The sequence below is a fragment of the Pezoporus occidentalis genome, unplaced genomic scaffold (assembly GCF_034315485.1).
Source record: "Pezoporus occidentalis ecotype Australia unplaced genomic scaffold, CSIRO_AGI_Poc_V1 ctg168, whole genome shotgun sequence".
Lineage (NCBI taxonomy): Eukaryota > Metazoa > Chordata > Aves > Psittaciformes > Psittacidae > Pezoporus > Pezoporus occidentalis.
Window position 1 is genome coordinate 1,919 of NW_026913510.1, and position 140,787 is coordinate 142,705.

Consider the following 140,787-nt stretch of genomic DNA (forward strand, 5'->3'; position numbering starts at 1 on the left):
AAGGATGGGTCAGAGACCTTCCCTTATTTGGAGTATTTCTGTGGTTTAATTTGTAAAAGGTGTGATATTGCGAGGTCTTGAATGATGGGAAATTAATTGGAGTTCTGTGGTCAGATGCCCTTGTTCCACCTCATCTCTGTCATAATAAACTTCCTCTGAGGTTTCTGGTTTCCTCTTTCTGTTTAAGTACACAGATCCCGTGCGGCAGAAAACAGCACAGGCTTCATTCTGTGCAGGCTCTGGGGCAGCATGCTGGAGCCTGGTGACTGGGAGAGGTTTAGCTGGGACTGAATGAATGCAGAGGGTGGTGTGTCCTGTGTCTGGGTACTAGAAGATGCTCAGAGGGCTGGAGCCAGGCTGGGACAGCTGGGCTGGTTCAGCCTGGAGAAGACCTCTTAAGGGGAGACCTCAGAGCAGCTCCAGTGCCTAAAGGGGCTGCAGGAAACCTGGAGAGCGGCTTTGGACAAGGGCCTCCAGGGACAGGCCAAGGGGAATGGCTTTAACCTGCCAGAGGGGAGACTGAGATGAGCTCTTAGGCAGAAGCTCTTCCCTGTGAGGGTGCTGAGGCGCTGGCACAGGGTGCCCAGAGAAGCTGTGGCTGCCCCATCCCTGGCAGTGTTCAAGGCCAGGTTGGACACAGGGGCTTGGAGCAAGCTTCTCTAGTGGAAGGGGTCCCTGCCCGTGGCAGGGGTTGGAACTGGGTGAGCTTTAGGGTCCCTTCCAACACAAACCAGTCTGGGATTCTGTAATTTGAAATTACATGTGAAGTATAAGCAACAGCCTCAAATGCTCGGTTCACTGGGGCTCTGAATATTAGCCAGATTGAAGGTATGATGTGCACTGCAAAGTGATTCTTGTGGTGATATAATAGTGTATAATGAATGTAAAATAATAAGCAGCTAAGGAATTAGGTGAAACAAACAGCACATAGAACTGCTGGAAGAGGAGGAGAAAATGGCAACTGCTGCCCTGCAGTGCCCTTGCTACAGGGATCTGTCTGCGTGATGCTTTATCAAAATGGTTTTCTCTGTCTTCTGCAGGACAGCAAAGGGTTATTTCTGCCTTTCACAGGGCATAGCAACAAAGCATGTGCCATCTATTTCTTCCAAATCCATTGTAATTTAATATTGCAAATATATAACAGGGGTCTAAAACCTGACAAAGTCCTGGAAATGATTCAAACTACCTGTAAGTTTCCAAATTACAGTGATACAGGAAATACAAGCAATATTATTATGATGGCCAAAAGAGAAAATGCTTCTTTAAAAAAAAGAAGGATTTTTGAGGAATCAATGATATTTTTAGTGTAGTGTATTTGGATGTGATGGAAAGAAATCAGACTTGAGCTTGGGTTCATAAAACATTGATACCTAAGACTTTTGGTTGGTGTTTCCTGGCCAGCTGCAGGAGCCTCTGCTTGCTGCAGCATCTTGAGGGAAAGAGTTGTTGGGGTTTAGGTTTAGTTCTCACTCCCATCGCTACATGTACACTAGTGTGAGAGTCCAACATTGTAGGCAGAGCTCCTGGGTTTTGCTTCCTCTCAACTTGATGAACAGTAAATGGGGATTTGGCTGATCATAGAACATCCCTTCTTGGGATGGACCACAAAGATCACCTGGTCCATAGAGCATCTGCACTAAAACCAATAATCCCACCAAAAAAACCCTCCTGGTATACAAAGGATAAATGCTGAGGTACCAGCAGCATATTTTCCCCTCTTCTCCCTTAGCTACCTAAGCACAGCCTGTTCCCAATGCAGGAACAGATGTGTTTGCTGAAGGTGGGAGAACTGACTGGGTAGGGTGTTATCTGCCATCACCGGGGTAAGAAGGGGCTTTAGCCAACATGCAAATGGAAGAACTGCCCCAGGAACCAAGGTTATGGTTGTGGCAGCCTCCAGGATCGCCTAGAAGGCAAGTCCAGCCCGAGCACAGGTGTGAGAGTGAGTCGCCTTAAACCCCCTCTTGCTGTGGGATAACCTCTGGAGAGCCTGCTGAAGGGCTTGGGAGCAACAGTTTGTTTCCAGATGAGCATCAGGCAAAATAACTTAAACCCAAAGTGCTGGAAGGGACTGAAAATTCAGTCTGATGAATAGAAAAGAATGGGTTTTGTCCCTTCTCATTTCATTGGGTTGAGCTGTACACACAATGCTGAAGTGTTTTGCTCATCCTGTGTGTCATGGTGTGGAGCTATTGAGAGGCAGGAGCATGGCCAGCGGTCTATTACAAGATGATTTCCAAGGCTTTTAGTCGTGAAGTTCCCCTTGGAAGGACAAGTGAAGCCTCAGTGTGTGCTGCTGGGGCAATCAAGTCTAATAATCAAAACCACTACAGAATATATGCATGATTTTGCTGCCTATCCATTGTAACCCAGAAAATCAGCCCTGGAAGCCAGAGAGGGCTCGGGAAGGTCTCAGGGGGAAGAGGAGCACGTTTCCTGTTGCTGTACCCGTGCTCCTGTTACTCATTAAACATGTGTTGGCTGCCTTTCTGGAAAAACTTAAGAATTCAGTGTTCCTGCCTTTCCTCTCTGTGCTGTTGGGCAGGGATGGGACCTAAAGCACAAGATTTGTCCTTGTTACTTATTGCCATGTGCCAAAGGAAGTAGAGAAACTTCCTTTGGGGGCTTATGTTGTAGTGAAGCATCTCCCAGTTTTCCTTCTATTTAAAGGAAAATTCCCTGCTTGGCCAAAATACTTTATCTGTGGGAAAAGTTCTTTTTGTGCCTTTAGAGTGGTTTTCCATGAGTCCTGATTTCTGTCTTAGCAATTCTTGTGTGGGGAAAATAACACCTGACAGGGGATGGTGTTTCTCCTTCCGTAGGCTATAGTAGCTTAACCAGTCTTTCTGGTACATCGGAGTATTCAGATGTAAAGGAGATAGATAAAAATCTTGGGTAATGTGGGTTCTGTTGAGTAGAATACAACAAAATATAACTCTTCATATAGCAATTTATGTTCTACTCTGATGTCTCTATGGAAAGCTGTGATTAGTTCTTGTAAAGGGGAGGTGTCTGTATGGAAGCTCAAGATCTGCTCGTATGTCTTCAGAAATAAAAGCAGTTGGAAGTATTAAATAGAGGTTTTAATAGTTTAAAGTATTTAAACAGCTGCTGTTGTCATCTGCTCTGCTCACAGCTGAGGGCTTGGGGTTGTCTTGAGATTGACAAAGAGAATCTGAATTAACCCAGTTGTACTGGGTAGCGAATGTAAACGGGCAAAGTCAGGGCAGAAATAAGCTGGGGCAGGGTTTGGTTTTCCTCCTTGTTTTTCAGAATGCCTCATTACCACTTAAAAAGCTCTTAAGCTACAAGCTCCCTGTGAAACCATTGGAGACCTCATAGCATTAGAGACCTCATAGCAGCCTTCCAGTATCTGAAGGGGGCCTATAGGGATGCTGGGGAGGGACTCTTCATTGGGGACTGTAGTGACAGGACAAGGGGTAACAGGTTAAAACTTAAACAGGGGAAGTTTAGATTGGATATAAGGAAGAAATTCTTTACTGTAAGGGTGGTGAGGCACTGGAATGGGTTGCCCAGGGAGGTTGTGAATGCTGCATCCCTGGTGGTGTTCAAGGCCAGGCTGGACAGAGCCTTGGGTGAGATGGTTTAGTGTGAGGTGTCCCTGCCCATGGCAGGGGGTTGGAACTGGATGATCTTAAGATCCTTCCCAGCCCAAACCAGTCTGTGACTCTATGAAAAAGCTCTCTGCTTTGTTTAGGGAAAACAAGAGTCCAACATCACTGCTCTGATTTTAACTGCTGCTTTATTTTGGAGAGTGTGTGAGGTGTGGCCGTGGAGCAGACTGGTGGGATACTGCTGTTGAGTCTAAATGTGCTCACTGCTTAACTCTTGTCTCCTCTACCCCTTGCAGAATAGCCGGTGCCGGAGGGCATCACTCCGTCCATTACAGCTGTACCGTGGATATGCCACCTCCTCAGGAGAGTCTGGGTACGTAGGGGGATTTGGAGGGTGGAATGTGAAGGTCAAGAGGTGATTCTGCCTCTCTACCCTTCTCTGGCAAGACCCCACCTGGATTATTGCATCCAGCTCTGGAGTCCGCAGGGAAGACATGGATCTGATGGGAGAGTATCCAGAGGAGTGTCTCCCCTATGGAGGCAGGCTGAGAGAGCTGGAGTTATTCAGCTGGGAGAAGAGAGGGCTTCAGGGAGACCTTATTGTGGCATTTTAGTTCTTAAAAGGGACTCATAAGAAATATGGGGACAGACTTTTTACGGGGGCCTACTGTGATAGGATGAGGAGTGATGGTTTTAAACTAAAGAGGGAAGACGCAGGCTGGATGACAGTGGTAAAACACTGGCACAGGTTGCCTAGAGAAGAGGTGGATGCACCATCCCTGGTGACATTCAAGGCCAGGCTGGATGTGGTTCTGAGCAACCTGATCTAGTTGAAGATGTCCCTGCTCATTGCAGGGGAGGTTGGACTGGATGAGCTTTGAAGGTCTCTTCCAGCCCAAAGAATTCTGTGAGTCCATAAATTGGTTCTTCTGTTGCGTTGTCCAAGAGGGAATCTGCTCCTTAGTTTCACATGGGAGCAAATTGGTAGCAGTGGGACTTGTTGAGTAACTTCCATTCTCATAGTTTTGTGTCTTCCTTGTTTGATTCAGTCAAATGTAAATGAAGCTCATCGAGATGATCAGTAGTTACAAGGAAGGTTGTGAGTTGCCATCCTGCCTTTGGGTTTGTCATGACTGAGCATGGATTTGCTGGTGCTGAAAGTGGCTTAAAGTGGGTGCTGGGTTTATTGGCAAGAACAGAGTGGTTGTCCTCAGCCAGAAGCTGAAGTCTCACAAACTGATTGATGTTTGTCATATAATACACTTTACATCACTCTCACTAATACAGCTGATAACTTTGACTCTTCTTTCCCCCTCAGTGTTTCTGTAGGTAAAATCATTGGTGCTGGTATCCTGTTTGTGGGTGGAGGGGTGGGGGGGACCGTCCTGTACGCCAGCTATGATTCCCAGTTCCGGGAGAGCGTCGAGAAGGCCATTCCCTACTCGGATAAACTCTTTGAGATGGCACTTGGTCCTGCACCTTACAGCACACCGCTGCCAAAGAAACCAGTAAGTGTTTCCCATTCCTAACTGAATAGCTGCTCTGCTTAGACATAAAGTGGGCAGAGAGAGGGGTAGGTGATGTGCTAGAATTTAACTGTTTTCCTAGAGGCTCAGTGTAGATGTAGCAGGATTAGAAAACTCTTATTCTGAGCTGAACTTAACTTTAAAGAGGACTGAAAACATGCTGGAATGAGTAAAGATTTGCGTGGTACAGAGCCATGAGTAAGCATCACCCTTTGAAATCTTAGTGGCATGAACATGGGGAAGGGGAAACCTGACGCTGCCTTCTGGAAATTGAATCTGGAAGTTTCTCTGTTCCTACATCTGAAAGCAAACGCTTCTCAGTTATCCAAGAATGCTGAAGAGCTGCTCTGCTGTGGTTGTCCTGAGCTTCCAGAAGCCACTTGACCCGCAAGAAACCCAGAAGTTATTAAATTGGCATTTAAGAAAGCTGTTTTTAATGAAGAGGAGATCAGTTCACCAAAACTGCCTCTTTTCTGGCTTTAGACACCCTAGTGCTCACCCAAGCTCTTCATGCCTCCCAGGCACTAGCAGATTTTGCTGGCTGACAAAGTCATCACCTGCGCAGTCATGGCTCTAACTCAGATGCTTTTCTTAATTCCTTGTGGCTTTGAGTAATGGATATTAAAGGATTAATATCATAAAACCTTGCAATACTCTTTTCTTGAGTGTTTGTCTGCCCTGAACATGAGCGTCTGAATCCTTTCAAAGCGCAGTCAGTGAAATCATGCAAATCTGATTCCTTTCACACCTGTCAATCCCACACCGTGCCTGTGGCATCATTCAGTGATACCCAGACCAAATCACTGTGTTTGTTCTTTAATTCAAACATATCTTGAGCTATGCAATAGCCTGAGCAATAACAATTCCTATCTTTTCCACTGAGCTTCAGAAGGAGTTGCCTAGAAACTGGTCAGGATGGGAGGGGTGACTGCCAGAAGTGTGTGGGGCAAAGCTTGACAGTTGAGGGGCAGGCTGTTGGAGCACTCATCTAAAGAGCTGAAGCTGGGCAGGGGAGACTGATGGCTTCACTTGTTGTGACAATAAATGCTGCAGAGGTTTGAAATAGAGAAGTGTCAACTGAACTAGTTTAAGATATCTTATAGAGACTAAATCATTTAAATCTGCTTTCTGGAGTGGTTTCAGACCTTCATGTGAGTGATTTTTATAGTTTCTGTGTTATTTGTAGTGCTCAACAGACTCAGAAGTGTTTGGAACACTTGAGGCAGGAAATTACCTGCTTTTTATTCATACCTTAATAAACATTTATAAAGAAACCTGTGGCACTGCTGTCCCTTCAGTTTTCCAGAGGTGGAAGTTGTAAAGATTCCTTCTACAATAAAAATCAAGGCAAGAAATGGCATGGCCTTGCTATTGTTTTCATCTGTACCTTGAAGCTTAGATTTATGCTACAGCCATCTAGATGTGGAAATGTGCTTTCCCATTCTGATGGAAGCAGTGCCACACAAGCTGATTGGAAAACTGATGGGGTCTCTTGGTTTTGATTTTTCAAGCTACAGCAAGGCCCACTGAAGATCTCATCTGTAGCAGAAGTAATGAAAGAGTCCAAACAGCCCGCTAAATCCCACATCAGCAAAACAGAGGTTGCTGCTCCTGCAGAGGAAAAAGAAGGTAAAGTTATACAGTATCGTGTGGAGAGAAGCAAAAGATCCTAATGGTCTATGTCATACGTGCTAGGGGAGATTTAAGATAGTCCTTTGGAATGGTTGATGATAAGTATGCTCTCATTTCTGAGAATTAATGTTATTTTCAGTCATAGGAAAATTTGCCTAAAATGGCTTTAGATTTCTTTTTTCCTACTATTTTGTTTCTTAATTTACTTTATAGACTATTTGGAATGTGAGATAAACTTTAGATATGGGACTCAGCAGGATGATCACTTTGGTGCTGAGGCTATTCACCTCTGCTTGCAAGCACAAGAAGCTTTCATTTGGATAATGATTGAGCTACTGCAAAGCCAGATCAAACAGGATTGGTTTAGAGAGGAGCAGTTTTGACATCATTGTACATTTCATGGCTGCATGTGTGTGTGTATGTGTAATACTTGGTTGCTGTGTCTCCAGGAAGCTCTCTGGCAATACTAATATCAGTGTCCAAAAGAATGTTTTTAGAGGCAAAAAAATAATGAAGTCTTATATCCCTGTTCTTAACATTCTAACACACATTTACTGGGTGGTTTTGTTCTGTAACTGTGTTTAACAGCGGGCAAGGCTGCAGCACAGATCATCTCTGCAACAGGGGTAGCCGTGTCGGTGCCAGCTCCTGGGATACAGACTGAAGAAGGTGAAAAAGATCATGTGAATGTGATGGATAAACCCCAAATCCTGTAGCTTCAAGTGCATAAACTCTTACTCCTGTCTTGGTATTTGTTAGTTTTTAAAGGCTTTTTAAAAGGATTCTTTGTTTTTAAAGGATTCTTTGTGCCTCTCACAGAAGGACACTCCCATCATCTGTTAATAGAGTTTTAGCATACTAAGAAGTTGAGAGTGATACCTGGGACAGGTATAGGTGTGAACACAAGAGGGAAGCCTTTATGCTGAACTGGAACTTGCATAGTCCAGTTTGCCTGTGCTCTTTGTGGCTTTCTGATTGCTGTTCAGAAAAGCATGTCTGCCCAGGGCCAAGTGGAGCAACTGAAGAACATTGCTTAACTCAACAAGAAGCACCAGCTTCTCTATCATGGTCTCTTTGAGATGGGATTATATTAATTTCTTTATGTATGAACACATCTCGTAACAAGCGTAGCAGCAATAAGCAAATACATTCTTCAGAGTTAGCATCAGCATTATTAGAAGGTAACCTGAGTCTGAGAGGTCTGGGCTGTCTCCTCAGTACAGATACAGACTTGCTGTTGGTCTTGAATTACTTAAGTGAATGCTCACTCTTAAATAGCCTTAGGCTAAGGAATAGAATAGAATTGTGAGTCACCATAACCTGCTCACTAATCTCTTGTTATTTTAACTGGACACTAAGCATGCCATAGGGGAGCTAAAAACTCCCAAGATACTATCTTAAAAATTAAACTTGGCTCCATAGATGTTTCTCACTTCTTGCTTTGCCTTTTGCCTTTGAATCTTGTGTATTTTTGTATCTGGTCAACATCAAACCTACACATGCAGGTGAGGTGTCCATGCTACCATCTTTAATTTTAAGAAGATGTGAACCTGGCCTTTACTTACAGATATAAAAGTGCCTGAGGTAGTTTCAGCATGGCTTTGTGCAGAAGTCAGATTTGTAATGTGATCCTGATGATAAAAATCAGTGCAGGAAAGAAAGTGACTTCCCTGCAAGTAATCCAGGTACTAACTTGGGCTCTCCACTGAAACAAGCTCTTTTACTTCCGAGTAGGTAAAGTACATGAAGGTTTCCATGCTGTAAAAGAACGGTCACCAGAAGAAGTTGCAGCCCGGCTTGCCCAGCAAGACAAAGAGGAGCAAGAGAAGATATCATGTGAGTGTGCTGTTGGTTTTCCTCTCTGTGTTGTACATGACAGAAGAATTGTTGGACTCTCTTGGCTTTGGAGTTCTAAGCTGCTTATACAGCTTTTTGTTGTCTCTGTGTTGGGTTGGCAGAGTGAGTGGTGTTGAAGCTTCTTCCACTCACTATGAAGTAACTGATAGTCAAAGAATGATGGAAAACTTTGGGTTGGAATGGATCTCCAAGGTCCATCTCCCTGCATGGGGAATTGGGACAGGTTAGAATAGATTAGACTCGGTTGGTTGGAAGGGACTTAAAACAATCATCAAGTCCAGCTCCCTGACCACTTCAGGGCTTGACCAAGTTCAAGCATGTTCTTAAGGGCATTGTCCAGAGGCCTCTTAAACACTGACAGGCTTGGGGCATCATCCACCTCTCTAGGAGCACCCTTTGAAAGTATAAATAATGATCCTTCCACAGGAAGGTTGCTCAAGGCCTCCCTGGAGGTTTGGAGCTCTGCCAGGATAGAGGTTGTTCCACCTCCCTGAGCAGTTTTGTCAGCACTTCCTGAGATGGAGAACTTGGTGCATCCAGTTAATTTCTCTTGCTGCCACATGGATCTGTTGCCTCTCTCCATTTCTCTGGCCACCTCTGAGAAGCCTGGTTCAGGTTTTTCTGTAACAGCCCTTTAGATGTGGAAGGCATCACTTAAGATGCCCCTTCAGCTTCTCTTCTTTTGGCTCAGCCTCCCTCTATGTGATGGGATACACCTCTTGGATTAAATGCGTTCCTGTGCAAAAGCATGGTGAAGGTTTTCCACGGAGGAATTTTATTGCTGTAAGTGCAGACTTGCACCTTAGAACTCCCTTTCTAAATAGGAAGTGCGTTTGGTGACTCTTCATCTGGAGGCTATATTGCAGTTCCTGAACTGAACTGTTTTGGGTCATAGAAAATAGCATAAGGAGGCACAGAGGATATGAGGTGTCGTTTCACTGATTCTAAAACTCTTTTCTCTATAGTTTAATTGACTTAATTCATGTTTTTCCAGCCCTTGCAGCAACTCTTGAAGGAGCTCTAAGCACAACAGCTCGTGTAACCCTTCAGGCCATTACTGCCCAGGAGTCTGCTGTGCAAGCAGTCAATGCCCATTCACAGATACTGAAGGAGGCCATGGACAATTCTGAGGTGAACTGGGACAATATTGTTCTTTTTCTGCACACACTGAAAGAACCACCCCACACCAAACAACCTTTGATCTCACAACTAAAACTGAAGTTGGAAGCTTTTCTTGCAATGTATTCACTGTTATCAGTCATGTTTCACTTGTGAATGAGGTGGCTTTGCTTTTGAATGATCTATTTTTCCCCAACTCCTTTATTTCCCTTTATTAATGTATTATTAACTTGCACTTTTCTGCTTGCAAGTATTCACGTTGTATTTTAATTCCCAAGCTCCTTTTTTACCCAGGTACAGTGCGGGTATCATGCTGCCCACCCTGCTAATTCTGTCAAGCTCTTCTCCTTACCAAATCTTGCTGGGTTCTTTGTTTCTTGCCTGGAAATGAGCAGGTGGTGTATGAGCGATGGCATTTGTGGTTCTGGTGCGCCAGTGCTGGAATAAACCTAATACTTGTGGGGAACTGCTGCTGCCTATTGAGTTCTGGATCAGAGGATATCATTTAGTTGTTAATCAATGAGCATATGGGCAACTAAACACACACAAGATTTAATCTAGTGGTTAGTAAAACAAATGCCTTAAGAGTTTGCTTTTAAGCTTAAGTGTTAAGCTTACTTTAACATTAAGCAACTTAAAAGTATTATGATGCTTTAAGTGTTAAGCTTAAAAGCAGTGTTTAGGTATTAGAGTACATTAATACATGCAGGTATTCGCCGTGAACCGCTGTGGCACCATAGTGATCCACACAGCCTTTTCTGCATGTACAAATGGCTGTTGATCAGGTGAGGAACCCAACAAACCCAAACTAAAACATTGGAAGAGGAGAATAATTCCTGCTGTTGGTAAAACACAAGGATATTGCTCAGGTTGAGTGAAATCTGTAGCAAGAAGTGGAATTTGTAGCAATGTGTGAATCAAGGCCAGGTTGGTCAGAGCCTTGGGCAACATAGTCAAGTGTGAGGCATCCCTGCCCATGGCAGGGGGTTGAACTGGATGATCTGAAGGTCTTTTCCAGCCCAAACCATTCTGTGGGTCTATAAATCTCTACAGACTTTGTTTTGACAACTCTCTCACTGAGTGATTGCAGTGACCCTGATTAGGAATCTGCTTCTTAGGATGCTGGGGAGAAAAAGTCCTCTCAGTGGCGCACACTGGAGGAAGCACTGAAGGATCGGAGGAGAGCTGTGGACGAAGCTGCTGATGCCCTTCTAAAAGCCAAGTGAGCTGCTGGGTTTTAAGGCTCATTGAATGGTGAGATAGTATTGTCCATGCGAGGGCTGGGAGACACCCAATGAGTTTCTAGAAAGGATGCAGTCACTGCTGCAGGCACACTGATGTGTTAGTGCCAAATCAAAACCAGGTTCCATACAGTAATGAACATTTCAGTTTGCAGTGTGTACACCTGATTGTTTTCCTTTGTCACCCCTCCTTTCTCTGATTGATGGCTGTACCATTATCTTGGGTGCCTGTGCACACAGTCCTCACTGTACCCAGGAGTCTGAAACAGTCCTATTCCGTTTTAAGAACTTGTTTATTCCCTTAGTGCTTGTATCTAGTGGTGGTAAATTCAAATAAGATTAAAATAATCCACAATCCTTTTAGTGTTATTCTTGGATAATTTTATCAATATTAAACTTATTGTAAGGGCATGTAGTGGTAAGACAAGGGGGAATGGCTTTAACCTGAATAGATTTAGGTTAGATATAAGGAAGAAGCTCTTCCCTGTGAGGGTGCTGAGGCGCTGGCACAGGGTGCCCAGAGAAGCTGTGGCTGCCCCATCCCTGACAATGTTCAAGGCAAGCCTGGGTGGGACTTGGAGCAACCTGCTCTAATGGAAGGTGTCCCTGCCCGTGGCAGGGGGTTGGAACTGGAGGAGCTTTAAGCTCCCTTCCAAACCAAACCAGTCTATGGTAAATGCAGACAGCATGAAGTAAACCTTTCTCTGGGGTTATGCTGTAAGACCTGTACATGTTATTTATCATTAGCAGCTGCTTCTCTTTTCAGAGAGGAGTTAGAGAAGATGAAAGGTGTAATCGAGGATGCCAAGAAGTCTCAGATTGCAGGAGCCAAATCTCACATTACCTCTGCAGAAGAAAACCTTCGTCATATGATAGTTGACTTGGACAATGTGGTGAAAAAGGTAATGCTTCCACAGACTGTAAGTGCCTGGCAACTTGTGCAGGTCTCCCATCCCCACATCCTCTGTGGTAGGTTAGTAAGTTCCATCCTGTTCCAGCTATACTCTGTCTCAGAGCTGATTGTACTCCCAGTAATCAGCCATGACAAGATCTTTGTGAGAGCTTGAACTCTCTCCTGAAAGTCTCCAGGCAGCTTGACTGGAGTCAGTCCTTTCTGTGGGCAACTTGTTCTTCCTCTTTGATTCCAAGAGGAATTTAGTGTGAGGTTAAGGAGGAACAGGAGCAATGTGTGCTGATGACTTGGTGTGTAAATGGTGTTACCCACTAACTCAGAGCCTGGCTGTAAATTCTCTATGCTTCCCTTTTCAATACTAAACCCCTCTCATTTGGGTTTGTTACAGGTTCAGGCAGCACAATCTGAGGCCAAGATTGTAGCTCAATATCATGAGCTTGTGACTACGGCTAGAGAAGAGTTTCAGCGAGAGCTTGACAGCATCACCCCCGATGTCAAGCCTGGCTGGAAGGGGCTAAGTAAGTCTCTGATGGCACCATGACTGTGTGCATGTTTCATTTGGTTAAACATCAGTCTTCAGGTTTCTAAAGGGGATTTCGGTGATTGGGATGTTTTGGGCTGTATCTTGTAATAGAGAGACTTCTATATTCTTCCTGAATTCCTCAAGACTTGAACTCTTGTTTAAGTCACTGTAGATGATAAGCTCTTAGTTTCCTCTTTTACTTCTGCATGACTGACTTGTTGTAGTGAATGTGTGTTAACTTTTCCAACCTCTCCTCTTTCTGTTGCAGAGATAACTGACTTAGGTGAGTTAACTTGTTCTGTCTTGTGCATGTCATCTCTTCTCTTTGTCCCTTTTCATATCTGTGTGGCGCATGACTTTACATTTAAGCCAGTCTTTGTGCTGCTGAGATTCCAGTGAGAAGCAGACCCTTTGAAGACCAATCCTAGTTGATATTGTGGTGGTGCTTGTCCTGAAGGAGGCCCACCTCAGCAGTCCTGGTGGCAGAGATACTGGATACTGCAGCTCTTGCCAGCCCTGCCACAACACTTCAGTACTAGGGCTGCTCTGAGCTGGGCCACCAAACCCAGATCAGTTTCATTTGAAGCTGATTTGATTGCCCAGATTTCATCTTCAAGCTGGTTTCAGTTCTGATTAACCCCTTGATTCTGAGCTTGATTATTATTTATATTCTTTCAATCAAATAAATGTAATTTAAATCTGGAGTGCAGTAAACCCTCATTATAACAGTGTAAGTTCAGCACTGAGCTTAGTGCTGCTGCTCAGCTTCCCTGCTGAGCACCACTGTACTGAACCCTCCTGTGCCAGTCCTCTCCCCAGCACTCAGCAGCAGGGTGGCTGAAGCACTGTGGAATTTCATGTGCTTCAGACCCTGCAGGCAGGCATTCCTGAGTAGTCCTGTATGGAAAACGGGGCTGGCAGCCAGTCCAAAGTGAGCTGCAGCATTTTACAGAGCCTGGGCAGCTCTCAGGTCCCCATATGTAAGGTCATGAGATGCTGCAGGTGTAGCCTGTGTCCTCCTCCTTTCCAGGCAGCAAAATAGCAAACTTGTTAGCAAATCCAAAGTGGTTGTGACCCCCACAGCTCTTTGAGAGGCCAAACATGGAAAGTACAGATTGGGGTAAGAAATGTGACTGGGAACTGCTGGTCTGGAGGACTGGTGAAGGAAGATAAGTTGTGGCTGCCTCTCACAATGAATTCAGTGTTTTCAGGATCTAATTTCTATAAGATTGGACCAACCTGGAGGTATCAGTGTTCAGTGTCCTATGGAGATGGGGGCTGAGAGCTGGGATGGTTCAGCCTGTAGAAGAGAAGGCTCCTTACAGGGAGGCCTGAAAGCAGCTCCAGTGCCTGAAGGGGATATGAGAAAGCTGGAGAGGAGCTTAGGACAAGAGCCTGCAGGGACAGGCCAAGGGGAATGGCTTTAACCTGCCAGAGGGGAGACTGAGATGAGCTCTTAGGCAGAAGCTCTTCCCTGTGAGGGTGCTGAGGTGCTGGCACAGGGTGCCCAGAGAAGCTGTGGCTGCCCCATCCCTGGCAGTGTTCAAGGCCAGATTGGACACAGGGGCTTGGAGCAAGCTGCTCTAGTGGAAGGTGTCCCTGCCCGTGGCAGGGGGTTGGAACTGGGTGAGCTTTAAGACACAAACCAGTCTGGAATTTCTCTCCTAGATTGGAAGTCCTTGCCCGTAGGTGGGTTCAGAGCAGTTCTGGGTGGGCATTAGCACAGGTCAAAGGCTTGAAGTGCTCAGGGATCCCCATAAAACATGCTCACTGGCCAACCACACAGAGCCTCAGAGTGCTTGAGGGGGAGGTGGACAATGCAGTAGAGCAGCCACTTCCCTGCAGACCTTCCCTAACACCCTGTGTGTTCTTCAGCTGACCAGTTATCAACAGACGACTTGAACTCTCTCATTGCACATGCCCATCGCCGCATCGACCAGTTGAACAAGCAGCTGGCAGAGCAGCGGGTGCGGGAGCAGCAGCACATTGAGCTGGCCCTGGAGAAGCAGAAACTTGAAGATAAAAAAGCATTTGAGGCAGCTGTGGCCAAAGCGCTGGAGCATCACAAGAGTGAGATTGAACTGGAACAGGAGAAGAAGGTAAAGCAGCCTCCTAAAGTGCCTAAAGGGGCCTAGAAGAAACCTGGAGAGGGGCTTTGGACAAGGGCCTGGAAAGATAGGACAAGGGGAATGGCTTTAACCTGCCAGAAGGGAGATTGAGATGAGCTCTTAGGCAGAAGCTCTTCCCTGTGAGGGTGCTGAGGCGCTGGCACAGGGTGCCCAGAGAAGCTGTGGCTGCCCCATCCCTGGCAGTATTCAAGGCCAGGTTGGATACAGGGACTTGGAGCAAGCTGCTCTAGTGGAAGGTGTCCCTGCCCGTGGCAGGGGTTGGAACTGGATGAGCTTTAATTTCCCTTCCAACACAAACCAGTCTGGGGTAGATACAGACACCATAAATTAAACCTTTCTGTGGCTAAACCGCAGTAAGTACCTGGTGAGTAATCAGCAGTTGTTGGCATTAGTGGATTGTGAAGCTGCTTTTGAACAGGAAAAGGCTCAGCTATGGAACTGGACCTCAGCAGCTTTTTAAGATGAAACATGGGCCCTATCAATGCCACTTGTATAAAATACCCTCTGGGTAATCAGTGATGTTGTATAAATCACCACCTGCGACAAGCAGTTGGAAACTAGCACTGTTGTAACAACCCCTTGTGTGTGCAGATCGAAGAAGTGCGGGAGGTGATGGAGGGTGAAATGCGGACGCAGCTCCGGCGGCAGGCGGCTGCCCACACAGACCACATCAGGGACGTTCTGAGGGTCCAGGAGCAGGACCTGAAGGTGGAATTTGAGCAGGTAAAGGAGAAGAGTCCCTAAGGGAATTAGGGGGATATCTCTCATATACCTAAAGGGGGCCCATGAGAATACTGGAGAGGGACTTTTGACAAGGTCTCTAAAGATTTTACCATAAATGATAAACTTTGGATAGTTCCAAGTGCAATAACTGTTAAATTCACCCTAGTAAGGCTTTTCACTGGTCTGTTGTATTTACTATATGCATTGACCCTAGCAGGGACAAGAGCTTTATAGAAACACCCCTTAAAAATCAGGTGCCTGTAATGAAGTGGCTGTTTCTGGTCTGATTGATGTGTCTTGTTCTGTTTCAGAACTTAGCAGAGAAACTCAGTGAACAAGAAATACAGTTCAGACGCCTTAATCAGGAGCAGCTCGACAACTTCACCATGGACATCAACACTGCCTTCGCCAGGCTGAAGGGAATTGAGCAAGCAGTCGAGAGTGAGCACTGAAATCACCTTTCTCTAAGGACTAAAGTTGTGTTACCCAACCTGGGTGCCTAAACCCATGTTTGGGCACGTAACTTGTGGTCTTGGGTTTGCCACATTAGTGAGTGAGTCCAAACTGCTGTTGTCTTGTTCTGATCCTGAATTATGGATCAGATTTAGGATCAAGTGCTGTGGGAGTGAGTGCTTGTCAAAGCAGAGTGTTTAGAGGTGGCTTTTGCTGCTCATGTTCACAACTTCCCATGTGTGCACCCAAATGAGCATCTCATTCTTGGCTTAACCTTGCAGGTCACGCAGTGGCAGAGGAGGAGGCCAGGAAGGCCCATCAGCTGTGGCTCTCTGTGGAAGCACTCAAATACTGCATGAAAACAGCCTCTGGGGACAGTCCCACAGAACCCCTGGAGAGTGCAGTGAAGGCCATCAAAGCCAGTTGTGCTGACAACGCGTTCACCGAAGCCTTAACAGCGGCTCTCCCGCAGGAGTCCCTGACACGGGGAGTCTACAGCGAGGAGGCCCTCAGAGCGCGCTTCTACACGGTCCAAAAACTGGCCAAACGGGTGGCTATGATCGATGAGACCAGAAACAGCTTGTACCAGTACTTCCTGTCCTACCTGCAGTCCCTGCTTGTCTTTCACCCTCAGCAGCTGAAGCCGCCTGCAGAGCTCAGCCCTGACGACCTCGACACCTTCAAGTTACTGTCTTACGCTTCCTACTGCATCGAACACGGAGACCTGGAGCTGGCGGCCAAGTTTGTCAACCAGTTGAGAGGGGAGTCCAGGAGGGTGGCCCACGACTGGCTCACCGAGGCTCGCATGACCCTGGAAACAAAACAGATCGTGGAGATCTTGACGGCGTACGCCAGTGCCGTGGGGCTGGGAACAACTCAAGTGCAGTGAGGCAGGATTGTGGCGTTGGAGGTGGTTCAGTGATGGAATGTGCTGGGAAGAAGTGGCATCGTCTCCTGAGGGTTGCAAAGCAAGCCACTGGCAGGGGCTGGAGGTGTGAAAGCAAAGCACGGGTGCAGGCTTTGTTTCCTTGCACTGTATTTAACTTCACAACCTGTTGTATTTTTGTCAGTTTGGAGTTATCCTGACACCCAGCTTCAGGAAGCTTCTCTACAATTGGTGTAAGAGTTTTGTTTCTTCCCCATCTTACCAAGCAGGCTTGTGGTCAACCAAAATCATGTTTGTAACCTGCCATTAACAATTTGCCACTTTGTCAGCTCAATAAAACCAGACTTCAACGACTTTCTCCTGCTGTTCAGTCTCATGTCAATGTCAAATATAGCCTTCCAGTGCCTACAGGGGCCTAGAAGAAACCTGGAGAGGGGCTTTGGACAAGGGCCTGCAGGGACAGGCCAAGGGGAATGGCTTTAACCTGCCAGAAGGGAGACTGAGATGAGCTCTTAGGCAAAAGCTCTTCCCTGTGAGGGTGCTGAGGCGCTGGCACAGGGTGCCCAGAGAAGCTGTGGCTGCCCTATCCCTGGCAGTGTTCAAGGCCAGGTTGGACACAGGGGCTTGGAGCAAGCTGCTCTAGTGGAAGGGGTCCCTGCCCATGGCAGGGGGCTGGAACTGGATGAGCTTTAAGGTCCCTTCCAACCACAACCAGTCTGGGATTCTATGAAGAGCAGCCTTCCTCCATGACCTGGAATCTTTAAAGGAACAAGATTATAGATATGATCCATCTGCCCATTTATACAGCTGCAAAAAAAATCCATGGATGAATATAGGTTTAGGTGTGTAACTTAACCTGGTTGCCCTGGTGGACTTCTGACCCTTGTCAGACCTGGTCTTCTGTAGTTGCAGACAAGTAGGTATTTCTCTCTAGAAGCCAGACTTTGATTCAACAGTGAGAGCTCACATAAAGACCAAGCTCTTTCCATCCCTTTTCTCCTTTGTCCCTCTTTCTTCCCCCTTTTTCCCTTCTTATCATCAGTGAAGGAAGATTGAAATCAGTAACCGTGGCTTTATCCACTTGTTAATCCAGTTTTAAACTGGTGGCACATCACCCCAAAATCCCTTTTTCTTTGCTACACCCAGCACTTGCTACACAGTGCACAGGCATGTCTGCCTTCTGGAGCAAGTCTTGCCTTCAAGCAGCAGTGAAGTCCCTCTGTTCTTGTACCATGGGGAACTTCCACCCTTTCAGCTATGGCTTGTTCTACCTCTAGCAGCTGTTGTTTCCTCAACTCATTCCTGACTTACACTGATGCAGCACCATGCTGTGAGCAGCAGTTACCTCCAAGGCAGAGAACCAAACCCCACTCCTCTGTCTGCCCAGCCACCTCAGTAGCTTTACTACTGTGTTCTGCATGAACTTCACTCACCCTCTCACAGAGCAGCAACACTTTGTAGTCAATCAACAGTGTTTGCTCAGGGATTACCAGGATGCAGCCAGCTTTCTGTCAGCCATTTATTACATGCAGTCTCCAGCTGTACAAATTGTAGTTTTATCATCTTCCAACAGTCCAAAGCCTGTCCCAGAACACCCAGAAAGATGGGGAACAACACACAGGTGATGAGTATTGCATCTGCAGTGTTTACATACAGAGTAAACCTCGTATTTAAGTAGTTCAGTGAAGGTGGCTGGAAAGGAATTAAATCTGGCACAGATTTAAGTCACAGGAGGCCCAAGAGAAGTGGCTCCAGCTGGCAATGTCTTGTATGTGCTGAGTAGTCCCAGGAAGCGCACTCCTTGCTGCAGCCCTCCCCTGCTTCACAGCAGGTCATGACTGCTGGGAGCCAGCTCATGCAGGTAGGGGTGTGGAAGAAACTGTGCTGGTGTAGGGCACACTGTGTTTGAAGTCACCAAACAGGACACACTCCAGCTTGATCCAACGAGGACAGCGTCCTCTTGCAAAGCAGGTTCTGTATGGGAGAGCTCTAAAGTGCTCAGCAGTGCTGCAGCACCTCCCAAACACTTCCCCTCAGTCATTTCAGTTCTCACAGAAGACTCCTGGCATCCAGGCAGCAGCTGCTCCCAGTTTTCCAGTGAGGAAGGCAAGGACAGCTACTCACGGTCACTGTCACTATCGCTGTCGCTGTCACTGTCGCTGTCTGGCTGGATGCTCTCCAATGTCTTCCTGCATGTGTAAAACAGTTCAGTGATCAGTGACATCTTGTGACTTCTGCTTGAAAGGACAGATGTAAAACACAGGGTAAACCCCCTCCAAAAAGAACGTTATGGGCTGACACCTATTGTCCTTAAAGGACAGGTCTACCCAACATTTGGTGGAAGCACACTTTGGAAAACCCACTTCAGTTACCCAGAAGTGATGGGCCAGCTTCTCAAGGATGCTGAACTTCCGTTTATTCATTCCCTTGGACCAGACCACTGGCTCCATACTGTGGTCCCTCAAGGCTAAACCCAGCAACTGAGCTTGGCTGCAGTAGTTTGCTGCAGTGATGAACAGTGATGCCTGGTGAGATGGACTGAAGATTAACTATGGCCCTCAGAACCTGTGAGCCATGTGCAGGCCCATCCTGTGCCCATTCCCTGCTTTTACGAGCCTGCAATCAGTATCTTTTAGGTGGCCAGGCCCAGCTAGGAGAAGATTCTAGGAAAGAAAGGTGGAAGCAGATGTGGATAACACTAACCATTCCTTCTAGGAGGGATGGACAGCGTGGAATCAAAAGCAGCGACCATTTTGGGAGTGTGAATCAACCAGAGTCCACGCACAAGCCAATTCTGTGCCACCTTTCCACAGGAATTACCCCTCCAACACCCTGCTATATCCCTTCAGCAGTAACATGAAGTACTTAAACTTACTTCTGCTTTTCAGAGAGCTCAAACTCCTTCTCCGTTTTGCTTTTAAGCCTTTGAGATGCAGGATGGCCAAGGGATGCTGCCAGCTTTACCAGCTTAATCGCCTCATCTGGGTTATTGGTTTGTTTAGCACAGTTCCAGAACCCATCCAACACCTGATTACTGCAAAAGAAATGCAAAGAGTGTTCACAGGGTCCCAGGTGAGGTGGCCATTAACTTACAGCACCTCCTTTAGAGGGAAAGGAGGTGACAGATCCTCACATCACTCAACCAGCCCAATTCTGCTCCTGCAGGAATTTCACCTCAGTCTTCACCCTGTACCAACGTGGTGCACTTGGGAACAACCATCCCAGCATAAAGCTTTTAACCCCAACTATGATATTCTATAATAGAAATGCAAGATCTCAGCCTCTACCTGAAGTCAGAACCTAAAAGTACTTACGTGGGAATCCTATTGATCTGCTGGAAACGCTCCATCGTGTTCCTGTTCAAAAGAAACCAAAACAGTCACTAAAAAACCCTCACACACCACAAACCACAGGAAGAGACAGATACTGGATCTCCTGGGTAAGACAAGCCCCTGCTGAGACACAGGCAAGCTCAATGTCATGAAACAACCTTCCCCACAGATCTGAAACACACCCCATGCTGTGTTTTCACAGATGCAGTGTGTGCCAGCTACCAGCATTGATGGCTTTAACACAAAATATCTTAACTCTTAACATTAGTGTCAGAGAAAACAGCAAGTGTAGCTGATGGGAAGCTTAAAGTATGATGTATTTTTAGAAGGGTACTTGCCAAACCTTTGTTTCAAATGAATCAGTGCAAAGAGAACATCTGTGTTTAACAGAAAACAGCTCAGAACCTTCAACTGGAAGCTAGTTATTTCAACCAGCATTTCAAGTTGAGAGCAGGCAGGACAGCAAATTCTAGTTCTAAACGTATTCTCTTTATAGGTCTAATTAGGGTTCATTAAAGGTTTAATTAAACTCTAATTAATCTCTTGAGCAGTTTGAATTTCAAAGGGCTCTGGAAGTTATCAAATGGGAAGCTGCAGGCAGTCAGCAGTGCTTAGTGAAGTGATAAACCCCACCTTGCCATAAGCAGCTGTGAGATGCTCTAAGCCAGCTGCTGCATTAACTTCTAACCCATTTCCAAGACAGACAACTGTAACCTGGTGCCAAGAATGAACAGTAAAGTTAAGGAACCCTCCTCACATTCCCAGCAGGATTTATCCCCTCCTTTTGCCTGCATCAGCATTCCAAGGCAATGGATTTTTGGGATTAAGCCTTGAGTTACAGGGTCAGCAACCAAATGCTCACAGCAGCCTCACACGTACCAAGCATCTTGGGTCCTGCCAGCCCTGGCAAACAGGAGAGCAATGCAGCCCAGCATGCTGCCTGTCCACTGTAACTGGACCTGCTCCCTCCCGCTCTGCTCGTGCACAGCTTTGATGTCTTCAGCACACTTGGCAAACGCCTGCTGGATCTGTGGAGAGATTGTGCATTTAATCCCAAACCCTCTAGAATTAACATCCCCCCTTCACTGCAATTCCTCCTACAGGTTTGTGGTTTAAATGTGTCCATTAACAAAGGTTATTCCTCACAAAAAGATGCTCACTTCTGCCAGCTCCAAGACAGCTTTGCAGGTACTTGAGAGCTCTGCAGTACATAGAAGCTTTTAACTCTCCTTAGGTTGAGGAGCCAGTTACTACAACATCTCTGGCAAAAATCCCTGAATTTCACAAGGATGTGGCTGTCTGGGCTGGACTGTTCTTCCAAACCCAGGTAAGGATGTCATCCTCTTCTGTGTTAATCCGAGGTTTTTCTGGAGGTTGAAGACAATTCAAAGGGCTTAGGCCTGGATGAGCTCACATAGATCTGGAAATTTGGAACAGCATATGCACTGGAACTAAGACTGACAAGGAGGATAAATCAGCACTTAAATACAGTCTATATGCTGCACAAAGAAATGGGGAGAGCTCCACTCTTTTCGCAGAGTCTCTTTATTGGTTTTGGCTGGAATAGTGTTAATTTTCTTCACAGCAGTTAGTAGGGGGCTGTTTTGGACATGTGCTGAAAACAGTGTTGATACACAGGGATGTTTTAGTTACTGCTGAACAGTGCTTCCACAAAGTATAGGCTGGGGGTGCACAAGGAACAGGGAGGGGACACAGCCAGGACAGCTGACCCCAACTGACCCAAGGGATATTCCACACCATATGGCATCACACTCAGCATATAGAGCTGGAGGAGGAAGAAGGAAGGGAGGGACGTTCACATCCATCTTCTTGAGTAACCGTTACATATGGAGCCCTGCTGTCCTGGGGATGGCTGAACTGCCTCCCTGCCCATGGGGAGTGGTGAATGAATCCCTTGTTCTGCTTTGCTTGCTCAGACAGTTTTCCTTTCCTCATCAAACTGTCTTTATCTCAACCCAGGAGTTTTTGCACTTGACCCTTCTGATTCTCCCCACCATCCCAATGGGGAGGAGGGAACAAGTGGCTGTGTGGTGCTTTGCTGTATATGGGGTTAAACCATGACAGCTTCCTTACCTCATCAGGGTGCTGCTCCCTGCTCATCAAAGACAGGAGCTCTTCCAACAGTTCTGGTCTCCTATTAAACCCCATCTGTTTTACATCTGTTAGAGAAAGGCAATAGTTGGTATGCCTGGCTGGTACCTCTGCTCCCAACTCCAGGTATTAAGGTCAGTGTAATGAATGCCATTTTATAAAGCATTTTCTGTGACTGAGCAGGCCCTGTATTAGTTCCCTTTCCCCTCATTATCATGCCCTGAAGGTCATGTGCACCCAGTACATGAACTAAAAGGATTTCTTCTGCCAGCCTGCAGATTCCTGGGTGCCAGGCTGACTGTTCCCCTTGCTAACAGCCTTCAAGGTGCCCAGCACCCAGCCAGCCCAATGCTGGTGATGACCACGGCACAGAACAGGGAAGGTAACAGCACACAGAGCACTGTCAATAACATCAAGCAGTTACAGGTCCTAAGTGGGACATGGACCTGAACTGCTGCTGGATAGTGAGACCCATGACTCTCAGTGGTCAGAGACATCTCCACCATTGTCTGCTTCCTCTGAAGACCAAGTGGTGACTTGTATTCTTTTATAGAGCAAACCAAATACTGAGACTTGACCCCATCTGCAGAGGGTCCAGATGATTAGAAACCTTAAGCTAAGCAGTGCTATAAAATTCTGCTACTTATATAAAATTGTATTACACTAATTCTGCCTATAGAAATCCTGTGCTATTCTGCTTATCAATTCTACGCTAATCATAAAATCCTGTTAAGAAAATAAAGCTTTAATTCTAACTACAAATCGGTGCTGTCATCATTCTGCCCAGGATCCCTAAAGGAACCCGTCTGTCCCCTCTGGGTGACAATAAGGTACCTTCTGGGTGCTAAAGCCTGTATCTGCATTCTTGTCTCCTCTTAAGGGGTAAAGAACAGATAAGTAGTTTAAATGAGTTAACCATGGGCTGCTGGTTAAGGTGCTGCTCTCTGGTAAGCACTGTTTTCCAAGACGTTGACATTTAACTATGACACAGCCACACTGGTAGTCTATGCAGGCCCAAACATGGGTTCTGCCTTTCTCTACCACAATAGCCCCATCACTGCACTAAGAAATAACATCCCTCATGCCAAAGCACCCAACTGTGGCTATTCTGAGCAGTAGGAAGTCCTCCAGCTACCTCCTACTTGGGGATAAAAGCTCCTGACTTCTAGCAGGCAAGCAGCCTCCATAGCCATGTGGTTATCACTAACCTTCCCAGACTGAAGGGATCCTTTCCAAGTAGCTGGCTGCATCCAGTGCTTGAAGGAGTTCCAATATGTTTTTAGGACTTGGATAGAAGAGCTGGTGAAGCAAGCGAGTTGTTTCAGTAAGCTGTAACTGTTCCACCTCTCCACACCAAAGCTCTGAAACTTACCCTAGCACACACTTACTGAACAGGACGTTTCTTTGTACCATTTCAACACGACATCAATTTGTTCCATCATGCACAACAAGGAGAAGAATTTTGACCTAGAGGAGGGGAGACACATTCTAATTCATTTAGGATTAGCTCAACCAAACCATACAGAAACACCAGCAAATGACGGTGTTCTGCTCAGATTTGTATGTGGATCAGGGAGACCTCACTGTATCACTGCAATGCTCCATACAGTTAAATAAGCATAGCATTTTTATGAGAGAACACTGACACTAGGCAGCTGGCAGAATCAACCAGAACTTAGAGCACTGCATTTAAAAATCTCAAAAGAATGCAATCTCCCTGCCTGATGCCAGGTTTGAAGTACCTGAATCTATGTCAAATACAGCCTCTAGTTAAGAGCCACTTGAAGAAGTGAACTAAATTAACCTTGTTACTTGTACAGGTTCACAATGCACACCTGGGACCCTGACCCAACGCACCGGCTAGGAAAAATGTCCCTACACCAAGAAGTTAAATTTCCCTTGGTTTATTTGAAGGCTAAATAAGGTGCAATTGTCTGAATCATCCACCTCTGAAACTGCATCTTGCTTTGATGATAATTTTCACCAATTTCAAGGCCAGGTTGGACACAGGGGCTTGGAGCAAGCTGCTCTAGTGGAAGATGTCCCTGCCCATGGCAGGGGTTTGGAACTGGATGAGCTTTAAGGTCCCTTCCAACACAAACCATTCTGTGATTCTTATGATGATTCTATCAATTTACAGGAGCATCTCTGGCTCCAATGCCTTAACAGGCTTCTCTTCAAATCAGTATGCTCCACTTACTTACTTATGTTCAGTGACTGCAGCACTTAATGACGTTGGTGGAGATACTTTAGATGCCATGATTTCAGCATCAAATTGTGGAACTACATGGGAATTTCATGCCTAAATACACCTGCTGTGCTGCAACTTCTCTCAACACCACCATGCAGAGAGCTAGGTCTGACCCGCACACTGTTTTGGTGTTACCTCCTAAGCTGCCATCTTAAGTGGACAACAGGACTGAAGAAAACACAACTGGTTGGTATACTTGTTGGGTATTAAGCTAAACTGACACTTCAAGACAATTCAGTTTGGGCAAGGCCACAAACTGAAGATAAACCCTAAGCTATCACTGTTCTTAGAGGGACCTAATTCCCAAACTGTGCATACAATAACCAGTGTTCACCAAAGCACCCTCTGCAATGTTTAAATCCTGGTTTGTATTCAAACTGACACCACTACACGAGACTCTCAATATCAGCTGCACTTCACTCACCAGTAGGTATTTAAGTGATGCATACTCAAGAATTTCCAGTTGTCTCCCTTCTCCAGGGCCTTATTTAACCGGTAGGCAAGCTTGATGTCCTTAAGATCACAGCACTGTAATGAGATGAGTTTGATTTTGGTTCCAAATCCAATACCCAATACATCCCTCTGAGACTCACAGAGTATGAAGAGTAATGAGCTGATGGCAAACATTTCTAACAGGATGAATTCAATGACTGCGCAGGAATTCCGTTTAAATGAGACAAATGTGTGGCTCTCCCAGTGGGTGAGAGCTTTCTGACCTAAACTGACACCTTTGGGTGCTGAGACTGTCCAACTGCTGCAGTGTCACTAGAAACAGGAGGTAGGGCACAGTGGACAGAGACTTATGTAGCCACTGCCAGCAACAGACGCCTCTCACAGGCATGCAGGTTACCAGCGCAGCAGGTATCAAGCAAACAACTGCAGAATCATAGAGGTTAAGTTACAGGAGGTGATGAGCACAGGTGAAAAAGGGAGATACTGAGAGCTAAATCTTGTATGACAGACTGGAAAACTCCCAGGCAAGTCTTAGCTGGAGGGCTCAAAGGAATTCTGACTGCAGGGACAAGGCACTTACCGCTTGCATTGCAGTGATAAAAAAGTTGGCTGAAAGGAAGAAAATGGAATGTGTGAGCTTCAAACTTTGAATGACACAAACAGCAGCGCATTAACCCAGCCTCCCACAGGACAGGCAAAACATGTTCACTTAGAGAGCTGAATTTGTAGCTCTGCTTGGTGAAGACTTTATCTGTAGAGACTCTGGTGTGGCCTGAGTTTTGCTAGCCAGTGTTGTGAGGCAGCTGTACTGCCATGCCTTTGGAGACGGATTTAAGCAGATGGTCTGCTTGACTTTCGGTTTACAAAAGCTACAGCCTCTTGTTTGCTGCAAGACAGCATTATATGCCTAATATACAGACTACAAAAAAGGCAGCCACATCACTGACCTCCATTTCCTCCAGCGGAAGAGAGCATGTGCTGCTCATGGCAGGTTACCCACGTCTCTAGAACATCCCAGAGCTGCCCCAGAATGTACAACTGCCCCCTGAAAATGTCTCTTTCCCATTTCATGACACTTTGGTTTCTGTCAGTGACATTTTAAAGCAGCACAGAGACTGATGCTGCTTGAGGGAGGCAAAGAAAGCTACAGTGGGAGGAAGAACAGAAACTATCCTGCTCAGTATCTCATTCCTTTCGTGTGGTGAGTCTTGGATAGGAAACAAGAACACTGGATGTTATCAGTGACTGAAGCAATGGCTGGCTGTGGGTATCAAAATGGGGGCAATTTACTTAAAGCCATTAGGTACAATACACCTCCCTTTCCCTTGCAAGATGTAATAATTAACTTAATCCAAGCTTAATCAATGCAGACAGCGAGATATATTGAAGTCCCTACCATCATCAGGGTCCTCGGCAGTGAAGCTCCTGTTTTCAACATCATCTAGCACCTCAGAGATGATACCTGATGGATGAAGTTCAACTGTGGGACAAAAGAGACAAGCAACATCACATCTCAGTTGTGCCAGACACTTCATTAATGAAGAGCATCAGCCTGCAAATGCAATATGGAAATAGAAACAAGCACCATCACTTCAAACAAGTGTCATGATTCTCATGGTGCTCCACATTAGCTGCAATTTTATTTGCTCCAAAATTTGCTCTACTATTGCTGGATTTCCACAGCATAATAGGGCATCAAAGCGTATGTGTTGTAGTCAGATCCAGCCTCCTCAGAGACAAAATAGCATCTGTAGCTTCAGCAATTTGTGGCCACAAAAGGAAACAGGCTCTTTCCAGCGCTGTCTAAGGCTAAACAGAAGGACTCTTCCCTCCCTGTAAGGTTATAAAATCATCAAATCATAGAATAGTTTAGGTTGGAAGGGACCTTCAAAGTTCATCAAGTTCAAACCCCCTCCAATGAGCAGCATTACGACCCTCTATAGGTTCTTCTTCACCCAAGTAGAATCAGACTGCATGTGTAACACTGGGATTGCACAGACTGGAAGCTGTCTTTTCACCTATGAATCAAGTGCCTTCACCCATCACATTTGGAAAGCATTTAAAGCGGATGTGTAACAGGACATGTTCATGAACTAGTTGAAAACGCACGTACCGCCTCTATAAAACATGAAGAGAAGATGCTCATAGGTCGCAAGGCTAGGCTCTGGAAAGCAAAAACACTGAAGTTACTTCAACATTCTTGGCTAAGCTTTATGCCTAAGCAGCATGCATAAATTTACTGTAATTTCTACAGTACTACAATAAGGACCCAGTTGATGAAGAGCCTATGGGCCAGAACACACCTTAAGTAGCTAGAAGTAAAAATGTCATGATAAACATGCTCCTAACCACAGCACCAAAATGCTTCATTATTTGACCTAAGGGGCTAAGTGCACCCACTGTATTGAAATTACTAATTGACAAGGACTGAAGATGATGGTTCAGTTTGAAATCCACAGGCACTGGCTTGCTGAGTGGCCACAGCTTAGTACTTATCTTTATTTCTCAGTTCTCTTGCACAAGGAAACAAACAGTGAAGTTGAGGACACAGGGAGAAATGCTTTTTCCACACTTCCTCCCTCCAACTAGGAATCACTGTAACTCTTAAATCAACTATTCTGGAGGTGGCATTGGAATGTAATAACCACCCTCATTTTCTTACCTATATCAAGTGCTTCCATTTCCTTTATTACCAATAACGACATACTTCTGCCTACACCACCACATCTTCTCAGGGTCTTCAGTACAGCATTAAAAGTTAGCAGATTTGGTTGCACTTCCTGTTGAGCCATGTGATTCAGGAAGTCCTTAAAGAAGAATCCCCAAATCCTTAGTGTCTTGCATGCTACAGATCACATTCAGGTGTCATGTAGTATACACGCATTTCCTCAAGCTAGTGCTTCTCACTCCCCTCAAGTGAATGACTCCACTTGATCATTTATTAAGGAAATACCATCTAATTTTTAATTAATTTAACCAAAAATCAAGACTACAAAATTACATCAGATCAGACCTTGGAGATTTGTGTCTCATCAAGGAAATTCTTAAACTTACAATTTTTCCTTACTGATGTTATGTCATTAAAACTGGAGCCTCTCATGTTACCCCTCAAAATTCCATTTCCATCCCAAGCAGCACGAATTACAATTCCAAGAGGTTTTATCTAAAATGGTTTGTTTGGTTTTATTTCCCAGCATGATTTCCCCATTGCTTTCTGTCCAGGCAGTTCTTGAATCAGGTTATGTTCTCACAAGGCAAACCATTCTGCAAGGGCAAGGTTGGACTTTGTACATTTTCCACTCCTCAATAGCTACCTCCTATGTTTAAACCAGTGGACTTCATTCACAGCAGATTATCAGTATCTTTGTACAAAGCTCTTGTTTTTAGTATTCTAACAACTGCAAAATTCTACTGATACAGCAGACCCAGTCCCTACACTCTTACCCCTTTCCCCTCTCTTTTGCTCTACTGCCTTACCTTGGCTAACTCCCATCTTTCCAAGAACCTGTCCTTCAGATGTGGGACTGCTGAAATCAGTGCGTTGAAGGTGTGCACATCAGCTGGAAAGTGTAAGATGATTCATTTTAACTGACAATTATATTCTACAGGGAACAGTTGGTGCTGACATGGCTCAGTTTTTGGCGAAGTCTCATGCAAACCTGGTTCCAGAGAGCCAGCCACATGCCAGCTGCACTGGAACAAACAGCTTGCATTCAGCTCCCATGATCCAGCTGAGGTCCGTACCCCTGCGCCAATCATCACTGCCATGAAGCAAACACTCATGTACCCACCAATGGGTTCCTGTTACTTAGAAGACTACAAAGTAAAACCAAGAGACACTTACCCTTGTGTCTTTCATTCAGCAAGTCTATGTACATGTCATAAGCTTTAACAAAGGCCCCATGCTGCAAAAAAAACAACAACAAAAATAAGAGTCTCTGTGACTGTGTGAGATTGCACAAGCTGAAAAAAGCCCTCCCACCACTGAAGGATAACTTTACCTTCACCATCCCACGGATCATTGCGCAATAGGAGTGTGCATTCCTCTCTGGCATTATCTTGAATATCCTTTCAGCATTGTTGTTCTCCCTAGAATCAATGAACAAGCTGAAGAAGATACCTTTAAGAAAAAGATTCAGCATGCAGAATACAAAGGAATGGGCTGTACACCCAAGGGCTCACATTCAAATATATTACTTGTGATACTTTGAGCTATTCTACAATCACTTATTCAATCTCCATCAATACTTTAAAAGGTTAGAGATGTATATAGTAACTAATATCTACCAGTATGGGCTGCCAAAATGTCTTGGAAGTCTGTTTTATAACAACACATGTGCACAAATCACTGAATATGGGAATACTGGCATTATTTTCTATACCTCCATCTAGGGCCAGATGACTGCAAACCTCTTTGGAATTGTCTCTTTGGAGCCTTCTGTTCTGAAGCATTCACCTGGAGAGATTTTGGCAGAAATAAGTTTCTCAGAGGTCAAAGTTACGATTCAACATCAAATGCCATTATTTGGGACCAACACAGATGTTAAGCCGCAATTTCTATGCTGCTAAAGCTTGGTTTTACTGGGTTATATTGAAATAATTTCTATTATAATTCTCAGGAAGCAATAACTAGATTAATATTTATGTTATTAAACATAATAAAAGGTAAATTATAAGTGTTTGTGGAGTTGGTAGGAATCACTAGACTACAGCAAATACTCTGCAACACTCTTTCTTCCGCAACAGTCTTCCCAGGGACATAGTGTGCAATACATCTACTATGGTACCCTGTGACCTGATGCTTTTAAGACTACACCAGGAGCCCTAAACTTCACTGAAACCTAGTTAATATGGTTCAGACTGGAAGAAAATTAACTTGTGATCTGCACTAGAGATCTTCTTTGCAGGCAACTATAAAAACAAGTTCAGCAGGACTAAGCCAAGACAGGGTTCCAGTTACTAAGTTCAGCTTTATTTGCTACTACGTCAAACACTGGATTTTTATAATTGCTCTATCTCTTGAGAATGTTGACTGCATCTGACCCACCCCATCTCCCATGCAGGTAATCACAGGACAAAAATCCTGACATCACCTTGATACACTCCCATTATGTATGAAAGAAATAAAGAACTAGAGATCAACAGGTTTTTTATACCGCTGGTTCTTCCAAATCCTCTTTTACTTCTTCCTTTTTTGTTTCTTCCTCTTTTTCCTGTGTAGATTCCCCATCTCCATAGAAGCATAACAAATCTAAAAGGCTGTTTGTGGTCTCCAGAGATACAGAAGTACCTGTAGAAAACGAGGAGCAAACAGTCACAGAGAAAGTTAAGAACAAACCATTCTACAGCTGTACCAGAAAACTTCTGAACACCCAGTTACACCACTTTGCTCTCTTTCAACACAAAGGCACTGCCTAGCAAGTGTAACACCAGTTCTTCTGCAAACTCATTCACAGCAGAGGATAACACTGAACTACAGTTATCTGAAGAGTAGTTTTCCTGACCAAGTAGAAGAGGGAAGTGGCAGCTGAAATTGTGAAGCAGCATATATCCAACAGAGCATCTGAAATTTCCAGTGCTTTTCAGAACTACTCCTAGGATACACCCTGCTGTGAAAACCACTTTGTGTGTTTCACTATCCTATGAAACAGATTTAAAACCAACCAAAACAAAGACCTATTTGATTGAATCGTCTCCTTTCCACCTTTTAGTGGATATGAGGTCTCCTTCCCAGTAAGCCTTCCTCCTTCAGAGGCTTGTGGCAGTTACAGTTTTCTATTGCCTTCTCCTCATTCACCATAACAGGAATAGGGTCTAAATTAAGTAAGAACTAAGACTCATTTACTGAAGGCAGGTCCACAAAAGGAACACTCAGCTGATATGCTGCACCAGTCCAGCACAGCAGCAAAGTGCTCAGCACAGATGCAGCTTACACCAACCAACAGGCTACTGCAAAAGGGCACTTGAAGGCTGAATGATACCACTCAATCACAGAACATCTGCCCGTAACAGGCCCTGCTCTGCTACATCACAGTTCTTTTACTTTGGAAGAGAAGGATGAACACCACACCATATCATCTGTTTCTTGATCAGAGATCAATTGCTCTCCTTATCATCAAAATGACATGTCAGACATGCAGTAGATAAGGAGGGCCCAGTGATTCTGGAGAACCACTTCACCAGATGAGTTGGTTGTGAGGGGCAGCAATGTAGTCATGGGACTGTCTCCATAGCCTGCGCCAGCTACTAAGGTATTTTGGGTACAGTTGAAGTAGAACTCCACCACAGAATCTGGCAGTTGAACACATACCTGCTTGTACAAGTTGATCAAACAGGTCCACAGATTCCTTCACCCTTCTGAGGTGGATACGCTCTTTTAGAGCTTCCTCACTCACTCCTTCAATCTGAGGTGTCAGAATCTCAGGCATAAAGCACTGAAAGCAAACAGTGCAAGTCAGACAAGAGCTCAAACCTTCTCTAAATCACTGCTAAAATAACTAATCAAATACAGAACCACAGAGTGGTTTAGGATGGAAAGACATTAGAGATCATCTAGTTCCAACCCCCTGCCATGGACAGGGACACATTCCACTTCCCTGGTTGCTCAAAGGTCTTACTCCTGTTCAATACCCTTCTCTTCACCCAAGACTGCTTTGATAGTCTCTCAACCCTCTTTAGCCCAACAACAGCAGCCCTTTTGGTGATGAAAGAGCACACACACCCTGATCTCTCACCTTCATGCTAATAAGTCAACATAAAAATCACAGAATGGTTTGGGCTGGAAAGGTCCTTAAGATCATCCAGTTCCAACTCCCTGCCATGGGCAGGGACACCTCACATTAGACCATGTTGCCCAAGGCTCTGTACAACCTGGCCTTGAACACTGCCAGGGATGGAGCATTCACAACTTTCCTGGGGAACCCATTCCAGTGTCTCATCACCCTCACAGTGAAGAACTTCTTCCTTATACCTAACCTGGACTTCCCCTGTTTAAACTTGAACCCATCACCCCTTGTCCTACTGCTACATTCCCTGATGAAGAGTCCCTCTCGGGCAGCCTCAAACGCCCTCTTCAGATTCTGGAAGGCTGCGCTGAGGTCTCCACACAGCTTCTCTTCTCTAAAGATCTAAACATTTCTTTTCTTACTTTTATCTAAAGAACCTGATATGAGATTGAATTCCTAAGGAAAAACGTTCATTTCAGAAACGTAATGGAAATACAGTAATGCCTTCACAGCTGTCTGCAAAACAGCTGACAAAATAATCCTTTTAATGTTAGTTCTGGACCAGACAGTTGATTTCACTACCTGACAAAGCACAGACACAATGAAAATTAAAATCCAAATGCTTACTGTTACGGCGGGATGTACAGTAATCTTGTCAAAATACTGAGGAAACTGCTTCATAATGAATTTTGCAGCATTTTTCCCAGACTCCTTCGACAATGCAAACAGCCGCTGCACAGGAATGAGAGAGAACAAGAGAAGAAATAAGTCATTAAAACACCTTCCATAACACGGAGCATTCTGACAGAATCAAAACTGAATTCCTGTTTTATTTTCAACTCTTAGTAAAAACATAGGCACAAGACAATGTTCCAGAGAAGCATTCTGGTATTTATGCCAATATAAGAATGTCCGTTCTTTAATGAGACTGTCATTTCCTTCCTTCTTACTTAGTCAAGATACAGAGTTCTGTACCAGGCATGTGAAATGCTGCACTGCTGCCTCAAGCTGAAAAGCTCTCTTTTTAGAGTTACGGCACTTGGATATTTCTCTCCTTGGCTTTCATTTCCAAGGCCACAGTCTGATTCCCATTTACCTCCTCTCCTCAAGTTCTAAATCCTGTTTCTTTTCAAACTCTTCACATTTGATTGCTGCCTTCTGTCTCTTCAACGGCTTCACCTCTGATATGCAGAACTGAAGCCCTCTGGTAGCCACATCATTGATTTGCAATGATGTACCTCAGCTCCCAGTCTTCTCTCATTACACTTAAATTAACATCACATTCCTTCTTGCCCTCATTTCCAGTTCTGCTTTCTCCCACCTCAGCTTCATGCTCTTTAATCTTAGGCAAAGGTAACATCAGGGGGAGACTTTCTCTTCTTCTCTATTATCATCTTAACACTTCTATTTGCATAAGCCTAAGTTAACAAATAGCTGTGCTCTGTGATACAACTAAAATTCCTGGGGCTTGGCTAGGACAGTAAACTAGTAGTATGTAGTCTACGTAGTAACACACACAAACACACACACACACACACACAGACAGGTGATCTTATCTGCTTGAAGTCATACATTTAATTTAACTGTAAGCACAAAATCTCAGCTCTTGGAACACCACAAATTCATAGTCTGTAAACACAGTTTTAATGCCTCACCTACAGAATTACTCTTCTCAGAACATGGAGAAACAGAACTCAGCAAGTAAGCCACTAACCTGCAGGAACGTTAACAGAGTTGTATCAACTGGAAGGTCCCTGCATGGGCAGGAAGAGAGCACTTTGTGTGTACAGGGTGGATTTCTTTAGCATGCAGAGAAATGCTCCTGTCATTATGCATTCACAAATACACAGAGGAGAAAAGAAATCTGATGGCTTTTGTTTTGTAACTGCGGAAGCCCAAGGGGGTTGCTATCAAAGATATGAAAGGAAATACTTACAAAATGGGCTGCATTTTTTGGCATAAAGTAAGGGTCATCTGGGAACATATAATGAGCAGCAGTAGGATCCTGTAGAAAGTAAAACCCAAGGATTGAAATGTTCAGTTATGTACACATTGACACTGTGGGAATATCATACTGCCTCATGGAATTCAAGACATAATCACCACCTGATGCCTACTTTACAAAAGTTCTCTAGTTCAAAAGGGTTTAGCCTGTTTGGAAAGAGCTTAAAAATATTGCCATTATACACACACACACACAAGCTAACACAGTGACAGCAGTTTGCTCTTTGCAAGGCTTGCTTTCTGGACTGAGACTGGGAAGAGGCAATCTGGGTTGGCAACTGAACTGGTAAAGGAACTTGCTCCTGATGTTAGCAAACACCTTATTGAAGTATTACAGCTTTCACTGGGACCTGCAGCTCTCTTAGCACTAAAATGAGGCTTTAAGGACACAGCAAAATGTGCTGAGCAAGTGAAACCCTGTAAAACATGGATGTTAAAGTCCCATCTTTCATTTATGGACTAAGCAGAAGTAAGAGCCCCCAGAGTGCAAGGCTGTCACTTGAGATGGACAAATTGACCTATTTCCATGATCAAGGGAACTACTTACCCTTTTCACAGTAGAAGCCAACGTTTGAAGAACTGCCAGTTTGTCCCTAAACATAAAGGAGCTTCAATTAATATTCAGTTGCAGACTTTGAATGTTATGCATTACACTCTATGTAGAGCAAGCACATTATCCTATTTTCAATTCTGGGAAATAGGTTTTTGCTGCACTTAGAAAAGATCACTTTTTGCAAAAGGAGGAAAAACTCAGCTACTAAAACGGTCTCAGTTCTGGAAAAAAACACAAAAAAGACTTTGAGGAAAACCAGAAAAGCATATGTGTTTGCTGTTACCACTCCTGCCCTTATACATGATTGAAAAAAAGGAACACTGGGAAGGAACATAGAATTCCCTGGAATGTTCTTCTCAGAGCTCCTCATCTCTAAGAGATGGATACAAGTCCCTCTCCAAGACATGTCTTGGGAAGAAAATAAAACCCAACCAACCAAACCTAGATTTTGCAGGACTCCTTAAGACTTTGCTCATTTTTAAAGCAAAGGCAAGGCCAGTGAGAGCATTTAGGTGAAGGTGGTCTTATTTTAGGTTGACATACAGGCACCATTTGGTTATAAACTTAGTTTTTGCTGCAGTCATGCAAGTTCACCTTAAGTGCTTTTGTTCTAGCTTTTGCTCAGATGCATCATTTCTAAAGTGGATTTATTCAGGCAGCTATCAACAGTCAAGTTTATTTTGCTGAAACACACCCACATGTTGACAGTCAAACTAAGCTGATTTTACAGATTTCTATCAGATGTGATCTTTTAAAGGGAACAGAACTATGCTTAAAAATACAGTCCTTATAACTGTTTTTAAAACAAGGTCAGGAATGGAGTGCACTGGAATATTCCCAGAGCTCCCAGTCAGCAGGGAGAGACACATTAAACCCAAGAACACAGCAGCTGAATCTTCATGTTCAACTTTGGCGGACAGACTACATTTAGCTGTCTAACAATGACCTTCTTCTAGGTCAAGAGAATTCCAGCAGTAAACACTCACCAGGTTTTCCTTCGGGGGAGCACTATTTCTTCTTGTGCAACTATGAAAAACAATATTAAAATACTTATACAAACAGATGCCCCAAAATATCATGAAAAGCAATTTAAGCTGATACAGCTCAAAGCACTAAGCAAAGAATTTGAAGCCACAGTTTAACGTAAGCCACAATTCACTGCAATGGTAGTAGAAAAGGTGTCTGAATAGCTCAGTAGAGTGCCCTTTTGAGTTTCTGCTCCAGCTGCTCAGTTCCTTTCACCCCAAGATCAATTTTCCCAGGTTTTCCCAAAGAGAAATAAAGAAAGACAACAAAACCACAATGAATAAGTCAAAGGTTGTTGGTAAAGCATCTTAGCAAATGCATTCAGAGGAACATGTGGAACCTCCTGATTACAACCCCCAGAACCAGGGCCTACAGAGGCACTTTTCCCACTGCCTCTGTGTTGATACTTCCACAAGCTGCTAGTGAGTGGCAGAAACTTGTTCACACCTGCAGTGTGGCTCTGAGCATCCCAGCTCACTCTGCTCACAAAACTCAGAGTAGAAATATGGGAAGGAATACAAAGAAGCAAGATCATGAAGAAAATTGTCAGGATCAAGGTGGAAAAACCCTTTTTTATTTTTATGGTTTATTCCATTTCAAAGGGCAACTGGATAACTCATGGAAGTGGACAACTCGGTTCATGCTCCCGGAGCAAAGAACTCAAGTTAACGCAAGTTAAGCCAGAAAATCTCTCCACAATGAAGACACAGGAAAGAAAATCCATGAAGGGGAAAGAGAACATTCCATTCACAACTTATCTCCAGACACACTGTGTTAAAAGAACATGCAAGAAACTACTAATTAAGACATCATACCTTCTGCATTGTCTGCAGTCTTCCCAAGAGCTGTACTGCTAGAACACCTAGAAGTGAAGCAGAATCTCTAGGTATTCCTGTACGTCACAAAAACCTATGATGAGGTATAATTTTACATGTTATATTTTGCCTGCAGAGTACCCAGTGGAGTGGGACCTTTTTGCTTGAAGCACACCCTGAAAGCAACCTCCCCTCTTCACCTGCTTTTTCATACAATCATAGACTCAAGTAGAATAGAAAAGACCTTTAAGATAATCAAGTCCAACCGTTACCCCAGTACTGTCAAGGCCACCGCTAACCCATGTCACCGAGGGCCTCGTCTACACAGCTTTTGAACACACTTGTGCTCCAGGCCCTGCACCAGCTCCACTGCCCTTCTCTGGCCCCACTCCAGCACCGAAATGTCTCTCCTGTAGAGGAGCCCAGAACTGAACACAGGATTCGAGGCGCGGCCTCACCAGTGCCCAGTACAGAGGGATGACCACTGCCCTGGCCCCGCTGCCACACTGGTGCCGACACAGGCCACGACGCTGTTTGCTTCTTGGCTGCCTGGGTACAAGCTACTCACGTTCAGCTTCGTCAATCAGTGAGATTCAGCTCCAGGCAGCATTTAACCGCTCAAAATCACTCCCGGAGCGGCTCCAAGCAGTTGAGCCCACCAAAAGGAGGGGAAAGCCCTGCAGAGGGACTCCCCCTAAGGCCACGCCATGACACTAAGGCCACGCCGCCACAAGCCTCAGCCACCACCGCGCATGCGCAGTCTTTCGCGCCTCACCTCCCCGACCTACCACCCCTCCTCCGTTGATGCCCGCACGGTGTCTCCGCCGCCCTGCCCTTCCCTCCGCTTCCCTCCGCTGCGGGACCCTTACCGGTAGCACTCTCTCCTCCAACCCAGCACACAGCCCCGCCGGCTCAGCGATAACACTCGCTGCCAGGAACTAAACCCCAACGGCCGGGCCGCCATGCCTGCACTCCCGCACTGCCCTCTGGGAAGCTGGGCGGTACCATTGCCGCAGTGCCGGGGAGAGGCCTCCCCTCCGCGACATTGGTAGCGTCCGGCCTCGCTTGCCCCTGCCCGCCGGGACCGCGTGGTTCCTCCTGTGGCGTCTGCCTGCAGATAGGGACGAAGTGTCGACCGGGAGGACTCGTTTGTTCACCATGAGGCAGCCGAAAGTGGTGCCGTGGCGGCGGCTGGTCGGGGTCTCCTTCGGGATGTATACGGCCGAGGAGATAAGGTGAGGAACACGGCAGGCGCTGCGTTGTCCGCGGTCCCCGCCCTGGGTGCCGCTGAGGACTACAACTCCCGGCGTGCCATGCGGCGGAGCGCGGGGAGGCTCAGCGGGCTGAAGGCGCACGGCCTGCTGGGATGTGTAGTCCGGCTGTGCCCTGGCCGTCTAGGATGGCGGCAAGGGGGGTGTATGGTTTCTGGTGGGGGGCTGAGGAAGCGGGTCTGTGAGGAGACAAGGCGGCCTGTCTCCCTCTCTCAGCAGAGCTCCTCGCTGACAGTGAAGTCGAGGGGAGTGTGGCCACTTAAAATCTTAAAATCGTAGAATCGACTAGGTTGGAAAAGACCTTTACGTTCGTCAAGTCCAACCGTCATCCCAGTACTGCCAAGGCCACCACTCATCCGTGTCACTCAGGGTCTGGTCTGCAGTTTTTGTACACTTCCAGGGACGGCGATGCCACCACTGCCCTGGAATCCTGCAGCCTGATCCAATGCCTGAGCACCCTCTCTGTTCCTAATATCCAATCTAAACCTCCCCTGGCACAGCCTGGGGCCGTTTCCTCTTGTCCCATCACTTGTTCCTTGGGAGCAGAGCCCAGCCCCTCCTGGCTCCATCCTCCTGTCAGGCACTTGTAGGGAGCCATCAGGTCCCCCCTGAGCCTTCTCTTCTCCACACTGAACCCCCCCAGGTCCCTCAGCCGTTCCCCATCACACTTGTGCTCCAGGCCCTGCACCAGCTCCATGCCCTTCTCTGGCCCCGCTCCATCACCTCAAGCCCAGAGCTGAGCACAGGATTCGAGGTGCGGCCTCACCAGTGCCCAGCACAGGAGGACAATCACTTTCCAAATCTGGAAGGAGAAGCAGAAGCACTTCCATGTGCTCCTAGGGCAGAGGCTGTGAGGTGCAGCATAAGCTCACTTCATGAGGGCAAAGGCTGTGCTGCTCCTGGGGCGTCTCCCCTGAAGGGGATGTGTTGACTTCCCCCAATGTTGGCACCTCAGCAGCAGCCCCAGAGCCTGGAGGAACCCTGTACTGGTAAGGCTGGGCTTGCTCCTTGGTGAGCATGCTCTGGGAAACCTGGCCTGGGATCTGATCCCAAGTGTCCTGTTACAGAAGAGACCTCACTTGGTTTCAGCAGTGGGAAAAGGTTTGGGTATTTAATGCCAGTGTAAGTATGGCAAAGCTGGGATTTTTGCTTCAGATGGGGTTTTGGGGCTTTTCCCAGCACGTTGTCTCTTGGAGTTCTAGAGAGCTGTCACCATTTCTTTAGTGGTGGTGTGGGGTCTGTACCTGTATAGTCAAGGACATGCAGCTCTCGTCATCTAGGTGTTTTGTTATACCTGCATCACTGCTTGAGAGGACATACAGACAAAATCACTTCTAAAGCACGGCTAAAGGTATAAAAGTATTTGCTGTGGTATGAATGATTGTGCTCAGACAATGAAATCAATATACAGAAAGTCCCGCTGTGTATGTAAAATGCCCTCAAAAAGATGTTTTCATCAATAAAAATTACATAGATACACAATGTCAAAGCTCATTGTGTCATTCAAGTGCATATCACATTGCTGCCACTGATTTTTGTTCTTTTCTCCCAACTTCAGGAAGCTGAGTGTAAAACCCATAACAAATCCTCAGTACTTGGACAGTGTCGGGAATCCAGCTGTTAATGGGCTCTATGACTTGGCTTTGGGACCTCCAGACTCCAGAGAAGTGTGTGCAACTTGCATGCAGAACTTCAGCAACTGCCCTGGTCACTTTGGCCATATAGAGTTGCCCCTGACTGTCTACAACCCCCTGTTTTTTGATGTATGTATGCTGGGGATGGTCAGACTGCACATTTCACTGAAGTGCTTCATGTGGGTGTTTTTTCAAAGGGTCATCTTGTAAATAAGAAAGGATTCTTGGCTGTAAGGATAGGTGTCCTGGGTTTATCAGTAGCAGTCAGTTTTTCTCCTTCTTGGTAGCTGGTGCAGCACTGTGTTTTGACTTTCAGCCTGGGAACAGTGCTGATAATACTGATGTTTTCAGTTGTTGCTAAGTAATGTTTGCCCTGACCAAGGACTTTGTGAGTCTCATGCTCTGCCAGGGAGGAGGGGAAGCTAGGAGGAAGCAGAGACAGGACACCTGACCCAAGCTAGCCAAAGAGGTATTCCATACCACAGCACGTCATGCCCAGGGGTGGGTAACTGGGAGTTACCCGGAAGGACACGGGGTCTTCTGGGTCAGACTCGTTTCTTGGCGGGTGGTATTTGCCTTATTTTGAAGGGCCATGAAGATGCTCAGGGCTGGAGGAGCTCTCCTATAAAGACAGGTTGAAAGAGCTGGGCTGGTTCAGGCTGGAGAAGAGAAAGCTCCTTAAGGGGAGATGTTAGAGCAGCTTCAGTGCCTAAAGGGGCCTAGAAGAAACCTGGAGAGGGGATTTGGGCAAGGGCCTGTAGGGACAGGCCAAGGGGAATGGCTTTAACCTGCCAGAGGGGAGACTGAGATGAGCTCTTAGGCAGAAGCTCTTCCCTGTGAGGGTGCTGAGGCGCTGGCACAGGGTGCCCAGAGAAGCTGTGGCTGCCCCATCCCTGGCAGTGTTCAAGGCCAGGTTGGACACAGGGGCTTGGAGCAAGCTGCTCTAGTGGAAGGTGTCCCTGTCCATGATAGGTTGGAGCTGGATGAGCTTTAATTTCCCTTCCAACCCAAACCATTCTGTGATTCTGTAATCTAATCTGATTGTAGTTTTTAGCTCTTTCTGGAGTCTGAGGAGTGCTGCTATTTGGAGAGGAAGGTTCATCTGGTCTGTAACAGGAACCTGGGCTGTGATGAATTTCTCTCCTGAGGGTCTGGTCTCCTTGTTCACAGTAGCTGGCTCCTGCATAGGTTGCCAGTTGAGACTAGCCCCCCACTTTCAGAAGACTGAAGTTAGTATGAGTTCCATCCCACTTCTAGTCTTGTCCCACCTTTGCAGTAAAATACTTTATTTCACCAAGGAATAAAATCATGTAGGAGTAATTCCAGCCTTCAGTTGTGTGCAGAGCTATGCTGCATAATAAAAATCACTGATCTCCTCCCAGAGCTGGAGGAGAATATGATTGCATGAAGAATCTTGAGGGACACTGATAGTAGAATCATAGAATAGTTAGGGTTGGAAAGGACCTTAAGATCATCCAGTTCCAAGCCCCCTGCCAGGGGCAAGGACACCTCACACTAAACCATGTCACCCAAGCCTCTGTCCAACCTGGCCTTGAACGCTTCCAGGGATGGAGCATTCGCAATCTCCTTGGGCAACCCATTCCAGTGCCTCACCACCCTCACAGTAAAGAACCTCTTCCTTAGATCCAATCTAAACTTCCCCTGTGTAAGTTTTAACCCGTTATCCCTTGTGCTGTTACTACAGTCCCTAATGAAGAGTCCCTCCCCAGCATCCCTATAGGCCCCCTTCAGATACTGGAAGGCTGCTATGAGGTCTCCATGCAGCCTTCTCTTCTCCAGGCTGAACAGCTCCAACTTTTCTCAGCCTGTCTTCATACAGGAGGTGCTCCAGTCCCCTGATCATCCTTGTGGCCTCCTCTGGACTTGTTCCAACAGTTCCATGTCCTTTTTATGTTGAGGACACCAGAACTGTACTTGTGACCAGAACCTTTCATTTAACTAGTGTTGAGTTTTGGGTGCCACATTGTCCTTTATAGAACAAGCATAAGCCATTAGATGCTGTAATCACAGTGCTGTGTAAAAGCAGCTTTGATCCCAGAGTTGCTATAAATATGAGAGGCTTTTCCTGTATCTGTTATTTAGACAGCCTGCAGATAGTTTGTCTGCAGATCATGTTTTGCATATGAATTTGTGTGGTTGTAAGAATTATTTCTTTTCCCCAGTCCAGTTCTTTAATGAGTCTGGTTTCTCAATTCTAGCAGCACCTTCTTTAAATTAAAACAAGCTAGGAAATATACCAGGATAACTTTTTTTCCCCTTTTCTTTCCAGAAACTATACTTCCTCATTCGAGGTTCTTGTTTAAATTGTCACATGCTGACATGTACTCGAGCTGTGGTTCACTTACTGCTGAGTCAGCTGAAGGTTCTGGAGAAAGGGCTGCTTCATGCTGTCCATGATCTTGAAGTCATTCTGAACAGGGCAAGTACTGTGTAATTCCCCATTCCTTTTTGAGGGGGTAGTCCTGTAACTGTAGAGCTATCCTAATTTCTTTTCTTTTAGTTTTTTAGTATTCTCTTTCTTGTAGTTTTTAGAGCAATGTGCAGATGCAACAGGTTCAGAAATTGAAGAAGAGTTAAATCACCACGTCCAGGAAATACTACAGACTTATCAAATAAAGGATCAATGTTCAAATGTAAGTACAGTCAGTGCCTTTCCTGAGATCTTGGGTTCTGTTGTCCTAAAATAGTGATGTGCAAGAAAGTCTGTCTTTGTGTAGACTCCAGATTTTGTTTTGGAGTTCTGAACTGTGTTATACTTAGAGGACTTTTGGAGTGAAATGGCTGAAATTAAGCTTAAACAGATTTGATTTCCTATTAGTTTAACTATTAGTTTCTGGAAAGTATGCTTTGTGTAGGGAAGTGTTTTTTCTGGAAAGTATGCTTTGTGTAGGGAAGTGTTTTGATGGTGCAAATTTCATATAAGAATAATGTGAAACTGCTGTCAGTACATTACCCGTAGATGTTGGTACTTCTCTGTGGGTTGCTGCAGCTGGTTGGAGCACTGTTGCATCTACCAAATCTGCATGATTACTCACACTGAGATATTTCAAGAGAGTTTTGTAATTGATTTTTTAATTTCAATTTAAATGCAGTTTAATGCACATTGTTAGTTAAAGGAAAATATTAGTGAAGAAGATATTTGAAGTTCTAACATCCTGGAGCATATTTGTTCATAAGCCAAGTTTAATTCCTTAATCACTGGTTTCAGAGCTAACCTTAAGCACTGTGTAAATTATACAGAAGTAATTTTTCTCTATCTTTTACCTTCTTAAATCACATTAGAGAAAAGCTTTAAAATTCAGTACTGCCTTGAAAAATAAAGTCTGTTTCTGAAATAAATTGAAAAAGGAGGATGGTGAGCACTGAGGGGTGTATGTTTCCAGCAAATATGGGAAGATGATGGAAGAAGAGTAGGGATCAAGGCATGAATTAAATAAATACAAGGACTTGCGTACATTGATACTACATCATGTTTGTGTGGATAATGAACATAATTGTGTGATGTTTAATGAATTTTTCATATCAAATGTCTTCATTTATTATTTCATTATTTTAAAGTTGTTTTTTTTTCTTCTTCTTTATCAGGTCAAAAATGTTTGTGAGTGTAGAAATAAACTAATAGCACAGTTCTGGAAAGTACATATGGGTTCAAAGAAATGCCCAAGCTGCAAGTAAGTTTAACTGCATGAGGAAGTAAATAGCTGGTGTAAAGTTAACTATTGTGAACATTTGTATTAACTTTTGTCCACCTTCCCTGGTTTTCTTGTTTTTCCTTGAAGATCTAGGAGATCACTAGTGCGAAAAGAGCACAACAGCAAGCTGACAGTAGTCTACCCTTCTACAGTGCGCCGTAAGTCAGGACAAGAAAGCATTACAGATGAGCCAGCAGGTAAAATGTTTGTCTTCTTCTCAAGCATATTTGCACTTACCTTCCTGTATTTAAAATTCCTAGCTATGCACTTGTGACTCCTTTATAAAAAGTGGACATAAACCAGGAAGCTCAGCAGAAAAGGAGTACCTATGTCATGGTTTAACCCCATCTGGCAGCTAGGTACCACACAGCCACTCACTCACTCCCTCCAAAGTGTGATGGGGAGGAGAATCAGAATAAAGGTAATATCCATGGGTTGAGATAAGAACAGCTTAGTAATTAAAGCACAATATAATGCTCACACTACTACTACTGAGAATGGAAAGGGAAATAACAAAAAAGAGATACAAAACTAAAAACCCTCAACAAACAGCAGGGGTGCACAGCACAACTGCTCACAACCTGCTGACCAATACGCAGCTCAACCTGAGCAGCGATCCATCCCTTCCAGCTAACTCCCCCCAGTTTATATACTGGGCATGACGTGCTGTGGTATGGAATACCCCTTTGGCTAGTCTATGTCAGGTGTCCCATCTCTGCTCCCTCCTGCCTTCTTGTGCCCGTCCTCAGTGGCTGTGACACCACTTTGTTAATTACACAAAGTATTACGTATTCTGAAATGGGATGGACTATACAGCTACATTCTGCATAGGCTGTGTCATGGTCACTCATTGGATTGAATCTTGGAGGGAGTACTTTTAACTTTGCCATTGCTGCTTTCGTGTTTCAGGGATTGAAAGGTTTTCTATGGGAAGGAATGGGGCATTGAAATTTCAGGGTGGAAAAATCTGGATTTATGGACCTTAGCCAAAGCAAGAATAGAAAACTTCATCTGAGGTCATGGGAGAATTGCTCTTTGTCAAGTTGTGTGCTCTGGCTTCCCTGGACACAAGGTTCTGCTGGCCTGCAGGAGGAGTGGAAACTGAGACTTGATGTCTCCAGCTTGTTTAATAAAAAGGATCTTTTTGCTTTTTGCTCACAAATCCACTTGTTTTCCTTCCTCACTGAAATACAGCTAAGCCAGACTCTAACTTATAATATAGATGGCTTGCTGGTGATGCTGTTGTCTCATCCTGTTGGGTATTTCATGGGAACCTTGATCTCACTGGTAATACTTGAATCCCACTTCCATGTTCCCCAGCTGCAGGCTGACACTTGATTTCTGTGTTGGTCAGTGGATGAGATCACTTAAAGAAGGGGTCCATCTCACCATTAATGAAATAAAGCATACACTTCAGATGTTAAAGCTGAGCTTTGTTTCAGTTACTTATACTGATATCCATTAGTCACAGAAGTGGCTTATTTTTTCCATACTGAAAGAGCTCTTTAGTTCATTTCATCCTCCCAGAGAGATTTATTTTGATTATTCCTTTTATTACTTTTCAGTTATTGATGAAAGCCAGTTCGGGAAGAGGGGATACCTGACACCCATGACTGCCAAGGAATATATCCTGGCTCTGTGGAAGAATGAAGGTAATGGTTGTTAAGAGCAATGTTACTTTGGTTTCTATATTATTTAGTGGACAAAGTCTGCAAATGTTCCCTTGTGAACTCCTTATGAAGTCTTTATCTTTTGCCTTAGGTGCTCCTGGCTGCAAAATAGATGGTGTGGCAGAAGGATTGGTGGCTAGTGACTGTAGGGAGCTGGATTCAGTGAATAGTTTGATGAGCTATTCTCAGATTGTGGCTCCCCACAAATCACAATTGTGTTTATAGAGAATTTGATGCTCACATGGTGCTGCCTCTAATATAAAATGGAGTGCATAAGGATTCTCCAAGGGCTGGAGCACCTCTCCTATGGAGACAGGCTGAGAGAGCTGGGCTTGTTCAGCCTGGAGAAGAGAAGGCTCTCGGGAGACAAGAAAGATGTCCCTGGAGAGGGACATCTGACAGGGACATGTAATGGTAGGACAAGGGGGAATGGCTTTAACCTCACAGCGGGGAGATTGAGAACAGGCATTAGGAATAAATTCTTCCCTGTGAGGGTGCTGAGGTGCTGGCACAGGGTGCCCAGAGAAGCTGTGGCTGCCCCACAGTGTTCAAGGCCAGGTTGGACACAGGGGCTTGGAGCAAGCTGCTCTAGTGGAAGGTGTCCCTGCCTGTGGCAGGGGTTGGAACTGGATGAGCTTTAAGGTCCCTTTCAACCCAAACCGTTCCATGATTCTATGAATCACCACTGGTTAAAGACTGAGAATGGATTTAGTAGTCTCTTCTGAGTTCCCTGTGCTCTGAATCTGTCTGCAGTTGCCAGGAAAAACAAAGCAGTATCATGTACCAGTCTGGGCTTTTGGATTCCCAAACAAGTAACAGTGAAAATGAGTTTACTTTTCCTTATTGTATCTTTTTAGGCTTCTTTTTGCGGCATCTCTTCCCTGGGATGGATCCCAATGAGAGTTCAGAGTTCAGCCCAGACATGTTTTTTTTGGATCTACTTGTGGTACCACCTTCAAGGTAAAATTTCCCCCCTAAACCTTTGTAGAAACCACAGGGTTTAGCACATACTTTTTGCAGGAGTTGGAGATGCAAACACCTGTACTGCAGATACTGCTCTGCTAACGTGTTAGTAGAGTGTTAAATATTTAATACTAAAAGCACAGCATGATGATAAGTTTCATTGTAACTTCAAATGAGTTTGTTAAAGGACTAAAATACTAATTATGAAAAAATGTATTTTAGTATTAATATTTGAAATCATTATAGAATACTGTAACTGTGTAATAGTGGTGGAATTTCTTATTAAGGAATCATTCCTCTTTTATGACTATCCCAATGGAATATATGCATTTTTAAATGCTCACTGTTAGTTTATAGGGTTTGTTTTTCATGCATAGAAGACTTGGCTTAAACAGGGGAAGCACAGGTTAGATATAAGGAAGAAGTTCTTTACTGTGAGGGTGCTGAGGCATTGGAATGGGTTGCCCAAAGAAGTGGTAAATGCTCCATCCCTGGCAGTGTTCAAGGCCAGGCTGGACAGAGCCTTGGGTGACATGGTTTAGTGTGAGGTGTCCCTGCCGTGGGATTGATACTGGATAACCTTAAGGTCCTTTCCAACCCTAACTATGCTATGATTCTATGAATGAGGTTTAACATGCTACTTCTCTGTGGCTTTAATCTTCTGAAGTGATTTTGGTCTCCTATAGGTACCGTCCCGTAAATCGCGTTGGAGACCGACTGTTCACAAATGGTCAGACTGTGAACCTGCAGGCTGTTATGAAAGATGCCAGAATAATAAGGAAGCTCTTGGTTTTCATGGCAAAGGAGCAATGCCAGACAATAAAACTTACGGAAGAACAGATCCAAACAGTAAGAGTTGATGGTTATATTAGTCTTTGCTTTTTGGGTGTGTGGGTTGAACTCAGGTAGGCTCCTATTTAAACTGTTCCCATAACAGTTGGAGTGTGTAATGCTGGAGGTGTTCTACATAGGTTCAACCCTCCCATGTCTCTTCCTGCTCACCCACCTGGTGCGAAGGGAAGAACATTTTATGCAGACTCCTTTAGTCATGGGTTTTGTATTAGATTACTGTGTGTGAGACACAATGGGCTCCTGTTACGGGAGAATAAGATACATGCAGTACAAACAGCTCACAATAACACTTTTCCGGCATCTCATCACTAAAAAATGATGGGAGGGGGAAACCACTTTATCGTGTATGCTTAGTAGAGTCATTTGTGATCATGGTTATTTTTGACTGTTTATGTCTAAATAGAACCAAGAAATTCACAAATTAATCAGTAACAAAGCTTGTTTGCTATCTCCCAGTTGACGTGGTCATATAGTAGTAAACAACCATGCCTCTTTTCCTATTTGTTCATCAGTTGTTCTATTGAAGGTTCTTTTATACTGGACTTAGTTTCCCCTGAACTTAGTTTGCATCTGGAATGTAAACCAGTTTGAAAACATTGTTAGTTACTCAGCATTTAGCCAGTAGGTGGAGGCATGTTCTCAAACGTGACAGTCTAATGTGTTTCATATGGGACTGATATATCAACTTTTAGACTATTAAAACAAAGTGATGTGAGTGATAACAGCTCTTGGATTTACATTATTGTTACCTAAGAATAGAACTTTCTGGTAGCAAAGTGATTCGTAGCATGCACTTACTAACCAGTAACATCTGATTTGGAAAGAAGACTGTCACCAGGAACTAATGGGTTAGGAATGATCTTTTGAAATCCTACTGGTATATGTAGCTGTGGTCTTTGGAGATCTTGTATCAGTTTGTAAAAGCTTGACAGCCTGGGGCACTTGGTTGCATTCATTTGAAAGTTAAGCTGACATTGTTAATGCTTTCTTTTATTTATTTAGTGTCTTGAATGAGGTGCAAAATAGTGGCCAGTGTTTCATTTGCTATTTAATACATATAACTTCAGCCTAGTAAACTATATAATTATTATCATTTCAGCTAGTAAAAAGAAGGCATTTTTTGTCAAGTCTAAGTTTCTGATTTCTGTTCCTGTAGGAGACACAAGAGAATAATGAACCTCTGGACCGTTCTGTGCTGACAATGATTCCAGGCCAGAGCATCGCAGACAAGCTGTACAACGCTTGGATTCGTCTTCAGAGCCATGTCAACATTGTATTTGATAGTGATATGGACAAACTAATGACAGAAAAATACCCTGGTATTCGTCAGGTGGGTAGCAGGCAGAATCTTAGAGATTCTGGACTCTGTGTGTCTCAGAGTTAAAATGAGAAATTGATGGAATATGAAATAAGTGGAATATCTGTGGTTAGTACATAGGCATTTTCGTGGTACTCATTACAAATATCTGGAGAGTCTGTCTGCAGATATTACAGAGATGTAACAGATGTTGCAGTGATGCAGCAGATGTTGTGTGCTTTCATGTTTTAACCATTAACTTCTGTTCTCAAAGCTCTTGGAGAAAAAGGAAGGACTGTTCCGTAAGCACATGATGGGAAAGCGTGTGGATTTTGCTGCTCGATCAGTCATTTGCCCCGATATGTACATTGGTACCAATGAGATTGGCATTCCTATGGTAAGAATCAACAAAGGAGTGTTTCTTTTTGGTGCAGCTGGGGACTGAACTATGCTGTAACACTCAGCTACATAGCAAGCAGCTGAAAATGTAGTGATTTTTTGATTCTTCTAGACTTTTTGCTCCCCAGTGTGTCATAGCTGTGTGTTAATAAAGAAGTATTGAAGAGCAGGAAATTCTTACCATTATACTGAACACCACATTTGGGAAAGAGGATTCAAGAAAAGCAAAAGCTGTACTTGCTTCCTGGGATTATGAATTAGTGCAAATTTTATAAGTAGATCCTGTGTCTCCTGTGGTCTTTGTACAGTGTCTCTTGTGACAGGTATGGCAGCCTTAAGAAAAAGCCGTAATAAGATCACCAGCTTAATTCATCCTTAATGATTTTTAACCACAGAGAGGTGACAGCAAGCCTGAATTTGAGTTTTGCATTACATTATCTTTTCTGCTTTCATGTCTGCAAACAGTGGACCTGGTGATAATGCACCTTTTTCCCTGTATTTGTCAGTTCTTCTGTAGAACCTGAAATCATCCCTTCATTTTTTACTTGCTAATTGAGTTTTCCTTTTCTACTGCAGTAGAAAGTCATGAAAAGGACATAATTCTATTCTTATGGTAGAGGATTTTCAAACAGAAATGTATTTATTTGGCATGACAGTAGATTGAGGAGATGCGTCCAGGAGCTGAGAATAATCTGTGTTTACATTGTATGAGTTAACATTTGACACTGGTTTATTGGTGACTTACTACTGTTTTAAGCCAAAGTTGAACAACTTCTCACCTCTTTTCCTTCCTCCCTAGGTATTTGCTACCAAACTGACTTATCCACAGCCAGTCACTCCTTGGAATGTCAAAGAGCTGCGGCAGGCTGTCATAAATGGCCCAAAGGTTCACCCTGGGGCCTCCATGGTCATTAATGAGGATGGATCTCGTACAGTGTTGAGTGCGAACAGCCTGACCCAGAGGGAAGCCATAGCTAAGCAGCTCCTCACTCCTTCTTCAGGTGCTCCCCAGTCAGGGCTGAAGATTGTGAGTATGACAAAGGGCTTGTCAGAGCCCTCCTACATCTGTGGTAGCTTTTGTCCTCGCTTGTGGTTCCAATGGGCCTGCTCACAAAGATCCCCAGGGCAGAGTTATCTTGCCTTTAGTAGGTGGCCAAGAAAAAGTTGGGGGTGTTAGGAAAGTTAGGAAAAAAGGTTGGTACTTTTTAAATGCTAAAACCCATTTTTCTATCCTGAATATCACATGGATAGCTGAGAAAATTGGGGCTGTTCAGCCTGGAGAAGAGAAGCTGTGTGGTGACCTCAGAACAGCCTTCCAGTATCTGAAGGATGCTTGAGAGGAACACTTCATCAGGGACTGTAGCGACAGGACAAGGGGTGATGGTTTAAGACTTGAACAGGGAGATTCAGGTTAGATATAAGAAAGAAATTCTTTACTTTGAGGGTGGTGATGGGGCAGCCACAGCTTCTCTGGGCAACCTGTGCCAGGGCCTCACCACTCTCACAGTAAAAAATTTCTTCCCAGTATCTAATCTAAATCTCCCCTTTTCCAGTTTCAAGCCATTTCCCCATGTCCTGTCAGTATATGCTGTTGTAAAAAGGCCCTCTCCAGTTGTTTTGTAGACCCCCTTTAAGTACTGGAAGGAATAGGTATTGGAATAGTCTTGGCAGTGTTTGTTATGTATACCCCTGTCTCTAGAGATGTGGTAGAGATATAATATTTAAGACTGAGTGTTTCTGTGATGCCAGTTCTCTCGGAACCTGCCACAGGGATAAGCCCAACAGTATTTAGACTGTACAAACAGCTTACCATGCTCCTGTTGACTCTTTTGAGAGTCTCTGTTCTAGATAAGAATATACTGTGTTGTATTCAAACCTGAAATTTTAAGTTGGAGATCCCTGGCCTCTGCTTCAGCTACTGGGTCATAGTATTACCTTACTCTACGCTATCCATTGCTAGGTGTATGGTGACAGGTATTATCAAGCCCAGTGTGCTTTGGTTAAATAGCTTATTTTCTCATTTACAAATGACATCATTTTCTTTCCTTTTCAGTCTGTGATCCCTGTAATGCCAAGGGAGAGGAGAGATTGGTAGAGTGTGGTTTGCAAGCTTTGTTAACTTGGTTTGATCACTGTGGTCTGTGGAGGATGTGCAGCCTTAGAGTGTGGTTTGGTGGAGGGCAGAGGGTTTTCAGGGGCGAGTAGCCTTGATTCTCTTACAAGGCAGAATCTTAACACTAAGAGAAAATGGTTAGTGTGCGTGTATACTTAAGGGTGCTGTCTTTCCAGAGGCATGCATGGAAATGCCCTGTAGGCAGCAACCAAAATTCCCTTGCAGGTATGTCGACATATTAAAAATGGAGATGTCCTTTTACTGAACCGCCAGCCCACTCTCCACAGACCTTCCATCCAGGCTCACCGGGCCCGAATCCTGCCGGGAGAGAAAGTGCTGAGGCTTCACTATGCCAACTGCAAGGCTTACAATGCTGATTTTGATGGGGATGAAATGAATGCCCATTTCCCACAGAGTGAGCTGGGAAGAGCAGAAGCTTACACCTTAGCCTTTACTGATGAGCAGTATCTGGTCCCAAAGGTAAGGAGTACTGGCAGGTAAATCTATTCCTACCTGGAATGACTTTGATGTTTGTTTGCTTGATTGGCTTTGTCTAATGAGATTTCTGGGTTTGAAATTTATTCCAGGTTTCTGTTATGTCTCCACTTGTGGTTCTTTTTGTCTAGCGAAGGCCCAGCACATCCAAACAACCTCATTCCTTTTATATCAATGTCCAGAAGAGATTTAGTAGAGAGCTGTGCTCTGATGAAGAGTTCTTTGCAAATAGCTTCAGTGCTTTTATCCAGCTGGGATCATTCTGGGAGCTGCTAGCACATGACTTATCCCCTCCAATCCTTTTTCTTTGTAACCTCTTTAGGATGGGAAGCCACTTCCTGGCTTGATCCAGGATCACATGATTTCTGGAGTCAGCATGACAATCCGGGGCTGCTTCTTCACCAGAGAGCAATACATGGAGCTTGTTTACCGAGGATTAACAGACAAAAAAGGGAGAATTAAAGTGCTTCCTCCTGCCATTATGAAACCACAGCAGTTATGGACAGGAAAGCAGGTAGTTCATCATGTATTGGGTTAAAGAATGCCTCTGGTTCCAAAGGAAGCAGAATGCTAATGTTAAAACCAGTGCTGCTGCGGTTGAAAAGCTAGATCTCATTGTCTAATCAACACCATATAGATCTTGTTATGTGTTATTGTGCCATGAAAGTCATCTTTCAGTTAAAGATGAATTTGAACAGTACTTTAACTTGTTGCCCTGCAGTGTTGCAGGTAAAAGCATAATGATGCTGTTTACAGGCATGGAAGCAGAAAAGGAATTTGTTGGTCAGAGTAAACTAGGTTATGCCAATCAATGCATTTAAATCTCTGAACTTAAAGGCTGTAGGTGAATATTCTGGCATTTGACTTTTTGGTTGAGATCATCATTATGTTGATGTAATATCTGGGAAGTGAGTGCTCCATTTTCTACTATTAAGGAGAGTTTAACATTCAATCCAGGTACTACATTTCTGAATAATTATGTCACAGCTCATTGATCTTTCAAACATTAGAGTAGGAAGAGGATATTCCTGCCCTATAAATTCAGATTCCAAGCTTTCAAAGCTTTGCTGTCAATGGGGAAGATATGTATGGGACATTTCTATGTCAAATTCTTTACATGGAGAAGGGAATATAGGAAATAGTTCCTGCTACTCTTCCTGCTTCTTTATAGGTTGTTTCTACACTGTTAATAAACATCATCCCAGAAAACCACGTCCCACTGAATCTGACTGGGAAAGCCAAGATTGGTGGAAGAGCCTGGGTAAAGGGACCTGCAGACACATGTCTGAATCTTGATTCCATGTGTGAGTCTCAGGTATGCTGGGACAGCAACTCTGGAGCTTGTGCTGTACTGTGATAAAATTGTATGTACAATGGAGGAATGGGAACGGAGGAAGGTTAAAAGCAGATGTTCAGCAACAGTTCCTGCCAGAAGGTGGTAGTTGGAGGATAGGTGTGGATCGTCAGGACAAACGGTTTTGATCCTGACTGATACAGATTCCCTCTGGGTTTGTTAGACCCATGTGTCTTCGTTGTTTGACTTTACAGGAGGAAAAATGCAGGTGGTGTTAGAAGTCTTACTTCTGCTATCAGTTCTGGAAGTACAGATAATCTGACCATATTTAACTGTTCTCCAGGATGTGGGCTTCTTCATCTTAAACCTATGTTAATGTAGATTACACAGAAAAAAATGTAGATATCACAATAAGATCAAAATTCCTGTTTTCCTGAATAGCTGTGGTTTATTTTTCAGGTTATTATCAGAAAAGGGGAATTACTGTGTGGAGTCTTGGACAAAGCTCACTTTGGCAGCTCTGCCTATGGCCTGGTCCACTGTTGCTATGAAATCTATGGGGGTGAAACTAGTGGGAAAGTGCTAACGTGCCTAGGACGCCTCTTTACTGCTTATCTGCAGCTGTACAGGGGATTTACAATGGGTGAGTAACACAAGGACTAATTCAGCAGTGCTGTAGTGCAGCACCTCCTGACATACACAACTGGCTTTTGATCATTTAGAGTTGTGATCACTTACTCAGACATAGTCAGCTGGTAGACAGCAGTAGTGAGGAACCAACAGACTGCTGTTAGCAGAGGGAAAGGGAAGGAGATCATCTGAAATGAAGAAAGTGATTAATGGACTGTAAGGCACATAAAATATGTCTTGAGAGCCAGGGTGCAAAAACTGCTTAGGAGTGAGCCTGGGATCACTAGGTAGCTAAAACATCAGGAAGAGAGAGGTGGGACTGGAGCAGGAGTGTGGGATTTGCTGAAGATGATTTGAGACTGAGCAAAATAAGACTTTGGGATGAGATAAATAAGGTTCAGCAGAAGGAGATGAAGTACAAGAGACAAGGTTGTAATGGGAAAAGGAGAGCAGGGGTGGACAGAAAGAGTGAAGATAGAGGAGCATGTGACAGGACCATATACTCCTTTGCCTTGCAAAGATGTGTGTAGCTCACTAATAGTGTGTCCCACTTGTCCTCCTGCACCTGCTGTACACTTAACCTGGGAGGAACCCCTGGAGGTGATCTAACACAGCTCCCTGTGCAAAGCAAGTGCTGCCAGGGGAGCTTGTGCAGGGCTGTGTCCACTCAAATTGTGAATATCTCCAGGGATAGTGACTGTACCACCTCCCTGCATCCCTGTGCCAGCATTTGATGGTGTACATTGTCAACATTTCTTTTCCTGTTGAAGAAAGTTTTATTTCCTCATATCTTTAAAGGGCAAACACATCTTTCAGCCTCATCCAGTGCATGCTCCAGCCGTTTTAGTGACCATTTTAGTGACTTTTGCAAGACTCCTTCCTTACAAATAGCTTACAGCAGTCAGGCTTCCAACCTTTCATTTGTTCTAAACTGTTGTGCTCCTGGTCCTGTCATCACAAAGGCCTGTATTTTTAGTTTACCCTTTGAAAAAAGCTAGGAAATGACATCTAATGGGAAGCTTGAAGTGGATGGAAGAGGAACGCCAGTTTGATGAGTTTCGCCTGGAACACATTTGTGCAAGTGCACTGATGAAGATTTTATAGATGCTGTTAAAGTTAAGACTTCTTAAGTTAGGGAGTTGATTTTGCACCCTTAATGCTAAGCTTAGTTGATGTTGCATGGGGTTTTGATAGCCTATGCCTTCTCCCTCAAAAAGCCACCAATTTTTGTTTCCCTTCTCAAACTGCAGTTTAACAATTACTATATCTTTACTTGTGACTTTCTTTTCCAGCTCTTTGCTTTCCAAATCCACCAAGTGTTGTTCCTCCCTCAATTCTTTTTCAGCTTACATCATTATCTGTTTTTTCTGTCTTCCTTAACAGGGATTGAAGATATTTTGGTTAAACCTGAAGCAGACCACAAAAGACACAAAATCATTGAGAAGTCAAGCCGGCGTGGCATTGAAGTGAGTGTCTTGCACAGTTTCTTTCCCTCTATAATTAAAGCTGTTTGAAGTCCTGCCCTATTTAATCACTCCTGCTTAGCACCTAACTCCCCACCTCCCCCCCCCTCCATTTTTTACTCTCAGGCTGTTCGAGCTGCTCTTAATTTGCCAGAAACAGCATCAAGTGAGGAGATTCAAGGGAAGTGGCAGGATGCCCATCTCTGCAAAGACCAGAGGGATTTTAACATGGTTGATCTGAAATTCAAGGAGGAAGTAAACAATTACAACAACGAAGTTAACAAGGTTGGCATCAAGGCATCTGTGTACACTTGTTTGGAGGCTTACTGAGCTAATGTAATGTCTATGAGGGGTGCCTTACCCTTATGGAGGCTGAAGCTTTCCATCTGTCCTCAGCACAAGGCTTCACGTACTGCCTCACCATCTCCACCTTTTCTTCCCTGAATGAGAAGAGGGTTTAATATCCAAGATACTTTTAAACTTATCAATAGGAATGGTTGTGATTATTTATTGTTTCACTTTTTTAAAGCCTTCAACAGGAATTGCTTTGATTTCTTATTTTATTAGTAATGGTTTGGTTTTGTTCCCTTCACTCCACCACAACTCTTTAGGTTTGTATGCCCCTTGGTCTCCACAGGAGCTTTCCAGAGAACAATTTGCAGTTGATGGTACAGTCAGGAGCCAAAGGATCCACTGTAAATACAATGCAGGTAATGATAGCACTTAGCAGCTGTATTTGTTGATGTGATTTGTCCTAGAATATAAGCTGTCGAGAAGCTCTTATGTGGATAACTTCATACCAAAGCAGATTTTTTTTATTCCAGGCTTTGGGAATACAGGCTTTTGGCATGGAAAAACATTGCAAGAATGTAATAAAGACTTCAGTGGGTGATGGAGGAGAGTTAGTGTTTTGAAGGTAGTTCTCAGTACATTGGGTTTTATAGCAACAGCAGACCTTCTTTTTAGAAGAAATGCTGTGGATTGTACAAAGAAACCTACTACAGGAGAAAGAACTTTTCCTGACCTCTGTTGGAAACTGACCCTTCTGTTTTCTTCTCCCACTACCAAATAGGAACTAAATCTTGCTTTGATTTTGTTAGAAATGGCAAGGATGCTTTTTCTTTTTGCTTTCTGCAACACAGACCGCAAGCAAGAAACACCCTATAAAAAGGCCATCTAAAGATCCTGCCTCTGAGAGAGAATGACCTTAAGAGAGGGTTTTGTTTTGGGTTTTTCTGTTCTTAGTACACTGATGCTGAGATGTGGTGAGGGGAATGTAGGGACCTAAAAAACATCTGTTATTTTCAGTTTCACATCTCTTTGTATTCAAATGAACATACAGAATGAGAATGGAAATACTGAGGATGAGTCAAGGAGTTGACATAACTTAAAACCACTGGGTGAGATCTACGTGTCTTTTCTGCCTAGTAGTAGCAAGAACATTGAATGAACATGTCAACATTTAGTTAAAGAATATTTAGGGAACATTTTAATGCTTTTTACTGTGTTTTTCAAGAGCAGTTGGTGAACTTCAGTGAGCAAAAAGCTGGATGGAAAAGTGATGTTTCCTTTTTATCTTTCTATATTCAGATTTCTTGCTTGCTGGGCCAGATTGAGCTGGAAGGTCGAAGACCCCCACTGATGGCATCTGGCAAATCCCTGCCATGTTTCCAGCCTTATGATTTTTCCCCTAGCTCAGGAGGATTTGTGACTGGCAGGTTTCTCACTGGCATCAAACCTTCTGTAAGTTCAATACTGCTGCTGCTTATACTGAAAGTTACTTAAATCTTGGTATTTTAATAGAGAGTGTCTGCAATTAGAGATCAGTTGAGTTTGTTCACCCTACTTTCATATGTAGTGTTTGAGAAAGAGCATAAATTGCCAGTCTTGGTGTGCTTCTGAGCGGGATGCTGATGGGACTGTGCTTCTATTTAGGAATTCTTCTTTCACTGCATGGCTGGCAGGGAAGGGCTTGTGGATACAGCTGTCAAAACCAGCCGCTCTGGGTACCTACAAAGGTAAGAGGTTTGCTTTGGGATTTGAGCCTTTAAAAGGTCCTGTTGGTTGGTTGATAGGGATTTTATTGAACTTAGAAAGTGGCTTAATGCTGAACCCAGGACGGGCTTACTTGCTAGAGGACTAGATCAAGGGGAACTTCATCATCTCTAACTTACCTTTGGAACATAGCAGCAACAACTATTCCTTTTGGAGAAACTTTTTTCCTGGTACAAGTAAAAATGTGCAAATTCCAGGCAACTCTACTTTGTCTTGGCCACAAGAAGATGGAAAGTTTTACTTGTTTCAGAGGGTAGTGGGGGATTATAAAGGAGGGATGCCTCTTTCTTTCAGCCAACTGTTCAGGAGTGACAGCAGAGATAGAGAGTAATTTGCTGTTGCATTTTAAGTCACTTCATCCAAGAAAACTGCAGGAAGCAACATGAAGAAAGCTTTTCAATATCATTGCACATCTCACTTGTGTGTCGTGTCTATGTGATTTTTGGCTTCCAGAATTTCTCATCAGTGTGCTTAATATCTTAATGAAAACAGTATTTTTCATGTTGGAGTTACATCATCCTTGTTGCCATGTATCCTCTTAACAGGGTTCAAATTTGTAATGTTCTTTTCTGTTTTCCTCCGGGACAGGTGTATCATAAAGCATTTGGAAGGACTGGTTGTTCAGTATGACCTGACTGTACGAGATAGTGATGGCAGTGTGGTGCAGTTCCTGTATGGAGAAGATGGGCTTGATATCCCTAAAACTCAGTTCTTGCAACCTGAGCAGTTTCCTTTCATTGCAGAAAACTATGAGGTAGAACATCTGAAGTATGCTTATGGGGTGAAGGGGAAGACTGAAATTCACAGTTAACATCTGGCATAGCTGTTAGGGATCCCACGGCATAGTTGTTTCTCTCAGTCACTCTCAGACTAACCTATGTTTTTATTTGCCATTGTATCCAAAATATGAAAGTGAATGTGAAGTCTGTGGCATGATTTAAGCAGTCCAGTTTCAGCAGAGAACCAAGCCCTTTCCTTGTTCTAACTCTGCACTTGGATTCAACACACATGACTTAGTTAGACGTAAGGAAGAAGTTCTTTACTGTGAGGGTGGTGAGGCACTGGAACAGGTTACCCAAAGAAGTGGTTAATGCTCCATCCCTGGCAGTGTGCAAGGCTAGGCTGGACAGAGCCTTGTGTGATATGGTCTAGTGTGAGTCCCCCCTGCTTATGGCAGAGTGTTGGAACTGGGTGATCTTAAGGTCCTTTCCAACCTAAACCATTCTGTGATTCTTTGACTTTACTCTTCAGTCTGTCAGGTTTGAGTAACTTCCTTTTACCAGTAGCATCACTGCTTATTAAAGAATAACAATTATCACATAATTTTTTCCCCTGGTTGAAAATCAGTTTTGAAAGTTGCTTTGCAGCAGCTGAACATACTGAGTGGCAGCAGATGACCTTTTCAGTTTGCTTTGCCTTTTCGGCTACAACGAGCATAGGGAGAAGAATAATGATGATACAAAGCTGTTTTCTGTAGTATTCACTCTGAATGCTGTTTGTCTTTCATATAATCATATAAATAACTTTCTTACAGGTAATCCAGAAGACAAAGCATCTGGATGAAGCTTTATCAAGGATGGAGTCTCACCAAGCTAGCCAGCAGTTCAAAGCCATCAAAAAGTGGCAAGCCAAGCACCAAAACTCAGTGCAAAGAGAAGGAGGTTTTCTGATGTTTTCCCAAAAGAAAATGGCAAGTGTAAAAGCACAGATTCCAGGGGGTGAAATCAAAAATGGAAGAGATGCTGCTACTTTACAGGTAACACAGAAGCACTTGAATTCACCAAGCTCTTTAAACAAGTTGCAGAGTGTTTCATGGTCTAACTATACCAGCTGTCTTCTGAAGGAGTCCTGTGTCAGTTCTGTGGGTGATGAAGCTGAGATTCATTTATTGAAGTCTCTGGGTACCAGTGCAAGGACAGAGGCCAAAAACAGAATTAAAACCAGCCCATGGATGTGGGTGGTTTCTGGTGATTGTTTTTGTTTGTTTAGTGGTGTGTTGTTTGAGTTCTCATGGACACAGAATTATATCTCTTAGATGGACACACACCTGCTAGCTGGATGAGAGCCTGTTTTAAGTACAAAGATCAAATCCAAGCTGCCTAGGGTGTCAAAAAAGTACTCTTGCTTAAGTCTCTTGGACATGAGGGCACTAATGCATATGTTTTGGGTTCTATATGTATGAACCCAGAATGAAAACAGGTTCTGCTTCATGGCCTCGCTTTTACAAGGAATTTACCCAGGTAGAACATAGACAGCATGAAACTCCACATTGAAGGTGTTGAGATACATAACTCTGTGAGCATGTCTGCAAATGCTCTGCCTAATCACCGGTTCATTTATTTAGCTATGCTGAATTTGTGTTGCTGTTGGTACTTCTGATAACATTCAGAACAATTTAGCTTGGTGATTCATTACTGGTTGTTCGTTGTTTGTTTTGTCTTTCAGTAGATGGGTAGATATAGATACATAGAATCAGGGAATGGTTTGGGTTGGATAGGACCTTAAAATCATCTAGTTCCAACCCCCTGCCATGGGAAGGGACACTTCATTCCAGACCATATCGCCCAATGCTCTGTCCAGCCTGGCCTTGACCACTGCCAGGGATGGAGCATTCACCACTTGTTTGGGCTACCTTCTGTCTTAATATATTCTAAAGCTCAGTGGACAGACTTTCATGTCGCAAGCCAGTTCTTCCATCATTAAGAAGCAAGGCATATAAGCGATAGGTTTAGCTCATTTTCTGTATTGATTTTCCCTTTTAAGTAGGTATTAACTTTTTCCTTTATTAAATGCAATGTTTGAAACATTACTTAAAGACTGAAGAACAGAAATAAAACTGGTCAGTGTGAAAGATGGAGGCTATGTTAGATAATAGTCTCTGCTGGACTGTTGGGGTTGGATGGGGCTTGGAGCAATCTGGTCTCGTAGAAGATGTCCCTGTGCATGGCAGAGGGTTGGAACTGGATGAGCTTTAAGGTCCCTTCCAAACTAAACCATTCTGTGGTTGTATGAACTGAAAATCAGAGAAGCTCCTTTGTCATGCCAGCTTTAGGCTACTGGTGATAGTCAGTTAGAAATAAAGGTTTAAGTATGTTGAGGGAGTTCACTCCCATGTTAAAATCATTCTTAGAGGGCTGTATTTCACTAGTATGGTTAGACTGTTTATAAAGACTCTTGAAGTCATTTAGGATCAAAAGTGTTAAGTACCAGAAAATAAAGAAAAACATATTTGTAGTTGAGTTGATTGCTGTGTTACACCCTTAAGTTTCAGACAGGTAATCTTCTCCTTCGCTATTGCTTGATTGCTGCTGGGTTTGGTCTTACTGTGGATAAACCAGTCTGCTTCACCCTTTCAGTTACTGAAGATGTGGTATGAACTAGATGAGAAGAAACGAAGGAAGTATATGAAGAAGACAGATAAGTGCCCTGACCCAAGCCTTGGTGTTTGGCGTCCAGATACTTACTTTGCATCTGTTTCAGAAGCATTTGAACATGGAGTTGAAGATTATATCAACAAATGGGAATCTGAAAACAGACAAAGTTACGTGCACCCAGTAATTTCTTCTGATAGGTAATAATTTCTGTGTCTTTACTTCTTTGCACTGAGCCAAGAACCACAATACCTATTTTTAACTGAATTTGCTAAAGATGAAAAGTCTTTCTCAACTCTTCCTTTTATTGTGACCTTGTGAAACAAAGTAGTGGGTTTCAGAATGGTTCCTGAAAGCCAGGTGAGCTTAGTGTGCAGTGGAGAGGCCCTGCTCATTTCTTTCTTCCAAACCTTTATTTTCCATGCTGCTAAGGGTTTGGGCAAAGGCTTTATGAAATAACAGTGATATATTGTCCCCCTACATAAAAACTAATACTTTACTGTAATACTTAAAATCCAAAACATGCTTTTGCCACACTTTGGAGTTAGCAGAGTAGTTAACATGAGAAAGTGTGAGCACATGGACTCTCTTGACATTCTGGGAATCGGAATCAGAAGCCAAGGCCCCAGTTCTGTATTGATGGGCTCTGTCAGATCAGACTGGGATTGACAGTTTTACAGCTTCTTGAGTGTATTTATCCATAAAATTCCAGGAGAAGTTGTCTGAAAGAGGTAAATTTATTGACCTGAGCAATGTTCTTTGTTTTGTACATTGAGCTACACTGAGCTCTCAGTGAGCTAAACCTCTCATTTCCTGTCTTCAGATTGAAGGATTTGTTGTATTTAAAGTGGCAGCGATCTCTCTGTGACCCAGGAGAAGCTGTGGGTCTCCTTGCAGCTCAGAGTATTGGGGAACCTTCCACACAGATGACTCTCAACACCTTCCACTTTGCTGGCAGGGGTGAAATGAATGTCACATTGGGTATTCCAAGGTGAGAAAACTGTATTCTCAGTGGGTCCTTTGCCATTTTTGGCACTTAGGTAATAATGCTTAATGTCACTCGGAGGTGTGTATGTAATCCTGAGGGCAAATGATTCTTCAGTTGAATTGTAAATTGTGCCTGGTCACAACTGTTTTTAAGTCTTGCAATTTGACAGTTGGTTTGGTTCATTTTCCAGATAGAAAATACCTGTGAAGGCCCCTGACTCTTATCTGATGTATAACAAATGGCTTATTCATTGCTGTATTTTAGTCAATACAGTATAAGCCTAAAGAAATCGTGCTTTGTGGGTTGGACCTCATCTTCCCCTACTATTAAACCTATTTCTTTCACACACCAAACCTCACCTATGAGATCAGGTATGTTTAGTATTATCACCTCTGGAGGAAGAGACCTGTTTTATAGCAGCCAGGTTTTCCCTGGCTCTTCTGTTTGGTGACAGTGTCTATCAGCACACACATGTTTAACAGCCAGTCATCTGCTTGTTCTGAATAACATGGGTGCTCACCCCAGCTTTGTGGTTAGATGTGTGATGCCTTAGATGGGTGATAGTTGCTTTACCTTAGAGAAGGGAATGGGAGGAAGCATGAGGAAGCATGCACTATGCATCAGTAGGAAAAAGGCTTCATTTGATCTTCTGTTCTGGGAACATTTTAGTATCATTTCTGTTCTCTTCCTGGAACTGGATGATAATGTGATTGAGGCAGCAGAGCTGCTTTTGTGCTGCCCCGAAGAGGAACCAAGAAAGTGAAAAGGAGCAGCTCAATGGTGACCACAGCTCTTGATGCATATGGCTCTGATAGAACTGGCAGTTGCTGCATGCTGCCTAATTAAATGAACCAGGTATTTATGTGATTGCAGAGGGCTTTTATCATTTCACTGGAAAGATCATTCTTTATTTAAAGGTTGCGGGAAATACTGATGGTGGCCAGTGCAAATATTAAAACACCAACGATGAGTGTTCCTGTGTTGAGTACCAAAAAAGCTCTCAAGAAAGTGAAACGCCTGAAGAAACAGCTCACAAGGGTGTGCTTAGCTGAGGTGAGCCTCCTCTTCAGAGTGTCCTTGGAGAGCAGTAAACCAGAATGTCCTGTTTAAGCTCATCAGTTAGTCTGGCCTTGTAGCAGTTTCCTATTTTGAAGGCTTATCTGTGGGTGCAAGATGAGAGGGTCCTTTCTTTTCCCCTCCTGCATACTGAACCAGTGATACCTGCTAGGAAGCGGGCTATTGAAAAGAATTGCAGTTACTGTGTAAATTCAGTTTAAACCTATAGAGCATTGTCACAGGCTACAAAAATCTATAGACTGTAAAGGAAGGGTAATTGTTCACATATGGCCGTAGTATAATGGCAGGGAGGGTTTATGTTTGCTGCCATAACCTTGTTTGGCTTTTTCTCAAGCTTCTTTTTGTCAGTCTCCTGCATTGGAGGAGTTTTGTCTTTGAGACAAGCTAATGTCGCTGCGACTGGCATAGCAGAGACCTTTCTGTTTGTTGGGAGGAGTTTAAGCCAAAAAGAGTGCAATAGGGAAGTGAAAAAGTCCTTTTGCCCAGAAGCTGCCACAAAGCCTCTAGGAAAGTTTGCCTATTAGCCTTGTGTAATTCTGGTCTCCTGTGGGGAAAGCATTGGAATTGAAAGAAATAAATGAAGCATCTTTATTGAAGGAGTAACATTCCTGCTTGGAACTTCTGCAGGTCTTGCAGAAAGTTGAGATAGAGGAATCCCTGCATGTGAAGTGCAAGCAGGACAAACATCGCCTCTACAAAATCAAGTTCCATTTCTTGCCCTATGAATATTACCAAGAGGAGAAGTGTGTGAAGCCCAGAGATATCTTGCACTTCATGGAAACAAGGTAAGTTTGCTTTTAGATACTTGAATACTTGCTCTTCTTTTGTCTTTCCATGTGCATTAAGCATCACTGTGTGGTGTTTATTGCTGTTACTATGGCTTTCAGAGCAACAGCTTCCTGCAGATGTGCTTACAGAAACATCTACACAGCTGCTTTTTATGTCTTGAATAGAAATGTGGATCTGTGGGGTGGTGACAGTACAGAATTGAATCAAGGCAGGTCGTTCACATATCTGAGAAGAGCCATTTAAGCATCATCTTATTTGCTTTTGGATGCTTAAACATTACCAGCAAAAAATGTCTGAATTCTTTAAGTGTCCCTCAGTGCTCTCATTGAATGGAACTAAACATTACTTTGTAAGATTAGTTTTAAAAGATAAATCAGAAAAGGCTGGCTTTCCCGAGCCCCCCTTCTCTCTTTTTCTCCTGCTTCCTTCCCCATATGTGGCCAAATTTGTGTAGATAAAAGTAGACCATTTAATGACAAGGCTCTACTGAAAGCTATTTTTGCTTTATAAAAATGTGTCATTGATTTCCTCCTCCTTCAGGCCATATGAGTTCAAGCTGGGTCTCTTTATTTAACAATATGTGCTTGCTGGTTTGAGAAAGAAAAAAGTCCAGTAGTAAAGCATCCGTTTGGCAAGTCAATTTGATGTGCAAAGTTTATGTCCAGATGAGATTATAATGTAAGATCATAATTGAATCTTTTGATGCATGGCTACACCTATGATTGTAAGAGACATGATACCAACCTTTTGATTCCTAACGGAATGAGAAAGGAGAAGAAAATTTCTTTGCCTTATCCTAGAAGTACTTTTGCATCCACCAGAGAGCATAGAATTATAGAATAGTCAGGGTTGGAAAGGACCTTAAGATCATCCAGTTCCAACCCCCTGCCATGGGCAGGGACACCTCACACTAAACCATGTCACCCAAGGCTCTGTCCAACCTGGCCTTGAACACCGCCAGGGATGGAGCATTCACAGCTTCCATGGGCAACCCATTCCAGTGCCTCACCACCCGCACAGTAAACAACTTCCTTAGATCCAATCTAAACTTCCCCTATTTAAGTTTTAACCCATTACCCCTTGTCCTGTCACTACAGCCCCTAATGAAGAGTCCCTCCCCAGCATCCCTATAGGCCCCCTTCAGGTTCTGGAAGGCTGCTATGAGGTCTCCACGCAGCCTTCTCTTCTCCATGCTGAACAGCCCCAACTTTCTCAGCCTGTCTTCATACAGGAGGTGCTCCAGCCCCTGATCATCCTCATGGCCTCCTCTGGACTTGTTCCAACAGTTCCATGTCCTTTTTATGTTGAGGACACCAGAACTGCACACAGTACTCCAGGTGAGGTCTCACAAGAGCAGAGTAGAGGGGCAGGATCACCTCCTTCGACCTGCTGGTCACAATCCTTTTGATGCAGCCCAGGATACGGTTGGCTTTCTGGGCTGCAAGCGCACACTGAAGCCTGCTCATGTTCATTTTCTCATCCACCAACACCCCCAAGTCCTTCTCCGCAGGGCTGCTCTGAATCTCTTCTCTGCCCAACCTGTAGGTGTGCCTGGGATTGCTCCGACCCAGGTGTAGGACCTTGCACTTGGCATGGTTAAACTTCCCCTATTTAAGTTTGAGCCCATCACCCCTTGTCCTATCACTACAGTCCCTAGTGAAGACTCCAGATGTTCTGTCATGTCCTGTCATGAGCTGACAAGCTTCTTAAGCCAAATAAATGAATCTCTGGACAACTTGCAATTGACTGTGGTTGTGCTGAGCTTTGCCATTCTGAGTTGCTTTTTCTTTCAGGTTCTTTAAAATCTGTCTGGAAGCAATTAAAAAGAAGAGTGCAAAGATGGCCTCTTTTGCTGAAGTCAGCACCAGGAAGACAACTCGGAGAGATTTAGATGGTGATGAAGACAAGGTACAGAAAAACATTACCTGAAAAATGCCTCACTTCCTTTAGCTGCTTTTGTGAACCTGCATTGGAAGAGCTCAGCATGTTCAATGTGAACATGAAATGTGTGAATACTAAATTACTTCTTAAATGTTTTTTTTATGCCTAAACTGTCTTTGCACTTCCATAAGATTAACAGGGAAATTACAGTTACTGTCTGTTAAATCCTAATTTCCTTAAGACTTTACTCTGAAATCTGCTGATTTTAGCTTCATGGAGATACAAGCTTATTACTCTCTCTTTGCTCCCAGATCAGTCCTGATGTAGCAGTGGCTGTCAAAACTTTGGGGAAGATTCTTTTCTCTTTGAAAGGCTTTTGTGTGTTCTTCTGCCACTTCTCTTCCGTCAAGGACTGTGATATAAGCAGGCTGATAGCTTACCCAGCTTGTAAACATCCATCTTGTTTAACGTTGATGTTAACTGAGTATAAGTTCATTATTTCTTTGTAATACTGGCCTCATAGAAATTAAGTTGATCTTAAAGGTATAACATTGAGCATATGTTTGATTAAAGCCTTTTGGAAGTGATGCTTCCTCACAATCAGCCTCCAACCCTAACTATTCTATGATTCTATGATTATCTGGTCTGTCATGGATTTCTAGACACAGCATAATCAGGATGATGCAGCAGAGGAAGAAGAGAACATTGTTGATGCAGAAGCTGATGAAGGGGATGGTGATGCTACAGAAGCAAAACGGAGGAAGAATCAGGAAGAGGAGGTAATGAAATGAGAAGTGCTCAGCACTGCACTTTAATTCCCAGTTTCCTTTGCTTGGTTTGTGTTGGGAAGGAAAGCTTCCATTAAAACGCTGGAAAAATCCAAACCCCATCTGAAAGGAGATAGGGAAGTCTCTGCTTTGTGATGTTCAGTTTTGATTTGGATGGGGGCAATACTATAGCAGATGATGCGGGCTGAGACTTGCCATGAGCCTGGTCATCATAGTTCAGCCTGGTCGCTGCTGTCCTTTAAAAGTAACGCAGAACCATGCAGCTTTGAGATGGAAGAGATCTGGATTTGTCCAAAGCCTTGTTCTTTAGGCACTGGGGAGATGTGTGTGGCAGCCAGGCCGTGCTGTAATTAACTTTACCACTTGCTAATTCCATGCCTAACTTTGCCACATGTTAATTCTGTGGTTCTTAATAAATATTCTCTCTGGCTCTGCATGTTTCTCCATGTTCACTACTTCATAATTACTGCTTAAAAGATGGGTTGGTGTAATTCAGCAGGAGGATAGAGCAATTGAAAATGCGAGGGGAATCCCATCATTGGAGTTGGATTGTGGGAAGACCTTTTTGAAGAGGAGAAAATTGAACTGTGGACCTCACTTGGAGTTTTGTGTACAGTTCTGGTGTCCTCAACATAAAAAGGACATGGAACTGTTGGAACAAGTCCAGAGGAGGCCACGAGGATGATCAAGGACTGGAGCACCTCCTGTATGAAGATAGGCTGAGAAAGTTGGGGCTGTTCAGCATGGAGAAGAGAAGGCTGCGTGGAGACCTCATAGCAGCCTTCCAGTATCTGAAGGGGGCCTATAGGGATGCTGGGGAGGGACTCTTCATTAGGGGCTGTAGTGACAGGACAAGGGGTAATGGGTTAAAACTTACACAGGGGAAGTTTAGATTGGATCTAAGGAAGAAATTCTTTACTGTGAGGGTGGTGAGGCACTGGAATGGGTTGCCCATGGAAGCTGTGAATGTTCCATCCCTGGTGGTGTTCAGGGCCAGGTTGGACAAAGCCTTGGGTGAGATGGTTTAGTGTGAGGTGTCCCTGCCCATGGCAGGGGGCTTGGAACTTGATGATGTTAAGGTCCTGTCCAACCCTAACTATTCTATGATTCTAATGCCAAGACTATAAAGAAATAGGGACAGCTGAATCTGTTGTATTTCCTTTACAACAGAATTACACTTTCGGGTAATAGGTAAGATACTTACAACTCAGCTGCGGAGAATAGTCATGACTGTAACTGTGCATTGAACACTTAGTTTCTGTACATGTTCTGGCTCAGATAAATAGAGCATTATTTCTCTGCAGGTTGATTATGAGAGTGAAGAAGAGAATGGGGAAGAAAATGTTGATGAGAATCTGGAAGATGAAGAGGCTGAATCAGACGAAGAAGAAGAGACTCCTGGTGCTGAAGAGAACCATAATGAAACAGATGTTGTCGAGTCTCAACATCTGTCCTTTATGTCTCATACTCAAAAAGAGAAAGCCAGACTACTTCAGTCAGCAGAGCTGCGAGTAAATGCTGTTGTGGACAGCCACCCATCTATAAAGGATTACTCATTTGACACTGAACATGAACTCTGGTGTGAGGTAAGTTGATGGCAGCTGGAAGCATCTCTGCGTGGTTGTGGTTGCACATAGCTCCCGTAATAAATGGATCTTTTCAGTGCAGTGCTGCTGTTTTGTCTCAGCATCTTTCATTAACACAGAAAAGTGGCAGTACAGGTGTAGTTCTTGATGCAATTTTTAGTAATTTATAACTTTTAGAACACCTGATGAAACTTCTTTTTATAAAGACAGGTTTCTAACAAGTTTATTGTGCTTTAATCTTTAAATGTATGATCACAGAACAAAATCATAGAATCAGCTAGGTTAGAAAAGACCTTTAAGATCATCAAGTCCAGCTATTAACCGTGGACTGCCAGGTGCACCACTGAACCATGTCACTGAAGGCCTCCTCTATGCAGTTTTTGAACACTTCTAGGGATGGTGGTCCCTGGGCAGCTGGTTCAATGCCTCATCAAATGATGCACCACTGTGTGGCTCTTGATGAATAAAAGTGACTGCTGGGCTGTTGAAAAGATCTTAAACCAAGCAAACCCCCAGCAAATATATAGCCCAACCCCCCAAAAAAGCCACCCTAAACCAACTAATCCATGTAAGATCAGAGACCAGAAAGCAATGTGGACGAATGCTCCTGGGGTGGCATGTTCATACTAGCATCATTCAATTGTAATTCTAGTCAGACGTTTATGATCCTAAACACACAAGTAGGGGAATTCCAGTTGTCTACTTTTAGCCTTAAAAAGAACTAGGCTGGTTATTGAGCCAGATTCAAGCTTGCTCACAGAACAACAACTCTATGTTGGTTTTTGACTCTTAGGTTTCCCTGGCGCTCCCACTGATGAAGGTGTACTTCGACCTCTCCTCCTTGCTTGTCTCCCTCGCACGGAACACAGTTATTCACGAGGTGAAGGGGATCACACGATGCCTGTTGAATGAAAGTACCAACAAGCAAGGAGAGAAGGAACTCATTCTGCACACCGAAGGGATAAACCTTGCAGAGCTGTTCAGATACTCTGATGTATGTAATCTGTTTATAATCCCAGACTGGAATGGTCTTCCATCTTCTAGGGAGAGACAGTGGATGATGGATGCCATTTTAATGTAGCAGGGGTGATGTGTAGCCTAAACACTCTTCGTCCTCCTTTTTTATCCCCAGATGTAGCTCAGCAGAGCCTTTTCTCAACGGCAGCAAATCAAGTTTTGTGCAGCAGCCCAGTGTCTAATGACACATAATTTCACACCATGCTTCCAGCTGTCTCTCTATATGTTACTTGAGGGGGTTCTTCCATCTAAACAGATTACAGCACTTGGAGATGAATAGTTCTGCTATGCCATCTAGCCCATAACTCCACAAATACAGGATTGTTTCAAGCTACATCTTCTCTACTGCTTTGCTAGAAGTTCTGGCTGGCTGAGCCAGCCTGGGCATTGCATTGTGGTGTTTGGAAGATTTTAACATGTTCCTCTGCTGCTTGAGATGTTAGTTTGCTGCTTCTAATTTCAGCTAATTTGCTGTTGTGGTGAGTTTTGATTCCAGTATCTTATTCATGTACATAATGCTGTGATCACTGATTTAAACACAAATCCCCAGAATTAATCTTTGTCTGTATTTGAGCTGCTGCCTATTTGTTAACTAACTGTTGGTGCTGCTTAAGCTAATGAAAACTAGAGGAAAAAAGCTATCTTGGCTGAAGTTCTTTGGAACTACAGAGTAACTACTGTCCTAACTTGTGTCTGTGGTTTCTTTGCTTTCAGATTTTGGACTTGAACAGACTTTATTCCAATGATATTCATGCCATGGCTAAGAACTATGGAATAGAGTCTGCCCTGAGGGTGATTATTAAGGAAATAAAAGATGTATTTGCTGTATACGGTAAGATTTCTTTGTATTTATTAAGATAGTCTTTCTTATCATTAAAGATGGGAAAGCCCAGCCACAGTGCTTAAATTTGTGTGCATGATCTTTTCATTTATATGTGTATTCTGAAGTTGCACTTTCTCATTATTTTAATCATTATAGTGCCTGCTGTGAACACTTTGTTAGTTCATTGTTAGCTTCCATTTAATCAGGAGAAAATTTACTAGACAAGGTGGAATTTATCCCCCCTTCACAGAGCTTTTCTGTTCTGGTCCATTTATTCTTTACAAGCTGGAAGGTCCAGACAAATTAACTGCTGATGTGTGAGGAAGCTGTTAGACTTGTATAGAGGCCCTGAGAATAGGATTAACCTTGCCTCACTCTAGCTCTTTAATGATGGGAGTTCAGGCTCCCTTTTGAGTTGAGTTTTAATATCTTTCCTAAAATAGCTGCATTTCCTTGTGTGAATGTTCTCTGTATGCAGTCCAGGCTTGGGGAAGGTGCCTGACTTCACAGCCTGCTGAAGTTAGGCATGTTGAATTTGCCTTAAGTGAGCTAAGTCTTGCTATGAATTTAACTACTGAGAAGAGGGAAGTTAATACAGTGGGAATTTTAGCAACTAGTTACATGAAACAGGTTTGCCAGCTGGCAGGCCAGACTGGTCTGACCTTCAAGTGGTTCAAGCACTGCTGGGTAAATGTTGACAGAGCTGTTAATGATCCCCCATGACACCAACTCCATGTTATTTTTACAGAAGTGCTGTTTCTTTTCAGCCTAAATGGGGTTTTCTGTGGGTGCCTAATATCATGCACAGAAAATAGCAGAACCTTTTTGACTGTGCTTTGCTAATGCAGGCCACAAGGTGAGGGGCTGGAGCTCTGTCCCATCAGAAGTGGATGGGCAGTGTTCGAGGCCAGGTTGGACAAAGCCTTGGGCGACATGGTCTAGTGTGAGGCTTCCCTGCCCATTACAGGAGGTTGAAACTGGATGATCTTAAGGTCCTTTCCAACCCAGACCATTCTGTGATTCTATGATGTGTGATCCCCTTCTGCATAAAGCAGACTTCAGTGATTTTATGTAGAGCAGTTCAGCTGCCTTACAGCATTCTTGATGGTTTAGCTTCCCTGGAGAGAGATTGGTTTATATTAGGGTGAGGTCTGTCTCTCTTGTGTATTTGAGGGGGGCAGCTAAGCCAGCTACTCACAAAGAGGTACAACTGCCAGAAGACTGTTACTAGAGATATTCTCCATGTTGATTACATTCAGGGGTGTTTAATTTAGGCCTAATTTACTTTAAAACCCCCAAACCTTAGCCCCTGAGTGCTCTGATGGTTGCTTTTTGTTGTCTTCTTAGGGATTGTGGTAGACCCTCGGCACCTCTCCCTCGTGGCAGATTACATGTGTTTTGAAGGATTTTATAAACCACTGAATCGTTATGGAATTCAGTCCAACTCCTCCCCTCTGCAGCAGATGACATTTGAAACCAGCTACAAATTCTTGAAGGAAGCAACAATGATGGGTAAGTGGTTTAGCTTGAAACCGATGGCTGCAGCGTTTCACATAGGCTTTGTTTTCATTGTAACTTTCCCCTATTTTGAGTGATGGATAATTGCATTAGGGGAAAACAAAATATGCCAGAGGCTAGAATTTTCATGAAGCCTTTGCCTAGGAAAATGTTCCAGATGTTTTTAATGGAATTCTGTCAGCTCCAATGAAGTCGGCTCCCGCATGTCATCTGTGGGGTCTGCGACTCCTTTCTTTAGGAATTGGATAGGCATTTTTATAACATTGTTGAGATTTGTTAGAGCAAAGCTTTATAACACACTGCTAAATCTGCCTCTGCTGTTAAAATTGTCACCTCTGCTTTGTTTTCATGTCTCTAATAAGACTTCCATGTTCTCATTTCTTCTCTATTCAGAGTTTTACTGTGAGAACAGGCCTCCTGGTTGTGACTTTGATTCTGGTTTTCTTCTGCTTTAGCACTTCACTGTCTTTGCTTGTTTCCTCAATCACAGACTCATTTGTCTAATGGTAGTGGTGCCATGTGAGGTGCTCAAGAGCATCCTTCCTGCGCTCCAGTTGCTGCTCTGGAAGGTGTAGAGGTCAATGGTTGTGTGCATTGTGCAGGATATCTGAAATACAGCTGCAGCCGCCTGCATTCATGAGTTCTGTCAAAAGAGCTGGTGCTTTAAGTCTGTCACTAAACACAGTTTGTGTGATCTTATCCTTGGATACTGATTGTGTCTCCCTTTTGCAAATAGTCCTGGTTTCTGTCACTTGCCAGTTGGATGCTTTCCTTCTTGAGCGCCACTGTGCTGCCTTTGCTACCTATTACAAATGGGAAACGCTCTCAACATGATCTCTTCAGTTAGTACCTTAAACTGCCTTGCACAGATGTCACACATACTTCTGTCCCTGAATTTCGTTAGTTTTAGACCTTTTCTGTGAAGGTAATTTGGGTTTTAATTAATAGCATTGGTTACAGTTGACTTAATTCACCTGAAAATCAGACAGGAACAGTGTAAATCAGGGTGAAGCTGAACTGTTTCTCGAACAGCTGCACTCCCTCTCTGGATTTGCATTCTATCACCCACTGACTTAGAAGTACGTTCCTTGCCAAGTGAAATGTAATTATCTTTATGGCTACCATTATGAATAAAGACAGGAAGTGCATACTGACAGAAGGGCACCATGAATTGGCAGGAAAGCTGCACTGGTTACCAGTGAAGGGAGTTAATGTTTTCACCACGATGGAAATCAAAGTCATAATGTGGATTGCAGCGGTCTGGATCTAATCTGCTTCAGTGTAACTGATCACTTGACTGTACAGTTAAAGAGATGCTGCAAGGCTGCCTGCTGTGATCAGGAAGAAGGAAAGAAGAAGGCTTGTGGCCATTGTGCACAGCCAGTGTGAGAAGCATCATTTAAGAGTGTGGGGTGACCCATCAGAGTGCTGACCAGTGTTTGGGGTGTATCCGAAGTGAGACCCCTTTGGCTGTTTGCTCAGAGAATAACTCTTTGTTAACACCACGTGAGCAAACAGGACAGTTCTGACTGTTTTGCTTAATGATCTAACAAAAGAGCTTGGTTTTCTTCAGCTGGCACACATTTAGGAGCAGCTATGTAGTTATTCAGCTGAGACCAGAGCAGCTCATGCCATGCACTGTGCCATGGTGCAGCTTCTACCCCATCCTCAGTACATCCTGCTCTGTAGAATAAACTTATCAGAAGTTTAACAGTTTTATTTCCAATCTTCCAACTGCTCCAATGACAGAATTCCAGCATTAGGATGAATGAAAACCAGCCTGGGTGCTTATGAAAACCAGTGGAAGCAAACCAGTCCTAGCCAGACATGTCATCTAGAGAGCTTCCAAATAGCTGTGACACTATTTCGCTACAGTGAGTAACCACAGAATCAAAGGAATTCATGGAATGTCTCTCCAGTGAAATGTGCTCTTCATATCTAGCCAGAAGGATTTAAAATCCACATCAAAAGGATTCACTCTTAACAAAGGAAAAAGGCAGCAATGAAAAGGGAATCTTTCTGGTTTTGCCTCACATGCATTTTTGAAGTAATGTATTTAATCAGCAAAATGTGTTCACTGGAAGGTCAGACCTGTGTTCCCTTAGGCTTCAGAACGCGTTGTCTTTTCATGCTGAATAGGGAGAGCTTAGTAGTGTGTGGCTAAATTCTTTGCTTGGACAAAAGGATTGGGACGAGATAATGTAAGAGGGGTAGGGTTTTGGGCTCCTGCTCTCAGATACACAAATGGAATCTGAACAGTAGGTGGCAGTGCCTTTCTCAAACCAAAGGGGCTGAACCATGTAAACCAAAATGCTTTTTTCAGCACTGAGCTTTGGGAATCCTTTGAAAACATCCTGATAGGAGTTTTGTTTGAATTCTGTTGCAGGTGCCTATGATGAGCTGCGATCCCCTTCTGCATGCCTCGTGGTGGGAAAAGTTGTCAAAGGAGGGACTGGTTTGTTTGACCTCAAGCAGCCCCTCAAATAGTGTTTGGGTGATAACTTCAGGACTCTGATTGGAATGTTCATCACAAGAGATACATCTGCTCCACAGCTCTGCAGCAGTGGCACATACTGGGTCCCCAGTCGTCTTCTTGTGCCAGTAGGACCTGGATACCTAATCAGGTATCCATGTTAATCTGGATACCTGAGGGGCCTTATCTATTTAGTGAGAATGTCTGCAGCTGTAGGAGCTTTGAGCCAAAGAAACATTAATTTACTGTTCATTAATGATACAAAGGAGGTTACTGATTTACACAGAAATGAATAAAATGAAGGAGACCATCTGTGTCTCAAACAGCACAACAGCAGTGGCAGAATGAAGTCAAAGCAGAACCTGTTGATGCTGAACAACTTCTGCAGGGCAGAATCCCATCTTGGGGGTAGTGCCTGTTGCCACATGGATGGTAAATGATGGATTTCCAGTATTGGAAGTCACATTGAGAGGTGGGTTTGGGCAGTGCTGTGCTGAAGCTTCAGCACTGTATGGAAGCATTTGTGCTTGAGGCGTCTCTTTTGCTGCGCTTCCATGCACTGCCATGGCTTCTAGAAGCTTTTGAGGATGCATTTCCTGTTCTGCTAATTCAGTTCTATAGAATTTTATGTGTCTGTGACACAATTGTTAGATTTCTTGATTAGCTGAAGCCCAGAATTCAGAGTTTTCATGGTTTCTATAAGCATTTTCCAATGTTTTAAGACTTCTTTGTATGGAACAGATCTCCACACAGGGAGAAACCTGACATTTGATAAAGATCTGTTCCTTCAGTGGCAATGTGAGGTGCTGTAACAGTGGCTACACAAAAGACTCCTGTAAGAATTATCAAACTGGAGCTTTAAAGCTATTTTTGCTTCAATATTCTGTATCAAAGAGGATATTTAATAAAGGAATATTGTGAAGGTCCTATTACATGGCTGTGTAACTGAGGGAACTTTGTCATGCAGCCAACAGCCATCACTTTGGCTGTTAGAAACGGGATGGCTGGGAGCTGTCAGCCACTCTTCAGACATCAGTTTCTTGTTTATGCAATTGATTTTAATCAGAATGCAGTGCACACAAGTCAACATTGGGGTTTGCTCAGCACCATCCAGGCAAGTTTCAACCCATGATCATTCTCAGTGGTACCTCAAAGCTGGTGGAGAAGTGCCAGAGCGCATTTATCCTGCTGAGGAGCTCCTGCTTCCAGCAGAGCTGTGCTAAAGGGGATCACATCAGGCAGGGGGAGACGTTGGGATCGTGAAGGTGCCTCTGTGGAGTAACTCAGTGGGCTGCATTCTGCCCCAGTACCTGAAATCTGTATCCAGTGTACTGGACATGGCGCTGAAGCTTACCAAATGCATTAGCTCGGTAGGTCTCTGGTTTCACTTTGCAAATGTTCATAAGAGATTTCCTTGTGCCTTCCTCCAGCTGTAGCACCTGGTAGGTATTTGTCAAACACATGTCATCCTGCGAACAACTGGGAAATCAGTCGGATGCAGTTGGCAAATGGGCAGTTGGGAAAGAACAAACATGGTCACAAAACCACCTGCAATTCCAGGCTACCGTCTGGGCTGCTACAGACCATTTGCTGAGAAAGAGCCCCACGAGGTATCTGCAGTCCTGCAGTGAGGAGCATCTTTGCCACATTTTGCATCTGGAGATGTGGCATTTGTTAGTTCTCTAGTCCTGACCTAAATAACCTTTTCATCCAGGTGTTCACACTAATTAAGCTTAAGAGGTTGCTTTGATTGTGTTATGGTAATGAATTGGCCTCAGAAATTTGGAGCCCCAGAATCATAGAGTGGTTTGAGTTGGAAAGGACCTTAAAGCTCATCCAGTTCCAACCTCCTACCACAGGCAGGGACACCTTCCTCCAGAGCAGCTTGCTCCAAGCCCCATCCAGCCTGGCCCGGTTGCACCTCTTCTGTGAAGACAGGCTGAGAGAGTTGGGATTGTTCAGCCTGGAGAGAGACCTTAGAGCAGCTCCAGTGCCTAAAGGGGCTACAGGAAACCTGGAGAGGGGCTTGGGACAAGGGCCTGTAGGGACAGGCCAAGGGGAATGGCTTTAACCTGCCAGAGGGGAGACTGAGATGAGCTCTTAGGCAGAAGCTCTTCCCTGGGAGGGTGCTGAGGCGCTGGCACAGGGTGCCCAGAGAAGCTGTGGCTGCCCCATCCCTGGCAGTGTTCAAGGCCAGGTTGGACACAGGGGCTTGGAGCAAGCTGCTCTAGTGGAAGGTGTCCCTGCCTGTGGCAGGGGGGTTGAACTGGATGAGCTTTAGGGTCCCTTCCAACCCAAACCATTCCATGATTTAAAGCTTTTTCCTGTGATGCGAAAGACTGTTTTAAATCCCTCAGGCCAGAGAGGATTATGCAGCCCTGTGATGATGAGCACTGTAATCCCAAAGCGAGGCCAAGCCTGGATACTGAGCTGGAGGCGTAGGGCCTGTATGAGGAGCAATGCTGGCTGCAGGGTCAGGCAGTGATTTTTAGGAGCACAAAGTTGATCAAGGGAGGCATCATTAGCAAAGCATCCCCCAGGGAGGCCTGTGCTGCTGGACCAGCCTGACAGCGTGTTCCCCTTCCTATTGCAGCGGGTGCTGTAGAGCCAGGATTAAGCAAGTTAATGATGTTTTCCAGTTTTCTGGGTTAGATCCCTCAGAAGAGCTGACTGTCCGCATTGCCCTGGAAAGGTTTAGGTCTGCTCACGGAGACAGAGAGGAAGTGGAGCTCTTCTTGTTTTCCTGGGTGCCAGCTTCGGGAAGATAAATGATCCCTGCCTCAGACCTGGTGCGGCTGCGGCTTGGTTTGTAGTAACACTGCTGCTGGTGTTTGGGGTTTGGAGCCTTGCCTGGCACTACAGGGAGGATAAGGAGTGATCAAGGAGTAACAGTGGAACAGTAACGTGAACTGCAGTAAATACAGAGCTGCATTGTTAATGGCACATTAAAACTGAGCGTGTGAGCAGAGCAAATGGTGTGCTGACAGTACAAGAGCCCTGCAGAAAAATCCCAGGGCTGTACCTTGGAAAGCAATCAGTGCTCTGTAAAACCCTTCAGTGCTTCAGTGCAGGGCTCTTCTGCTCTCGGTTACACTGGAGTTCCTCTGCCTGGATTATTTCTGGAAGATGCAGAGCTTGAGATGAGTGTAAAACCCAACAGCCTCGTGAATGGAAATGATGCTTCAAGCCAGGGCAGTGCCCTCAGCCGCCCCTGGGAACCAGCTGTGATGGAATGGATCTGCTTTAATATGGGATAGAGCTCCAGAGGTGAATTACGAGTGGAAGGACAGAGCAGTCTGAATCCCTGCTCCTGCCACACTCCATCCTCAGGGGTTTGAGGCTGGTGCCAAGTAAGTGCCCGTTTTGTCCCCTCTTTGCACAAACACCAGTGTTGGGGACAACACAACATCGTTTTACAGCAAGGCAGCAGCTCTTTGCCTCATGTTTTGGGGCCAGGCCAGAGCTCTGGGCAGGAGGACGTTGCTGAAACAGCTCTTTCAAAGGTGCTGATGCAGCCACTCTTCCACCCACCAGGCTGCGGGTGTGCTCAGTTATCTTTGGTACAGCCAAATCTTCCTTCATCCGAGACTGAGCTGGTGCCCATGGGCACGCTCCAATGGAACAGGCCCGCAGTGACTCAGTGCCACAGAGCACATGGTGGGAGCATGGGTATGATCTACCCTCATTGACTGGCTTCAGGTCATTTGGCTTCAGTGCCTTGAAGCCAATTCCTCCCCAGGCAGTGATTTCACAGGCTCCTGGCTTTCCCCTTCACTTGCAGAGGGTCTGTAGGTATTGCTTTGGCTTGCACAAGCAGCTCTTGCAGCTGAAGCTCCAGCAAAGCCAGACCTACCTGTGTCCAGCTTAACTGAGTCCCCATCCCAGCATTCCCAAGAGCATCTCCCTCGCTTGGTGGTCATCATCCTCACCAGAAGCCCACCACGGGGCAGCCACTTGCATTCCCCATGGTTAACATTGGTTTGACCAAGTTGCTGGTGACCACAGAAGGTCCCTGCTCCTCGGCTGTGGGATGGTTACAAAGCCTGTCAGGAGCTGATGTGAGGTTTTCCCCCCTTCTTTCCATGGAAATTCCCTTGCTTCGAATTCAAGGAACTGAAATGAATTGGGTCTCTTTTTTTGAACACTTTCCTCTTTTCTGCCACCATCTGTCATCCCAGCCTGCTTCTGCTTTAAGCTATTTACGGGATTGAATCTCTGCTGGTTCATTTGGGGGTGAGATGGGAGGCCAGCACTGAGACCAGTGTATGACTGGTGGCCCACACAGAGCATAAAGCCAGGCTGGGACTTACCCATTGCAGCTAAATCCTGACATTACAGCCCAGGGATCTCTTTTTCCCAGAGCCTCTCTGATGGTGAACTTAGGACTTGGTTCCACACAGTCCCACAGAGCCATGGGAGGCAAACGCTTCCTCCTCCTGGGATTTGCGGGTATGTTTTTAAAGGGAGTGTATAAAATGGGATGGGGTTTTCCTCCTGGATATGCTGAGCTGTGCCAGGGAGGCAAAGCTTTCTTCACCGCAGTGCAAGGGTGTGCAGGAGGACTCGGACTCCCGAGTACTGCATTGTCTGTTCAAGAACTGATCCTTTAAAACAAGGTTTTATGGATGGGCAAGTGGAATGTACCACTCCTGCTGATGCATCATTTGAGCTCCTTGTTAGCTCAGGGACCATCTTGGATAAGCAAGGGCTTGGGGAATGTGGAGACATGGAAAGTGCTCCCAGCACATCTTTTCCATCCCAGAGCCAGAAGCATCATCTGAGGGTCACCGCATCCTACGTGTACCTGACACACACAAAGCAGCAGCTCTGTGGCACATCTCTGGTTTCCAGCAACACCTCACACGGCTTAAAAGAGTTGTCAGACCTGTATGAGTGACACTGGTATGAACCCAGATGGGTGCCTCTAAGAGTGTCTTTACAGTGGCTGTTCAGACAGCTGGCTGAGGAATAAACCCATTGAGCTGAGCTGTACTAGGGGGGTTGGAACTGAATGATCTTAAGGTCCTTTCCAAACCTTACTATTCCATGAGAGAAGGGGAAAGGACCACTAAATCCCTGTCATTCCCGTTAAAGCCAACCCTCCTGGGTTTAATATCCTTAAAGTGGGGTGAAGGTGACTGTGTCACTGCCAAGCTTTTCCATTATGTCAGCAAAATACATTGGCTATTGACCCTTGTGTGCACTGGGGAAGAAAATGAGTTCATAACTATGCATCTCTGCAGGGATACAGGTACCTGCCGGGCAACCAGTAATGAGTTACCCTGGTGCACCACCCAAAAAGGCAACGCAGTGAACAGAGTCTGCGGTATAGAGCACTGCACATGGGGTGGCAATGCTCTGGGGAGCTTTAAGCCCTCGTGGGTGTTCTTTTGCTGCGGCTTGTGGTGTCTTCATTTCTGGCTCTATTTTTCTTGCTGTGTTATTTAGCTTCTGGTCAGGTGAAGAACTGGCATCACCTCATCAGTGCCAGGACAACAGGTCAGGGCAGAGCATCTGAGCCCTTGCTTCCATAGAGTGGATTGGGTTGGAAGGGAGCTTAAAGCTCACCCAGTTCCAATCCCCTGCCATGGGCAGGGACCCCTTCCACTAGAGCAGCTTGCTCCAAGCCCCTGTGTCCAACCTGGCCTTGAACACTGCCAGGGATGGGGCAGCCACAGCTTCTCTGGGCACCCTGTGCCACCCTGGTCTTGTTACAGGTTGATTTAATGCAGCGAGTCTGGAGCAGCTCCAAGCTTCCATTAAGCAAAAGGGAAAAGCTGTGTGGTTAAAGCAAATGTTTTTAATGCTCGCAAGGTCTGGGCTCTGTTCCCAGCTCCAATGCAGATGTCTCATGATCTCAGACAAATCACATCACTCTCTACACATGGGGGGGGGCTCAGCAGCAGCACAGTTGATGCTTCTTTAATACCGGCACTTTGCAGCACTCTGAGATTTGCCAGCAGAAGCCACATGAGCAAAGCCTCATAAACCCCTCCTGCATTTGCTGCCCATTTCTGCTTCAGCTCTGATCACCTCAAAGACATGCTGCTGTCCTATTCACTCGCAAAGCCCTGTGCAGATCCTGGTGGCACTTTCGAGTCAGTCCTTGGTTTAGCACCCTGCAAACCACATCCTCTTTTTTGGCTCAGCATGGCAAGAAAAGAACTTCTGGTTAGGAAGCAGCCTGCCTAAAGTGTGCTTCTTACAGTGTCCTGTTAAAGACAGAGGAGACCATGAGCGTTTCCGTTTTCATCATGCACAAGTGTGCTGGTCCAAGTGAGAGAGAACATTTCCTAGCACAGAAGCTCTTAGTAAGCACAGGCTGTGCTTTTAGCATAAGGGTTCCCAGTCTTTCCTATCCCAGGAAGCCATCAAAAGCCATCTGGACCCCAGGAGGATGGATCCAAGGTAAGACCCAGAGCTTGGGCTCCTTCTGCCTCTTTACTGTTTGTATTTGCCATTCAGTTTTGGGCCAGCTTGGAGTGCCTCTGGGATGCATGATGCTATTTCTGCTAACCATGGGAGTGTGGCAGAGGCCTCGGGCATGGTTTTGGCACTACATGTGTGTGTTAGTGTCCTGCACACTGCAATCATCTGCTCTGCTCTGATGAGAAAAGCAGCATGTTTGGGAAGCAAGCAGTGCATCCAGAGGCAGTTTCCATCTGCCAGATAATCCCCTTCCAGGACAGAGAGGTTCAGTGATGCACTGAAGGGCTTTAACTCAATTCCCAGGCATCAATTACACTTGGTCTCATCAGTATCTTACAGGCAATTACTCCTCACACTGAACCTTTCAAAAGGCAAATACACAGGAAGCAACAAACCCCATGAGGGGGAGGACCAGGGGAATAGTCTGAAGCTTCATCAGGCACTAGCTTAGATTAGAGACCCACCAGAGCTACATCCATCACTGCACCACTGAAAGCTCGACTTAGCATCACCCTACTACGATGCTGCCTTAGATGACTTCTCTATATCCTTCCCAGCTTTAGCTGATGCCTCCTGTATAGTGTGGAAAACCCTACAGCAGAAATCACCTACCTCCAGAAACCAAAGCCCATGGCAGGGACACTTACTTTGGGGTTGTTCATAGGAGCTTACTTTGGGGTTGTTCATAGGAGCTTGCTTTGGGGTTGTTCATAGGAGCTTACTTCGGGGTTGTTCATAGGAACTTACTTCGGGGTTGTTCATAGGAGCTTACTTTGGGGTTGTTCATAGGAGCTTACTTTGGGGTTGTTCATAGGAGCTTACTTTGGGGTTGTTCATAGGAGCTTACTTTGGGGTTGTTCGTAGGACTTGGGTGATGATCAGGACTTCTTTTCTCCCCTATGACTTCTGCAGAGGTTTTGTTCCTGCTCTCATGCCAGCTCAGAAGTCTCACTATTAGGACAAGCAGCACTGCCCAAGCCAAAGCATTTCCCTCTGAGTAGGACCAACCTCCACCATGAGCCCAAACCATTTTGCACATGGTTTTGTAAGAAGGGTTCCAAGGCTTTTCAGCCAGACACACACTGGCCATGGTGGTGTGGGGTTTCCTCCCATAGGGGCATGCAAGTGTTGAGTCCCATTCGGAATGCAATAGGGATCAAAGCATGTTTGCTGGCTGACTCTTCCATGTGCTGAACCCTCCCCATTCACCTCGTTTCCTCCAGGCGATGATTTGCGGAGGTGGTGGCATGTGCTCAGAGGTTCCTTCAGCGCTGATGTGAACAAGCCATGGAGGTGAATGGTTTCCCTCAGTACCCTCTGAGGAGCAGCCTGGGTGCTGGTTTTGGATGTGCTGTGGTAGGGTCACTCTGAAGAGCTCGTGTGTGGCACAGCACAGGTCCCCAAGGCTCTGCTAAGCCATGGCCAGGTCCCATGCCCTGCAAGGCTACGCTTGGTGCCCACTGACTGCTCTTTGTTCAGAGGTGTGGAAGGAGGTGTGGGCAGCCCCAGGAGCACTTTGCATCCTCCATCTGATGGGCTTGGGGATGGTTGTATGCTGCATGAATGGAGGGCATCTGGAAACAAGATTTAGGGAGTTTTCTATTGGGAATATGTTATGCTTAAACGCGAACCAGGGAGTGTTCCCAGCATCATCCCAGGTTGTTTCCTTCACTGAGGGGATCCATGCAGCTGAGGCAGCCCCATGAGATCACAGCCAGCTCAGTGTCCAGGTCAAGAAGGGCCCATGTAGGGTCTGTGTTTGGTTCTCCAGCTGCAACAGCTTCCCCCTTTAGAAAGCCTCAGTGGTGATAACTGTTATGGGTTCTCGTCATGTGCGGATGGGTGGATTCTCTTAGAGGTTTAATTCCTTGAAAATAGCTTTCATTTTGAAAGAGGAAGTTTCTTCTTGGATGAGGATGTTGGGCGCCAAAAAGAACTGTCGTGGTTTAAACCCAGTCAGGCAGCTCGTTCACTCACTCCCCCCCTTCTTGCCCTCCCCCTGCTCCCGGAGGGACGGAGAGGAGAGTCAAAAAGAATGCAACTCCCACGGGTTGAGATAAGAACAGTTTAGTAACTAAGGTATAACACAAATCACTACTGCTACCACCAATGATAATAATGATAAAGGAAATAACAAGGGAAGAGAATACATCATCTCACCACCAGCCGACCGATAACTCGCCCCCCCGCAGCCCGACCAAGCTCTGACCGATACCTCCTCCAACCCCGCAGTCCCCCAGCCCTTCTGGGTAACTCCCAGTTACATCCTGGGCATGACGTGCTGTGGTATGGAATACCTCTTTGGTCAGTTTGGGTCAGGTGTCCTGTCTCTGCTTCCTCCCGTCTCCCCCTCCTCCCTGGTAGAGCATGAGGCTCACAGAGTCCTTGGTCAGGGTAAACATGACTTAACAACAACTAAAACCATCGGTGTTATCAGCTCTATTCCCAGGCTGAAAGTCAAAACGCAGCGCTGCACCAGCTACCAAGAAGGAGAAAAACTGACTGCTACTGCTGAACCCAGGACAATTACTATTAAGGACTCAATTTCTTGCACACAGAATCATAGGATCAACATGTGAGCTCGGATCATTAAAGGTAGAAACTCTAAATGTGTTTAACCTTTAGGAAATCTTATGGTAGGAGGTAGCCTCAGATTATGAATATCAGGGATCATCAATACTAAAAATAAGGAAATATCTCATTTAACTAGTGGTAAAGAGCTTGAAAGATGGAAAAAGACACAGGTGAATGAATAGAAGGAAAGAATTTTGGAACTAGATGATCTTTAAGGTCCCTTCCAACCCAAACATTCTATGAATTAATGAGCTGGGTTTCTGATAAGCAAATCAGTGTATTTCCTTTCAATGGAAAGATGGAAATCAATTCCTGAGATACCACAGGCCTCCAAAAAGACCCAATCAATCCATCCAGCTGGGTTGTAGCTGTGGGTGCATCAGCGTTAGACCATGTCCTGGGCCACTTTTGTCACCACCAACCTCCTGCTGACAGCTTAGACCACGAGGCTCTGCTACCCACTGCCTTCCCAAGCCAACCTCCTCCACCACCCTTCTGGCTTCTGGCTTGGTGGGAGCTGCCAGGAAGGTGCCTTTCCCAGATATGGCCCTTTATTCCTGCTTGCATAATGTGCTGGTGTGGATTTGAATGGCAAATGCTGGTGTGGCCCCGAGGCTCGAGCTCTGGTCTTGAGCATCAGCGGAGGAGAAAGTCAATGTCCACCCTCTCCACCCTGCACTGCTGGGTGGGCACCAGGTCTACCCAGCTCTCAGAGCTGGCCAAGCCTTTGGATCCCAGTGTGAGCTGAGAGAGGTAATAATCAAATGCTGGAACAAATGCCAGACCCTGATTTACTTTGTAAATACCATGTGGGGATGATGGTCAACACAGCTCTGTCCTTGTTCTGCATAGCACAGCCCAGAGAGGGGACAGCAAGGGCTGGAGGACCCTGACTGAGATGTCCTGCATTCCCAGTGTCCCTCTGCCCTGGCATTCAGACATTTCCTTAGGCATTTCTGGCTGCATCCCCATCTTTCCCACCACCTCTCAGCATGCTACCCATGACCCAGGCATCACTGCTGATGGTGTCTGTCTCCTCCCCCTGTGCTGTCAGTCAACATGTGCTGAGGAACCTGCAGACATGCAGCTGATTCACCCGCTGCCGATTTGGCTTTAGGGGGGCTGAAACTGGATGATTTTTAAGGTCCCTTCCAACCCAAACCATTCTAGGATTCTATAATTCCATGCTATATAAGGACAGCACTTTATGCTGCAGCACTTTAACATTTCATGATAGAATGAAATGCTAATAATACACCTGATGAGCAAATCATATTTTGTTGGACCCATCGATCCAGCTTTAAACAAACCTACAGCATGCATCCCATTATGCATATAAATACAAACACATAGAAACGAGTGCACCCAGTAATGAAGATGTTAATTGCAGAGCAAGACTAACTGTTCATGCAAATATCTCCTTGGCATTTCCTTGAATACCTGCAAGTGCAACTGCTCTGCCACTGTGTGCAGGGTTGACAGCTACACTGGTGGTGCCTTTGCAAGGTGGTGAATGAGCAGCAGTGAAGCTCCTGAGACTGATGTCCCCACAGCACTGCACTGATTGCCTTTCCATCCAGCTGGGTAGACAGGTGGAGCAGGGATTTCTTTGGAGAAACGAATGCTGTGGCTTTTCTGGCTCTGCTAAGGATTGAAAACCAAAGCCTTGAGTTGGAAAAGCCACATTGTGGTGATGGAAAGCTGTGGGAAACGTGATTTATGAAGAGATGTAAATGTTGCAGCTGGGGAGTTTGGCTGGGAGTGGAGGAAAAGCCGATCCAACCACTGCATGAGGAGAGACAAAAATCACACAGAAGTACTTTTCCCAAACACTTCTTTAGCTGGGAATTCAAACCCAGCACAGTTCCGGGTTAAACAAATTAATTATTGACTACTCTGCTCTGTGGTTTTCCTTCCCAAATTGCTACAGCTCTGGGGGAAGGTGAGTTTTCAGAAAGGTGTCTCCATGCCTTGGTCTTCCCTTATGAATCTGGGGCATGCAACCATGTTACAAACCCCTGTAGCCATCAATGAAGTTTTCATGGTCTTCTGAACATGCAGTGAGTGGAGCTGGATGGACGAGTGCTCTCCAAAGCACTAAGACTTCATTAAGTAGGAGTACATTTTCTGAGGGATGGATCTGAGGTTTGGAAGACCAAGTTGAAGGGACGGAAAAGTCCTTGCTGTGTCACTCCATCCCTCTGAAAATGGCAACTCCATCACTCCTTTGCCTCCTGGTTGCTTTGATGGGCTGAATTCTCCTCCAGGTCCATAAAGGCACCACCTCCAGTTCCCTGCTGTCCTCCCACCAGCCAAGTATCATTTTTTCCTTCCAGAAAACAGGAAGAGAAACATAAATACAAGTGAGAAGTGGAAAAGCCCCCAAAGATTTGCTTGGAGGCTGAATATGTGGAGATAAAGCCCCAGGAGGAACAGAAGAAGGAAATGAGTGAGGAGCAGGCACTAGGACACTCAAAACAGACACCAAACAGTCATGTATCTGCTGCTAGTCTCGATAGGAAAGCACTTGGGCAGATAAAGGTGGCCAGCACAAGCCTGCAGATCATGCCCATGGGTAACGCATCAGTGGTATGTGAGGCAGAGCATGGCCAGCTGCAGAAGAACCTCATCCCATGAATGGGGTAGAAACCAGGTGGGAAGAGACAGTGTTATGGGAGGTTAAGAGTCAGTAGCACCTTTTACAGACCACAACACTGCTGTGCAGAGGAGGATGAGCATCGGTGTACTCTGCTATCAGAAGCAGGGCCAGGTCACTACACAGTTGGTCCTGGTACAGATAAAACAGGTTCTGGTGGACCATTGTTCTTGTTCATGAAGAAAATGATGAGGAGATGGCAGTGAGTCACTCTGCTGCTGCAACAGCCCCACAAACACAGGCTGGGTAAGCGGGACTGCAGCAGCAAAGCTGTCATTGTGAGGCTGGATGATCAATGCACCTGATCTACAGCCAAAGCATGGAAGGAGAAAGTAAACACTTTGTGCCTGACCTAGGTTCTGCTTCTGTTGTACTGCAGGGCAAATAAAGCAGGCTGAATGCCAACAGAAGGCACATCCAGAGAGCTACTGGAAGCAGGACCAGGCCTGCACTGTGATCTATGCAGAGCTGAGCCGGGCACACTGTGCAGGCTGGGGAACAGCCTGGTTAATGCAGGAGACACGAACGTGGCAGCAAAACCAGAGGGATGGTGCCAAGCTGTGATGAGGAAGTAAATAGTGCCAAAGAGGTGAATCTCCACAGGCATTCTTCTAGTGTTGGCAGAGTTAAGAAGCCGCTGTAGATAAGCCAAAGATTAAACATCAGAGGACTGTGTGTGCCTCACCTGGCAGGTCTGAACAAAGTGAACTCTTTCCTTAGTGGCAAACATAAGGCTGATTCTTGAATTAGTTTTGGTGTTAATTTCATAGAAACCACAGTAACTGTTGGGGGACAAAAGGAGCCAAAGTATTTCAGATGTCCTAGGGATTCAAGGTCTCACATGCCTATTTGCTGTAGGAGGGCCAGAGAAATGTCACTTAAAAGGACGCGTGCAAATACCACTTTTAGTGCATTAATGATGATAAAGGGGCTTAAAATGGGTAAGTCTTTGTTAGTTTGTTTGGTTCAGATGACCATTGTCTAATGAAAACCTCTGGCAAATTTACAGCAAAACAAACTGCAGTCATTTGGGGTAAAAAAAGACAATGAAGTCATTGCTCTCAGGTGCTAACACAAGGCATGTACCAACAACAGCCCTCTACCCAGCCTGTATCTGGGGACACAGGGGGTTTATGAAGCTGGTGCTGAGAAGCCCCCATGGGATTTCTAGGCAAAAATCTCTTCATCCCACCTTCATCTCTACACATGAGGATCATCAAACTGTCGTTTCCAAAGACACGGTTTGGAAGCACTAAGGGTGACGATGTTGGATGACATTATGTCTTCAGCAGACCTTTTACAAGATCTTATGCGCTGTTAAAAGGCCACTTTTTTGCTAGCAGTAAGTAAAGGTGGCTGGGGCAAGTAAAATGAGCTCTGTCTTCTTTCCACTACATAAATAGTAGCAATATTGATTTAAAAGAAAGCCAAAGACTTCATTGTCTGAGATCGTTCCCTTTAGTCTTAATATGTTTCACCAGAAGCAATAAGACATTTACCCTCTCCAGCACAGGGTGAATAATCAGAAGAATGTAGGTATGGTCTTGGGTGATATGACTTAGCGTGAGGTGTCCCTGCCCATGGCAGGGGGGTTGGAACTAGATGATCTAAAGGTCCTTTCCAACCCTAACTGTTCTATGATTCTATGATTCTATGAATATAATTACTAGAGAATACAATCACGTTATCAGCAAAATTTACAGCTCTGATTTAAACAGCCTTATTCCATGGCTCTTCTGTGTGGTTTGCAAACAGGCTGCTCCTTAAGATTAACTTGTCTACCTCTGCTTGCTGCCACTGCTGAAGAGAAGCTGCAGATAGGTGACTTATAGCCACACTCATGCAGGAGCCATCTCAAACATCCCATTCTTCAGTTCTGCAGATCCCAGTTCCTATCCATCAAAGGCTGTAATACCCAATTAAATGAGCTTTGTTCCTCTTTTCCACTCTAGTCTTTTAATATTATTCAGCCTTGCTTAAGGCAAGGTCTGTGTATCTGTTTTCCTGACATTTGATGCTGGCTTCCCCTGAGGTTCATCTGACCCAGCCTCCAGGCTTCCCACAGTGATGTGGATATTTGAGCCAGAGGCCCTGGGCTTCCTTCTGCGGCAGCCAAGAGAAATAGGCACAGTTCAGGTAGGATTCACTTTCCATTATGGAGATCTGCAGCAGGGTGAGGAGTCCCCCACATTGTAAGCAGGAGCCCCACAATCATCTGTGACCCCATCAAACATCTCTTATTAAGGGGGATGGGATAATTTACAATGAATTTTAGGTCTTTTCATTACATGCTATGGTAGGGACATCTATCAGCATAACCACAGCAAGTGCAGTTAACATCTTTTCAGTCCCCAAGCTTAAAGGCTGAGCCTGGCCCCTATGACCACAGCAGGGGTGAATGTCCTTAGTGCTCGTTGTTCATTATGGAGCGGAAAGAGAGGGCAATACACAAGTGCTGCATTTCCTCCGAAGCCACTTTGCCCTCACACTTGTTAATGCATTGCTTTCTCCCTAATGCTTTTAAACTAGTAAACTTCAAAGCAGTGAGTATTTAATAGTGATATAAGTGCATTTCCATCTGGGGAGGCAAATACACTGTAATGATGTGGGCATGTTTATACTAAAATAGTTGTGGCTTTTTGTGGTAGGAGGCCTCTGTGAAAACAAACCCCAAGCAAACAGAAAAGTTCATACACTAATTAAAGCAGTTGTAATCTTTATAAGGGATTACAACACCAAAGGGCAGACTGACATCCAGAGGTTGTACTCACAAAGCTTGCTGCCTGTTGCTTTGCTTTCAGCGGTGCCACAAAAACCTCTTGACAAGTGAATTGGAACCAGTTGCAGAGGAAGAACTGCAGTGTCATTCAGCTGTTCTGGTACCCCTGACACTGCAGTACCAGCACCACCACCACAGCGGTGCCATGCTTGAAGTGCTCTGCTTGAACTGCTGAACACTGCTTGAGACCTAAAACTTTACAGCTAAGAAAGGTCTCACTGGTCTCTAATCGGAGGGGAGAGAAAAGCCTGCAAAGGGGCAGAACAGCAACCAGTTTCTTGCACCCTTAGTACTTCCCATTGGTTTTGGAATGACCTCTCTTTGTGCTAACATTCTCAGGGCGCAGATTCCTGCCCAGTTGAAGTCTCAGCTAACAATAAAAGAGGCTTTGGTTAACGTCGGGTTGCATCCCAGAGAAAGCAAAGTCTTGGCTTGGCTCAGATTGCCAGGGAAGGGAGTGCTGTGGGCACAGCCAGAGGGATGGGAATTGCTGTTTGGATAGAAATGGGCAAGGAAACAGCAGTGCTGGTGAAGGGGATGATGCTGCAGCACTGCTAGGGAGAAAGGGAAAGCCAGGAAAAGCCCTGGTCCTTCTCTCAGGCTCAGTGCTGCAATGCAGGGCAGGAAGGGGCAGCCTTCGTGGCACACTGCAAGAGACTCAGTGACATCCTCTTCTCACCACTAAGCAGAAAGTTCTCAGCAAAGCAAGGCAGTGTGAACTGCTGACATATTCACATGCTCCCAGGGTACATCCGTACATCCTGAGTATTCACTGTGTTCCTACAGAACTAGAGTCCTGTAGCTGTCAGCTCACAGAGATCACACATATGATTATACAAGGCTTAAAAATAATGTCCAAGTAAGGTGCGTGACAGTTATTTTAATAACAAACATTGCAAAAATAACAAAATATGTTCTTGACTGTGTTTTCAAACCCAGCATCCTTCCCACAAACTACTGTGGTGGTTTCTCATTCAACACTCCTCTTGAAAGGGAAAACTACACGGCAGTATTTCCTCTTGGTCTGGCTACAGAGCTGCATTTATACTTCTGGTTCTCTAAGGAGCTACCAGGCTTTAGCCACTGTCTCTCAGGAGCAAATTCTTCAGCAGAATGTTCAGAAACCAACCTGCATTCCAAAGATACTTTTTCTTTTTACATTGCAATGGAAATAAAACCAAAATGGGAACAAAAATAGAAAGAATAGACAACACAAATCTAAGTTGAAGTAAAGGCATATGACAAGACACAGCATTGGAGAAAGTCCAAAGATGCCTCCAAGCAATCTTGCAACTGGGTTTTCAGGTCACATGCTTTTGCAGGAAGAATCCTCTCTAAATCTATTACACTGTCAAACCCACACAATTTCTGCTTCTCGACCTGAAATGCCACATCTTAAGCTAGTCATTTGGCAGCGGTGGGAAGGGTAGAGATGGCATGTGTTGGCTCGGGGCGCTTGGGTATGAACTGGCTCAGCAGCCTGGCTGGCAAGTAATGCTCTTCTCTGTTTCAGTGTTGATTTATCTTGGCCCAGGTGTCTCTTTTGTTCTCTGGCACAACTTCAGCAATATTAGACTGTGGGTGTGATTTAACACTTGTACATTTCTAGGAAAAGCAGCATTGTTTCTGCTGTCAAACTAAAGCATCTTCTGCACACAGGAATCACTGGTGGTCTTACTGCAGTGGAGAGGCTGGCAGGTGAGTCCACCCTCTAAAGGGGGGTCCTAAAAGCACTGCTGAGCCCCCAGCTCTAAATGCCCTGGTTCTGTATAATTATGGCAAGATGTGACCACTGGCTCTTGTTGTAACGTCTACCCAGATCTCCTGAGGAAAAAGTGGGAGGAAGCTCTTTTTCCCTGAGCTGTTGAACCAAATGACTCAGATTTAACAGTGACGTGGAGTGGTCTGCCTTTGATGAGTACTCCTTCAAAGAAAACCTCATCCTGAGAACGGGGAAAAGAAAGAAAGAAAGGAGATGGTTTGGACCTGCTCAGAAGATGCTCTGGTCATGTGTGGGCTACGCATCTGACCACATGTTGGCAGACACAAGCACACAGACGTCATGCATGGTGGGTCCTAGACCGTGCTGCTTTGCTGGGCTTGGCATGGCCGGAGGAATGAAGACATTTTCTGGGGTAAATTGTGGAGTAAACGGCTTTGTTTCTGGAGAGCAGGGATCACTTGTGGGATTTCTATGCTCTATATGTGAGATGTGCCATCACTGCCCAGTGCAGCATTGATAAACCGATGGTCTCCGAGCTTTGCATCCTTCCCCTTTGGGCTCCAGTCAGCAGCCTCACATCTCCCTGGTATTAAAATGGGACAGTTTTGATCTATCCTTCACACGGCCTTCATCTTGCCTGTTGCTTTTCAACCTTTTAAATTGTTTTGTCCTCCTCTGATTCCTGTTATGGCACCATAAAACTGTGCTGCAGAGAACACACTTATGTTCTGTTATTATGCAGTTCAGAGAAGTAAAAGAAACTCTTCAATGACAGATCCTCAGCATACCCCGAAAACCCTGCATAAACTCCGGACACAGCCAGGCACTATTTATTCACAGCGTAACACAAAGCAGGACCCTGTCTGCCTGTGGCACATTGTCAAAATATGCTCTTCACGCTCTCTGCAGCTGAGAAAAGCCTTGATGGGTTCTGGTAATTGCTCTTGAGTCTGTCAGGCAATGCTAAATCACATCTTTCCTCCTCCTCATTACTTCTTTGAGCTCACAGGAAGCACAGAAAATACAACACATGGCAACAGAAACAGAAACGTTTGGGGGTGTTTGGTTGGTTGGAGGTCAATGGTCTGCCACCAGTGTCTCCCATAAGCAAAAATCCTCCTCCACCCCAAAGCAAAGCCATAGACTTCGATTCCAGGGCAGCTCCCTGGGACCTGCCCTGCAGATGTGGCTACAGCTCAGCAGTCATAGCACTGCTGCCCAGTTATGAGTTATGTTTGTTACACCCAGACAGTTAACTTAGGACTTTATATTAGGAAGAAACACTTTGGGGAAAGCATACACCAAAGCACATCTTTAGCTTGCACATCTGCTCAGTTTCCTGGATCTTATCACCACTTTCCCCTTCTACAACAGCTTTATGTCTTCTCTGACAGAGCTCGTGCCTGGCAGCTGTAGCCTTAGCGCAGTTCTCTGTTTTATCTGTTTACTCTCTGCAGCAGTTTAGCCTTACTCATAGCACGTTGCCATTCTGCTACTCACACTAAGTAAGTATTTTCTGCCCTGGTGCTCTGGCTCATCTTGAGCACAGCCCAGGTACCAGAGATGCTCTTGGGGGCTGCAGAGAGGAAGGGACAGCAGGTGCCTTTCAATCACAGCCTCACTAGCCTGTGAGAATGGAAACTTTTCCACCTGGAGAAGAGATTCCTAGGAGATCTGACTGCAGCCCTTCAGAGTCTGTGAGGAGGTCATGAAGAAGATGGAGCCAGGCTCCTCACTTGGGTCCATGGTGTGAGGAAGGGCACAACAGGCATCAGTTCAAACGCAAGAGGTTCTGATTAGACATAAAGACAAACTTTTTCACAGTGACAACACCCAAGCAGTGGAGCAGGTTGCCCAAGGAGGTTGTGCAAACTCCATCCTTGGAGATTTCCAAGCCCTGACTAGAAAACATCTTGAGCAACCCGGTCTGACCTCAGAGCTGACCCTGCTTTGAGGAGGAGATTGGAGACCTCGTGAGGCCCATTCTAACCTGAAGTTCCTTATGATCCTAATGTATGTAATCTAAGTTTACCTCTAGAGTAGCTTATCTAAAACACTGCAGACAAGATGACTTGAAAGTTTGCTTTATTGATAGAGAATGGCACAGAAAGAGTGTGCTCTGCGGTGTGTACATATTTCCCATTAACTCCTTTTTTAGGTCCCTGCCAAAGGTTACAGTTCGTATGCTAAGTAAACAGATCGATCAAAACCAGAGTGTTAAAATTTAAACTAGCAGGACATAAGTGCTTATGCTTTACTCTGAAGAAATCTATTAGCCTCCTAAATAACTTAGGAAAAGATGGCAAATTGTATCCATCATTTTTGTTGGATTTCAAAGGTAACTGCTCCAGGAGCTGCACAGGAATTAGCAATGGTCTAGGATAAAAAAAGACAAATGAAAGCTTGCTGAACAAATCCAGACTTGCTCCATTTGCTTGGTGTTTAGATTGATTCAGTTTCCATCTTAACATGGGCATTGCCAGGAAGGGCTGGGGCAAAGGAAAAAGAAGGGGAAGAAAGAAGCCAGAAAAGTGTTCCTTCTGGCTCAGGCTGCTGTGATAATATCTAATATCCCTGGGAATGGCAGCGCATAGCCAGCCTTGTGGCTGAGCTATGCCTCCTGACCAGCAGAGCTGTGAAGAAAGAGCTTGTGACACTCCCCAGGCTGTTTGTCACAGCAGGCTGGAGGCTCTTTGCCTTTCAGATGCTTGACTCCATGAGCTCTCATCTCTTAGGTTTCTTAGAAGAACTCTCAGACATCTTCAATCTCATAAAACAATTTAAGGTTATCCTTGCTCTCTATTACTAATGCTCTGTGGCATTAGGTAATTGCTTAATTGAGCATTTAGGAAAGCATTAATATGTTTTTCTCTGCAAATGCATTATTAATATATACATTACAATCTCTGCTGTTAAGACTTTGTACAATTATTAATAGATTTAAAACGATACGAACTGCATGAAAACATTTTCTTCCAGGAAAAAGAAACTCAGAAGGACACAACTTGTATCTGGTCCATCATCAGGATAGATTACACATTTGTATCGATACTTCTTTATTCCAATAGTCCTAAGCCTGTTTGCAACATTTAATGTGGGAGGTATATTTCTAACCTGTGTTCCCTTCATTCACCAAGCCAACTTAGATGTTTGAAGGATAACAAACTGCTTTGCATCCACTCATTTTGACACTGGCTTCTCCACAATAAAACATATTATTTTCCTGTAGAGCAGCCCACTACCTACAACATTACTTCTTCTATTTAAGTTGTATTTAGGATTGCACTGACAACCTGCTTTGCCTTGGAAGTGAGAAAGGCAGTACACCTACAAGATATAATTTGTTTTGAATGCTTCTGGGAAGAACACATTAAAGACTTTAAATGAGATATGGTTTTCAAAGTAGTGAGCAGTGCCAAAAATGCATATGGGCTTGAACATAATATTGAAGTACTTGGAATGGTGAAGGAATTAACTCAAACAGGAGGTGCAGAAACCCTATACAGTCACTTAATGATTGGAAATAGTTTGGGGAGACTGTAACAGTTGGATGAGCTGGGGTTGAAAGGTAACACTACCACTGCATTAAAATAATCAGAAGTACATAAAACCAGATACTGGGTTGGATGAAAGCTCCATCTAGCTCAGCAGCTTCTGCCAGCAGTTGAGAGGATGTGAGTAGGAAGAGAACAAGAACAGGGCAAACACGTTCTGTATTTCCCAAAATACCTTTCCAGCTCCAGCAACTTACAAGTGAGGAACTTGCTGAGCCAGATCAAGAGTCTTTGATGATTTTTTAGGTGCTTTTTAAGCCCATGCAGTTTTGGTATCCACAATATCCTGAATCAAAGACTTCTCCTTAACTATAGACTGCAAGAAGCATTATCTCCTTTCATTTGTTGTGAGCCTTCCAAGCTCTATTTTCATTTGATGTACCTCAGTTTTCGTGTCTGATAAGTTAGTGAACAATCTTGATTCCTGTTCATCTGGACCACTGAAGATTTTATATAGCCTGTGATACTATCTTCCCTCCACTGCAGAGACACAACTGAGTTAACCATGCTCCAGTTCCACTGTATTATTTCTGAGATGGGGGGGGATACTAGAACTGCGTGGGGAATTCAAGATGTGGATGCAACAGGGTATACAATGGCATGCTTATTCTTTTTCTTTTGGCCTCTATTTCTCTCCTAATAAGTTTTAATGATAATCCTAACAGTTCTCAATTTCCATTTGGTCACTGCTGAGCCCTGAGTTGATGACTTCCCAAGCCACCTTATAACATCAAGGCCTTTTCCCTCAGTATACATGTAAAGTTAGGATTTTTTTCCCTAGTTACCCTTTCTCATTTAATCTCACCTGCCATTTTGTCCCTATATCTATCAGTAACATAAAATCATTCACAGCTTTTCTGCCAATCCTACCCAAAAAAGCTTAGTACCATCAACACATTTTATAAATCACTGTTCACCTCCATTTCCACCAGTTATTTGTCCATGTTTCATATCCATTAGCAACCTATTTTTTTACTTCCTTTTGGGAGGAGTCTTACTGAATGCTTTTGGAAATCATCATAGGAGGTTAATTGAATCTTCTGTGGCCCATGAACTTGTTGACTTCCTCATAGAAAGCTGACAGATTTCTGAAATACTAATTTGCTTTAAAAAAGCCATTAATGACTTCCCTAATGTGTCATCTTTCCCAGTGCCCACTAAGTCTTTTCTGGTCTTTACCATAATTACACTACTTATTTTTCTAGTAAGAATATCAGGCTCCTGGGACTACAGCTTCCAAAATCTTCCCTGAAATCCTTTCCAAAATCTGGTGCCACATGAGCACCAGAGCCCCCTGATGCCATGGGAGCTTTAAGTGAGAAGCTAGAGACAGAAGTTGGTACCTGAAGTACTTCATAGAATCATCATGGAATCATGGAATGATTTGGGATGGAAGCGACCTTAAAGCTCATCCAGTTCCAACCCCCTGCTATGAGCAGGGACACCTTCCACTAGACCAGGTTGCTCCAAGCCCTGTCCAACCTGACCTTGAACAATGCCAGGGATGGGGCATAAACTTGCAGGGATGGGGCACTTCATCTCTGAGCTGCTTGAAAACTCGCAGTTGAACACCATCTGGTCTCAGCAGTTGGCTACTGCTCATTTTGCTAACGTGTTGCTTCATCTTTTATACTTACACTTTAATCTGAGACATGTTTTATCAATTACTCCCCTTAAAGAAGCTTCCCAGTACTGGAGTTTACCCAAACTCATCCAGCCCACTCACAAATGCAAAAATTCATTTGGCTTTCATTTTGTGCCTGTCTCTTCTCCAGATGTTTCTGCTGCTTCTTAAACAATCTATTTGCCTTAAAGAGCAGACAAACTGTGGCTGGCTCCCTGATCTTTCCAGGAAAGACTTGTTATTATTTTTGTATCTTTAGCAAGTTGACCCTAGAACCTCCTTCTGGCTGCTTATCATGACTTTGTATTTAGCCATCAGAGATTATAGTCCCTTCTTTTCCTAATTTGGATACAGCTTGTTGAAGGAACCCTTCTTCATCCAGTAATACCCTTACCATGCTTTTTACTCAGTCTTCCTTTCATACATCCTCTGGTGAATTGGTTCTGCCCCCAGAACAGCAGCTTTAAACACTGTCCATGCCACTTGCAAAGAATTTTCTCTTTTAGGTGTTCCTTTTAGGCCCCTTTTAATGTCTTGTTTTATATTGCTCCTCTTTTTTGATAGAAAGCAGAATACTGCTGATTTTCTTTTTCTTGGTACTACATGGGTGTGGAATCCTGGATTTCTACAGTGTAGCTCTTTACCAATAATATTACGACACTGTTTAGGACCAATACAGGAATTGCTTTTTCTCTTCTGGCTTCTCAACTAGCAGTCAAGAGCAGTTTCTAAACAGTTAAATACAGCACTACCCCCTCCCACGGCACTTACCCAACCCAGGGTTGAGTTACTGAAGTCCTTATGATTGTGTTTCTGCCCTGCAGGCTCTCTAATATCCCCACCTTTTTAGCCTGGTGATGCAGTCCTAGCACTGCATTTTCCCTATTTATTTCTGGGACTCCAAACCACTGAGACTCAATCTGATTTATTGACAAACTTAACTGGTAACTGGAAGATTCTCTAAACTTTCTTTAAAATACAACATCCCCTGGCATGCCTTGTTCTGCCTTTTATTTTATATCTAGCAATATAATACTGAACAAATTTGATTGTTGACTTTTCTGATTAGCTTTCAAAACCTGAGGTTATCTTCTCACTGAGATTAATACTATTGTGGCCTCAGTGTGAAAGAAGACAGGCAGGTCATGGTTTCATGTGGTGCTCCTGGCAAGGGGGTATACGCATACATACCCCCTGCATAATGATTCCAGTAACTGGCTCTCTATTAGCTTAGCTGGGATGTGTGGAATTCCACAGTGGAGTCCTATCTTCATTACTTTGTCCTTATCTGTTTCTAGAATGTATTTTGATTTCTTAGTGCTGGCACAAAGATCCTTTCATATCCAGTTATAGAAGAAATAATCTTCCAGGTAGGAGAGTGGAATTGGATATGAAGAAGACAGATAAGTGAGTCCAGAGGACGCCACAAAGATGCTCAGAGGGCTAGAGCATCTCACCTATGGAGCCAGGCTGAGAGAGCTGGGCTGGTTCAGCCTGGTGAAGAGAAGGCTTCAGAGAGACCCTAGAGCAGCTTCCAGTGCCTAAAGGGGACAAAGAGAAAGCTGGAGATAGGCTTTTGACAAAGGCAGGTAGTGACAGGATAAGGGGGAATGGGTTTAAACTGGAAGATTAGATTTAGATGATTAGATATTAGGGAGAAGTTCTTCCCTGTGAGGGTGCTGAGGCGCTGGCACAGGGTGCCCAGAGAAGCTGTGGCTGCCCCATCCCTGGCAGTGTTCAAGGCCAGGTTGGATGGGGCTTGGAGCAACCTGGTCTAGTGGAAGGTGTCCCTGCCTGTGGCAGGGGGTTTGAACTGGGTGAGCTTTAGGGTCCCTTTCAACCCAAACCATGCTGTGATTCTATGATTCTACATTATCCATGTGGTTTTGCCTTTGTCCTCCATGCAAATTGGGCAAGTCCCACTTACACAGATGACTGATGTAATCAAATATACTGTTCTAGGTATACAGTTGATGTCTAACCCCAGCAGGTACGTCACTTTTTAAAATTATTGTGGAGAATAGCATTTTTAGCAACAAACACCTAGTTACAAAAGCACTCTGTCGAGAAAACGCTTCTCCTATGAAGGACACTGGGACTGTTTAAGCATTTCTACTCTAGTACAATAGCAGTGTCACTGTTCTGCAATTCACTCGTCAATCAGAATAAACATTAAAGCATAACACAGCTTAATAAAACCATTAGAGCTGTGCCACAGAAATAATTGCAAACTGGTAATAAGGGAGAGCCATTTACTTAAATGGAGCATTCTTTTAAAGTGATGATTTACCTCACCTCACCCATCAAAGCAGGAACATGGGAAGCAGCAGTGTTTATGATTCAGGGTCCTTCCTAGAAGACAAAATTGATGACTGAACTGGAAAACATCTTTCTTACATGGCCCTAATTATGCTCAGAGCTGAAATCTCTGAGATCTCTGCTTCAGAAATGGCTTGATCCTATTCACTGATAAAAAATGAAAGGCATCAGGGGCCCAGTTCTACAGAAGAGTAAGGTTTCTGTGGAAACAGCTAGACAAAAGCTCAGAATTAAAATAGCAATACAGGTAAGAAGGCAACTCTATAAGAAAAAAAGCAACTGAGAAAATAACAGGTATGTACAAATCTAAAACCAGACCCAACTAAATGATTTTCTTTTAGCAGCTGGTGCTGATGCCAAGGGCATGGTGCTCTCAGGCTTGCTTAAATATACTGAGGATAAATGCTACGGGGCTTCCAGAACTGTTCTGGTGCCTAACTCCCACTTCCAGAGAAGTGCCCAGATAACTTAAAACCCCCTTTCCATGTATATTTAAGCAACTAAATGTCTCAGAGAATCATTAAGTCCATAACTACATATCTCAGAGATCATGGGAGCTATTATTGTACAATGTTTGATGAGATGCTGCCTCTCTGCCCATCCGCCTTTCCAGCATGGCCCAGCAGTGTGAGCTATGGGCACACCACTGTGTGTACCTCTTATACCCACACCCCAAACCATCGCCGTTCCACTGCCTCCCTTCACAAAAGAGCAGTGTTTCAGAGCCCACATCATGCAGCAGCAGCAGGAGCCAGCAGCAGCAGGAGCCAGCAGCAGCACGGTCCACACCTCTGTCAGCTCCCACATCGAAACGTGTTTGTTGCCACGATGCATTACACTACCATTGTCAAAGCTGCCATAGTGACGTGCTTTCAGCAGCAAATATAGCAGTTGAAAACTGATTTTAATCTGTTTCTAGCACTCTTAAACTCTGGTGGAAGTGAACACGTTCTGAAATGCTTTCTGCTATTTATCTTTTTTATGTTTTCTTCCCCATGGATGCCATATTTTCTCTTACAGTGATGTTTTTTTCTGAGATCTATTAAGGTTTTGTTTCTGATCTGCTAACTCCCACATTTGTAAAAGAAGTTAATATAATGTCTCCTTGTTGCAGCCACTCTTCTTCAAGGCTGCTTGCAAAGCCTGGTTGTTTCCCCACATGATGGGCCCTGTGACACCCTTGTGCATGCCTGGCTGCACAGCTGGGGTCTTTATTTACATCTGCTTAGAGCAGCTTCCAGTGCCTAAAGGATCGGACAAGAAATCTGTAGAGGGACTTTTTACAAGGGCCTGTAAGGACAGGTCAAGGGGGAATGGCTTTAACTGACAGGGGGGAGACTGAGATGAGCTCTTAGGCAGAAGCTCTTCCCTGTGAGGGTGCTGAGGCGCTGGCACAGGGTGCCCAGAGAAGCTGTGGCTGCCCCATCCCTGGCAGTGTTCAAGGATAGGCTGGACACAGGGGCTTGGTACAAGCTGCTCTAGTGGAAGGTGTCCCTGCCCATGGCAGGGGTTGGAACTGGATGAGCTTTAGAGTCCCTTTCAACCCAAACCATTCTATGATGTTTCTTTGATTCCATGAGAGAGCATGAGATAATTGTTGATGTCTGTTCCAACTGTAGATGCCATGATTCTATGCTATTCTTGTTTTGCAGCAACCATATAGGCTAGGGGGTAATTTTTAGGTATCACAGCAATAACCCAGATATTAAAAAACAAAACAAAAATGCATTTTCCTAGCCAGCGCTGTAATGCAATGCCTTCATCTGCAATGACTTAATCCGTTGTCTTGCTTAACCATCTGTCTCCCGCAGCCGGTGTCTGGCTTCCTAGCTCTGCTCCAGTGTTTTTTCAGCTCTTATGTTTTCCTTTGCGGTCCAGCTGGTGACTTCTACATCCATGATCAGGTGTCTCTACAGTTGCTCCTCCTCTCCTGCAACCCAAGCAGCCGTTTTACACATCCCACCCCTAAATCAGATCTGTTTCCCTGCTTATTGTGGCAGCGTCGTGTCAGGAAAACAATTCCCTAAGGCGGCTGTGGAGAGGCCTGAAAACCCTCACGCACCCAAGCTCCCGGCGGTGAAAGGTACAACAGAAGCAACTAAAAACGCTGTCATTTGGGGTCTGATCTCGTTTTACCACATAAAGCGCTGCGCAGAAGGCGAGATGAAGCAGTGGGGGGCTGCGGGGCTGAGGTGACGGAGGGCTCGGATCCCCCCCCCCCCGCTCGACCCCTTGGCGGAAAATAACCCCAAGGCTACGATTTTCTGAGGAAATAAAGGCCTGGAAGTGTTAATTCCTGGAAATGACTCCATTAAAGACCGCGGATCCCAACCGCTGCAGCACCACACAGACCGCAGCGCTGCCTCTCCTCAGCGGCGCAGGCCCCGCTCTCCCCCCCCCGCCGTCCCCCCCCGCCGTCTCCCCCCGCGCTCGGCTCCCATTGGCTGCGCTCCGCCACGTGCCGCGGAGCCCCCGCCTTCCCCCCCCCCCCCCCCCCCTCCTCTCCGTCCGCCGGGTGCCGCGGAGCCGTTACCTGCGGCGGGGCTGCGCTGCCCGCCCCGATGCGCAGCCGAGGCGCCCGCAGCCGGCCCGGCGCAGGTAGAGGCGGTGGGGCCGGCGGCGGGTGGCGGTTATTCGGTGTGGTGGTGAGGGCCGGTGCGGCGGCGAGGGGCCTGCGCTCGGCGGGTGGGGGGGACGTGGTAGCGCGGAGGGGGCTTCGCCTTCTGAGGCGCCTCAGGGGCCTCTGTCGCCGCCGAGAAGCGGCTGAGGTGCCGCTGAGGCGCGAAGGCACCAGCGTTTGGGGGTGTTTTCCGGGCGTCCCAGTGGTATTTGTGCGTTCCCGGAGGTCTCGGGGGTCACCTGGGCCAGCCCCCCCCCCCCCCATGCTGCTATGGGGGACTGAGGCGTTTAGGATGTACCCCACGAGGTCTGTCGTGGGGAGGGCAAAGGGACGCCAGGCCTGGGAGGTCTCTGGGTGGTGAGGTGCGGGCTGCGGGTTCTTGAGGAGATGGGGTTGAGTCTGTCTCGGGCCTCTCCGGGGAGGGAGAGGAATGTAGCTGGGGTTGTTCTTCTGTATATGTTCTTCTGTATAGGCTTACACTTGTCTGCAGGTTGCGAGAGCATTTTTGTCGTGGGAGCGTTGTGACTATGAAACAACTTCTGCTATTGCTGGCAAAACCTTCTTTTCTTCAGCAGGAGTCTTTTTTGTGTGCTGAGCTGTTTGGTTCTTTGTTTGTTTGTTTCAGTAGATAAGATCAAAATGCAAGGCTGATGAAGGAGAGATGTTTGTTTTGCAGCTCGCTTTAGTTATGGAAATGAATGGGAAATGTTCATAAAATTACCAGAGGTAAACAGCTTTCCTGTGGCAAATGGCTGGTTTTGTCTCATTGTGAGAAAAAGGGTAAATAAAGATGCATATGTCTTACTTCTCTAAAGAAGACTTATTGAGATAAATGGCCTTTATGCTTCTTAAGTGGATGCCTGTTAAATGCAGCTTATGAAGGGACTGTACAGGTGCAGTTTAGAAGTGCTGTGTGGTTTTCCTGCAGACTCTGTTTTGCTGCAGTGAGGTTCCTATCTCCCTTATGGATCGCTCAGCAGGAAACCTTGAGCTGTCTCGCAAGCCCTTTGCTAGCCAGGCAAGGGGTAGCAAACACAGGGGATTTCATTTAAAGGTCAAAATGCAGCTGCAGAGTTAGTGCATCACTTCCTCGGGGGTGATGAGAAATGAGCTTGTTCTGGCCTCTGTTTTCCTGGAATTCCTTGGGATTTAGCATCCTCCCTTCCATAGAGTTTGTTTGAATTGGCCAAATGATTAACAGGCAGTTAGGGGCAGGATGTAGGAAGCCAAAGCGGGATAGCAGAAGCTTCCTTTTACTGAGCAAAAGGGGCTAAAAGCGTTGAATTCTGTTTCTTTTGGACGTATCAGTTAGGTGATGGACGTGGAACATGCCTAGATGCTGTGGAGCTGGTGTATTTGGAGGGTGGGTTATTTAGATAAGAGAGCCCGGACAACTGAGGTGGGGTTTGAGTTTTGATGAAGACTGTATTACTGAACATGACCCAGCCAGTACTTCTAACTTGCCATGGAGTAGTTTTCACGTTATAAGTGAGTCTGAACGAAACTTGCTCAAACACAGCAAATTAAAGCATCTGCACTTCAGAACCGCACAGTAGTAATTTGGACTCAGGACTTCTAGATCATGGAGGGTCTCCCCTGTTGCAAGACAACTCTCTCTCATAAGAGCATTTGTAAAATATTAAAGACTTCCTTAAAGCTTGTGTAAATTGCAATTTGCCATTACTCCTATGGGATGGCTATTTCTTTGCTGCTCAGGAGCTTTTTGCTCCATATAGTCCCTATTTATTTATGACCACGTTTTCCTCTGTGCTAGGATTGTCTGAATTGCTTGCTTTCAGCTTTGGTGTTACATGTTTCATGTATCTAAAGACAAAATCTCTGCCTGTTTTGTGAAGCTAAACAAGTCAAGTTCTCTGTTCTCCTTGTGAGCAGCACTTCACCTGTCCCACCAGGTCTGTCTGCAACCTGAAGTCTTGAATTCAGAAATTAAGCATTAAATTTGGTTCCAACAGTGTTCTGTCCTGTATTGTGATTTCCTTTTAAGCCTTCTCTTCATGGGAGGCTTTTGGCGTCTCCTTTTTTGCTTCTGTAGGCTCAAGTGTGATTTCTATCTTGATCTCTTTGAGTGTTAGGTGATAACCGTGGTAAAAATGCTGCTCCACTGTTAACATTGTTCCGTAATTACCAGTTGTTTGATGCTATTCTGCTGCATAATTCAGATGTAATATGAAACATCTTGGCTGTGTAAGTCTGCTGGCGTGTTTCCTTAGCCCAGTAAAGATTAATGTTATGCCTTTTCTTTTCCGACCATTTCTTTTAGGGAAGATTTATTCCTCCAACTTGCCATGTAAGGTGAAAGACCTCATTGTTTTGACTTCTTGGTGGGGTTCAAAAATATCTTCCACCCATGCTGGATAAACTTGCCTGGCTTGTGGTGGGTGATGTGCTGATACACATTTTCTCTCATCCTCCCCTACTGGCTGGCGCAGCTCTTCCCCAAAGAACTGGAACAGATCCCTGCTTCTACAAATGCAGGCTCTGCAGGCTTGGGGAGGAGGATGTGCTGGGAAAGGAGCCTGTGAGGTGCATAGGAAGGGTTTGTGAGGAACAGCTGCCTGCTGGCGATTCATTCTTCCTGTGTGTTGCTGATTTCAGCAGATGCTGAGGAGAGTGGCTGCCTCAGGTTTTGAACAGCCCAAGCAGGCAGGCCACTGCTTTTTCACACAGATAAATGAAAGGGGAAACTGGGATTTCCTCTAAAATACACCCTAAAACCAGAAGGCGGGGAGAGGGCATGAGGGGGGCTCAAAAGCTTCCTCTGCAAGAAATAAACATATCTTTTTAATACCACTGCTCTTAACAGCAGTGCTTTAACTTGCCTCTTTCTTCCTGCTTGGCTGACATGCTGGCTTTCTGTGGCTCATTTGGGAGTCAGAAAAATTCCAAAATGAGATACTGTTCTCATCTGTCAGAAAGCATCTGCTGCCCTCTTAAGTGTTGAAGCGCAACGTGTTGATTCCTCTTGTGTTAATGTATTATGGATTTTTGCTGCTCTTCACTTTAGAGCTTCTGGAAGAGGTTTCACAGAACTGCTTAGAAAGCTTGACTAGAGAAGAGGGTGCCATAGGAGAAGTGAAATCAAGAGGGTGATCCCTGCTCTGAACATTGAGCTCACTAAGAGTTCCTGCCTATAATGTTATTGTAGCAGACACTATTAATAGCCAGAAAGCTTCCTGTGAATGCTGCTGAAAGGAAGTGATGGTGTTACATGCTAAGCATATCTAATTAAGCCAATAATTGGACTGGATTTGAGCTGGAACCAATTATTTTGTCTTCAGTCTGGATGACTCGACCTTAAGAGCAAGTTATAGCCTACCTATGTGTAGCCTTCCTAAAGGAAGACTTAGCAAATACATACCATAGTGTAAGGTTATTAGTGATTTCATGAGTCAGTTGATGCTTGATGTTGCAAAGAGGTTGTAGGAATGAGCCATTAAATGATAAGAAGAAAACACCAGGAGAGCATCATAAGGCAAGGAGAGAAAAATGATGATGCCTACCAATAGTAAGGTACCAATGAATACCTGGCTGGTATTCATGGCTCCAGGCAAAATAATTTTCACCTGTGTTGGTGCCTTTGAGAGTGTCTGTAAACTGCTCTGAAATGCCCATTTGTCTCTTATTTCACTTTTTGCCAACAGTGTCCACATGTGTGGTGATTCATTTTTATGCTCTCATTTTTTGAGGGGACAGATCTTGACTAGACGAATTGCAGATTGTACAGATGTTGTTGGTTTTTAGTTTTTATTACCTGATTACGAAGCCTTAATAGTCAAAGATTTGTCCTATCTCTACAGTCCCTGATGAAGAGTCCCTCCCCAGCATCCTTATAGGCCCCCTTCAGTCCTTATGAGGTCTCCATTCAGGCTTCTCCAGGCAGAACAGCCCTAACATTCTCAGCTTGTCCTCATACAGGAGGTGCTCCAGCCCCTGATCATCCTTGTGGCCTCCTCTGGACTTGTTCCATCAGCTCCGTGTCCTTCTTGTGTTGAGGACACCAGAACTGCGCACAGTGCTGCAAGGGGGGTCTCAGGAGAGCACAGTAGAGTAGAGGGGCAAGAAGTCACAGGATGCAGCCCAGGATATGGTTGGCTTTCACTCATGGCAGGGAGTTGGATGATCTTGAGATCTTTTCCAATTCAAATCATTCTATGAAAGTTCATTTTGCAAGACACATTATGCACTAATGTAATCAATATCCTGTTGTAGGTACTTATGACCATATTATAGGCCAAACTTCTTTCTGCCATCAAGGGTGTATTCTTTCTATTGACTTTATTAAATTAACCAAAACAATTGACTCTGCTGCTCATCACAACAGGCATATCTGTCAAATGCTTTTCTTCATTCAGTAGTAATAGGTGCTAAGCAAATAATATTCAAAGCAAGTTTTTATCCACTGTCTAAATATGTTAAAGTACCAACTTTACTGTGGGGTCTGTATGGTTGCAATCAAAAAAAATAATTGACAGATGTCTCTTAATTTTTTACTTCAGTTCCTGTTTTTCCTCTGGCAAGAAGCTGTTAGTAACTCATCTGCTCCCTGGCTGCTGTCTCTTTGTCTTGAGAACATTTCTGCTAGGGAGTGGTACAATGATGATCAGTGAGTTATTGGAAGATAAATATCCAATGGTTCATACATTGCTACAGATTAGAACACAAGAGTTCTCTTGTGCCTCAGCGTATCCCTGGTAAGTTTGCCTCAGATCTTCAATATCTGTGGAATTTTTCCTCTTTCTTGTGGTTCTAAGGGTTTTCTGTCATGTACCATTGAACAAGAGTCTTAAAGAAGGTACTTCAGTGTTTGTTGTGTTAGAGAAAGAAATATCCCAAAGGAGCTGTTTCTGATTGGGAAAACTTGTCTGTTCCTTTACTCTCTTTCCCCTGAGTATTTTGTCACTATTGGCAAATGGGCCTGTTCAGATAAAAGACTTTTTACTTTGCTTGTGTAGGTTTTAAATCCAATTTCAACATCTGGGCAGCTTTCAGTTAGCATTGCTGGTCTGTTAAATCTGTGTTTAGGCTTTGGCTTAGAACTTTGGATTTCCTTCTGCTCTTTTGCTGTGTTGCAGTTTCTGGGGTGCCTCTTGCTAGAGGATGATTGTATGTTGTTCCAGGTTAATTGTTTTCTTGATAACATATTATTTAAATCATGAAAGAGTTTGTTTCCAAATGATTTTTGTGTTTAGGAAATACTCTGTGTTTTGGATGGGTAGAAAATCCTTTAATCCATTGCAGCTGTAACGGAGCAGTTTGACTGTACAACACTTGCAGCTGCATAGTCCTCCGTGTATAATGGGTTGCACAGCTCACTGCCCTTAGCTTCAACTTCTTTATTCTTTGTATTACCATTTTTTCTCCCTGATTAGTATTGGGAAGGGGCTTGATCCATTGTTGATTTATAAAGGTAAATGTGAAGGAGCTGGGACAGACTCTGTGGAACCTGTGGCAAAAATAAGGGAAATAAGGGAGACAAGAAGGGGAGGAGGAGAAGTGTTTGGTTTAAGTTTCGCCTGCAGAAAGGGAATGAAAGGCGTTTACTTGTGGCTTAAATTTCTTGTTTTCTCTTTCTCAATATTAGAATTGGGGATTAGAAGTTGTATTAATTGACAGCAAATTATATTACTTAAAAATTTCCTTGAATCAAGATTTTTGCCAATTAAAGAGTTGAACATGTGGGAGGGAACAGGAAGTATTTTATAGTGAATTCTGAATTGGGAATTTTTAATAACTTTCTTAAAGAACAGAAGATAAAGCAGCTACATTTTTCATATTCTTATGTTTCTTTAACTGAGAGGCTCTGCTTAACAGATGGCTCTTAAATGCTTTAAATCTGTTTAAAAAACCCAAACCCCCAAAAACTGCCACCTACTTAACCATTTTTTTCTTTGTGTTTTACGTCTCAGCCCTTGTGTTTCATCTCTCTGTGTTTTGGTACTGCAGAAGCAAACAGAATTAATCCGAACTATAGATTTTACTGAACTGTTATTCTTTTGTTAACGTAAATAAATAACATTCTATTCAGATATTGTCTCAGTCTTGAAAGCCTTCATGAAAATTAATATCTCACTATTTAGTCGGTAATGAGGATAGGTTGAAATGTGTGATCTTTTCATGGGCACATCTCTCCAATGTAGTCAGAGGCATTAGTGTTGTAGTTGTCAATATTTTACCATCTGTTTGCCCCAAATGTGTCTCAGGAAACAATTTGTAACCAGTTGAAGTATTCTTAAATGTTTTAACTTCCTGGATAAAGTTTTGCACTATGCCAGTGGGATGTTTGTTGTTGTTTTGAAGAGGCTCGGAATGGGAAGTTCATGCAGAATTCCTTGCTGAAAATGTCCACAGCATCTCAATAAAGAGTATCTTGCTCAAGTTTATCCCATGTGAAAATGCATTCTCTGCCTTTTAACTTAGCCTTTCTTTTCTGAACATAAATGTTGCTCAAACTCAATTAGCTTTCATTTTATTGTTTGCTGGTTTTGGAGTATGCTGCTTAAGTAATTAACACATATGTGATTTAGAGGAGGAGGTATGAAACAAGCAGGTGGTTTGGGAAGTTTTTGTTGTAGTTTTACCTTCTGTTTCACTGCCTGCTCAAGCCCTGTTCTTTATTAGTAATTCCTTTATGTAGGTGTGACTTCAGGTTTCAGTTGCTGTGGGCTTTCTCCAACTACTTGATCTTGTTACATCAACATGAAAGGCTGCATTGTGCAGCAAGACCTTGGGATGGACTTGTAAAGTTGGCTGTTCCTACAGCTACTGGTGGTATTTGTATTTTCAGCTCCTAGGAGCTTCAAGTATCATCTAAGATCATGTTGTGACAGATGTTACTCAGCTGTGGAACTGAAGGTATCTCTTCCTGCCAGGCTTTCAGCAGTGGCTTGCCTAGGGTAGCTTCTCTGCAGGCTCAGGCAGGACCAAGTGGTGAGTAGCAGCCCACATGCAGGTACTCAGTGTAGATCCAGGAAATAAGCTTCTGATTGACAATAACTGTTCATTACGGTGCTTCCTCTATGGCTCTGGTCCATGCCTGCACAGACAGTTATTTTGGAATAGTACTTGCACACATAAAATGCTGAGCTGATCCATGGAGGCTGCAAACTGGACACTCTGTTTGCAGAGGTGGGAATGTGCTTGAATTGGTTGGGCAAAGAAGGTAAGTGGAAACATCCCCTGTGCAGGGTTACAGTTCTGGGGGCTCAATGAGAGGGTAGCCAGACAGGGATGTAGGTATATCCTTCATTCTGCACTTGAATCTCGGCTGCTTTGGTCCTGTCTCCATGCTTGGTAACACTGTTAGCAGTCTAACAATAGGGGCAGAGTCCTAGTCTTTCGGGTAAAAGATGAAGTGTGTTTGGGAAGGGGAGCCTCAATCTGTCCCAGTCCTACCAGTTTGGTGCCAGTGGGAGATGTCCGGAGCCTGGAGAAGGATCACGGGTCAGCAGGAGAGTGCCTGAAAAGCAGCACAAAGGAATTCCTGCCCCTCCAGCCAGTAAGTTGGCATGGGGGCAGAACTTAAGTCCCTTTATGCAAACACACATCACTTGGGGAGTAAACAAGAGGAGGTAGAGACATACACATGCTTGAAGGGCTATGATCTTATTGGCGTTACAGAGATGTGATGGGATGTCTCCTATGACTGGAGCACTGGAATGGAAAGATACAGGCTTTTCAGGAAGAACAGGGAGGGGAGACAAGGGTAACTTTAGCTGTCTTGATAGCCACAGAAGCTGTAGCTGCCCTATCCCTGGCAGTGTTCAAGGCCAGGTTGGACAGAGCAACCTGCTCTAGTGGAAGGTGTCCCTGCCCATGGCAGGGGGTCGGAACTGAATGAGCTTTAAGGTTCCTTGTAACCCAAACCATTCTGTGATTTATTTTATTTTTTTTTTTTTTTTTAAATCCAGGTGCTATATGTAGCTGAATACAGTTTTTCAGTGTGTGGTGGTGGGTGTACAATTTGACACATGCTGCTTTATAGTTTTTAGCATTCACACATAAAAAGACATCCTGAAGACTTAAAGTAATTGCTTCTGAAGTACTCCAAGTGTGGAAATTTTGCCTAATCTCGAACAACAATGAGAGAAAAGTAAATTATGGTGAAAAGAATAATACCACAGGAAGCTTTGGAGTGTATTCCTGCTGATGGACGATTTGGCTTTCACAGCAGCTTTACACAGATCACTGAAGTTCAGTAAATGAAAAGGAAATCTAAGTCCCTTGGGTCTTCGCTAATTACACCACAATGAGTAGCTACAGTGTCAATGCAAAACCTGATTGTAATGCAGCCTTACTACTAAGACATCTTTTGTAGGCAAATTGAGGCGTTGGCATTCATGGCTCCTCAACTATAGCACTGCCTCTTCCTGAAAGGCTGTAGTGGTGTTTAAACAGTGGCACGGCTTGTCTTTGGTGCTTGGTTTTTTGATGACCATGGTTCTCTCTGTGTGATAAACACATAAATGTATTGGTTTTCGCAAATCATAGGTGTGGCTATGTGGATAGAAGTGTATGAGTTCACAATAATAGAAACAAAGCTTGCTAAGGACCCAAGATTAGACAACAAGTTGAAAATGGCCAGAACTCTTGGGCAAAATGGAGTTGCATAGCAAAAGAAGTTGTAAAGGTAAAAGAAAGAAGGGGTGTGTGTGTGTGTGTGTGTGTGTCTTGATATAAGAAAAGCTAGTGCCTGGAAAACATAAAGTACTTTTTACCTTAACTTAGGTTGTAGAAAGAGAACAAGGTTTGTGTTGTTAAGCCTGTGGAATTTAGTGGCCCCACTAAACATGACTTACTTTAGAAGACTAGTGTGAAACAATTATCTTTAGCTTTAAAGAACAATGTTTGTGTTGTAAGTCTGTGGTGAGATAACAGGATTTAGTGGCACTGCTAAACATGAATGAGTTATTTTCACACCATCCTTCTACTATCAGTTAGTTTAGAGACAGAGCCTCTCAAGCATCGCCTGCTTTGGATACTCCTTGTCTGCCCATCCTACAATAAATTTTGCAGGAAGGTTTTAAATCTTTGTTTTAAATTTTTAAAACAGATTTTTAAATCTGTTTTAAATCTTTGCTGGTTATCAGAACCATTACAGATATGGCTGGTTTCATCTAGTTGTGTGATTACTGGGGCATCCAACTGTGCCAAAGGTGAAAAGTGCACTGTGAGGAAGACTGCTTACTTCATCTCGAAGACCCCTACTCACAAGAGGAAGACTGCTTACTTCATCCTCAAGACCCCTGCCCACAATCACCGGAGAGCAGTGTGCAGATGCCAAGAGGAGGAAACTTATTATCATAAGTTCCTGGAGCTAGTTATAATATTCCCCACCTATACACGGGAATTATCAATATATATATGTGACTAATGCAATAGTGAAAGTATATAAACCTGTAACAAATGCTAATCACTCGTGCCTCTGGCTGTGGTCACGTTCCCAGCGCTGTTACTTTTGCTTTATTGAGTTTGCCCCTCAGTAAAACCTTGTTATCTCATTTAGAGGAGTGAGTTTGTATTTCACAAATGCGGGCTCGTCCGGGATAAAGCCTGCTTTGCTTCTGTGAGCCTAGGGGAGGGAATCCGAGCGAAAGGTGTGCTCTACCCCAATTTCGGCAGTTTGCTTGGTTTCTTCTGGTCTCATCGGCGCTTGCAGGTTATATCCTGGGCAAAGAAGGGGACTCATAAAGCAAAAATGGGGAAGGCTCCCAGGGAAACTGTGAATTACAGGTGACTGTGTGCATGAAGACCCAGACAAGAAAATGGACTGTAAGTACTGTTCCCTTAAGTGGGAATATGGGGGTGATCAGTGTGTGATGAGACACGGACCGGGTAGCCGGGATCTGTGAAGACACGGACCAGGTAGCCGGGATCTGTGAAGCAAGTGTGGAGTCTTTCTAACTGTGGTTCCAATCTCCTGTGAGGGAATTGGCCTGTGAAGAGATGAAGTGAACAAGTAACTGAAGAAAGACTGAAAGACCCCCCCAGGGTAAAAGTTCAGGACAAGGGGCAGGTAAGTCGAGTCCCTGGGAAAGAAAGGGAGCAAGGAAATGCCGGCCGAAATACCTCTGGACAGTCCTCTGGGGATTATGTTAGCTGACAGGAGGATAAGATAAAGAAATTCAACAGGAGGAGGGACAAGACTAGGGGTGTCAGGGGCTCTACCTCCTGGGGAATATCAGGTAAAGGGGATACCTATAAGTCATAAGGAGACATCCTACGCGAGGTAAAGAGTGTGGATGCTCGCCCCAAGGGTTGGTTTGGTACAAGGGTAACTGTGCTAACAGCTTTATGAACCTTTGGCAGGTAAACAATGGCTTAAGATTTACGTGTTACCAGTTTTTGGCTTAGATGACATTCTGTGTGAAGTGGGTGATTGGGAGACGGGCCCTCGTGTGAATGAGTGTTTTGTGTGAGTGAGATGGGGCATAGCTACGGAGCGAGTATGGAGTCCTGATCCGTGGTTCCGTGTTCTCCACGAGGAGAGCGGCCAGAGACGGACAAAGCATATGTGTCCTTTGAAATTGAACCTATTGTTGAGGTTTGGTGTCCTGTCCACCCTAGTGTTGTGTGAACCACTTTTCATCTTCAAGTGTTTTTCTGTAAGGATAAAGTGCTTGTGAAATCTGGTCAGGATTTTGGTGTGTTAATTGCCCGGCAAATTGGTCTGATTGGGACCGGATTGAACCTTCAGGTGAATGAGTACAAGTAATTTGTGGGAATTTGGGAGAACTGAAGAACCAGTAGAGCAATATAGGGGTTAACTGTCAAAGCAGTGTTCAAGCTCCCTGGCGCGGAGCTCGAACTAGCTGTTGCCCTATCTGTCATCACTGTAATTTGTATATCCAAGCTAAGTGTCCTGCTTGTTCAAAATACATTATCTCTTTTGGTGGGAGACAAGAGGTTTATTTACAGAACTGTTTGGAATTTAGGTGTATACGTTGTGGGTGCAGCACTCCATTATACCTTTTACTGTGGGAAAAATGTTAATGTTGTAGGGCTAGCCGTATCATATATCTTTAAAGGATTACAATGGGAGGACAGCAGAGTGGGGGAAGAGCCTGTTAGGTTGCACTTTAGCTCATTGGAAAGATAGAGGGGTGCCACAAGGAGGAAGTGTGAATAAGAAAACCCTGATCAAATGTTGTAATTGATGGTGGCCTTTATATAAATTGGAAGATGTTGCCCTTCAATGGAACTTTTGAACTATAATACATTGTTACAATTGATGTTGTTCTTAAAGTGACAAGGAAAATGGGATGAAGTGATGTATGCAGACATGTTTTTCACTTTAAGAAACCACCCGGCTTGACAGACTGCATATGAAATTAATATAGCTCAGCCAGATCCCTTAATTTTGGCTTTGGAAAAGGACAGGGAAAACCAGAAAGCTGGAGAGATGTTGTTCAGCCTGTGATACTGGGGAAAGATGTTTAAAGTTAAAATCAATCAAACAAACAAAACAAACCCAGAGTAATCACGAAGATAGGTTGAAAAATCAGGTATCAGAGCCTTATCAGAGGCGCACCCTCTGTATCTGTCCTATCTGATATTGATAAGGAGGAGGAGATTGCTGTCACTGGCAACAAACAGCAGAGTTAAGAAGGGGTTAAAACAGAAGTGCTGTTGCAGAGGCAGGCATCTGCAGCCGCTGCAGAGCAGTGTGAACAGCTGTGGAAAACCAAGGGGGAAAGGAGGGGACCTGGCGCAGCTCCTGTGTTTGAGCGTGGGATGAGTGTTGGGGCAGGCAGACAAGTGGGAACAGGCATGCTGACAAACGGGACTGAGGGCTTGCTGGACCCTCACTGAACAAACCCTTTTAGTTGTATGAAGTGATATTAATTAATAACGATGATTTAACATTAATGGTGGACAAAAGCCTAAACCCTGCTCATTTCTTACCTGGGGAGCAAAAAGAAGGTTTAACCCATAACTGTTTAGAAGTTATACAATACCAGACCAAGATTTGGGAGGATTTGATGGAACAGGCTCTCCCGGAGGGTGAAAGAATATAGGTGGATGGATCGTCTAGATTTCTACAGGGGAAAAAGGATGTCAGGGTATGCACTAGTTAACAGAGAAATGATGCAAATCATTGAAAAAGGGAAATTACCCTCAGATTGGTCTGCTCAAGTGTGTGAGCTATATGCTCTGAAAAGAGCTTTAGAATACCTAGTGCCTAGGAAGGGAACTATTTATACTGACTCGAAATATGCATTTGGTGTAACAAATACTAATCACTTGCGCCTCTGGCTACAGTCATGCACCCAGCGCTGTTGCTTTTGCTTTATTGACTTTGTCCCTCAGTAAAACCTTCTTATCTCATTTAGAGGAGTGACTTTGTATTTCACACTCTATAAACTCATAGAGTTATGTTTGATGCTCAGGATGACTCTGGAAAAGGTGTTCAAGTGCTGGGTACTGCTGACCTTGCTCTTTTGAGCACTCTTTAGCACCATTCCAGCCAGTGAAAGGTGCTTATCGATTTAGGAAGGAGTGTGGGATCAAATACTGAGTAACTTTAGTAAAATGCTGTGCTGGACAGGTGTATTTTGACTTGATCTATCTATTGACTTGATCAAGAAAGGAACCATCTGTAGTAAACAGAAGTAAACTGTTGCAAGTGAAATGCAACCTGACCTTATTTCAATTATGTGAACAATTAAAACCACTGAGCACACCAAGTACCGAGGGTTAGACACAGGAAGGATGTGACAAGGTGATGAATCAAATTCTCTGCATTTGTTTTTTTCTGTTTGCATATCCAGGATGGGTGAATCAACCGTTTGGGGGTGACTGGAATTTATTTTGTTCAGAGGCAGGGAAAGCTCTGTGATAGCACTTGTTTATTGCATCTCGCATTCCTTGGTAATCCCCTTCTGTCTTCACCACTCTCCACCTCTTCACTTCCTTCTCCATCTTTCAGACCTCTTGCAGCCTTCCCTTTGTTTCAAAAGCTTCGTGAGAAGTGCATCTCTTGTAGGTTCTCTGCGTATAATTCTGTAGTGGGACATTCTCGCCCTGAGAAATGAATCGGGTGTGCTGTTTGCAGAGCACTCTTTGACAGTTTATATACCAGAGGAGTCTGGCTGTGTCATTTTGTGCTGCAGGATGATGCCAGGAGTAGGTGAGTGCAAAGGAAGAAAAACCTGCTTTGAACAAAGCAAAGGCAGTGATGCTTTAACCTTACCCCTGTAATTCAAACCGTAAAACTTTACGGGTATAAAACTTGTGGAAAATGTGTGCTTAAGCTGGTGTGTGTTCCCTCATAGATGTCACCAGTAGCATGGCCCTACCTAACCCTGTCCCTTTGTATGTTGCTGTAATGATTTCCTGGTAACAGGATCCTCTGGTACTGACGCTGACCCACTCTATTGTGCTGGATCTGTTCTGATTTAGGTTCTTACAGACTCTGCTCAAGTTACCTCGTCGTTGTTCACCAGAGAGAGAATTATTGCCTGCAATTGTTCCCCAGTGCAAATGGTCGAAGCTTGTTTCCTGCTTTTTACTCAGTATTTTTTCTTAAAAAAGTTCCATTTTATACTTCTCCACAGCTGTGTATGTAGAGATCTGTGGAACTCTACATAGGATCGTTTTGTTGTACGTTGTAGCTTAGGTATTTGGGGTGCTCAGCCGTAGATTACTACTCCATCACCTTCCCTTCTGCTGGACAGTGCCTAGTGCCCCTTGTTTGTGCTGGTCTGAGCCAGTGATTGGGCTGTGTGTACTCTGTGTAGTATGTGGAGCAGTCTTGGAGTAGCCCAGTAGTCTGCAGGCCATCTTCACACTCTGCTCCACAGCTCTGCACCATCCTCTAATCACTGCTTTTGCGTGCCACGTATGGCTGTGCTGACAGGCTCCGTGAACCAGGGCTGCTCCCTTTGCCTGCTGCCAACATAATCTCTTTGGGTACCCATCCCCTTCAAGGTGCATTGGTATGAAGGTACTGGGTAATGAGGTAATGCGGTAATGAGGGGTGCTTGGTTGTCTTGTCTGCTTAGTGTGTCAGGAAGGATGTGTATCCTATCTGGAATATAAGGTGATTGCGACCTGGACACCTCAAGGCAGAGCAGGTCAGCCTGTGACCCATAACTAGCACGAGGGTATGTTCCTTGCAACAAATATCGTTGATGAGCCCTACGCCTTTATGCTGTGTGGACTTGCTTGGAGCAACCTGGTCTGGTGGAAGGTGCCCCTGCCCATAGCAGGGGGGCTGGACCTAGATGATCTTAAGATCCCTTCCATCCCAAACCATTCTATGATTTCTTATAGATCTTCACAGAGAGCAAAGCGAACTTGTAATGTGATGATCAGGGTTGTGATGTTGTCAACAACCCAGGTTTGCTCCTCAGTGCTGTTTTGGTGGTATAGATGCAGCCAGTAAATATGAGGCATTGCTCTGAGGAAAATTATGAATTTGTAAAGCTTGATAGGTTCCCTGTGACCTGCTGCTTGGGTCCTGACAGGTTGTGGGGAAAACTGGGGCTGGATTTGCTCCAGTTAAGCTGGTATCCAGCTGCTATCCAGCTTAACTGCTAGCATTCTGAGGGATCTTGGGTTTCGGTATACCCTGTTCCAAGACCAGTGTAATGATACTGACCTTGGTTGTACAGTGCTTTCAGATCTGCTGGAAGATGTTTAAGGGCTTGCTGTTTTGTGACAAAGGCCTACAAATAGGTTGTGACAGCTCAGGGAGCCTGTGCAAGTAATAAATACAGCTAGGTGGGTAATTTGAAGTTCTTAGTACTATCATAATAACCAAGTAACCTGTGTTTGAGTTAAGTGGTAAAGTTTGCTGCTGGCAAAAAACATTAGGCTTTTATCTTTTCTTTTGCTCTGCTTTGTTTTGTGGGGTATGATCACTTGCAGGTGACTTTGCAAAGCATCCTGTACCTATTTTCTGCTCTTCAAAGGATTTAAGATGGTGTTGATCTTTATCTCTCCTTGTCCCACTCTGTCTCATAACAGTTTGTGGCTTTTCACCTTTTACTATATTAAATTTGTTACTGAGAAATGATGTGTGACTGCAAGGAGAGACTGACTTTGAGGTGGTGTTTGAATTAGATACCCCTGGAATTTCAGTGGGCTGGATATGATTTGGAAGGGATACCCCTGTCTCATCATCTCCTTCATGCTGGTGTTTAATACAGGCTAGTTCAAATGGGTCATGTTGCCATATAAAATAAAAGGGAGTTGGAGCAGCAAAGAGAATGTAGAAGATCGTCGCTAGATAAAAGCCTCCCCTTAGCCCTACTTCTTTTAAGAGTTCTTGTGACAGAGCTCTTGGCAAGAGAACAGAAAAGTGTGAACATACTTGCAGTGGAAAGTGGAGAAGGTTAAGCCCTGAGATCAAAGGGAAGGAGTAGGGCTGAAATCCTCCACTGCAGAGGATCAGGCTTCACCCTTCCTGGCTTGCTGATCAAAGGGGGTGTTGCTTTAGGGGGTCGGTAAGGCAGGGAAAAACCCTTGCCTGGATCCCTTCCTCTCAGCAAAATCAGCAGCTCGTGGGTAGCCTTTGCATGGTGTTTCCTTCTTTGCCCTCATCTTTAGCTAATGGCAGCAGCCTGTGAGAAGTTGATATGCCAGCCTGCGTTTTCCTTTCCAAAATCAGCACTGAAGCATGCTGATAAAAACTCATTGGAGCTCACAAACAGTTAAGCAGCCCATCTGGGAGGGAGTCCTATGCACTCCCACATTCACAGTGTCTGTGGGAAGGGAGCTGCTGCCCTGCACAGGATCTGTGCCTTCTGCTGGCAGCCTCTGCTGTGTGTCAGGCAGAACTTCCTGCACACCCTCTTTGGTGCTTGCTGTTGAAGTTGCTGACCGTGTTTTTGGGGGCTGCTAAAGGGGTCAGCAGTACATTCAGACCGATGATGAGACGGGTTTGCTTAACCTTGGTGAAACCTTTAGACCTCATAGCAGCCCTCCAGTATCTGAAGGGGCTCTACAAGGATGCTTGAGAGGGACTCTTCATCAGGGACTGTAGCGACAGGACAAGGGGTGGTGGGTTTAAACTGAAACAAGGGAAGTTCAGGTTAGATGTAAGGAAGAAGTTCTTTACCGTGAGGGTGGTGAGGCACTGGCACAAGTTGCCCAAAGAAGTGGTGAATGCTCCATCTTGGCCTGTGTTCAAGGCCAGGTTGGACAGAGCCTTGGGTGACATGGTCTAGTGTGAGGCGTCTCTGCCCATGGCAGGGGGTTGGAACTGGCTGATCTTAAGGTCCTTTCCAACCCAAATAACTCCATGATTCGATGAAACTGGGGAGCTAATTTGAAATATGGGCTCTGCTTTTGAGGATGGGATGGTTTGTGCAGGTTCTGCATGCTGGGAGCATGCTTGAGGCCTGCAGGGAACCATAGTACTTGGATGCTTTGACTCAGAGATCCTAAATACCCAGAGTATGCTGTATAGATCCCTTGTCTGGAGTCTAGTAAGTGCTCAAACTAAGTGGTGCTTGACCAAGATCCAACAAGTGTTTGACAGTAACTGATGGAATTGCAACTATTAGACTTAAGGCTTATGAAGAATGCAAAGAACTATACCTGGCCGTATGTATTTATTTTTAGAGTCACATCCTGGTAGTACATCTGAAATGAGTATGTTCTTGATCACAAGGAGGTCAGGAGCAATGACCCCATAACTAAGAATCTTCTGTGGGAAGCAGGAAGTTAACAGTCATTGGATATCCTATCAACTTGCTTTTCCAGTTCAACAAAAGTGATTTCTTTTCACAGCAATGCTGAGTGACAATAACTCTGTGAAGCTAAAAAGTGATTGCTCACCTCCTGTGCAATGGTGTAAGGTGGCTGCACATGAAGATGAGAAGACCAAGCTGGTTTTTAAAAGGTACTCGCAAGTAAGTGTCATTGTGGCAGCAACGTGGAGGTCGGTTCCTCCCCTCTTTGTCTGGGCAGTTACAAAAAGGATGTAAAAATCAAGGGATGAGGTTGCCACATGAACTGAGTGGGGAGTTAGGTACACAGCCTTCCCTGGGGCCCTGTCCAGTCAGGCCTTGAACACTGCCAGGGATGGGGCAGCCACAGCTTCTCTGGGCACCCTGTGCCAGCGCCTCAGCACCCTCACAGGGAAGAGCTTCTGCCTGAGATCTTAGTCTCCCCTCTGGCAGTTTAGAGCCATTCCCCCTTGACCTATCAGTGCAATCTCACTCCATTGTTTATAGTTTGACATCAAATTAGAGTTGAGTGTGTGCTAATACACATCCAGAACCATGTTTTAAACCAGAGAAGTTCACTACCATGATGCCTCTATGCCATGTGAATTTTTAGGTCTTAGAGCTGCAAAACCTCTCAAAGCCAAACTGCTACATCCACTGGTGTTTTGAGCACCTGAGTGGTGCAGCCCCAGCTGAATGTAGAGATAGTTGATGAGCTTCTATGGATGAAACCCAGCCTTATTCATCTGCTGTGAGCCCCTGTTTTCTGCCAGTCAGCTGATCTTTGCAGCCCAACCTGTAATGAAGGTTTAGCCCTCCTGTCAGTGCTAAATCTGACCTGGTTAAATCAGATGTGAGAACAGTGCTGCTTTGTTGGTCACCTTGTTTGCATCACAGGCAAACTGAGTCCCAGGATTGCATCTATTAGTCCATGTGCTACAAGCTTTTATAAGCACAAATAATCTTGGAAGCCTGTATTCAAGAAGCACTGAGCACTCAGTAGGTTGTATGTGCAACAAACGTCCAGTCCTTAGGAAGCCATGGGAAAAGGAAATCAATTCTAAAGCTCAAACTTCATATTAGCGTAACAACCACGACTCTAAGCAAATAATGATGCAATTCTTGCAGCTTGGTTTAGACATGAAATGAGGCAGGGGAATATTTGGAGATCAACAGTGAGATTCTTTAGGAATGAGTAGATCAAAAACATGGTCTATATTACTCAATTTTCCAGTTGGTTGTGCTTGGTTTTTTCTTCCTTCTGCATGTTTTTTTTGGGGTGTAAATAATAAAATTGGCCTTCTCAATTTAAACCCGAGTATGTAAATTCTGCGTTTTGGCCATTTTATTTGTGAGTGATGCCCATTTACCTTAAATCTTGAAGAATTTGGAAGTCTCATCCTTTTTTTGACTTATGTGAAAGTATGTGTTTCAAAATAGAGTGGCCCTTTAAAGAAGGTACCCAGAAGGTCCTTTTGGTTGCTTTTTAGGAGCTGTTTGACCCATCAGAGATGCATTTAGAGTGTATGATGCAGGCATAGAACTGCATAATTCAGAGTGACAACATGTAATGTTTTCCTTATCAAAGCATCTCTGTATCTTCGTACTTTCCTGCAGGTGGCTCTGAAGAGTTGATAAAGACTTGCAGTGAATAGAGCAATAGTTTGTCTTGGTTTGAATCAAAATGCATGTTCAACTGTCTTAAATTTGTGTAAAAAAAAGATGATTTAACACTTGATGGATTGCTGGAAAACAAGATTATATGTTTCTTTTCTCTCCTACCCCTGCCCCTTCCTGTTTGTTTTTAGACTTCTTGCACTGTTTGTGGTTGGAGGGTGTTTCCTTTATATCCTCAAGTTACATTTTGGCCCTGAAGAGTGTGACAGAACAAAAATGCCATATGTGGACCTCGAGCGTGTAAGGGTTGGTATTTTTTTTGCTTTTATTTTTACTTAAAATTGACAATAAAGGAGTTAACAGGTGCTATAAGAGAGAATTAGAATGCTGAAGTCATCCTGTGAAGGGGAAACAGAATCATAGAATGGTTTAGGTTGGAAAGGATGTCAAGATCATCCAGTTCCAACCCTGTGCCATGAACAGGGATGCCTCACAGTAGACCATGTCACCCAAGACTCTGTCCAACCTGGCCTTGAGAATAGGTTCTGATTCATTTCATGCCATAGAACTTCTGGGTTTTATTCTTGTGGAGTGACAGCAGAAGTGCATTGAGAAAGTGGATTTTTAGGGGTAAAAGGAGATAACTGTGACTGTTAAGAATTTGAAACGAAACATGTTACCATAATTTTGTGTCAGTGTAGATTAGAAAATGGATGCAGATGAAAAGTTCAAGTCCCAAAGCCAACACATGAAACCAAAGGTATATTTTACTTCAGCCAGTTCCCCAGCCTGCTTTGCCTTGTAGTTGCTAAGATGTCTTTGGAATGTGGGGCAAATGTGCCAGAGGGTTTGGCTCTTAAGTTCATTGACTTATTTAAGGTAGCAGCTACTTCAGCTACAGTTTTGGGTATGGCTTTTAAGCTGGTGTAACAGACACCAATAAAACTTTCCCTTATTTGTTGATGACAGTTCCTTGCCTTTACTGCTTAGCCTGTTTGCTCTTTATGACAGCGCTTACCTTGGCTTAGAGTTGTTAGTTTTGTCATCGGATGTCTCAATGCCAAGGCACAACTTGGAGCAAAAGCCCTGATTTAAGATGGTCTCATCACCTTCTTCAGTGCATGTTTTTCTCCTTCTGAGCATCTTAGCCTCCCCTTTTCTTCTCCCTTGACAGATTTCTTTTCACAATAATATATTCTTGCTTCCAAACAACAAACACCTTAAGCCAAGCAAACCTAAAGACTGCATGGGCTGTGTTTATTGCTGTCTCATGATTCATTGTGTTTGTGTTGCGTGCAGGAGGAGGAAATAGCATTGCTCTTTATCTAGTTAGGTAGTAGCTGATTACAAAGCTGATTACAACTTTGCAGTTGTCAAGTGACTGGCATTACTTTTTGCTGATTGGAGGCGCAACTGTTAGCCTTAAAAATGAGGCTCTTCCAAAGATGCACTGAGTGTTACTTGCGAAGTGTACAGCACAAAGTTTCTCAGTCATGCTTTGCCCAGGAAGAAGTGTGGTGTTCATGGCCAGACTTGCAGAGACCTTTATAAGGGTGACAGAGGCAGTTCTGTAGAAGAATCTTGGTTAAAAAAGAAAGAAGCACAGCTTCCCTTCTGGTACACCTACGTACACACTTCCCTTTCCTCAACAGCACAGATGGACAACTGAGTTAGTACTAGATTTGAATCTTGAGTCGGAGTCCTGTGTTTGCTCATGTTTTCTTTTAATTTTAGGGGAGAAAAGATCAGAGTTGATTGGGGGAAGAGAGCATACGAAAAGATTTTATTTTAACTGATAAAAATAATACCTTTGCTGTTTGCCTTCTTTCTTACAGCAGATACTGGCTTGCCACTACAGGTTTCTAAAAACTACACGAGTAGTTACGTTGGTATGGTAAAATGTGTAGTTTCATTTGACAGCTTAATCTTTTTATGCAGTGTGGAACTGTAGTCTTGTTTTGGTGCTAGTCCTTGAAAGAATCATGGAATCACAGGATGGTTTGGGCAGGAAGGGAGCTTAAAGCTCATCCAGTTCCAACCCCCTGCTGCAGGCAGAGTCACCTTCCACTAGAGCAGGTTGCTCCAAGCCCCATCCAACCTGGCCTCGAACACTGCCAGGGATGGGGTAGCCACAGCTTCTCTGGGCACTTGCTGCAAGCGCCTTGCTATTGTCATAGTGAAGATGTGAAACACCCCCCACCTCGCATTCCTTTCAAAGTTGGGTTTTAGTCATTACAGCAATACTACTTTAGCAGTATTTATGGAAGAAGTGTTTCTTCATTTTGGTTAGTAAGCAAGTCCAGCCTGGCACTGCAGAGCTTTTCCCCAGTGGATGTGTCTCTGGTAAAATCCTTCCACAGGCAGAACTTGGGTCATGCAGTTGAGCAATGGAGTGGAATTCTGCTTGCTGCCTTGCTGAGTTAGATGGGTAGGGGTACATCTGATTTTGTGAGTAACAGTACAGATGTTCTCAAATGACTTCTTTCTACCTATCACTCTTACTAACCTAATTAATTCTTTAGAAAACCGCCTTTCCAGATTTAAGTGATTGGATGGAGGGACTTCCCTTTGCAGGTTTTCACCCTGCACTGGTTAGCATCTACATTTGAGTGAGTGCTTTAAAATGTCTTTTATCTCCTCCTTTAAGCTTTCTTTAGAAACCCCTCTTTTGCTAAACTGTTGGTAGATTGCATTAAGAGGACTTTGTATGTTCCTGAAGCTGGCTTTCCTGCCTGAAACCATGTCTGTTTTGTTCTAGAGAGCACAACAATATGCCAGAGCTGCGTTGCAGGAGGAATGTCGACCTTCGTATGTAAAGAAAGAAATGGGGAAGTTATTTGCAGAGAAATACAGCATGGATGTATCTCCTTTTGTAAAGAAAACTATAAATGAAGATGAAGCTTTATTTAAATATGAGCCTCCTTTTGGATTCCACAAGTTCTTTGATAAGCTTAAAAATCTCCTTGAACTCTTACCTGAGCATGATTTACCAGAAGATTTGAAGTCAAAGCACTGTAAGCGTTGTGTGGTTGTTGGCAGTGGTGGAATTCTTCGTGGATCAGAGCTGGGTCACTTATTGAATCAGTTTGATATTGTTATAAGGTATGTATTTTCCATTTAAAGATTCCAACTACTTCAACTTTATTTTATGAGCAGACTTTGGGTTTTAAGGGGGGAAGTATTTATCAACATTTATGCAGCTTATAAGACTTCCTGAAAGTGCTGTTGAGAAATTTACTTGTGATTTGATGGAAGTTGGAATTTTATTAGCAAAATAAATTGTCCTGTTCACAAGACAGGAATTCAGTGTGATTACAGAATCCTAGAACAGTTTGGGTTGGAAAAGACCTGAAGATCATCCAGTTCCAACCCCTTGCCATGGGCAGGGATGCCTCACACTAGACCATATCACCAAAGCCCTGTTCAAACTGGCCTTGAGCACTGCCCAGGATGGAGCATTCACAACTTCTTTGGGCAACCTGTGCTAGTGTGTCACCACCCTCGCAGTAAAGAACTTCTTCCTTATATCTAACCTGAACTTCCTCTGTTTCAGTTTGAACCCATCACCCCTTGTCCTATCACTACAGTCCCTGATGAAGAGTCCCTCTCCAGCATCCTTGTAGCCTCCTTCAGATACTGGAAGCTGCTTTGAGGTCTCCATGCAGCCTTTTCTTCTCCAGGCTGAACAGCCCCAACTTTCTCAGCCTGTAGACTTCACATGCAAAACATCCATGGGCAGAAATGAGATGGAAACCAGTGAAATTATAGAAAGGTAGACAAACCTGGCATTATCCATTCAAATGTTCAAGCTTTCAGAGGCAGGCTTTAGGACTCGCCTCTGTCTTTTCCTCTTGGTTAGTTGGAATGCCTATTTGAAGGATTTTATAACAGCTTTTTCAAACACAGTAAAAAAATAATTGGTGCTTCAGCGTCCAGTTTGCTTACACACTGTACAGCATGCTTATCTTTCCTTATCTTTACAACATCAGTGTGTGCTTTCTGTGATTACCCATATTCTCTAACATGTGAATGAAAGGAACACATGCTCTGTATTTGTGCCTTCTGAATGCTGCTGTTTGAACTTTATTTTGAATTGTGTGAAGTCACAGATAAACTTAACACCAGCATTTCCCCAGGTTGCTTTGTAAACTAAGGAGGCCACGAGCATGATTGGGGCTGCAGCACCTCTCATATGAAGACAGGCTGAGAAAGTTGGGGCTGTTCAGCCTGGAGAAGAGAAGGCTGCGTGGAGACCTTGGAGCAGCTCCCAGTATCTGAAGGGGGCCTAAAAGGATGCTGCAGAGGGGCTCTTCATCAGGGACTGTAGCGATAGGACAAGGGGTGATGGGTTCAAACCTAAACAGCGGAAGTTTAGATTGGATATAAGGAGGAAGTTGTTTACTGTGAGGGTGGTGAGGCACTGGAATGGGTTGCTCAGGGAGGTTGTGAATGCTCCATCCCTGGCAGTGTTCAAGGCCAGGTTGGACAGAGCCTTGGGTGCCATGGTTTAGTGTGAGGTGTCCCTGCCCACGGCAGGGAAGTTCAAACTAGGTAATCTTAAGGTCCTTTCCAACCCAACCTGTTCTGTGATTCTGTTAATTGCTGTGTTTAGGGGAGTGCTCTATACAGTGAGTCAAAAGCACTGACACAAAGGCAGACAAACCTGTCAGCATATGGAGGGGCAGGGAACTTGCATTTGCTGCTCTCTGAAGTTAGAGCTGGCAGCATGAAGGTGACTTTTCTGCTGATACAGAAAAGTTTGTGGGACTTCGGCTGTTCTGTAGAACTACACATGGAGCTGGATGATGCTGTTCTTGTCAGCAGTGTGCTACATGTGACATTTTAGGTTAGCTGGAATGATGTAAATCCACAGGATGCATTACACTGCATTGGTAATTTAAATGTCTTTATGTAATACTCATGTGTGCATATATGTAAAAAAAGATAACACAGGCAGCTTCCTGTGTGTTTTCTTTCCCTTCCTCTTTTTAAGCCCCTCTGAGTTGGCACAAGGCAATGGATATTAAACTTTGCACTGCTTACTTTCCAATCCAAGCTTTTCTTCTTGAAGTTTTCCACTTGTGCCAGATGATCTATTCATAGGATTGGCATCCTCCCAAAGATCAGGGATGGATGAGCGAGATAAGGAACACTGAGATACTGAGGAAACACTCTACTCCACTCTTATCTGGGCCAGATAAAAGTTCTTTGCTTCAGTGTCTAATGTTCTCATGAGATTGTAACCTATGCTTATTAAATACAGTTTCTCTCTGTTCTGGTGGTTTTGTTGTTAGGTTAAATGATGCACCAGTTCAAGGATACACAGATCACGTTGGTAACAAAACTACTATCCGGATGACTTACCCAGAAGGAGCCCCTCTCTCTGAACACGAGTACCCTCCTGCTAGCTTGTTTGTGGCTGTTCTGTTTAAAAGTGTTGATTTCAACTGGCTTCAGGCAATGGTTAAAAACGAAACCTTGGTATGTAACCTGGCACTGTTATGTTTGTATGAATTTAGTTTGTTTTCTAATGGTGAAGAAGCTGACTGATCTCTTACCTCCTGGTTTAGTGTACTGAGGATCTTTTGTGTAACTGTGATGGTTTTAGCTCTGTCTCCTAGTTACTGGTAGTACCAGCATTCATGTTGAAGCCCCATGCTGACAGTAACACTTTTGTGCAGCTGTTGGTGGTTTGCACCAAGCTACAAGGCCTATCTAGTGCTTACTAAAGTTGGATTCATTTCACATCTGGTTTAAGTGACTTGAACAAGTCTTCAGAGCCTGAAATAGAAAGGAAATTTTTGGATTCCAGTCCATCTAAGTCTGCTGCTACAATAGGCATACATGCACACATACATAATGTGTGATTGAAGCATCACAGTTCTTAGTTCACATTTCTCTGTGGTTCCAAAGTTAAGAGGTTGTTTATTTCTCACTGACTATTTAAAGAAGTGCAGAGATTCCAAAGGAACTGGTAGAGAAGTTCCATATTTTGAAACTATTTAAATGGGTGGTTTCCACCTCCTTCGGTCTGTGGGAAGATCATTTCTGCCAGGTGAAAACCAGTAGCTAGGTTTTTCTGGCTACAGATTGAAAAAGTGCTCTATGATTGAGAGAGAAGCCCGCTTGTGAAGTTTAACACCTAATAGTTGAGGTACACTGGTGTTTCTGAACCACCTCAGCTAGAAACTGAATCCCTGATGAATTCTAGCACTTGTGTGCTGTGTCTGCCAGACACTCTGCAGTCTCAGTTTCCCTTTGCTGAACTGTGTTTTCTTTCTCTCAGCCTCTGTGGGTGAGACTCTTCTTTTGGAAGGAGGTTGCTGAGAAAATTCCTTTTGCATCAAAGCAGTTTCGGATTCTGAATCCAGTCATCATCAAAGAGACAGCTTTGGACATTCTACAGTTCCCTGAACCTCGATCCAAATTCTGGGGTTGGGATAAGGTAAGAAGCTTCCTTTTAGGTGAGGGAAACTGTAAAATAGAAAGTAAAACGAGGAACTGGTAGACATTTGGGGCTCTTCCTTCAGTATGTTTTCTCTGGGGAGTTTCAGAACTGATTTCGAGTAATAGGAAATTAATGTGCTCTCAAAGGACTGTTGTGTTTTCTTGTGTGAAATTGAAGTAGGATTTCAGCTCACCTTTTTAGGTGAGGCGTTATGCCTGTGCATGCTGACGTCAAATGTCATGGTGCTCATGGGTCCCCACGTGGAATACTGTGTCCAGCTCTGGGGTCCCCAACACAAGAAGGATGTGGAGTTGTGGGAGTGAGCTCAGAGAAGGGCTGTGGAGATGTAAGGGCTGAAGCAGCTCTGCTCTGGAGCCAGGCTGAGAGACCTGGGCTGGTTCAGCCTGGAGAAGAGAAGGCTCCTGGAGGGGAGACCTTAGAGAAGCTCCAGTGCCTAAAGGGGCTACAGGAAACCTGGAGAGGGGCTTTGAACAAGGGCCTGTAGGGACAGGCCAAGGGGAATGGCTTTAACCTGCCAGAGGGGAGACCGAGATGAGCTCTTGGGCAGAAGCTCTTCCCTGTGAGGGTGCTGAGACGCTGGCACAGGGTGCCCAGAGAAGCTGTGGCCGCCCCATCCCTGACAGCGTTCAAGGCCAGGTTGGACACAGGGGCTTGGAGCAAGCTGCTCTAGTGGAAGGTGTCCCTGCCCGTGGCAGGGGCTTGGAACTGGATGAGCTTTAAGGTCCCTTCCAACCCAAACCATTCTGTCAGTCTATGATAAATTCATTGCAGTACTGTTTGTTCACTCACCCATTATTGTGACTGGTGTTAAATATTCAAAACAAGCATTTGATGTACACTAAATGTGTTAAGAGCAGCCCTGCTAAATCAAGCCATTAATTAGCTATGGACAGGTGTGTCCCCAGCTGCAGAGAGTATGAAAACCAGGCCAGCGGAAAGCAGCCTTCCAGCTGCTGGGCTGGCCACATGGGTATATCCTCCCTGTCCTTTGCTCTAGCCATAGTATGGAGTGATGAATCACCCAGTCTAATTACACACTGCATTTTTGTTATTCTCATTATTTGTTTGAGAAATTGGGTGTCACTAGTTCTCTTGAACTGTGAGAAAATAACCATCATCTTTGTACCTCTTATGGGAAAGCATTTAATGGTATTGCTAGCGCACAAATGTGTAAAGCATCTTCTCACATTTAGTTATTAAAATGACCTAATGCATAAAGCTATCTTTTAGTTGAATTGTAGTATACCTGCCTTCTTCACAGGCTGCTCAGTGGGATACTCTGAAGAATCCTGTTAGAGAGCTTGTTGCCCAAGACTGCAGTACATCAGGAAATGTCAAGTTTAGCTGCATGTTGGGAGCTGAGTGGTTGGAGCGAGGGTTCACTTGTGGTTTAACTACACAGTAATGGGGCACGTTGCCTGCATAATAATGTCAGTATTCATAGCCAAAAGTCTTGTTAAAGGCAAATACTCAAGTTGTGTTAGTATTTGACCCGGAAGTTTTTAGTTTTACTTGATTATTTGATTCTTTAGTTGTAAGTGATTTGAGTTTGGATTGTTCAACTGATCTCAGTTTTAAGTGAGGAGAGAGAATAGACAAAGCCGTTAGTGTTTCCAAAACCCAGCAAAGGTGAATGTTTCAATTCAGCAGGCTTCATTTATCTCCCCCCTTTTCAGAATGTACCTACAATTGGGGTCACAGCAGTTGTTCTGGCCACGCATTTATGTGACGAAGTGAGCTTAGCAGGATTTGGCTACGACCTGGATCAGCCCAGCACACCTTTACACTACTACAACAACCTCTGCATGGCTGCCATGAACAGACAAACTATGCACAATGTGACAAGTGAAACCAAATTCCTGCAGAAACTGATCAAAGAAAAGGTTGTCAAAGACCTCACTGGTGGCATACATTGTGAGTTCTGTGGCACAGACAGCTAGTGATTGAAGTGCAGTGTGGTTTGGATGTGTTAAACTTCCAGAGGTGGAGCTGGAGCAACCTTTTCACTGTCTTTAGGTATTTAAAGTGTGTATAAACTGGACGTGGAATCTCTGCTTTTTTTTTAATGTCATTTTGTTGGACTTTTAAATGTCTTTTGCTGTCAGATTTTACTTTGCACATTTTTTGTGAATAACCATGTAAATACGACTTGGATTTGAAAGATATTCATTTAAAATATGTAATGTTTTAAGTTGTCTGAAGAAAAGCAGAGGTTTCTGTTTTCAGATGTATATAGTACGCACAATGCTAAACCTGAGTCGTCTAACAGCATACAAGAGGGTTTTCTCCACTGAACTACTGTCTCTGTTGATCCAGTTCTTGGTGTCTGACTCCTTTTCATGCATGCCATGAAAAGAAAGGTGAATGCTTCTCAAGTCTCCCAGTTCTTGCAGGTTGAGCATTGTGTTTCCTCCTTTAGTATTTATATTCATTTGGGTTTGTACTAATATTTTTTGGGGGGAGGGATGCGAAGGAGGAATGTGGGATTGAAGGTGAAGGAAAAGGAACTGTTATGGCAACAACTGAACAGTAAGTACTTTGGTGCTTTGGCATTCATGACTTATATTAAAATCATTGCATTAACGTTTTGGGTTAGAATCCTGCTTCATCATGAGGCATGTTTGGGCCCAGGGTGCACTATATGAGGATTTAGCCACTAGGAGGCTTTCACTTGAACCAGATCACTTGTCATTTCCATTTCTTAAGACCCAGATAAATGCTTCTAACTACTTGATGTGCAGCAGAGTTCAGCTGGCCCAGTTAAAGTGGCATTAATACAAAATCTACCCTTTTTCTTTTCTTTAAGTGACATGAGAATTGCTGGTTCTATAGAACACTGTTTTCCATGAACCTTCCAGTTAGGAGCAACAGGATCTATGACTAGGTTAAAATTTCCACTGGTTTACTGTATGATCCTTAAGTAATACATTACAGATACTGTAACCTTAATAGTTTACAATGGTGATAACCCTTAGGGGTTCTAGTGTTGACTGTTTAATTGAAGGGAGAAGTAGAGTTGTTTGCTTTCCTGTATCAGCTTTTAAGTCAACAATTGGGTGAGTGTAAGTTAAGAACAAAATCACATTGAGGAAGTAGTATGAACTAGCAGCAAGCTAGATACCTGCTGGAAACGGCATCCTTAACCCCAAAGCTATAGATTCATGTTCTTGTGACTGGAGATCAGTGCATTGCAAAGAAACTGGACTCTGCAGATCTGTCAGCAAGGTTTTGATGTTCATTTTTGTTACTAGTAGAGTAGTAGGTATGACTGTGTTTGCACTGAGTAATGTTAATCTCTGTGTGAAAAGCTTTCTTTGGGAATGAAAGCTTGTTAGCAAATTGATCAAAGCTTGGCCTTGAAACCTTGTTCTTTGTCAGAGACTCTCCACATGGTGAACATTCGCACTTATTTTTTTGCTATGGGTGGAGTTATGGATGTAATTGTAGTTCTGAATGTGGGAGAGCAAGATGAGGGTGGTTGGATTTTTTTTTTACTTTTGGGTTTTAATTACACGGAGAGAAGATCTAATGTATGATACTGTTAGACCACAGGAGCAGCAAACTGAGTCTCACTGTTATACTGAAAGGCAGTAAAATAACATCAGATCATAAAGCGTAACCCTGAAGAGTTGTGGGACCTCATCTTTCCTAAGTCCTGAGTAACTGCATGTCCTTGAAAGCCACTTGTGGATGGGGAACAAATGCTTGTCTCTGGCACTGTCTGTTTATAGCAATAATAGTAATCTAACTTCTCCATGAAAACCATGAGTTTTTGTACTAGCAATAAATTTCAGCTCTTATTTTATTTCTTGTAAGTATATTAATTATATTGTTTAATTTAAAAATATTCCAAGTGGGAAGAGTTTTATACAGATAGTCTTTGAGTTAATATATTAAAATGTGCTTATTGTTTTCTCCTGGTATTTAAACTGGAAGCAAAGTACCTTAGTTTCATTTGGTGTTCTGAAGTTTTGGAGGATCCCAGAACATGTGCATTGGGGGGCATCCTGAATGCACCAAATTGTGTTCAAAGCACTTGGTCCCTCACCAGTTTGCTTTATCCAGTAACTTAAAAGTAATCAGTTGATCTATCAATGTAAATGTCAATAGCTTTTTGGAGATGCTCTATTTACTGTCAAACCCTCAAATGATGTCGAGGTAGGATTGGAATTGTTTTCCCACTAGTCTTATGGCTCGTGATAAAACACTGTTCTTTGTGGTGGTGTGTGCTGCATTGAGTATGTCTGTGCAGGCTTGAGCATATGTGGAATAGCAGCAAAGTTCAGGTTGCAAAAAGCAATAAACTGATGAAACCACTTTCTACTTCTGTAGTTGTCTGCCTGCAATTTGTTCTGCCTCCTTTAAGGGTTTTACATGTCTTACTGGTCCAACTGAAAGGCTTTATGCAATCCCAGGCACTGGGGAAGAGGGGAGTTAGTGACTGATGGCAACTCTTTCTCCCTTATTGACACCTTTTAATACCTATTGGTGTAGTTACATCTCTTGATGCCTGGAAGAGAAAGTCCATGTCAACACTGGCCGTGTCATAGGCTTCCAGGATTGTGACTTCAAGTAGATGAGACTGGGTTATAGCACTTAAATTTAAGGCTGTGTCTCCTCCAGTGATGGAAGCAGCATCTGGTCTGTGCTTCAGTCTTGCTGGAGGTGATCTATGAACAGAAGCTGTTTGTGTCTCTGTGTTGCTGTGCCCCAGATCTTATGCTTTGCAAAGAATCTGCATCATCCCTTGTTGATAGGCTTTAATGGTGTTTGTTTAAAAAGCCAACGAAGAATCTGGAGCTGTGATAGTAGTGTTCCACATCAGGAATTCTCTTTGTAACTCTGGTAGGAGCTATCGTAGTTAAATATGTGTCTGACCTATTCTGATACTGAAGCCTTGCCAGAGAACATAGCTTCAACTTTGTCCTCCCTTGGATTTAGAGTGGTGAAGTACTTGCATTATCTGTTATGCTTTCATCTTTCAGGTGGGGTAAGTAGAAACTCTCTTAGGACTAAACAATTCTGAAACTGTTTTGAAGATTTAGATAACCTGTGTAGCTTTTTCTTTCAATGTATTCAGGTTTGTGTGACCCACATAGGGAACAGCAGAGGACATGAACAGGGTGTTTGTTTTGGTCAAACAAACGGGAGCTTTGAGTTACCAAGTGGAACTTTTTGGTGCTGTTTCTGCAGTGTTTCTAGGAGTCCTGCACCCAGCTGGTTTATCTTCGGCTGGAGACAAACTGATGCCTCCTTGGAAGAGTACCACAGGTAATGATTTGTTTGTTCTTGCATGAGAAGACACATAGAGCTGCTTGACAGAATGGGAGGGTGCTGAGGAGGGTGGTTGCAGTCTGTGAGCAGTTGACACTGGAGCTAGACATTGAGCTCATAGGGTTGTCTGCTGAGATGCTGAAGAAAGCAGTTGAGACTCTTCAGCAGATGGATGTGTGCTGATAGCTTCAGCTCTCGTGCTGCAGTTGGATCTACAGCAGGAGATGGGAGGGGATCAGAGGAGGCAGCTGCACACTGGGAGTGGGATCTCTGTGCTTGCTGTAAGGGGCAGATGAAGGAAGAGCTCTTGCATCTCTCTTAAGACTAACACCAATGTGATGCTGTGACTTCCTGCCTCCAGCCTGCCAGCAGCAAGGTTTGATACTTGAAATATCAAATGGATTTTACTAACTCTGGGATCTTGCCCTCTGAAATTTCTGTTGTCTGGAAAGGCTCTTGCCTTTCCGAACTTTGTATGTGATGGTATTCCACATAGCTCTTTTATTATGACATAAATCCAGGGGGTTGGAACTGAATGAGCTTTAAGCTCCCTTCCTACACAAACCAGTCTGTGATATTTGAAAATGGTGCTGCTGAAAAGCCTAGGCACTGTTGAAGAAACCATTACCTGAAGTCACTTTTGACCAGATCCAAGCAGGATGAAATGGTTTGAAGAGGGACAGCCAAGCCCAGCTGTGAAATGCAGCCCTGTTGCTCTGCAGCTACTTCAGTCCAAACATTTACCTTCTTGCAGTAGTGAAGGTCTTGACCTGGAAGTTCTCGAAGCTCGAGAAGTTTATGTCTATGAACACATCCTGGTCGCAACAGGTTTGAGGGGTTCAGCATCAGCCTTGCCCATGTCTCATCAGGTGTCAGAAGGGAGGTGACCCGTTCATCAAGTCCCCAAGGGGCTTGCTCACACATTGTGTAATCACCTTTCAGAGGCACTTGCTAGAAGCAGAGTGCCCTGCGTTCTCTGCCCCATCCTGGTTTATTTTCCCTAAAACAACGCTGTGAGCAGGGTCTGAAGCATGGCGAGGTCTTTTGGTGGGGACCTGGTGTGTGTTCTTCATCAGCTGGTCCTGACATGATCAGGGGAAGCTCTGACAGTCCAGGTGGCATTAAGTCAACTGTGTTATGACAAGTTGTATAGGTTATGTTGAAAAGCAAACCAGGAATCCTCAGGACTGGATTTTCAGGGGGGGTGTGGAGAGGCAGGACCCATAGGCTTTGTTCACCTCCACCTACCTGCCCGTTACGGTTGATTTACCCTTTTCTTCTTGCCCGAGCACTTGTGCATCACCTCTTTTGGTGTAACAAAACCCCCCTGTGGCTGAATCTTGATTGAAAGATTCAGTTCTCATACCTGCCAACACTTCCAATCTCCACCCTGTGAACTGGAATTAGAGCTGCTCAGGCTTGGAGGCTTCAGCAAGGCTGAATGTAGGTGGTTTACCTCCCTTTGGGGTCATATCCCTGATCATTCATTTTCACAGCCTTGCCTCTCCTGTCCCTGAGCCAAAACCAACTTGTTTCCAAGCTCCTCCACATGCCTTTGAGGAGAATAAAGCTGTCTTTGTGTCATGAGGTGTCAGTACAAAGCCTCTCTTTTTAGGAGAACAAAGCTCAACGTGACCAAGCAATGTGCACTTGCAGCCGAGAAAGCCAGCCACATCCTGGGCTGCACCAAAAGGAACATGGCCAGCAAGTCAAGGGAGGAGATCCTTCCCCTCTACTCCACTCCCACCTGCAGTGCTGCATCCAACTCTGGGGCAGCAGCACAAGAGGGACATGGAGTTGTTGGAGCGAGTCCTGATGAGGCCATGGAGATACTGCAAGGGCTGGAGCAGCTCTGCTCTGGAGCCAGGCTGAGAGAGCTGGGCTGGGTCAGCCTGGAGAAGAGAAGGCTCCTGAAGGGGAAACCTTAGAGCAGCTCCAGTGCCTAAAGGGGCTGCAGGAAACGTGGAGAGGGGCTTTGGACAAGGGCCTGTAGGGACAGGCCAAGGGGAATGGCTTTAACCTGCCAGAGGGGAGACTGAGATGAGCTCTTAGGCAGAAGCTCTTCCCTGTGAGGGTGCTGAGGCGCTGGCACAGGGTGCCCAGAGAAGCTGTGGCTGCCCCATCCCTGGCAGTGTTCAAGGCCAGGTTGGACACAGGGGCTTGGAGCAAGCTGCTCTAGTGGAAGGGGTCCCTGCCCGTGGCAGGGGTTGGAACAGGATGAGCTTTAAGGTCCCTTCCAACACAAACCAGTCTGGGATTCTTGTTCAGTGCAGCCAGTCCTGCTCCCTTCTGATGGGCACTGAGGAGCCCTGGCCTTGGAAGGATGTGCTTCCAGTTGCACAGTCTGGCTTTGGAAGCAGCTTGGATGCTGTAGCTACTTGTTGGAAGGGGCTGCCAAGGGTCAACAATAATATGATGGGCAAGCCACAGGAAAACAAACCTCTTTTTTCCATCTTTCTGACAAAGGAGAGCTAGAAATACAGGCTTGGATGCTTGTATTTGCTAAGGCTGAGTGATGAGCACTCCCTTCTCAGCAGGCTTGGCTTTGCTGCTGTTGCTAAAACAGTCATTCTGTAGCTCTAGGAATTGAAGCAAGTGGGGAGGAGGTTTGGGACAAGCAGACCTGGAGGGGAATGAAACCAGGAGCTTGGTGGTGGGCTGGAGACGGCAGGATTACACATACATCTGCTTTGAACAGCCAAGTGCAGCCTGAGGAATGCCTCTGCAGCAGCATGGCAGCTGCCTGGCTATCCCTCTATGGCACTGTGCACCTGGGACTTTCATACTGCTCATACAATGCTTCATACTATGTTATGTGTTCATAACATCAATGACCACAAAAAATACCTTGGCAAAAGCTTTTGGCCAATTTCTTTCTCCTGCAGACAGCGGGTATCCTGGTGAGGAGAGTGATTTTTGAGGGATTGCTGTACCTGCAGGAAAAGGTCAGGATGTGGGTCCGGAGCAGTGTTATGACCCCTCTGCTGCTCTGTCCAGGAAGGAAGTTTGCAGGTTACCAGTGGTTCACATCATGCCTTTTTTAATGAAGACCTTCAAAAAGAAAGAGTGTTGTCAGTTTTAATGGCTGGTGGAGAGCTCTAGGGTTGTTTCTAAGTAGGTCCTTTCCTATTTATAGGGGCAGTTAACTGGGACAGATCATGCCTTAGCCCCAAACCTGAAGGGGTTTTCCTCTGCATGGTCATGAAGGTCTGAAGCCTGTCACTGCTGCTCCTGTCTGTTTTCATCAGGCTGAGAGCCTACGATTCCCCCCATAAGGGCCGTTCCTCGTGTCACCAACCAGCACTAGTGCTGAGTTGTCCTTGGGTCTGTCCACTGCTGGGTGAATCTGGAGTTTGCAGCTCTGCAGCCTGGGGACATGCTTTGGGGTGTCTTGGGCTGGAACCTCCTGTTGCAAAGCCTCAGCCATTGCTTGTAGCAGCCCATGCTGCATTAGAAACGCCAGTGATTTCAAATACCTGGGTACCAAAAGAGACGTTCCCGTGTCCGATGGAGGCTCACAGCCGAGAGATGCTGAATTTCATGGTGTGCTATAAAAGGAACGGCCGTGAAGCAGTCCATGACAGCAGTGCCAAGGAGGGCTCCCGGTTCTCAGGAGATGCAGCTGAGCGTCAAGGCAGCATTCCACGTTTGCGGAAGGGCTGGAAGTGAGAGGCGGGCGCGCAGCCCCATCTAGTGCCTTGGTGTGAATCGTGCTGCTGAGCTGGATGCGCACAGGTGCAGCGGGGTTGTTCTGCAGCTGCAATGCACTGCTTTGGAGGAGCAAACCAGGAAGGATCCTTAACCGCTGATTAACCCAATGCTGCAGTCCTGCGTTCAGCTCCGGGGCAGCAGCACAAGAGGGACTTGGAGCTGTTGGAGCGAATCCAGAGGAGGCCATGGGGATGCTGGGAGGGCTGGAGCAGCTCTGCTCTGGAGCCAGGCTGAGAGAGCTGGGCTGGGGCAGCCTGGAGAAGAGAAGGCTCCTGAAGGGGAGACCTTAGAGCAGCTCCAGTGCCTAAAGGGGCTGCAGGAAACCTGGAGAGGGGCTTGGGACAAGCGGATGTAGGGACAGGCCAAGGGGAATGGCTTTAACCTGCCAGAGGGGAGACTGAGATGAGCTCTTAGGCAGAAGCTCTTCCCTGTGAGGGTGCTGAGGCGCTGGCACAGGGTGCCCAGAGAAGCTGTGGCTGCCCCATCCCTGGCAGTGTTCAAGGCCAGGTTGGACACAGGGGCTTGGAGCAAGCTGCTCCAGTGGAAAGTGTCCAACCTGGCCTTGAACACTGCTTTAAGGTGCCTTCAACCCAAACCATGCTGTGATGATCCACAGCTTCTCTGAGCACCCTGTGCCAGCACCTCAGCACCCTCACAGGGAAGAGCTGTTTCCTAAGAGCTCATCTCAGTCTCCCCTCTGGCAGGTTAAAGCCATTCCCCCTTGCCCTGTCACTGTATGCCCTTGTGAAGAGCTGCTCTGCAGGGACCGTCTCTTTCAGTCTGAGCTCTTTGTGTTCATAAATATGGAGCTCAATTTTAAGGAAAACTCTGGGTTGGAGGAAAAGCCAGACCTGTGTAGCCTGAACAGCACATGCATGTGCTCTATAAACCTTGCATAGAGCTTTGTGAAAGGCAACAGTCTCCAGCTCTAGAGGGAGCTTTGCTATGAACTTTGTGGGTTGCTCCATTTCCCAAGGAGCTGGACTAATTCCTGGAGGTCTGTCCAGTCCTCTCTGCCCCCAAAGAGACTCGGAGGGTGACAAAAGACCTCCTAAAGCACATCTGGCCAGGATACCTGAGCAAACAGATACCAGCTAGTCCAGAGAAGATGATGCAAAGGGTCAATGACAGGGTGGTTCCTTTTTCTCTGCATCATCCCAGGGAAAGGACAAGATGTAAAGGACACAAATAGCATCCTGGGAGGTTTGGGTTCCGTAAGAAGGCTTTTCTGACATGAGACCAGAGCAGCATTGGCATGGATTGTTCTGGGAGGTCTTCCAGCACTGGAAAGTCTGAAGGCTGCATTGGATGAGCTCCAGGCAGGACTGTTTCAGCTGCAGCTGATCCCGCTGTGGGCAGGGGATGGATTTAGCTGCCCCCGCGGGAGGAAGGGAGTGTTCTTTCCAGCCCCTCTCTGCCCTTTCAGTCTGATGCATGATATTAGACAGTGATGCTGAGATTACGGTTACTCGCCCTTCCTCCTGAAGCACTTCCAGCTCTTCCTATAGGGCATGATGTGGAAAAGCAAAGCCCAGCCATAAAACTGGGGATGGATTCTCCCCTGTCAGCTAAAGGGTGATGCTGAGGGTATCAAGTCCTTGATTTGGAAGGAGCTACGTGTTGAACTCCACTGTGGCCAAAATTAGAGCATCTTGTGCACTGATTTATAGTTTTTAATCCTGGAAAAAGCAGTTTTCCAGCTTGCAGAGGTTGTTATTGAGTGGCAGAGGCATTTTCATTAATGTTTGAGCACTGGGGCTTGAATTAACCTTTCTTCATGGAATCATAGAACAGTTTGGGTTGGAAAGGACCTTAAGATCATCCAGTTCCAGCCCTCTGCCATGGACCTCACACTAGACCATGTTGCCCAAGGCTCTCTCCAACCTGTGATGACTGGGAATGTCAGCTTAGGAGAGGAGATTTAGGGACAAAAGAGGTTCTGTGTTAAGCAGAAGTAAAGGGGATGCTCAAAACCTGCAGGGAACCTGCTCCCTGCACTTCCCTTTGGTTTCTCTCTCCTCTCATGTAAATAACATGTGAAACCTGGAGAAGGCAGCTGGAGCCAAGGGATGCAATGGACCCTGACGCTGTAAAACACTTCCCTGCTAAATCCTGCCTGCAGCCTGTCCAGGAGGATTTGTTCCATGGCTCATTGCACTCTCAGCTGGCATCTTGCTTCAGCTGCTGCTCACACCTGCGGTGATGGTGGCAACTGAAGGAGCTCCTACGTGAAACCTGCAGCACAGATGAGCGTGGGAGGTGTGCTTTGGGCTGCACACAGCACACATTGGCCATGAAAGCGAGGTGAGAGGTGGGTTCTTTGCAGCCACAAACTTGCATTGGTGGAGGCAGATTGATGGCCAACAAGATGAGGGTCACCCATTGATATCAACTGCAGCCACTTCTGCCATGTCCCTGGAGAATCTCTCCCTTGTGCTTGAAAGCCATCTGCTTTTTCTCTGCTCCAAGGCTTCTGGTCTCTGTATCAGTGAAGAGAGAAAGAGGAAAAATACCATAACTGGTTAAATCCCTGGCAAGGAAAACTCAGTGATTTTTTTTTCCCCAAGCTCTGCTTATCTCTGACCCTCGGCTCAATCCTTGACTATAAAGGGATTGCACACATGCCACTGCTGCTCTTGCTTTGGGGTAGACTTGCAAGTGTGACCCTGTATTATTTGTTCTTGGCTTACATTCTTGCCCTTAGCTAGTATTAGAGGGATGTAGCCTGACCCTGATCTGCCACATGTGACAGCTCAGTCTCCTCCCTGTTCTGGTTTAGTTGCTGGTGATGGCTGCAGTGGGTTATGGCCATGCAATGACTTCTTTTAGGCCCTTGCTCTGGCTGACGTTGCTTGGAGGGCTCATCCTTTTGAACCCTAAACTGACTGTTGAACATACGTAGGCCAGACAGAGAATACCATTGCTCTTCTTCCAAACAGCGCTGCCAGATCAGAGCTTTGCTGTCTTTCTCTCTGCAGGTCACAATAGACATAAAGTGATCACACCTGGTAGTGCAACAGCTTCCTGATGTACCTGTGAGGAGATCCTGATGTTTGATCCAGCAGCTGGCAATCATCAGCACACAGAGCTCCAAGCAAAACACATTCCTTTGACGGGGATGTTTCCCAGTGTAAAGCTGCTCGGGAATGTGTAAGCCAAACCCATACATTTCTTAACCAGTGGTGCTAGGAATACTGATGTAAAATGCAGGAATGAAGCAAATACACCTGGAATGGTTTTATTCTGGCTCTGACTTCTTCCCATCTGGGCTAGCTGTTAGGTGAGAACTAAACAATGCTCAATTCATCATCCCATCAAAGGGCTGCATGAAAGAAAGGACCAGGAACATCACAGAGGTGTAACATGCCATCTATGTCAGACAGCAGCTGAAACCATAAGCCCTCAGTATCACCCAAAGCCTGAGGCCATCCCTTCTGTTCCCAGCTCCCTGGAAAGGGAGAGGTTGTGCAGGTGTTTTCTTACAGAGAAACAAGGAGGCAACTGGGTGCTGAGTCTCCTCATCCAGTGAACGCATGTAGATATCACTCCAGGAGGATGCAGGTTCAGCAGTGGATTCCCATAGGAGAACCATGGAATACCTCCAGCTGCATTTGGAGAGCACTAAGAGGAGTTTTAGACTGATGGATCTTCAGCAGGTCAAATTCTGCTTTCACCATCTAGGTTGGGTCCCAATTTCAACGAGAGCGCTTCTTTGCTGATGTGCCTTCAAGCAGGCAGGGCAGGTAAGGAAGGATGTGGGTCCCACTCAGCGTGTTGCCTCTGCTGTAGACTGCATCTGCCTTTCACTGTGCTCCTGAACAAGTCATTGATGCATTGAGTGACACATATTTCTTTCTTCTTTCGTCTGGTTTACTGAAGAAACAAGGATTACACAACGTGACCTCTGCCTGTTGGTCCCCTGTGTAGCTCATGGCCACTTCTACGTAAACTTCACATATGGGGAGAGTTGTTAAAGCTATTACAAGTTCATAAACAAGGTAAAAGTCCTTGCCTGGGTAGGGGAGGAAAAAGGTAGGTCATTTCCCACCCTGCTTCTGTCAGCCAGCTCTGGCTGTGATACTTGGTAGGAATCCAGGCTTGCTTAATCCTGCTGCTCACAGAGCTTCCCACTTGGACTCTTGCAGGTTCAGTTTCACGAGTGAGTTTAGGGATGCGTAGGCACAATCTGTGGTGTTTTCTATTCTGCTTGGAAAGATGTCGCTTGAAATTACAACTGGGGGTCTTTGCAGGTAAGAGCTTCATCCTTCCGGAGCGAACCAATGGGTTTGATGGCTTCCTTGTTAGCAGTGAGCAGGGAATCGTGTCAGGATCAGGAAACACAAGCCAGCCTCATCACTAGGTTGGGCTGGAAGGGAATGGAAGGACCACGCTCACCCTCTCTTGTCTTGCACGTCGCTTTTGCTCCATAGCAGAAGTGATGGGATGCTCTCTTGTGCTCTTGCTGCTGTGATTATACAGCTTGTGTAACCCAAAGCCCTTCCAAAAGGCAGCCCTGCTGAAATTGTGCTCTCCTTGAAGCACTTCACTTGCTGTTGGCTCTGTTTTTCTTCCAGCAGATAAAGCTTGAGGGCTATAAATCAAAAGGGACAAAGTGGAGTGTAAGAAACAGGCTACTTCAGTGCGTGTATTGGGGGAATCTCACAAAGCCTGTCACAGCAGCCAGGAGATTCCAGGTTTGGCTGCAAGGCTAGGCTATAAAAGTTGCTGGGATAGCTCTTATGCTTTTTCCCCTTGAGAAAGAGAGAATACCCTTTTCTCTGTCTCACTTCTTGTTTCTGCTGATGCCAGATTTCCCTGTGTGAATGCGCTTCTTTTCCTTCACACCCTCACATAGACTTTCCATTGCTCGCTGCCCAGCTCTGTGGCCTTTGGATGCTGGAGCTCAGCATTGAAATAGCTTCCTTCCAGCTGAAAACAAGGGATGAGGCGCTAAAAAGAGGTGGGTTTTGCTTCTCTATCAACGACACTGCTTCCAAGGCTATGTGGTTTGAGAAGTGCAGGTGATATCCAGGCTGAGGATATGGCCTCAGCATCAAGGGTTTCCTTTCTGAGATGAGTGAACTATTGCTGTGCTTTCCAAAAGAAGGATCTCCCACTGTTTTATGTGCTTGCACTCTGCTTTTTTATGTCACACACCTCATTCAAGGGGCATCGGAACATGGTTTTCTTATGGAAAGCTCAATCCTTCCCTGGAACGTGTTGCTGCGGAGTATTGCTGAGCTCTCGGCACTTAGCAAGATTCAAAAGAGGTTGGATTTCTGTATGGATTACAGCACTAGTCCAGACCCGTAAGGGATTGTGCTAACAAGTTTTGGAGCAGATCTGAACAGTGCTTTCAGGCCTTAGGTGTTCCCTAGCGCTTAGAGCTTAGGAGGAGCATCTCATGTTTGAGATATTCCCAAATATCTTCCTTGAAGTCCTCTTGTGCCTTCCTATTGCTGTGTGCTGGAGAAAGCATGGCTCTGATCCATGTTTCCTTTGCTGTGGCTATCCCTTTGCAGTATATGCAGACTAGCTGAAGGATGGCAAGCAATATCATGCTTCTCTCAGCTCTCTGAGTGAAGAAGCCAGCGCAGGCTGGATGCTGGGGTTAGGTGAAGTATTTCCTTGTGTCGTTTGGGAGACAATTCTCATCCTCTTCTCCCTAACCTGTATTGCAGGGCTAAGAAGGGGTTGTGTGAGGGTCCAAACCCTTTGTGAGCAAGGAGCAGAATAAGGCACCTGTGCAGGTGCCAAGGCAGGTAAGTGACAACTACATGATGGCCACAGTGTCATTTTGTCCCTCTGTCACTGGCTGTGCTCCTCTGCACAAATAAAGCCACCAAATTGTCCTCACCAATGGATGAGAACACAGTTCCCAGCTGCAGTTCCCTGCTTGGGACCTGGCTGCTTTGCCCTGGGGACAGGGGAGGTGTTTGGTACCTGAAGAAGCAGGCATGGAGTGAAATGCTATAGAGCCTGTGGTCCTTCCCTAGCAGAGCCCTGTGTTTCATATGGATCAGTCTGCCTGTCCATGGCAGAATTGGAGGTGGCTGCAATGGGAGTATTTAGAAGACTGGCACATGAGGTCAGCTTTGAACTCTAGAACTGAACTTGTCAGATTTGCAACAGGCTTCTTGCTGATGGCCAGTTCTGGCACAGTGTTACCCAGCATCACTGCGTGTACAAGGCTCAGTCTCCAGATTCCTTAAGGTCCTTTCCAACTCTAACTATCCTATGACTCTATATTAGCTGTAAAAGCAAATAACCAATGAATGCTGTGCAGTGAGCACTGGTGGCTGCAGCCTTGGTGCCTCCAGGTGACCCAAGCTTGAGAGAGCAAGTCAGGACCAAACGGCTTCTTTTCTCTTCTTTTTCTCTCTGTTTTCCCTCATTTAATTCCTGATGTTTTTACACTACTGTCCAATCCCAAAAGGAGGAAGGTTGGTGGTGGTGTGTTCCACTGCTCCTGATACCCTTACTTTGTTTTCTTTGTCTTGCCAGCCATCCTCCTGCTGTACTGAGGGGATGCTCTGCCTTTCTGCATCCTCTTATGTTTATCTTGGCCTCACTCTGGTGCATTTTGTTGCTGGGCTGCCTCCTAAATGTGCCTACATCATCTGTGTTTGCCCCCTTGGTGATCACAGCTCTGACATACAAATGCAACGTTGTGTCTGGCTGTGCCATCAGTGTTAGAAAGCACCCGCATGCTCTTGCAGATACACTACTTTAGCAGGCTTATACTGTGGTTCAGGACAAGTTAATGTTAATCTTGCACTGGCCAGTGTGTTTATACTTTATGGATGTTGTAGGCATCTGCATGGGTTAGGTGGGCTCTCATGCGTTGGTGTATCTGCGTTGCTTGCTGCTCTGTTTTGGGTTTCATCTTCTCTGCATGGTACGGGAGGGAGCTAAGATTTCACAGCACGGTTTGTGTTGGAAGGGACCTTAAAGCCCACCCAGTTCCACCCCCTGCCATGGGCAGGGACACCTTCCACTAGAGCAGCTTGCTCCAAGCCGGCCTTGAATGGGTGCGGGTTTGCATCCTCAGCATCGCCGCCTCGCCCCGCTCATGTCCCGGGTCCCGAGGCCGCCGCGCTGCCCGGCAGAGGGCACTGGCAGACAGATGCACGGCGCACCCCAAGCGCTGTTTTCCCTTCTCCAGAGCCCTTCAGCCAGCGATCCCGGGCCAGTTCAGCCGCATGCTGAAGGGCTTTGCTGGATGAGGCGATGAGGCCAGGCTGCTTTGGATCAAGGCAGGATCAAGGCTCAGTCTCCCGTTTCCCCCGCTCATAAAACCTGAGCTTGCTGTGGGTCTTTGGGAGGATGGGGTGGGTTCAAGAGATCCCTGCACGGTGCTGATCCTTGAACAGCTCTTAAGGAGGAGTTCTCTTTGGCACAATTTGAGTGAGTTGGGGGGGGACGACACGACACACATGACACGACACGACCCACAGATGAAATCCCATATTCTGACCATAGGTTTTTACCTGAACAAGCACACTCAGAGCAGGTTTCAGACAGAGACCTTGGGAGGTGATGCCAGCAGAAAACTACCACCCTAAAATGTGCTTGGAGGTAACAATATCTCATTTCTTTGACTAGCCACCTCCTCCCCTTCCCTTTTGTTTCCCTGCTGGTCATGGACCCCCTGTCTCAAAGCACCACACTCAGACATCAATGCTCACACATGTTTGATGCACTGACCCACTGACAGATGAAACACAAAGCAGGAGAGCTCAGACAGAACATTCAATGCTAGCCCACTAAAGATCCGGGAGGGTCTTTCTATAAATTGACTGGTTTTCCCCCAGTACAGCAGTGTTCTCCTTATACTGTGCCTGTTCTTGTGAGGTCTCTAAAGCCGCACAGCAACAGGCCTGGTTAGCATTTAGATGGGAGACCTCCAAGAGCTTTGGGTTGTTGAGAAACAAGTACTGGAGGTTCAGTAAGTGGCATTTTCCTCTCCTGACTCAGTGTTGAACAAGCGCCCGTTCCAGCAGCAGCAGCAGATCTCATTCTTCAGCGCTGTCATTCTGGCACCCAAGAGCTCTCCAATGCTAAAGCCCATTTTGTCAGCACCAGATGCACTGAGTTACTCTGGGCTCTTGCTAAAGAGGAGAGACACATGCACAGGACATGGTCCTGCCAGCCATCACAGTGTCCAGTGGTGGGTGAGACCTTAGCATTCAAGTCTTGAGCAAAAATGATTGTGTTTTACACACAGCAAGGGTCAGGTTAGGTGATGCTGCAAGGAGGTTTTGAAGGAGGGATTCAGATCTCTCTGTGCTTCTCTCTTTTACTTCATAGTATCAAGCTGACAGTAGCTGGTCCTGAACCTTTCCTCTAAGGGCTGCTAGATAGCAGTCTCACTCCTCTCAGAGAGCCTGTTGCTGTTGGGTATTGCATTACTTGCTCTCTTCTGAAGGCAGCGCATCTGTCCAGTCTATCCTTCAGACTCCTCCTTGTGGGCAGCATTACTGCTGGTTTACAAGTGATGATTCAGAGCAGAAGATGAAGAAGATGAGGATGCTCTCCTCAATCAGGAGCAGAAGAAACTGCACCTGGAGAAGTGTTTTGCTTGAGTAAGCTGAATGGTCAGGATGGGGACAAGCTCCACCAGCAAAGGGATTCATTTTGGGGTTTTATTTGCCAGAGGTTTATTCTCCTGGATGCTTCCAGTGATATCCTGAAAGTCACCAGAAGCTGCAGGCAAATACAAAACTGCACAATAGA

General features: G+C 44.9%; 4 protein-coding genes and 1 non-coding gene across 20 annotated transcripts; 3 read left to right on the plus strand and 2 right to left on the minus strand.

Moving 5' to 3' along the window:
- The first annotated feature begins 3,853 nt into the window (after positions 1–3,853).
- On the plus strand, positions 3,854–16,935 carry IMMT (inner membrane mitochondrial protein). Of its 8 annotated transcripts, none has more exons than XM_062613485.1 (14): positions 3,854–3,948; positions 4,894–5,083; positions 6,613–6,735; positions 7,330–7,402; positions 8,465–8,569; positions 9,585–9,721; positions 10,828–10,931; positions 11,717–11,852; positions 12,252–12,381; positions 12,655–12,669; positions 14,262–14,485; positions 15,107–15,238; positions 15,550–15,679; positions 15,973–16,935. In XM_062613485.1, exons 2-14 carry the CDS (start codon positions 5,036–5,038, stop codon positions 16,578–16,580), a joined length of 1,965 nt encoding a protein of 654 aa, XP_062469469.1. In that variant the 5' UTR covers positions 3,854–3,948; positions 4,894–5,035; the 3' UTR covers positions 16,581–16,935. The 8 variants fall into 8 exon arrangements, with proteins under 8 accessions (XP_062469469.1, XP_062469470.1, XP_062469467.1 ...); XM_062613486.1 differs by having other exon boundaries at positions 8,468–8,569; XM_062613483.1 differs by having other exon boundaries at positions 6,613–6,730; positions 7,322–7,402.
- Positions 16,936–18,194: 1,259 nt separating this feature from the next.
- PTCD3 (pentatricopeptide repeat domain 3) lies at positions 18,195–36,823 on the minus strand. Its single transcript, XM_062613493.1, has 24 exons — positions 36,718–36,823; positions 35,849–35,895; positions 34,994–35,033; positions 34,002–34,047; positions 33,387–33,455; positions 32,078–32,182; positions 31,036–31,159; positions 29,882–30,015; positions 29,108–29,181; positions 28,727–28,814; positions 28,570–28,630; positions 28,203–28,285; positions 27,388–27,532; positions 26,839–26,889; positions 26,122–26,205; positions 25,306–25,334; positions 24,697–24,800; positions 23,410–23,488; positions 23,230–23,320; positions 22,004–22,089; positions 20,789–20,937; positions 19,892–19,933; positions 19,453–19,611; positions 18,195–18,766 (listed from the first exon to the last, which is right to left on the minus strand). The coding sequence occupies exons 1-24, from the start codon at positions 36,810–36,812 to the stop codon at positions 18,694–18,696; spliced, it is 2,058 nt and encodes a 685-aa protein (XP_062469477.1). The 5' UTR covers positions 36,813–36,823; the 3' UTR covers positions 18,195–18,693.
- LOC134161013 (small nucleolar RNA SNORD94) lies at positions 28,352–28,493 on the minus strand. The gene has a single exon (XR_009963794.1). It is a non-coding gene; the product is annotated as a small nucleolar RNA SNORD94 (small nucleolar RNA).
- A 10-nt stretch (positions 36,824–36,833) lies between the features above and the next one.
- Positions 36,834–72,930, plus strand: POLR1A (RNA polymerase I subunit A). 2 transcript variants are annotated; one of them, XM_062613492.1, is made up of 34 exons: positions 36,834–37,083; positions 38,678–38,882; positions 41,044–41,193; positions 41,300–41,407; positions 42,360–42,445; positions 42,554–42,663; positions 44,032–44,118; positions 44,994–45,096; positions 45,786–45,948; positions 47,108–47,281; positions 47,523–47,645; positions 48,447–48,674; positions 49,986–50,240; positions 50,578–50,769; positions 51,427–51,570; positions 52,009–52,192; positions 53,563–53,645; positions 53,769–53,927; positions 54,254–54,352; positions 55,233–55,385; positions 55,578–55,660; positions 56,286–56,451; positions 57,232–57,453; positions 59,054–59,268; positions 59,892–60,059; positions 60,974–61,109; positions 61,761–61,918; positions 63,716–63,830; positions 64,466–64,582; positions 65,896–66,177; positions 66,971–67,171; positions 67,909–68,026; positions 69,365–69,529; positions 71,922–72,930. In XM_062613492.1, exons 1-34 carry the CDS (start codon positions 37,007–37,009, stop codon positions 72,020–72,022), a joined length of 5,130 nt encoding a protein of 1,709 aa, XP_062469476.1. In that variant the 5' UTR covers positions 36,834–37,006; the 3' UTR covers positions 72,023–72,930. The 2 variants fall into 2 exon arrangements, 1 of the variants encoding a protein (XP_062469476.1); XR_009963782.1 differs by lacking the exons at positions 36,834–37,083; positions 38,678–38,882; positions 41,044–41,193 and having other exon boundaries at positions 41,277–41,407; positions 71,922–72,700; positions 72,731–72,930.
- A 25,211-nt stretch (positions 72,931–98,141) lies between these two features.
- Positions 98,142–127,393, plus strand: ST3GAL5 (ST3 beta-galactoside alpha-2,3-sialyltransferase 5). 8 transcript variants are annotated; one of them, XM_062613514.1, is made up of 8 exons: positions 98,246–98,264; positions 105,099–105,234; positions 115,042–115,153; positions 116,789–116,897; positions 119,356–119,699; positions 121,892–122,078; positions 122,884–123,042; positions 124,743–127,393. In XM_062613514.1, exons 2-8 carry the CDS (start codon positions 105,135–105,137, stop codon positions 125,004–125,006), a joined length of 1,275 nt encoding a protein of 424 aa, XP_062469498.1. In that variant the 5' UTR covers positions 98,246–98,264; positions 105,099–105,134; the 3' UTR covers positions 125,007–127,393. The 8 variants fall into 8 exon arrangements, with proteins under 8 accessions (XP_062469500.1, XP_062469502.1, XP_062469499.1 ...); XM_062613516.1 differs by lacking the exon at positions 105,099–105,234 and having other exon boundaries at positions 98,142–98,264; positions 115,042–115,163; positions 116,789–116,903; XM_062613518.1 differs by lacking the exon at positions 105,099–105,234 and having other exon boundaries at positions 98,142–98,264; positions 115,042–115,163.
- The last annotated feature ends 13,394 nt before the right edge of the window (positions 127,394–140,787 follow it).

What these genes read in the sequence shown, in the direction of transcription:
- IMMT (XM_062613483.1), top strand. Translation starts at nt 5,036, where the DNA reads ATGGCACTTGGTCCTGCACCTTACAGCACACCGCTGCCAAAGAAACCA. An exon ending in TGGGATACAGACTGAAGAAG is followed by an intron (nt 7,403 to 8,464) that starts GTGAAAAAGATC and finishes TTTACTTCCGAG; the next exon opens with TAGGTAAAGTACATGAAGGT. An exon ending in GGAGCAAGAGAAGATATCAT is followed by an intron (nt 8,570 to 9,584) that starts GTGAGTGTGCTG and finishes ATGTTTTTCCAG; the next exon opens with CCCTTGCAGCAACTCTTGAA.
- PTCD3 (XM_062613493.1), bottom strand. Translation starts at nt 36,812, where the DNA reads ATGGCGGCCCGGCCGTTGGGGTTTAGTTCCTGGCAGCGAGTGTTATCG. An exon ending in GACTGCAGACAATGCAGAAG is followed by an intron (nt 35,034 to 35,848) that starts GTATGATGTCTT and finishes TGTTTTTCATAG; the next exon opens with TTGCACAAGAAGAAATAGTG. An exon ending in GCTGAATGAAAGACACAAGG is followed by an intron (nt 28,286 to 28,569) that starts GTAAGTGTCTCT and finishes TACACTTTCCAG; the next exon opens with CTGATGTGCACACCTTCAAC.
- POLR1A (XM_062613492.1), top strand. Translation starts at nt 37,007, where the DNA reads ATGAGGCAGCCGAAAGTGGTGCCGTGGCGGCGGCTGGTCGGGGTCTCC. An exon ending in GGCTCTGTGGAAGAATGAAG is followed by an intron (nt 44,119 to 44,993) that starts GTAATGGTTGTT and finishes GTATCTTTTTAG; the next exon opens with GCTTCTTTTTGCGGCATCTC. An exon ending in GAAGGAAGCAACAATGATGG is followed by an intron (nt 69,530 to 71,921) that starts GTAAGTGGTTTA and finishes ATTCTGTTGCAG; the next exon opens with GTGCCTATGATGAGCTGCGA.
- ST3GAL5 (XM_062613512.1), top strand. Translation starts at nt 105,135, where the DNA reads ATGTTACTCAGCTGTGGAACTGAAGGTATCTCTTCCTGCCAGGCTTTC. An exon ending in GGCTCAGGCAGGACCAAGTG is followed by an intron (nt 105,235 to 115,041) that starts GTGAGTAGCAGC and finishes TTCTTTTCACAG; the next exon opens with CAATGCTGAGTGACAATAAC. An exon ending in TGGTTAAAAACGAAACCTTG is followed by an intron (nt 122,079 to 122,883) that starts GTATGTAACCTG and finishes TCTTTCTCTCAG; the next exon opens with CCTCTGTGGGTGAGACTCTT.